General features: G+C 40.7%; 1 protein-coding gene and 1 long non-coding RNA gene across 5 annotated transcripts; one reads left to right on the top strand and one right to left on the bottom strand.

The window, feature by feature from the left end:
- The first annotated feature begins 22,849 nt into the window (after positions 1 to 22,849).
- tncb (tenascin Cb) lies at positions 22,850 to 109,433 on the top strand. Of its 4 annotated transcripts, XM_077521522.1 has the most exons (24): positions 22,850 to 23,271; positions 58,857 to 59,107; positions 73,301 to 73,853; positions 75,725 to 76,945; positions 78,455 to 78,718; positions 78,806 to 78,921; positions 79,260 to 79,413; positions 82,225 to 82,494; positions 83,665 to 83,850; positions 85,695 to 85,784; positions 87,395 to 87,658; positions 93,143 to 93,418; positions 98,235 to 98,507; positions 99,525 to 99,647; positions 101,476 to 101,619; positions 101,775 to 101,894; positions 102,112 to 102,255; positions 103,134 to 103,264; positions 103,379 to 103,511; positions 105,153 to 105,304; positions 106,323 to 106,419; positions 107,294 to 107,455; positions 107,575 to 107,738; positions 108,325 to 109,433. In XM_077521522.1, exons 3-24 carry the CDS (start codon positions 73,367 to 73,369, stop codon positions 108,433 to 108,435), a joined length of 5,082 nt encoding a protein of 1,693 aa, XP_077377648.1. In that variant the 5' UTR covers positions 22,850 to 23,271; positions 58,857 to 59,107; positions 73,301 to 73,366; the 3' UTR covers positions 108,436 to 109,433. The 4 variants fall into 4 exon arrangements, with proteins under 4 accessions (XP_077377648.1, XP_077377650.1, XP_077377651.1 ...); XM_077521524.1 differs by lacking the exon at positions 98,235 to 98,507 and having other exon boundaries at positions 22,851 to 23,271; XM_077521523.1 differs by lacking the exon at positions 22,850 to 23,271 and having other exon boundaries at positions 58,744 to 59,107.
- On the bottom strand, positions 47,529 to 51,218 carry LOC144019466 (uncharacterized). The gene is made up of 2 exons (XR_013283682.1): positions 49,116 to 51,218; positions 47,529 to 49,009 (listed from the first exon to the last, which is right to left on the bottom strand). It is a non-coding gene; the product is annotated as an uncharacterized LOC144019466 (long non-coding RNA).
- Positions 109,434 to 128,891: the final 19,458 nt, after the last annotated feature.

A 128,891-nucleotide genomic window follows, 5' to 3' on the forward strand; every position in this document is an offset into this window, starting at 1 on the left:
TGGAATATAAAGTTGTAGTACATTAGTGTTGTGTTTTGGAAGTGCCAAAACTAAAGTGAAAGCAACTTCTCACATTGGTAGCTAAGTTAGATGCACACCATTGCCATTCGTGGTGAAAAAAACAACAACACTTTCATGTCTTGCTTATCTTATTGCCATGAAAACGGCTAAAGATTGTTCAACTTTTTCAAGGCGCGAAGATGATTTGACCTCCTGTCATGTGACGTCTTGTTTGTTCCATTGTCCCCAGCCGTGGATTGTGTGCTCTTTGAAAGGGTGTGTCTGTATTTCCTCAAAATAATGAATGGTGTTATGAGAAAGAGTTGGTTACTACATCAGCAGTGAAAGATGAAATCAGGAAGTGAGCTCATGCAAGCAGCATTTGAGTTACACTAGTAAAACAAAACAAAAAAACATGAAAGGGGTCACTTGGGCTTCTGTGGGGATCCATTTTTTTTTTTTTTCTTGCTATCCACAACAGGAGTTCCAGCATGTTATTCTATTTCAATGATAGTAACAATAAGCATTTTGACTATACAGTACTTTTGTGACCTGAAACCTGCAACATTAACACAATGGTGAGACTTGCATCTATGTGTCAAACTAAAGAGTTTGTATGGTGAAGCTCTATAGTTAAGTGTTTAAAGGCATGTTACGCCCTATAAAAATGTATTACACTGATATGTAGTGGGGGGAACTCGTGTCCTGTTCATCCTGCGGGGTTTTCACCATTTGAGGAGCACAGCACAGAGCGTTGAGGTCCACAGTATAAAAACCACCTTTTGATGTAATACCAAACTTAGTTACGATAATTAACTGTCCTAAGAGAAGTCTGCCAAACCGCAGGAAGGCATAAATACGGATGGGAAGTCCCGGGCCAGAAAATCATTCTCCCCTATTTTTTTTTTTTTTTTTTTTACTCAACAATTACTGCTGTGAAGGACTCGAGGGAAACATGTTTTATACATCTGGTTGCTCAAGAAAACTAAGTCGACTTGACAACCAGAAATTTATTATATCCCAGGACACAAATTTAAATACAGGGTGATTCAAAAATAATACGGCAAAATCATCATACGATATTTCAAAAATGAAATGGCTTGGACACGTGTGTTGTACTTACCTTTGAGTTTTTATTTCATGTTTTAGATGCACTAAATGTGGTCTGCACGGACAACATTAAGCCGTGACACATTAATATATGAGAATTCTTTCAATTCACTATCCCTCCCTTATTAGCTTGACGTTGTCTGTACTTATGCCTTCATTCACTTTTGTTGAGCTGGAGCCGAACCCACTTGACGTAGGACGAAAAGCAGCGTATTGACTGATCGATTGCTTCAAACGAAGTATCGAACATATAAACAGGAAAACAAAAAAGATATATAAAATCCATCCACATGCTATTCCAAATATCTCCTTCGGGGAAATTATAAATGAAAAAGCTAGAAATGTTATAATTAGTTGGGTCTATGTATCACCAAGTTCATGTGTAAAAATATTCACACATATAATAACGGATCTGTTTGACACGAGCAATAACTGTTTTTATGTATAGATTTGGGTGAAATAAGCTCACTGAACACAAGTGATTTCATAAACGCAAAGGCTAGCTTGAACTTCTGTTTTGTTTCTGTGTCTGTTTTGTATTCTTGTGAAAACCAATAAAAAGAAATTTGAAAGAAAAATTCGAGTTGGATGCATATACAGTTTAGTTTAGTGGCGTGGATTTTAAAAATAGAAGGGCCAAATTGAAAATCATTATTTAATATTTATATATTATATTATTATTATATTATATATTTTATATATATATATATATATATATATTTTTTTTTAAATTATCTTATTTAATATTATTATTAATTATTATTAGTTATTTAGCTATGGAATTTAAACTGCTCTAAAAAACGGACCACCAGAGGGTGCTAGAACTGCGCAAATGGAAATAAACGACTTTTTTTTTTTTTTTTTTTTTTTTTTTTTTTAAATATGTGCTGCTTTTAATATCGTGACATGATTACTACGATATATTGTGGCAGTTTTAATATCGCTATATCACAATATTGCTGTTATCGTTACACACCTAATAGCTATGTTACACAAAATGAAAGATTCACTGGATAATAAAGCACTGTTCATTTTTTATTAACAACACCATGACTGTTCCATATCTGACCTACTGTATTGAGGTTTGGGGAAACGCCTATAAAACATATATTCAGTCAATATTTATATTTATATATATAAAAAAAATAAAAATAAAAAAATAAAACCTTAAGAATAATCACTAGAAAACCATTCACAGATTCAATAAATCCATTATTTCTTCAGGTAAATTTTATGAATTGGTAGATTACAGCATTCTGCAAATTATGCTAAATTATGCTTTTCGGCCCAACGCCAGCAATATGAAAACTCTTAAAAAAATAAATAAAAAAAAAACTAATGAGAAGAAATCAAATTACACACAATCATACTAGATTGCAGTGGCCTGGCTCGAATGCGCCTCTTGCAAGGCTGACCTCTGTCATATGAAAATAGATGGGAAAAATTCTGCAGCTGGTAGAAATCCCAAGATGTATCATTAGAGTGCATGCTTGCTTCATCTTTCTAGCCGTTCTCAGCCGTGAAGGGACATATGGGATTTATTGATCACCTAACCTTCCCTCTCTCTGTGTTGAAGGAGGTTTAATATGCACAGAACAGTATAACTGTCCTATAGCGGATACAAACCTTACAATGTTGTAGTGTGAAACAGGCTTATTATCTCCATATACGTTCCCCTGAACTTTGAGCATACCGCCTTTCGACTTCCTCTGCTTTATGTCTCCCACCGGGCCTCACCAAAGGCACATCCACATCACTCTGAAGTCCTCAAGTTTATTTCAACCGTCTAAAAAGGTCAGCAAACATTTTGAGTTATTCCAGGAAGCAGGTGGACAACCACTCAACCAGAACCATGTGTGGTTTTGATGAAGGTAGACTTCCTGGTTCAAAATTGTATTGAAAATACAGACACACGGGTAGTAAGCAGTCAACCAACTGACTTATAACTGGAAAATGTGGAAAGGAAGGTGTGCATTGTGCACACAAATGTTAGCATTTCAAAGTACGTAATATATTTCAAAGGAACAAGACTTGGGTTTTGAGTTTAGGTTTGAATTGGGTTATGGTTGGGGTTAGGGTAAAGGTTGTGGTTAGGCAATTATTTGTGCGCGATTGACAGCTGCAGACAGACTGGCGGCCTGGGCAATATATCGATATTAGCCAATGCAATATGCATATCAGAAAGACATGTAATTAGTTTTATATGGAATTGTTTGCTTTTATCTGAACTTGACCAGTTAGATGAAAAAAAACAAAAACAAAAAAACAAATATTCACACTCCAAAATGTTTGTTTTGTTCTTGTTTACTGCAAAACTGATGTTTATGTACAGCACTTACGCCTGTTCTTAAAGCGCTTTATAAATAAAGTTGAGTTGAGATGCAAACTTAAATGTACATCACCATCCAATAGTCGAACATTATCAGGGCAGGGGTCACCAAATGCCGGACCGCGGTCCAGATTCGGACCCTGAGACCCTTTCATCCGGACCTCCAAGAATATGTAGTACTGGGAGGGAAATATATTCAGTTTTTCAGATAAACGATTTTTGAATAGGCGCGTGCGAGGGCAGCTATGCTTGAGCCGGGGTCCTTTTTTTTTTTTTTTTTTTGACAGTGCCGGTAAGCTCGCAAACTTTTTGTTTTGTTTTTCGAGGTACACACATTCTCACGACAAACATGATGAAGCATGGCTTGTCAAAAGTCAGAAAAGTCAGAAACGAGTGCTCGAGATGTTAAATATCACAACGATAGATATCGCAATATTCAACAACTGTATCGCATATCGCGTTTTTCCAATATCGTGCAACCCTAGTAACATACATTAAGCTCATACCAGCACTTGAACGGAACGAGATTAAACATGATGTGTCGTTTTTCATCTGCTCATAGCAAATAGTCGATTTAAGTTATAAGTGTTTATACATGGCTGTATGTTGTGGTTTGCGTTTGGTTAGATTTGCTGTTTTGCCATGATCTGTGTTTTGTTTTGTTTGGTTTTGGCTTGATCTCGGTTGTCATGTCTCCCTGTTGTCATTGTTGTCGTCATTATAGTCCCGTGTGTCTTCCCATAAACACCAGCTGAACATCGCTGCTTGGATCAATGCGTAAATTTAAATGTAGTCCTTTGCAATCACGCTAACATTACAGGGGAAACCTGTTGAATGATGGCTCATTAATTTATTTCATTTAATCCTGTGAGGGAGAAGTGCACCTGACTTCAGTTGAAATATATATATATATATATAAAAACTTAGATGAAACATAAAAACATTATTCAAACGGGTATACGCAAAAAGTTGCCGCAGCGGATTCAATGAATGAGGACATGCAATGTCGTGTGTGGCTAAAAGGAGGCGGGTACAGCGAAAAACTCGAGGTTCATTGGGAAAAACGTGCTACCAACCAGGTGAGGTTCATGGACCATGTTACTACGGTAACTGACCGAGAGCTTAAATGACCTCTTTTTATGAAACAGGCTCGAGTTACCTCTTTTCCTCTGGTTTCAGTTACTTCCCTTTCTGAAACGGAAGACGCAGAGTTTCCTACATTTCACGGTTTCTTGACCCAGTGGTCTCACTAAACCTCTGCTTTGTGAAACACCCCCCCAGATGTTTGTTATGGTCTCGTTAGTTTGCTCCTATTTAGTGCCCTCCTTCCCGGCAGTCTTGGTTGGACCATTCATTTGCGTTTTAGAGTCTGTCAATCATCCCGTCCTCGCCCTAGTTTGCCTCGGGCGTTTGGTTTGTTACTTTGACTCTGATTTAGGTGTTTTGTTAGTGTAGTCGTTTTTTCCACTTTCCTTGTTTACTTTTTGGGTTTTCTTTTTGGAAATAAATCCCTTTTTCTTTGACATTCTGAAAACCTGTGTCGCCTCCACACTTCCTGTATTTGTGTCCTCAACATCCACCACACGACAGCTCCAATACATCGTGTACACTGAGTAAAAAGATGGGTGGGATGTTCTAAACTTGTTCACACAATTCAAGTATGAAGCTATTGATGAATCACACATTTTGCGTGCATGCGTGTGAGTAAATGAGGCCCAGTGCCGTCATGCATGCGGGCAACAAGGCGAAAGTCGATGGGTGCTCGATGGGGTAGCAAACACGATTGCTTGCATGAGCAAATTAGACACCTGACATATCATTTGTGTTACCCACTTCTTTCATTTATTAAAACTCATTCACTCCCAGCCATTTTCACAGAAGCAGTCCCGTTCGCTCCCGGCTGTTTTACTGGATTTTGACCGATTTTGCAAGGCCCACAGAATATTGTGTTCTATTGCTATAAAAGCATGGAACCTATCAAAAGAAAGATTAACGTCTCTTCTTTCATCAGGAAAAAAAAGTATGTTTCTATCTGTTTCCGTTTTGCAGCAATTAGCATTAGAAGAGAGCTAAGTTTCATCAGTTTTCACAAATCTATTTAAAATTTTAAGTAATTGAGTTTTTTTTCTACATGGCCCTGGTTGGTCTCCTTTGCTCTGCTGCCACCTGCTGGCCGTTTGTGTAATAACGACCATTTCTGCAACCGTTCTTTGCAGTTGAGAGGCTGCATCAAAGCCTTCTGTATGCTCTAGCTAGCATTAAAAAAAAAAAAAAACCCAAAAAACAACATATAAATACGTCTTTGGGACACGTAGAACATTAAAAAAAACGTATTTATACGTTATTGGGAGTAAATGAGTTAATAAAGAAATCCCTGGATAAAATTCCAGAAGTGCAACAAAGCAGACACAAGTCAAAGCGTTTAGTTGGTTGCTTTAGAAGCAATTCAATTGGCAAGGCACAGCTTGACAAAATACAAATCCAGACGAGGAGGAACCCTAAAAAGTCATGACTGGAGTGGGCGATCGTTAGAACAGCATTTGTTCACGTTGCAGTGACTCTTCAACTTAAGAGTCAGTAGTTGGCAACATTAAACCGATCTTGTTCCGCTTGCCTCTAAAGAATACTGGATGACATCATTCAAAATGTTGTAGAGCCATTTCATTCTGCAGCAGTAGAGCTCTCTGCAGGAAAAAAACACAAAAAACAAACTTTACTCCAAAATGGTACCCCTTGCAAAAATGAAGAGACAACCAGTGACACTTAATGCAGAAACACTGAACTGTCTGACAAGGCATTTCAAAAATTTGGATTTATATCATATTGGATTTTGCTCTTAGTTTGATGCTTCGTTGTGCTTTAATTTTTTTCATTGTAACTTTTGCCATTTTCTTACGTTTTCCTGTTGCTCTGCTCTTTCCTAGTTTAGTCTCTGTTTGAAATGTGTTGACTGCTATTTCTCGTCACTTGTTAATAGCATGTTATTAATCGTTTTTGTTATTTTTGCTATTTTCTACATTCAGTCGTTCTTTGTTACAAATATCATTTATACCTTATATATAATTATTTTTTTCTTGCTCATTTGGAGTGCTTATAAAGTTATTTTTTTTTTGTCCCCCTTATTTTATTAGAATGAAGATTTTGAAATTACTCCAACACTCACACATCATTACATCTGTAAAATATAATTGTCAATAATTTCCAGAATATGTATTCTTTAATCTCAAAATAAGTGTCTAAAAGTCAAAATGTGCATACAAAAAATACCCTTTTTGTTACATTTCTAATTTAGAATAGTTATTTTTCTCTTATGTATTTTTATATTTTGGTGTTTTGGAGACAAGAAGGCCATTTTAAAAAGTGTAGCTTATTATGAAGTAAAACATTTACTATAGAAGCTTGATTCACTTCCATTTTAAGGGTGCAGAGAGCCCTGTAATTGATTTCCTCATTGTTGATGATGAGGCCCACCTCAGTAGTGTCATCGGCAAACTTGATGATGGATAAGGTCAGTTGCTGAATCACCGGGGTAATGATTCCAATTTTCAGCACTCAGTGACTCAAATAGACCGAAACATTGAATAAGTGAGTGACCGAGCGCAACCAGCGTCCATAAAAGAAACTGAGTCAGAAGTATGAAGAGCAGTAGCTTCAACGCACTAATGCAGTGCTCAGCATGGTGGTCTTGGTTTTCCGGCCAACTCTTACAATTTGTTGCCTAACTGATAGAAAGTCCAAAGTGATGTTTTGAGTTGAGGGAGTTTGAGATTTTGCATGAGTTTATGGGACACGATTGTGTTGATTGCCGAAGTGAAGTCTGCTACCTACCACCAAATGCCACCTATGAAATAGCTGTCATGTTTGAGTTCATGACCTGTTAAGTTGGGTTCACGACCGTGAGGTCAAGTGCCCGTTTTGTACTGATGTAACCATCATATAACCATCTTCTAGTTTCAACTAGTTTTAGGCTATGTGATGTCGATCTTGAATCCTTTAAGCCAGGGGTGTTCAAACTACGGCCCGGGGGCCATTTGCGGCCCGTCGTCCATTTCTTAGTGGCCCGCGACATATGCTAAAAATGGCATTTGACTCAGTTCAAATAAAATAAAAAACAAAAATGTTTGGAAATGGTCAAAGTAAGAAAGGAGGGTGTCGAAAAACAGAGGTGCTATTAAAAGTTATTTTAGTTCACTAAAATTAACGAAAAAACTAAAATTCAAAACTAATGCTTTTTAAAAAAGAAAACTAACTGAAACTACATTTTATGTTTACAAAACTAACTAAAAAATAAAACTATAATTATAGTAAAAATGTCCTTATTTAATGAATGAGCCTTTGGGGATGATTTTAAATGTGATTTTTAGCAGATTTATTTTTATATAAACCGGAATAATGACGTTGTGCCCATGTTGTTTTTTAAATATTGCGCACAAGTAATACACATTTAAGAAAAAAAACAAAAAAACAACTAAGACTAATACTGAAACTAACTAAACGAAATCTAAGCATTTATTAAAGAATTAAAACTAATTAAAATAAATCCGAACAGAACCACTATGAAAACTAATTAAAACTAAAAAAAAAAAAACAACAACCTCAAAACGAAATAAAAACTAAAATGAAAAATTCCAAAACGATAATAACCCTATTGCCATATTACAAATACATTGGTTTATATACTGTAGCATTTTTATAAATATGCAAAAGCACAAATACATTTTTTGTACAATTTTTAGGACTAAACACAATTCCTCTTCATAACATTATGTGGCCCTTGCGTCCTTCTGATTTTCTGTATGTGGCCCTCAAATGAAAAAGTTTGGACACCCCTGCTTTAGGTGATGTCGTTCTTTAGTACTTTACTTGCTACAACCAATTAAATCGATTCATGCGTATTAACAGTTAAATTTTGGGGTTGTGTATATGTTTTATGTGTAGGGATGGGCGACGACCCGGTATCGGGCTGATACACAGCCTTATTTCCAGTTATCAGTACTTGCAATGAGTTTTGTTCTCCTTCCCAAACTGAAGGGGATCATCATTTTGAATAGGGTCATGATGATGAAGCTGCAGAGGATCCGAGAAGAATCCTTCCAGGAGTGCATGAAGGCATTGCAGAAAAAGCGCATTAAACTCAAAAGGGATTAACTTTCCAGTCAAAACTTTTGTTTTGGCAAAATCGTTTGTGATGTGTGGAACTTCTCTGACATAGATCATAATTGATGTCGGGCAAAATGGGATCAAGCAGGAAATATTTCAACTTCACGCTGGGAAGCAAAGTTGTGCAGCGCTAAGCAAATTTCAGCATTATTAAAAACAATTCCATACTTACTAAGGCATACATTGCATCAATGCAAACAGTATCTGAGAGGTGAAAGAAAGTAAATTGTTGGCCAGCTGTCAGAGTTGTCACTGTTATGAATTGTAAGAGACATGCCACATGGAACGACATACATTTTTTAAAGCAGATTCAGAATTGGAAAGGAGATGCACAGCACAGATGGTAAAATGAAAATCAGGCATGTCATTTTGCACACAATTGTATTTATTATATATATATATATATATATATATATATATATATATATATATATATATATATATATATATATATATCCATCCATCCATTTTCTTCACCACTTTTCCTCACAAGGGTCACTGGGGAGCTGGAGCCTAATTTAGTATCCATCCATCCATCCATCCATCCATTTTCTTAACCGCTTATTCTTTACAAGGGTCGCGGGTGGGGTGCTGGAGCCTATCCCAGCTGGCTTCGGGCAGTTTATTTTATGTGTATATCTATATCTATATCTATCTATCTATCTATCTATCTATCTATCTATCTATCTATCTATCTATCTATCTATCTATCTATCTATCTATCTATCTATCTATCTATCTATCTATCTATCTATCTATCTATCTATCTATTATTAGCATTAAGCTAGCAGGGCTTCTATCTATCTATCTATCTATCTATCTATCTATCTATCTATCTATCTATCTATCTATCTATCTATCTATCTATCTATCTATCTATCTATCTATCTATCTATCTATCTATCTATCTATCTATCTATTATTAGCATTAAGCTAGCAGGGCTTTTATCTATCTATCTATCTATCTATCTATCTATCTATCTATCTATCTATCTATCTATCTATCTATCTATCTATCTATCTATCTATCTATCTATCTATCTATCTATCTATCTATCTATCTATCTATCTATCTATCTATCTATCTATCTATCTATCTATCTATCTATTATTAGCATTAAGCTAGCAGGGCTTTTATCTATCTATCTATCTATCTATCTATCTATCTATCTATCTATCTATCTATCTATCTATCTATCTATCTATCTATCTATCTATCTATCTATCTATCTATCTATCTATCTATCTATCTATCTATCTATCTATCTATCTATCCATTATTAGCATTAAGCTAGCAGGGCTTTTATCTATCTATCTATCTATCTATCTATCTATCTATCTATCTATCTATCTATCTATCTATCTATCTATCTATCTATCTATCTATCTATCTATCTATCTATCTATCTATCTATCTATCTATCTATCTATCTCTCTTTCTGCCATCATACAATATTTTTTTAAATCAATTTGACACATTTTGTTAGAAGCAATTTACGTATATCGTCTCAGCAAACCCCTCAGAAGAGACCAACACTTCAGTCTGAGGTATAGTATGATTTATAGTGGGGGAAAAAAAAAAAAAAGTATGAGGATTTGTGGTGTCGAGGCGTTCTTTGAAGATAGTCTCATCACTGAGAATATTACTTCATGAAACGCTTCAGAGGATTGCAGTACATTACACTACTACATTGATGACAGCGGATTATTCCGACTGACAGGTTGAAGGAAAGGTAGGCTCTTGCCTGGCGCCTTGACAATTTATTTTATGATTACCCACTGAGTGTTCAACGCGTAAATAGGTTGGGTGATTCATCATGTCATGGACATTGCACCATAGCAAGGGGATGATACGGTTTCAAAGAATCAAAACCAAGAAGCAAATCACGCAATTTAACTATATTATGTTAACTCTAATTCTTAACTCATTTGCTCCCAATGACGTGTAAATACGTTTTTGTTTTTTTTTATGTTTTAAGTGTCCCAAAGACGTATTTTTACGATTTTTTTAATTTATTTTTTATGCTAGAGCATACTGAAGGCTTTGATGCAGCCTCTCAACTGCAAAGAACGGTTGTAGAAATAGTAGTTATTACACAAACGGCCAGCAGGTGGCAGCAGAGCAAAGGAGATCAACCAGGGCCATGTAGAAAAAGAGCTAAATGACTTTCAATTTTAAATAGATTTGTGAAAACTGATGAAACTTAGCTCTCTTCTCATGCTAATTGCTGCAAAACGGAAACAGATAGACACATACTTTTTTTTTTCCTGATGAAAGAAGAGACTTTAATCTTTCTTTTGATAGGTTCCATGATTTTATAGAAATAGAACACAATATTCTGTGGGCCTTGCAAAATCCAGTAAAACAGCCGGGAGCAAACGGGATCGCTTCTGTGAAAATGGCTGGGAGTGAATGAGTTAATGTCTTGATTTTTTTTTTTTGCTGCATTTAGTGTAAGAATTGAGAATAATTTTACGGGACTTTTGATGTCCCGTACGATTTAGCCCAAAATACGGGGCGTCCAAGATAATGCGGGACAGTTGGCAACCCTACTACAACGTCACCTTGCGGCGCATACTCGCAAAAGAAGAAAGGATGGAAACGGGCAAAAGTCGCGTGTCTGTTTTGCGCATTTTCACAAAATTTGCTTAAAAATTTCGAAACATTTGGATGGAAACCTGACTATAGGCAGTTTTACGGGGTGGCAGCTGCCTCTCTTACCAAATCCCTTGCCAGCTTACTTGACGAAGGATTTTTATCAGTAAATGGTCATCCAAATGAATTCACGTCACTTTGATGAAAAGGACATCGTGAGATACATGTGCAAGCTGGGCTGGTCGGTCTCGCCGCTGCCTCGCTCAGAGGGTGTGAAAAATGTCGCTCTCGCCGGAAGACCCGCCGCCGCAGGGCATCCGGCCTTTTCTGGCGGGTCATGGCTGCCTATCGGTTTGTGTAGTGGTGTGGTGAGCGAGCCTGTAGTTGGACAAGGAGGTCGCTTGCAGTGCTTATTCAGGGAGTCGCCCTGGAGGCGTACACGGGCAAATGACAACAGTCGCATGGAGTTCCTTTTTTTTTTTTTTTTTTTTTTTAAATTTTTTTTTTTTTTTAATTTTTTTTTTTTAATTATATATAAAAAAAAATTAAAAAAAAAATTTAAAAAAAAAAAAAAAAAGTCGCATGGAGTTCCGTGCAGGAGGTCTGCGCTCCCTTCGAGAAACAAGCGGCAAGATGTAGGCGAGTGCTGTGCTGAGACACAGTGACACAATGGACAATGAGAATTGGGTCGTTCCTCAGGGCAAGTTCAATAGCTGATTAAAAAGAATAGCCAAAATGTGGGCCAGCACCATCTATGATGCACGTCAATAGACTGACACCTCGAAAAAAAAAATGGTACGCTATCCATTGACTCACAACTTAAAGTATACTTATAACTATCTTTTCTGTGTATACTAGAGGTATGCTTTAAGAACTATGCTTGCCATAGCAGCACTGCTTCTATTCCCTCCAGGCAATTGACTGATCTTCTTTCGTATGGACGTACAATACTACTGAAAAAATACATTTGTTCTTGAATCAACCGCTAACCAACCCTTGTACACACAAACAAACATGGGGAAAACATGCACACCAGAAAGCCTGAGCTGAGATTTGAATCCAGAGCCTGTCGAGTGTGAGGCGGACATGCTAACCGCTAACTGCTAATTTTCATTTTCGATGTTTGTGAAACCAACGTATATAATTTTAGCGTGCTTATCAAACAAAGTAGCCTGGCAATTTAGATCACTGTAAATTGATTGAAACTCTCTTTGGTTTGAGTGTAATTGCATGACGGGGCTTTAACTTTAAGTTGCCTTGATGTTAATAACATCATAATAACCTTTGGGAAATGCAAGGCATATTAATTACAAACTTCGCCTTGTGTAAATTAAAAAGCTCACTCGGAGATCCAGGACAAGTCAGTAATCGGTTTATGTTAATCCTTCAACAGTGTATCAGAATGCTAAATAAAAGCTTAGTTGAAAGACAAAAGCTTTGAAATCTTTAAACCTGATGGATTAAATGTCATGCTTCAGACATTTTGAGAGCGTGGATACGGGATCTGCAAATGTGGATAGCAAATGTGACGACTTTCATTTATTCATTGTAGGGAAAAATACTGAGGTAGATTTCCCGGCAAGTATGGGAGGGCGACAATGTTGTTCTATTATGCAGACACTGTTATGTTAAGAAAAAGGTTTTCATTTAAAAGTAGTGTTGTTCCGATACCGATACTGGTATCGGCAGAGGTGCCGATACTGCATTAAAACAGTGCTATCGGTATCGGTGACTACTCACAAGTAACATGCCGATACCATTAATTCCAACGCTAATATAGGATTTTGGATGCAGCATCTTGTGTCTTGCTGGTGCACGACATTCACTGGTATGTGAAAAAACCTTAAGTATCAGTATGGTATCGGTATCGGCCGATACTGCAAAGCTGGGTATCGGTATCGGTATCGGGAGCCAAAAAACGGTATCGGAACAACACTATTTAAAAGCCTTGCAATACTTGGTCGTGGTCAGAGATAGTGTCCAAGGTGGCTGCACTCAAAAAGTATTGGAAGACCGGCCGGTATTAATCGTTTTCATGCATTTCAAACAAAAGTAACGACATTGTTTTGAAAATGTATTGAGTAAAAAGTACAGATACTCATGTTAAAATGTAACGGATATAAGTAAAAAGTTGTCTAAAAAAGAAATACTCAGGAAAGGACAAATCACTGAAGAAAACTACTCAAGTAAAGTAACGAAGTATTTGTCCTTCGTTACTTTCGTTTTTTACAGAACTTTATTTGGTTTCACATCATTTACAAAACAGTTTCAAAATGCCGAATACAAAACAAGCAAGCATTATTTACACACAAAGATACAATCAATTAAAACACACAAAATTCAAATAGTCCAAACATTTTACACTTGTAAAATATGCCAAGGGAAAAAGTTCTTTTTGTCCTTATTTTTTTTTCTTTTCTTAAAAAACAGAGAATTTGTCTGACCACGGTGTTACTATCAATTATTATAGTCTTCCCTGCTTACTTCCCATCTCTGGTCATCAATTTCCTGATGCAAATGAAAACCTCTTTAGGAAGTCAAGGGAATGAAGAAGTGATATATTACAATCCAAATTGTAAAACCAAAACAAGCAAACTGACAGGGAGCAGTTGAGTCACGAGACTTTTGCCTTTGGCATCCTCACACTACTTTCCCCGTATATTCTATGTTAATCTCAGGACCATTTGATTGAACCTGAGAGAGAATTGATCCCATGGTTACCAATTAATCGACAATGTACTGTATCTAATACATCTTTTATATGCTTTGTAGTGTGTGGTGCTGAATTGGATAATGGTCTTGGCTTTCAGTTTGTTCTCAAATTTTTTTTTATCAATGGGGAGGCTTCATTTTTTTTCTCTCTCCTCTCCACCTCTGACATAAGCCTCTCCATGTCTAAAGTGAGTTATGATCAACCTGGTAACCTGAGAATATCATGCTCCCCACGGCCTCTTTCCTTAAAGCTTTCCATTCTGGTATTATGGGGTAAGTGTTCCTTTTTCGAATGAGAAAAACATCTGACTGAGAGACAGTCATGCTGATATGTGAAAAACGCTAGCCTGGAAAAAAAAATAAAATAAAATCTTTCTGTGTACGTTCCACAAAATTGACTTTTATGTATTGTTAACTCATTCACTCCCAGTCATTTTCACTGACGCAAACCCCCACTTCGCTCCCTGCTGTTTTGCTGGATTTTGACTGATTTTGATTTGATTCAGCAGGGGGAAAAAAAAGTATATTTCTATCTATCTGTTTCCGTTTTGCAGCAATTAGCATTAGAATATGGCTCAGTTTCATCATTATTCACAAATCTGTTTAAAACTGTGGGGAAAACAGCTTGTTGCAACATGTCCCTGGTTGATCTCTTATACTCTGCTGCCACCTGCTGGCCGTTTTTGTAATAACTACCATTGCTTGCCAACCGTTATCTTCAGTTCAGGGGCTCCATCAAAGCCTTCTGTATGCTCTAGCATAAAAACAACAACAAAAAATGTATAAATATGTCTTTGGTACACTGGTAATATTTAAAATAGAACGTATTTATATGTCTTTGGGAGCAAATGAGTTAATATGGAAAAAGTATAAGTATGTGTTTGTTGGACAGCAGCATTGTCATTTGACGTGTACGGCAGTTAAGTGTCGAAGACGCTCAATGGAATTGTAATGACTGACGATAGCCAGTTAATGTGGATAAGAGGGTGATGATGTCCCTGTGGTTGCTGCAGGTGAGCTTGTCAACTTTCTGCTTCCAAAAGGGGAAGATGAATGTCAGATAAAACAGGACTGGACAGGCATTAAAAAACAAAACAAAAAAAACCTGGACCTAGCATTCGGACTATGAGACTGGCCGGCCCGCCTGGTCTATATTGTAAATGGGTTAATGGGCTGCTCCCTTTAAATTGTGGGCGAGTCTTTTGTAGTAAAATTGAGGAAAATAGCAACTAATAAATACCACATTGGCCCCAATAGACACTAGGGATGTAACGATAAGGACAATATCGTGATATTGTGATATTAAAACTGCCACAATATCGTCGTCGTCATGTTCACAATATTTAAAAGGACCATATCTGTTTAAAAAAAAAAGTCAGGTTGATTTCCATTTGTGCAGTTCTAGCACCCTCTAGTGGCAAGTTTATTAGTGCAATTTCATTTTCATTAGGGATGTTTTGGCCTTCTATGTTTAAAATCTATGCTAATTGTCAGATGTAAGGGAACCTAATTTGCTTGTCAAGCGATCAATGTGTGCTTGCATTAGCAAGTAAGTGCCTCAATATTGTTATTAGAGATTGTAGGTGGTTTATATGCATTGCTGTTCTGTACAAAAGTACAATATTGTGCTTTTTTTTTTTTTAGTATGAGCTCTTTTATTTTTTTATTTTTTTACAATATTGTGATCTTTTTTAAATATCGCCAACCCCCCACAATATCGGGATAATTATTGTATTGTGACCTTCATATCGTGATATTAAAACTGCCCCAATATCGTCGTCGCCATGTTCACAATATTTAAAAGGACCACATCTGTTAAAAAAAAGTTAGGTTAATTTCCATTTGTGCAGTTCTAGCACCCTCCAGTGGCTAGTTCATTAGTGCAATTTCATTTTCATTAGGGACATTTTGGCCTTCTATGTTTAAAATCTATGCTAATTGTCAGATGAAGGGGAATCGAATTTGCTTGTGAAGCGATCAATGCGTGCTTGCATTACCAAGTAAGTGCCTCAATATTGTTATTAGAGATTGTAGGTGGTTTATATGCATTGCTGTTCTGTACAAAAGCACAATATTGTGCTTTTTTTTAGTATGAGCTCTTTTTTATTTTTTTTATGTTTTTACAATATTATTATTATTAAGTCGTCTTTTGAACAATGTTTGTAGCTACTAAACTACTGTTTGACATTTTGGAACTATGACTCTGCTTCCATAAGGAAGGAGCAAGTAATAGGCGGATGCAAGCGAGTGCCATGAATTGATGAATTGTGAAGGATGGTCTTTAATGGAAATTTATGACTGACTGAAATGCAAGCCATGGCTGTGGTTGGAAACCTACTGTGTGTGTGACTCAGATGGTGCAGTCATCATGCATGGGTGTCACTAAGCTAAATTACAGAAGTGCTGTTCAAGACGGTGTATCAGGAAACATTGAACTCAAGATGGAAATCCATCAAGCATCATTTCACTGGTTGAAAGCCGAAATGGAGGAAAAATAATCCCTCACTGATTTCCTCTTTCCAAAGTGTTTTACTTATGATGTGCTTTATACACCTCAAGACTATTTCTGCAATAATACTTTGCTTTGTCCATCCCTGTGTCTATTATTGACACTGAAATCAAATGTATTCTGCACATAGCTTCAAAAACAAGCAATATACCTAACAATCTAATACATCTTTTGATAGTTCTTGTCATGTTTGTGCATGCCAAGATCTATTTTGGAAAGCTGAATGCAGGAGTCCCTTTAAAAAAAAAAAAAAAAAAAAAAAAAGTGACAGAGAAATGATGCTCGTTCCCTCTAAAGCCCCAGATTCCATCACTTTCATGTTAAACAGACAAACACCAAGAGACTTCACCAAAAGACAAGACAGAATCTTGTGTCCCAGTAACCTAAATTTGCTTTTCAAAGAATTGGACTATAATTAGACGGTATTCACATCCATTTGCAATGTTAATGAATGGATCAACCCACACGAACGACAAAAACTCCCTTTTGCTATTTTGAGTGTTAAGTGTGTTGCCACATACACAATGACAATTCTATACAAAGTATACTTAATTATATGCATTAATAAGTGAATTAGGATGGGCAAATGTGCTGTAAACCGCTACAAGATACAATGTAATTGAGAGCCAATAATTTAAGTACAGACATGGATAATTTAATGAACTGTATTGGCCATTGGTCATGTTTTAAAGGAACTAAGAAACAAATTTTTTCTTTGGGTTTCCTTTTTCAGCCTGTTTCAGTCCACTTCTTTTAACATTGAAGTTTTAGCATAATTTTCAAAACGTACCAGTACCGTATTTTCCGCACTATAAGGCGCACCTCATTATAAGGCGCACCGTCAATGTATGGCATATTTTAAAACTTTTTCCTTATATAAGGCGCACCTCACTATAAGGTGCACCGCATTATAAGGCGCACCTAGAATGAATGACACATTTTTAAACTTTTTCCATATATAAGGCGCTACAGTAGAGGCTGGGGTTACATTATGTATCCATTAGATGGTGCTGCGCTAAAGGGAACGTCAACAAAACAGTCAGATAGGTCAGTCAAACTTTATTAATAGATTACAAACCAGCTTTCTGACAACTCCGTTCACTCCCAAAATGAATAAACAGCTGTTTTATTATTTTCTCTGAGGTGAAGTATTAGTATTAGCTAGCGATCCAAGATGGCGGGATCTTCTGCGCATGCGCGTCACCGATCGTGCAGGGTCACCGATAGCGTCTTGACAGCGAGACCTGTTGCGGCTCAATATTGATCCATATATAAGGCGCACTGGATTATAAGGCTAAATTGAAGGCTTTTAGGTGCGCCTTATAGTGCGGAAAATACGGTAATTCTAAATGTATGTGACGGGTATTAGAGCAAAGTCAGGAGTGACGCGTGTCAACCAAAAATGAAGCAGAAAATGTCCATAATCGTAATTTGATGAAAACTCACATATGGGGAACCATGGAAACATCAAACCTAATCTTTTGCTCCGGGTTCATTTTAATAGGCGTCACAAATGGCACTCCACTGCACATCTGTCACACCTAATTTGTTGTCATTTGCTTTTTGTCAACTGAAAATTGCAGAGCTATCGTCCCAATATAGCTCCTTTCTCATGCAAGGAAATAGAAAGCAATAACACATTCATTAAAATTGTGCTCTATTAGCTCTGACAAGCTCTATGACAAGAACAAATTTAATTTTAATTTGGTTCTGTTACATGCCTCAAGATCAAGCTCATAGAATAATGCAACATTCTATAGTCCGCATTTCAAGGTTCCCCCTCATGATGGTTAAAAGGCCGCAACATTTCTTTTTCCTACAAAAAAAAATAAAAAAAAATATTTAAATACATGCTGATTTCATGTTCTCCCCATAACAAGGAAAGTAAGGCGTTTATCAAGGTTTCTTGTTCAGCTCAAGAACAAATAAACCTTATGGTGCACATAAAGGTTAAAAAAAAAAGTGTCTACTATTTTGATTTATGTTTGTTTCAAGCCCTCTATGGACCCACTTCCATAACAACAAACACACATAGCGAATGACCATCGTAGTTAAGCATACTGAACCATTTATCACCTCAAGAGATAGCTTCTCCATTTTCCCTCAGGATAAGATATGGCGTAAATAGAGGGAAAAAAAAAAGATACAAAAAGGTGGCGCCAAAAAAATGATATCATTGCTTGTGTGCAATAAATGATTATAACTTGTAGCACAGTCCATATTTGAGATATTTTAACATTAATTTGGTGTGTACGGAAGCGTCGAGCCGCCAGTGTGGAGTAAACATTTTTGGCTGGCGAGTATGTTCGAACATACTCGCAAATATGTTCAAACATACTCGCAAATACGTTCGAACATACTTGCAAATATGCTCGAATGTATTGAAATACGTTTGAACATACTCGCAAATACGTTCGAACATACTCGCAAATACGTTCGAACATACTCGCAAATATGTTTGAACCTACTTGCAAATATGCTCGAACGTATTGAAATACGTTCGAACATACTCGCAAATACTTTCAAACATAGTCGCGAATACGTTCGAACATACTCGCGAATACGTTCGAACATAGTCGCAAATACGTTCGAACATACTCGCGAATACGTTCGAACATAGTCGCAAATACGTTCGAACATACTCGCAAATACGTTCGAACATACTCGCAAATACGTTCGAACATACTCGCGAATACGTTCGAACATAGTCGCAAATACGTTCGAACATACTCGCGAATACGTTCGAACATAGTCGCAAATACGTTCGAACATACTCGCAAATACGTTCGAACATAGTCGCAAATACGTTCGAACATAGTTGCAAATACGTTCGAACATACTCGCGAATACGTTCGAACATAGTCGCAAATACGTTCGAACATAGTCGCAAATACGTTCGAACATACTCGCAAATACGTCCGAACATACTCGCAAATACGTTCGAACATAGTCGCAAATACGTTCGAACATACTCGCAAATACGTTCGAACATACTCGCAAATATTTTCGAACATACTTGCAAATATGCTCGAACGTATTGAAATATGTTCGAACATACTCGCAAATACGTTCGAACATACTCGCAAATACGTTCGAACATACTCGCAAATACGTTCGAACATACTCGCAAATACGTCCGAACATACTCGCAAATACGTTCGAGCATACTCGCAAATACGTTGGAACATACTCGCAAATACGTTCGAACATACTCGCAAATACGTCCGAACATACTCGCAAATACGTTCGAGCATACTCGCAAATACGTTGGAACATACTCGCAAATACGTTCGAACATACTTGCAAATATGTTCGAACATACTTGCAAATATGCTCGAACGTATTGAAATACGTTCGAAAATACTCGCAAACACGTTCAAACATACTCGCAAATATGTTCGAACGTACTTGTAGGCTACATGCTACACAGTTAGCATACCGTCCCATAATGCCATGGGGTATTTTTTGCGCATGTGCGAGTGAAAACAAACCCCCATTTTTTAGGCATTTGGGCCACATTACCAATCCATTAGAAAATTAAGTAGACAAAAAACTGTTGATTCGTAACTCTTAGGATTTATTACGTCTGCCGTGCATGATTGAGGTTCGTCATTTTTCGTCCCATAATGCAATGGTGTATTACGCTTGCTCACTTGCAAAAACAATAACCCATGGGAATTATTTTAGTATGGTGACTGACATGTTTTGACCAAGATTTTCCTGTCAGTGGCAAACATCCTCCATGAATACTCAAGTGGCTCATAACAGCAAAGCCCTTTGCCGTTTCATGCCAACACAACCCATGAAGATGTATTACACTGTCATATATTTTAACAGATATTTTGAGGATTTCTGGGAAAGGATATTTGCAGTGTTAATACTCAACTATGCCAGTAAATGTACCATGATATTTTGTTTGTTTGTAAGATGAAAACAAAGTGTCACAGTGGTGGATGCGGTATGACATTTTTTAAAATGATTCACTAATTTGCAAAACCCTACATCTTACTAGCCTACAATTTTAAAATTAGGAATTAAATTTATTGAATACGAACGCTCAGCTCTGATTCAAGTCCCAAAAACATTCATGCATCAGCAACTTACATTTTTTAAAATGAGGGACTGTGAGTTTGAAATTTTCATTTGAAAATTTGATTTCCATTTGTGCAGTTCTAGCATCCTCTAGTGGCTACTTTATTAGTGCAATTTCATTTTCATTAGGAATGTTTTTGTCTTCTATGTTTAAAATCTATGCTAATTGTCCGATGAAGGGGAACCTAATTTGCTTGTGAAGCGATCAATGTGTGCTTGCATTACCAAATAAGTGTCTCAATATTGTTATTAGAGATTGTAGGTGGTTTATTTGCATTTGTTATGTACAAAAGCACAATATTGTGTTTTTTTAGTATGAGCTCTTTTTTTTTTTTTTTTTTTACAATATTGTGATCTTTTTTAAATATCGCCAACCCCCCAAAATATCATGATAATTATCATATCGTGATGTTTGGATATCGTCACATCCCCATCCACAAAAGCCAATTGCATGCCTAAATCCAAACTACACTGAACGAGTCTTAAATGACAGATGACTCGTCATTAACTGATTCAGTGTGTGCGCTACACAGTGAAATCTGACCTCGCCATTATGGTGAAGAACAGCCGCACGGGTGTGTAAGATGATCGATGGTATCGCCTTCCCTCAGACACCTCCATATTAGCCGGACAGCCGGATCTCTGTTGCAGTGTGAGGATGAATGACACACTTTCATCATTTGTCATGTTAAAGTAAAAAGACTACAGGGTTAACTATGATCCACTGACTGAGTCAGAAAAGGTTAGTGAAAGACAACAAAAGCATATCCATGACAAAGCAGCAGACATATTGACTTACAACAGTCCAACAGCATCAATTTTGCCACTTGCCTGAACTTACTTTTAAATGAAGCTGTTTTTTGTTTTTTTAAATCTCGGGTGTGTATTTTGGGTTGACTTGAAATGACAGTTTTTTGTTTTTTTTTAAATTGCATGTGAAAGTGTACTGCCATTCGAATGGAAGATGATACATGATTATTGCAAGCTAGTAATATACTACCGCCTTCATAACTGTTCACAGTAACATACTGTGCTCCATAGCTATCACAAATCTTTGTATGTGCTTAAACCATTTACAAAAAAAAATATGGTCAGAATTGGTCCTATTTATGTCATTGCAAATTATTTATTCATAAATCTGGTGAAGATGCATTTATTATGCTGCACACAGATGGAATAGGCTGCCAACAGAAGTGAAGTGTACCGTATTTTCCGCATTATAAGGCGCACCTTCAATGAATGACATATTTTAAAACTTTTTCCATATAAGGCGCTACAGTAGAGGCTGGGGTTACGTTATGAATCCATTAGATGGTGCTGCGCTAAAGGGAATGTCAACAAAACAGTCAGATAGGTCAGTCAAACTTTATTGATAGATTACAAACCAGCTTTCTGACAACTCCATTCACTCCCAAAATGAATAAACAGCTGTTTTATTATTTTCTCTGAGGTAAAGTATTCGTATTAGCTAGCGATCCAAGATGGCGGGATCTTCTGCGCATGCGAGTCACGATCGTGCAGGGTCACCGATAGCGTCTTGACAGCGAGACCTGTTGCGCCTCAATATTGATCCATATATAAGGCGCACCGGATTATAAGGCGCACGGTCAGCTTTTGAAAAAATTGAAGGCTTTTAGGTGCGCCTTATAGTCGTGAAAATACGGTAAATGCTTTTATATCCAGGTTAAAAACTTTGCTTTTTTTCCTCATACCTTTGATTAGGGATCTTTAAAGTCCCTAAAATCTTTAAAAACGAGATTTGTTCTCGTTCGTACAATACTGTAACTGTAATGGTAAGAGGACACCCATGTTAAAAAAAAAAAAAAAAAAAAATGTGGCCAAAACATGTGTGTTGCTTCCGTGCAAGGTATCATTGTTGAGCTTAATAGAACAGATCACCACATATTTGAGTTTTATTTCCTGCTGTGGAAGCTGTGAATACTTGAGCCGCATAGCGTGCCGTCGTAATCATGAGAGACTCAGCGCGTACTACCACTCTGCCGCAAAGACACCGGGGACATCTGTCATTCCGATGAAGACGAATGTAGGTCAGCGTTCCTCGTGCCTTAGCCGAGCGGCGCCCGATTAAAAGGAGGAACCTGCATCAGTCCACAAGCAAGTTACACAACATTTGGCGTGATTTGCTCTTGTTAAGGCTGCCAGATGATCCTTACTCTCTGCCACTTACAACGGCGGAGATTGGACCGCCCAACTGTCAATCAATCATATAGGCGTCGATGTGAGCCCAACTATTAAACATCCCAAACAGATGGCCAGCCACCACCACCACACACTTACACCCCCTTCCAGCCTGCGTGTAGTCGTTTGGTAAGAGACTGTAAGCTTCTTAGATTTTTTTTTTTTTTTCATGCTTATCACTAATTTTGTTACTTCGATTAAATCTATCATAGCTTTTTTTTCTCTCTCTCTACAAAATGCTTAAAGAATTTCTTTGCACTAAGTCAGCAGCTGTAATTCCCATTGTCGTGAACATGATTCGTGCAAACAGCTGAGAAATGTGTGGAAAAGTATTAATGAGTGCATAAATCCGCTGCAGTGCTTAAGACAATAGCATGTGAGGGGGCTGAGAGATGGGTATAATTTGGGGCAGGGCAGCGACCCCCGCGACACCCGGGCCGAGCAGGCAGCGTTGAAGGAGGCTGAGCCCGAGCAGGTGTCTGTGCTGACATCTGCTTCGCTTCTCTGGGGAAAACACACCACAACCCTGCAGCCACTGGAGTGCCCTGACTCCCTCTAAATAAGGTAGACATCTTCTTGCTTCACTTTTGGGATCCAGAGGGGTAAAAAGAAATCATTTGCAGTGTTTCGTTGGGCGCTTCTCTTTTGTGACTATGGAATGAAGCCGATATTATTTTGTGTTATAATACTGTTTCACAGAGATAGTTGTTGCTTTTAATTTCAGGAATAATTAGTCTCATTTGTGCTTGACACGTTCTACGTTTCATATTCAGATTCTCAATGCTGCTTAAGTCATGAAAAAAAAAAAAAAAAAAAAGGTTTTCATGCCGAGTATTAAGAGGATTCGACCCAGATCCCTTACAAACATTAAAGAAGGAACTCGTTAGATGCTCAGTCTCATGTAATATTGATGCTGTCATGTTTACTCATCAACCCACTTTCCTCCGAATCGAATCGAGTTGACAAACCCTCAAGGCTGTTGATTCAGGCACACCATCGATCCAAGTTTGCCTTCTATTGACCTGAGCGCATTTCTAAAAAGACTTTGTAAGTGTAATCAAAGCCTCTGCGGACCCCCCTTTACCTTCTGGCTGACTTGCGCTGAGCAGCTGTAACAGATACAGACTATTTTTGTAGCACTAACCGGCGTTCGCATCAGAGTTTGCGGAACAGACATTGATCCCCAAAAAGCTCCTTATAGATCTCTCTCGGTTGTAATAGGACAATGAATGATTGTAGAATGTGGGGGTGGCAGGAGGATGATACGTTGAGGGAGTTGTGATGATATTGGACGAGGGGCAAAAGGGGGGGGCGGGCAGCTCCGGGGAGTACCCGATAGAGATTCTGAGCATGCACAGGAATGGCAGTGAATCCCACGCAATGTGTGAAAAAAAAAAAACACTTTGGATTTGACCTATTTCGAAACTCAGTGGAAGAAACAATACATTATAAAGTGTTCCATGTCACGTTTGTCTCACTAAAAATGCGCGACCGTTACGATTTAGATTTCAAGTGCTCGGAAATATCGGCGAATGATCGAAAGTAGCGATAGGAAAAACACATTGTGACAAGATGAAGTGTCGCGGTGATGGCTCGCTGCTCCTCGAGCAACGCGGCGCCCGACATCATTTCATTCTGATCACGCAATCTTTTTTTTTCTTGAACCGACAGTGTCTCGGCATCTCCGTTTCCATTAAGCACCTGTAAATATCAAAGGTCAGAAGGTGAAATTGATCTTATGTTATAGCGTGCTTTGAGTGTTTGTGCATCGAAGACGCTTGAACATGAGCGGAATGTGCCACTGTTCGAACACTGTGCGCTTAAAGCAAATTCAGATGACAGTGAGATTAAGCATAGCACTTCTGCTGATTTTTTTTTCCCCCTTCATTTTTAATTTATTTTAAAGTTGGGAATGTTATCATGGGAATGACAACAACCTTCACATCAATTCTACCCTGACGAAAGTCCTCTATAGGTCCTTGTTTGGAGTTTCTTGATCGTCAGGCGATGATGAAAATATGAATTTCATTCAAGTGATGGATTTTCTGGGGAAGTATATGTTGTACTGTTCAAAAGTTTTGAGTTGATTTTTTCTGCTCATCTGTGCGATGAGTCATAAAATAAGGACACTTTGAATGGTGAATTCCAAAAGTGTTCACATTGAATCCAATTCATTTATTTGGAGGCCATATTCAGATGTCTTTATGCTATTCTCATTTTGATAAAAGGCCAGATACTGCTGAATTAATTTCCAACATAATTTTGCTTGATGATGTGAATGAATAGCAGAAAAGTAGCATGACAAATGTATTTTAGAGCTGCAACTTATGGGGGGTGAATATTGACTAGTGAGCATTATTATGGTTTTTAGTGAGACGGGGGTCCCTCCAGCCTGAAGTCCGCTGATCTGGCATCAGTCTGTCTGGGGACAGGATTAGGGGGGAGGCTGTGGAGATGAAGACTTGCTGTTAGATCAACAGACACCGGCTGAGCCACTCATGACAACAAGCGCATTAGATTAGCAACAGGAACACTTAGCTGTATATACCACTTAGCATGTTTCAGTCCACTGTTTTATAAATTATAACTGCAGCTTTATAACACTCAGTGTGTCATTACACAGTCAATATGAACATGTCATACAGCATACTATAACAATCAAATGAGACATCTCACATCTCTGTATGTGAAACCCCGTATAGTTGTGAGGAGAGTGATTTTAAAAATAGAATAAAGAATAGATGGTGATGATTAGGGCTGGGTATTGCCGCCTACCTCACTATACGATTCGTATCACGATACAGGGGTCACGATACGATACGTATCGCGATACATATGTATCCCAATACTTGATCTTCAAGGCGATACGTATCCCGATATATTACATTAATTTTCTTGCATTTTATAATAACAGTCATATGTAGACCTAAAGGATATGTTTGTTATGCCAACAAAAAATATTCCAGCTCTTCTGGTTCACCACCAAGTGGCATACCTGGTCTAAATGTGCACGCATTGCAGAGCAAGGAGCAGCTTTCACAGACACACCGGGAAACTTATTGAATAGGCATGGGCCAATTTGAGCAACAATATCAAAGTATTAAAATGACAGCTCTAAAATGTGCTTATTTGAAATATTTGGGGAAATAAAAAACAGCATTTTTTCCCCATGTAACACATTCTATTTCGTTTTTAACTCATTCACTGCCATTGACGGAAAAAACCGTCAAATCATCCATTTTTTTTTTTTTTTGCTGGTCTGGCAATGAATGTGTTAAACAAAACATATGAAAATTGGTACATTAAAACACGTGCCATGTTAAGTTTATAAGTAAATAAATGTTGATATTCTTCCTCTGCTTTCATTTTTCTTAGCAAGACACAGTGTCCAATCACTGGTGAGCTATTTTTGCATTAATTGAAGGCAATAAACTTCAAAGACGCTGCTGTTTTTTTTTTTTTTTTTTAGGTACAATGCAAGCTGCCTATTTAAAGTTAATGAACAATATCGATTCTGACACCTGCGTATCGATACGCGTATTGTAATGAGGCCCGCAACGATATATTGCTGTAACGATTTTTTGAGCACACCCCTAGTGATGATGATGATGATGATGATGATGATGATGGTGATACGTTCAATGTATTGATCACACTTCATGAGATACGATGACGTCCACCACACATATCCACGGAACTCAGAATCTGTCTGCCTGCACCTTGATCAAATTCAAAGATTCTTTACACCACCTGTGCCACAACTTAGACCTCCCTATAGCTGGTCTAAAGTTTAATGTACTTTAAGCCACCAAATTGTCAGGTGCACCAGGGGAATCAGAAAGAAAATGCCTTCGGTGTGCCCAAACATTATAAATGAGTCTTGCACTCGCACCAAAATCAAGACCTGAGCGCATGTGTGCTGTCTAAGAAAACAGTGCCCAAGGAGACAACTTGCCAGCATACTTCCATAGAAAAACTTTTGTGGGAAAAACTATTAATTACATTAATTGAAAAGTGGAATTGGTTGAAAATATTGTTTTGAAATTACACCAAACTGAATGTCGACCAATATCTTAGAATGGATTATGGTCAATTTTGGTGGTTCCATTTTTAAATGTTATTCCTGTTAGATCAGTTAGCTCCCTTATGGGTGCATTTCTGCAAAGTTCCAGGACCGGTTATACAAAAGAAATATCAAACCTACAACAACAAAAAGCGACTTCTTCCCTTTCAATGTTGGCCAAATGATCAAACAAGCACATCAACTAAGAGATCATGTTGCTTTTCAGTCCACAAGAAAAGACGAAAGTTATAGTAGGACAACTCACAATGCCCTGAGCATCCGACACTTCCTGGTGAGAAGACCGTCGCTTTGCTGGATCTCCCCACTGTGATTCCACCCCTTTTTTATTTTCTCAAGCTCAAGTGGGTCTTTTCAGGGACCCGTTTTGAAAAAGCGGATGATATCATGGGAGCAGCAGAGGATTCTGCAAAGAGTGCATCAAGACATGGCAAGGAAGAAGGTCATGTGAGGACTACTTGGAAGGGAAAAACTTGCAGTTTGTAGTTTTGAATTGCAATATATCTTGTGTGACATCCGTCCTGGAACCTTTCTGACACACCTCATATTTTGTTCACATCTAGATACGTCTCCAGTGTTTCCAAGGGCAACAGACACATCTGCATATTACTATTTGTGTTGCTATGGTACAGCAGTCCAATCAACAACAAACAAGACAAAATAAAGTTTGGGGTCGATCGGTTTTCCGTGGTAAGGAAGGAAGATGAAACGTAGGATGAAAACGGTAAACCGAGCCAGTTTGAAAATGGATTCGACCAAAGCTCTCCCTACCACACGAGCGCACACACAGGCAAGCACTCGTGCCCACGCCCTCCAGCAACGAGATATGCAGGAGATTTAGTTTCCTTTTGAATATGTAATGAGTTTAACATGCATACTGAGCTGGTGGTAGACTTCTGGGGAAGCAGCTGTGATCCAAGCGGCAAAATACAGGATTATCTGCAACCCAAGATAACGGGCACAACAAAGCTTGGGAAATAGCTTCAGGCAGAGGAAACCGTGGCCATTCTCGAGTGCCAGGACCCTCGCAGCCAGTTGATTGGAGAGTGCGTTACCTTCGCGTGCCTCCAAGTTTGAGGGTAGGCCTTGGGGGGTGACAGTATTGGCTCAGCAGACAGCACGCATATGCTTACGTCTTTAGAAGATGCGGCATAAGTTCTAAGCTCTGCTTTCCATCAACTCAGCTTTGATCTCAGTCAGGCTCCCCGTAAACTGAAGGCTGATGGGTTAATGGCATTCATCGAGGGGATCTACGCCGCCACTTTATTATTCTGAGTGCAATTTTAGCCAATTGAACTTATAAATAATCACACAATGGGTCTCATTAGATGATTGTACTTCACATTTATTATAAAATGATAAAAAGACTTCGCGCAGCAGTCAAAACCAAAGACTTTTTGGGATCAAGCTCTTCGGAAATTCTGCCTTATCCCATGATGAAAACGTTTCTGGTTTTACGATTAGTGGAAGTGAAAGTATTTTCCAGGATAAAGCAAAATCTTCCATAGCCACAAATGACTGTGAGAATCGTTTTTGTTGGCAGACTTCAAGGTTACTGAAGAAAGCCCTTTTGACTCTCCGAGACCTAATAACCCATAACTAAAATCCTTAGACTACTTTGCAAACCAATGGATGACTCAACTATTAACTACATGAACATGAAACTCAGCAGTATCGTTGTGATAATATATTCATGATAGTCTAATTATATAATAATACAAAAACATGGAAAATCAAGCACACATTAATAAAACCATTGCAGTTGAAAGCTTTTAGTTTCCTCTTAAAAAAGAAAAAAAAAAGAGCCTCTTTTAGGAAAATGTGTTTGTAACTTTACTTAAACAAGTGCAATGCTGTATTCTATTTGTAGTACAGTAAATCATTTTTGGGAGGATGGTTTATGTGCAGCAGTGTTTGCCACTAATCAAATATGCATACTAAATCAGATTGTGTGTGAAGAAATATTATTCAGTTTAATTTTTAGATTATTGATCCCTAAAAGGCCAACTCCCCAAGTCACAACCTCTCCAACGAGAACGGGAGGTCTGTTAGGTCACCTTTCAGCGCTCCAAGATTTATTTATTTTTATTTTTTTAAGAAAAACATTTACACATCTATGAATTTTGTACATGAGTTAACAGCAACACTACTACTTTAACATTTAAATTTGTCCAAGGTAAATGTTCACCGGTTACAGTTACAAGGAAGCAAATCCTATGTGCCATGTTTGTTTAAAACACGAAAAGCACGAGCTCAGATTCGAACCCAGGCCATCTGACAGTGATGCAGACATAATAGAGGTAAGAACAAGAACAACAACAACAACAACAACAATAATAATAATAATAATAATAATAATAATAATAATAATAATAATAATAATAATAATAATAATAATAATAATAACCACTAATAATCACTACTACTACTACTACTACTACTACTACTACTACTACTACTACTACTACTACTACTACTAATAATAATAATAATAATAATAATCAGTTCAAGAATACTGGACTTTTTCACACACACAAAAACCCCCAAAGCTACTTCAATGACGTCATGGCTATTGCGTCACATCACTTTCCAAGCATCTATCCATATTTTCATCCCTCTGCTGCGTTTAGGTATCATAATTGCAAGGTATCCGGGAATTGCTATATGATGTGTCTTAGATTCATGAACGGAACTCTTAGGCAGAAATTCCATCATCCAGTTGGTTTAATAAGTTCAACTTTTTCCAAGCCATTTTAACATTGCTAATTGTGTAGTGACATTAAGGGCTGTTCCGTTCCCAAAAGTTGGGCAGTGTGTGTCATCCATTGCACATCACTGAGTGCAGATGTTTTAAATTAGCCAGGTTGCATGGCTGAGCAACGATTTCCCTTCACAGTTTTCTGTGCCACCTCTTAAACAAGGTCTCCTGTCGTGTGTGTGTGTTGAGGGCGGTATTTGTCGTGGCGGTTGGGGTGGTGGCGTGGGTGAGTGGTTTGTGCCACTGCATTCAGCCATCTCTTGCTTCCTGGCTCTCGCTTGACTTGATCTAGTGACCTAGTTAGGAGACCAATAGTATCCCAGTCTTTGTTACCCCTGGCCTGGGAGTAACAACATTTTTTTCCGAGATTTGCTCGAAGCAGGGATTTCCTTTCAAGAAAGTCAAGAAAGTCCTTTCAGGCTAAAACCAGCCTTGTGTGACCCATAATCTCAACCTCATCTAAGCATCCAAAGCGTTCGTGCTTGCTAGCAAAACTTGTATCTCATTTGGTGCCCAGCTCTTTCTTGATCTAGGCATGAGCAAGATTTTAACTTAGTCAGTTGGTGTTTATTTTTGTATTAGTACCGTAGGTGGAAATGTATTTAAAAACAAGAACAATGCCATTCTTCTCTTTGTCCATTATCCTAACAGCACAAGCGGTGACCAGATTACGTCTTCAGCCATCTTAGTTCCAATTCAACTCTGTCTGGATGTCTTTACTTGCCAGCAAATATTGTAACCTGAGGACTGGAATGAATGAATTTGCCTTGCCCCCCTTTCTCTTGTCCTTCTGAAGGAAGACTCTGTTTCCCATCACTTTTTCCGCCCTTTTTGCTCCCCCAAAGAGAAGGTGGCACTCTGTCTCAGGATAGTCTGCCAATAGAGCTAAAGTAGTGCCAACTCCTCCTCATTCACACTGAATAAATGGCTGCATTATTCAGACTGCCATCACTCTAGAACAGCACTTGCCGGCTGCTGAGTGACACTTGTGAAGCGATAATGTTCCCCGTTCAAGTTAGATCTATATCCTTTTAATAGTCTTTTTCAGGGCAACATGGTTTGGATGTTTGGAACCGGTCTTTTTGTTTTGTTTTTATAAATCATAGTCATTCATTAAAGGCCCAGTATGCCGATTTCACTCAGGAAAATGCACTTTTTAAATACAGAATGTACACACTTTAACTTTCTCTCAGTCTACACATCTGGGTTTATGTTAATCTTTGGTGGTAATTTTGTCCTAAACCCCCACCCCCCACCCAGCCTGTATTTTGTCATTTTGTGTTTGTTTTGTAAACAGCGGGACGTTTCTGTGGAAAGACAGTATTTACAACCCTCCAACCAATCGCAGAGCGGGGGGTGGCGTGTCGCAAACGGGGCCGGGTCGACTGCGTGACGTCACTCCCGCGGCAATTTGAAAGCACGCACGGATTATTATTAATTTTTTCACTCACTGAGTGAGTGAGTGAGTGAGTGAGTGAGTGAGTGAGTGAAAAAAAAATCCGTGTGTGCTTTCAAATAATAAATTTTACACTGTCTTTCCACAGAAACGTCCCGCTGTTTACAAAACAAACACAAAATGGCAAAATACAGGCTGGGGGTGTGGGGGTTTAGGACAAAATCACCCCCACATGTTAAGAAAAGCCCAGATCTGTAAATTGAGAAGTAGTTTGTTTGTTTAAATCCTGTATTTAAAAAGTGCATTTTCCTGAGTGGAACCGTCAGACTGCGCCTTTAATTAATTTATTTTTCTCAGTTGAAAAATGTACTTTTCGTTGGTTTGCATTAAAGAGTTAAGATACTATGTAAGTACATTGAGATGCACTCAACCAGCAAACACTTGAAACAAACTTGGTGACAGAGTAGACTCGCCTCTACAATGCAGTAGCCTCACTAAGTAGCAGTTGAAACGCTCCCCTACTTGCCCTCAGCCTGGTTCATGGCCAAATGATGATGTGTTGAAGGTCGTACGGCAGGCTACCATGCCAGTGACCCAGTGTGTCAGAGCAATCTGCCAGTCTGCCTGCTGTTTGCTGTCATTACACCCACTATGGTTTCTCTACCACGATCCAAACAGATAGTCTTGTTTGTTCCATCGTATCTAAATGCAGCAAAACTGATGTCATTATTCTAATGAAGTTCTTGTAATTGTTGAGGCCACATACAGACGGGTTATGTACATACTGTATTCAGACAACTATGAAAGCCCATTTTAAATTCCCAAACAATGCATATTAAGCAGCCATCAGACAGAGCAGACAAATACATCAAAATATATGTCACATTGATTTTTTTTGTTTGTTTGAATTTTTCAACATATTTGGTATTGGAGTAATCCAAAACTAAATAAAAGTGTTCACGTTACATTAATACTTTAATATTATGGCATTTGGATTACGTTACTAATTACATTTTAGGTAACTAGTAGCTGCATCGGAATACATTTTTAAAGTAACTCTCCCATCCATGTTGATCGTATTTCATCAATAAATATGACAACTGCCCAATCCTGGACAATCCCTCTGAATTGTTGTCGAAATCAGATTATTGAATGAATTATCATCTTAAAAGTATCACCACTTGTCACACACAGATGCACGATCGAGGGTTCAAGAAGGTTTACAAGTCTAAACGTACATTGTTGCCTAATCACTAAAAGTTTGCGTCGCCTTTGCACCATGCTAACCGGTAAAAATGGAGCAATCTGGGAACGCCTAATTCATGAAACACGCGCAGATGGGGAAATCCGTCACTAAGTGCGCTGCCGAACAGATTGCGTCACGGTGTGCCGGTGTTATTTGCATGTATGTAAATTAGGTAATTTGCATTCATTTGACGCAAAATATGCTCACCCCAATGCAAATGAGACTCATTGATATGCAGCGTCTAATTCACTAACGCCCGCACAAATAGCCACACCGAGTTTGCGTGACTCAAATAAGGTTTTTGGAAAGCATGTATTAACCTGTCGCAACCTCGATCCCGGGATCATGACAGCAGTGCAAGGCACGGTGCACGTCGCTCTCTGGCTGTTCATGCAGAGAGGAGAGAAAGAGAGAGAGGGGGAGGGGGAAATATTTCCGTGTTAGTTTAGGACATATAACATAACCCGGGTTGATCGGCAATGGCGGGGAGGCATTTTTACGATCATTCTTACGTGCTAGATGCATACTTTACGCCCACGCTAACTTCTGAAAATATATTTTTTAAAAACGATCACATCAATAATTTGTACTTTATGAACGAATGACGTCGTTGTCGTTCTCTCTGCTCTGTACAGCTTAATGGCGCTCTAAACGCTTACTCTCGGTCCAACCTCGCTTTCTGATAATGTCACCTTTCTCGCAACTGTTACTATAGCAACCATGTTGTTGGCGCAAATCCGTTGCCATGTGTGGTCAATCAGGTGCAAATTTGCTCCAAGCTGTCAGTTTTGTGTTTGCGCCGGTATATGATTAGAGCAATATCCTTAGTGAATAGGTGGGTAAGCGAGCGCAGACTGCGGGTGCAGTTGTGGTGCAATATTTCGCGCTATTACCGGACGCAGCGCATTCTTAGTGAATATGCCCCATTGTGCGCACCAATTTCATGCACGGACCCCAGCCCGTCCATTTCTGCTTTCGCAATGTAAGCACTGTGTGCGCTTCCACTGCCCTGATTTTGATGGGATTGAGGGGGGAGACACAGCTGCATCCCACCCCACAATAACGCACGACGGCGCAAACTGTCCTATTTAATCTGAAAAATAACAAAAGAAAGACAACTCCACCCATGCGCACAGCTGGACTGCGCTTTGCTCCAGACTTGGGCACGAAAATATTGCACCAAATATATTGTTGATTCCATTAGTGTAGTTTGAATTTAATCTAAAAAATACATTTATCGATAAGCTCAACTTTTGTTGGTGGAAAACGTGCATGTCATTTTCATGCAGGTCTTCATGTAACATAACACAATGTGTGTCTCATTGCCACAGGCGGGGAACAATGTCCCAATATCTACATTCTAACCTCAAGGTTCTTATAAATGTGATTTATAGCACGCCTCAAGACGGACCTCATCTAAATCCTGCGTGTTTATGGACTGCAGGTGCTTTGACAGCAGGATCAGTTACTGGTCATTTTCTTGTAATATGTCTCCACACTCTGAGGTGGTATCACTTACAAAGGCAGTTATTGGAGTAACTGCTCATAAATTCTCGAGCACTCATGAATACTAAAAGGCGTCAAGAAGTAGTGTGCACCTTAAAAAGGTTACCTGTCAGTCACATTACATACTAGATGTATGTATACCTATGCCACCTTTCCTAACTGACTGGTGAGAGGCAGGGTACACCGTGTCAATCGCAGAGCATATCAGGAAAAACAGCCATTCACACAATATAATGTTGTACATATTTTGGAATGTGTGAGAATCTGGAGAAAATTCATTTAATTGTGCTTCTTTTTTTTTGGTCTCTGATCTCTATTTTTTTTTCTTCCATACAAAGTTTGGGCTGATAAAATCATGAGCGAAACTTAGCACTCCTGAAATAGTCAACCCTTTTAGTGTCTATTCAAATCATTTTCAAAATCTCTGCGCTTTTGTAAAGCATTTTTTTTTTGTGTGAATCCAGCTCATAAAAGTCAAAAGGACTACATCAACAATAATAGTTTATATGACAGTGATCAAGGTGTAAACTAATTGAGATGTTCCAAAGCCTCAAATATCCAATAGCACAATAATCTTTTATATCACCCAGCATACGGCACGACTTCATAAATTTATTATATTACATTATATGATCAGATCCCCATAGAGGCAATAGCTTCTAATTTAGGAAAAACTCCAGAGACTAATTCAATGAAATGCTTACATTGGCTTTATCACAAAAACATTCACACAACAACATAGATCTTAAAAAACCCTGCTCTAACTATAGAAAATATTACTAATATGTATTTTTTGTGTTGAACATATATACCAGTAACAGAAATATTGTAATTCAAAATAAAAAAGATTTAAAAGAAGAGTTACATTGTCATCACTAAATACAGTTTAAATGTTCAAAAGGGAATAGGAAGGAGAAGTAAAAATGAATAAATAAATACATAAATAAAAATATCTAAGCACAGGAAAAAAACAACAGCATAGGAAAAAAAATAACATAAACTTGCACATATAAGCTAAATAACTGCACTTATACTCTGTTTTGTTTTTTCAACTTCATACTAAAAAAAACAACAACAAAAAAACAAAACAGTAATGTATTGATGTAAACCACACCCATGTTGTTAAGCCACACCCACTTCCGGTTTTTGCCATAACCACTCTGAATACAGATAATTTATATATATATGTATGTATATAATGTCATTGTGAATCTGTCAACCCGATTGGCCCGTTAGATGACCGATAAAATTATAATAAAGCAAGAAAAAAAAATGATGTTATTGTTGTTATTGCATAAATATGATTGTTCACGTCTTAAAAGGAAACTTTTAAGAGAATTGAGAATTTTTGTATTTTGGTTGTGAATTACCGGTATGTTTTTTTATTACTAGGTCATGTGTAGAAGTGGTAAAAAAAAAAATATATATATATATATATTAATGTTGGCAAGTGAAGAGAATGGAAACAATATAGCACAATATTTCACCATTCACTTTTAAAAATGCTTTCCCAATAATGGAAAATTGTGTGAGATAGGAGCTTGAAACAGATGGTGCAGGCAAACGGTACAGCAAAGTAGCTGTGCAATCAATCCAGGCTCTGGTTGACATGTCATCACAGCGTCTGTGTTAGAAGCGCTCAATCAGGCCATGGCTCGGTGCTCTTAACAATGTAATGCCGTCCACTCTTTTCAATTGCCGTCAAGTGGTCGTTTTTCAGGTTCACGTGAATTTGTGACACAAAAAAGGTGGAAAGTGGAGGAGAGCAAAAACTGTTTTGAATTAGCAGGAGCTCAAATTACTTCTACATTCAATCAACGTGGATCAAAACCAGACCCTTGAAGGAAGTTCAACTGAACCAGGTGGTGTCTGGTGTGGAAACATGTTTGTGGCGACATGGAAAACTTGAGCCCAAAATATCTTCTTTACCATAAAGGATTGGTCCCAATTGCCAGTATTTTATTTTCTTGGATTAACTAGACACCTACGACACTGTCTCAAAGCTGATTTTCGCTCTCTTTCACTCTGCCTTATCGATCCTTCCCTCCTTCCTCTCTTTAGTTTTTCCTCTGGTCTCTTGAGATCTCGCTAAATTTGCTGGAATTTAGAGGCTTCCGGGGTTGGCGTAAGACTTTGATTTTGTAATCATGGGGAAGGCAGGAAGTGTTTGGTCAGTGCTGGATTTCACTTTGATTTATCTTTCTTTTCTCTTTATTTTTTTCTGACCTTTTCTCTGGTCTCCTGGCCATTTAAACTTCACGACTCTGGCAAGATTCTGAAGTACCTGGTTAAGGCGAAGGGTAATGGGATATTTATAAGGCTTTAGGTGAATTAATGAGTATAAATTTATACGTATTTGCACGCACGCACGCACACACGCAAACGCACGCACACACACACACACACACACACAAAAGAGCAATGTTGATAAGACGTTGAATCGGTAAGACTACCGAATGAACAATTCTGAGCTCTCAAAAAAAAAAAAAAAAAAAAAAAAAAAAAAAAAAAAGCAGATTTTCGCTTGTTTGGGTCACACTGTGTTTTAGTTATGTAACAACTCAAATGCAACTAATCACAAAGTCTGCATTCCCTAAACCAACTAAAACTTTGAAATCCAATGTTGAGAAAAGAAAAGCCATATTGTGAGGTCTTTTCACCATCTGTTAAGCCAGGAGTCGTGGTGTCTGTGTTTGGTTTGACACAAACCTACTGTATAAACATTGTTCCTGTCGCTCTTTTCTTCACCTACACATTCACACACTGAGTTCTTTGTATCGCTACTCGACAGGCACTTGCCTGATTGTGTATATGCTAGTGGAAGGGGAAAGAAGTGGAAATGACCGTGAGGAAACCACACGTCTCTATCTACTCAAAACCAAAGTCTCTGTTCCGTATGCCGATGTAAAGGCTTGATTCATATGACATGGATTGAGTCACTCACCCATTCAACAGGGCTGACGAAATAGAAGTACAGTACAGTAATACATAACTCATATGGGCTTATCCATCCATCCATTTTCTGAACCGCTTGCTAGGCGGGTGTACGCTTGACACCCTGAACCGGTTGCCAGCCAATCGCAGGGCACACAGAGACGAACAACCATTCACACTCACAAGCACACCTAGGGACAATTTGGAGCACCCAATTAAGACTTATACTTAGACTTGACTTTATTGATCCCTTTGGGATGGCTCCCTCTGGGAAATGTACATATCCAGCATCAATAAGAACAGATCATAAAATAAAAAATAATTCAGTCAATCAATAAATAAGGTTATGACACCAGAGATTGAATTAATAATAATAATAAAAAAAAATAAAAAAATAAAAATTCAATCAATCAATAAATAAGATTACACCAGAAATTGAATTAATAATAATAATAATAATAATAATAATAATAATAATAATAATAATAATAATAATAATAATTATTATTATTATTATTATAATACAAAATAAAATTCAATCAATCAATAAATAAGGTTATTACACCAGAGAGTGAATTAATGATAATAATAATAAAAATAAAATAAAAAATTCAATCAATCAATAAATAAGGTTAATACACCAGATAATTAATTAATTAATAAATAATAATAATAATAATAATAATGATAATAATAATAATAATGATGATGATGATAATAACAATAATAATAATAATAATAATAATAATAATAATAATAATAATAATAATAATAATAATAATAACAATAATAATAATAATAATAATAATAATAATAATAATAATAAGAAGAAGAAGAAGAAGAAGAAGAAGAAGAAGAAGAAGAAATACAAATTCAATCAATCAATAAATAAGGTTATTGTTATTTTTATGCATGTCTTTGGAATCCTGGAGGAGACCGGAGTACCCAGAGAAAACCCACATAGGCACGGGGAGAACATGCAAACTCCACCCAGGAAGGCCAGAGCCTGGACTCGAACCCGAGTCCTCAGTACTGGGAGGCGGACGTGCTAACCACTCATCTACTCTCAAGCAGTCTAAGCAGAAGAGGTAATGCCCTTTTTTTTCCTGACAGAAAAACAAAGGACTGCAGAGAGACTTTTACATCCAGAGTGTGTTTTTGGACTAGCTCGAGCTGATCCATTTGAATAAGTGCTGAAAATATAGGAGCTATAGACTACTTCCTTTTGCATTCTTAGTAGCAATTACCCAGCAGGCTACCTGCACTCTTCTCAGAGCTGCCTATATAATTAGGCCTACAGTATATGCTTCTGGTACGGGAGCTATAGCTCGTCCTCTCTGTGGACCAGAATTGTGTAAGCAACATGACCATGCACGCTTAGATGTCCAAGCAGGAACACTCGCAGCTAATTTGTAGGAAGCATGTACACACCATATACATGCAAGTGAGTAGTAAACAGTGTTTTTTTGAGGCAGTGTGAATATATAGAAAAACACAGCTGAAAAAAAGCTTATCGGCTGAGCATTATGTGGTGTCTTTTTATAGGAGCAAAAGTGTAACATACACATGGAAGCTATTACATTCCTGTGCTACTGTTTCAAACGGTGCACCTCTGCAGTGTGTAGTCATTATCTTGAACAAGCAGAGCAGCAAGCAACCTTCAGCCGCACTCTCTCTCTCGTCTTGGCAGCATTCACAGTTACTGGCTGTTGTGCTGGTGGCATACAGATGTGCAACATAGCTGCTAGGTTTGTTTGTTTTTGTTTTTTTTAAACGGGGTAAAATACAGGGTATTCCAAAAGTCTTGGGCACATTTTGACATTGAATATCTCGGAAAGTAGCATTCAACACGCAGCTTCTCCGTCGAGCAGGAAAAGCAACCCCAGACACTCGGGCGGACACGGCGTGGAAATGGCTTGGTTGGTCTCGTAGAAGGTGACTGGGGTACCTGGATTGTTTTCAGTTTTGTGCACCTGTTAGCGGTCAACAGAAGTAGGGCTATTTTGTATGTAATGGGGGTGCAGCAATTGTTCTTCACCCTCTGGGTGTAATTGCACAGCTTCAGTATCCAGGTACATCCACCATCGCCTTCCACTTGGTTAGCAATTTTTTCGCAGAATGCCCTTCCTGATAGAACACGCCTATTTTTAATCCAGGTATAGGATCCACCAAAGCTGGGCTATCATATCCAGATCTTCTGCACGAAAGGCATCCGTAGTGCATTTAGATTTGCGCTAGCCAAATTATCACTACCCATAAGTCCTGCTACATTTTCCATGTTAACTACATCCCCAATCAGAACTAATGGTTGCCATAGAGAAGCATGCAATCAGCTGGTGCTCCTCTCCCTTTCACCACCCGTCAGCTCGGTCCCTTCCTCCACCCGTCAACAGTGTGAGCCCGTTGTTGTCAGATAGTGACAGAGCATGTGCTGTGTTGGAAGGAGGATCTCAGCTGTTCATCCTGAAGAACTCATCTCCCCTCCCGTTCCGGTACTAGGTGAGCCTCAGACCTCCCTTTCCTTTGGGCTGACATTGCCCAAACTAAGCTCATTTGTCCCTCCCAATAGACCCATGATCGGCCTTTTGTTTGGGCCCAAACCTTCCATTCATGTCCTCTCTGAGAGCAAACAAAAGAGGAAAAGACACAGGCCTGAACCCTTTGCCCAGACGGGCTGTGGTAAAGCGACCATAAAGAGACGCTAGGCTTGAATGGAACTACGCAATGACACAGCGCTCACAAGCTTCAACTGTAGCTTCTGTGTGTCCCGTGTTTCTTTAGTTGTGAGGGTAATGAAATTATGCAAAAACAATCAATAGCAAAGCTGCCAACTGCTATGGAATGTCTGTTTTTTGTTTTGAAATTCACTGAACACTATTTTCTTACAACTGTAACACTGATCGTTCTGGTTATTAAAAGAAAATAGTGGGTGGCATTGCTCAAACAGGTTGCAAACCAGCAAAAGACCTGGTCGATAATCGTGGTATTTGACAACACGGCAATTGCAGATGCGGCTTCATTCCACCAGTACGCTCCGGTAAAGCCGTTCTCATGCATGTGGGATGGAAGCTAGCAGACGAGTCCAACATTTTCCGAACGCTAACAACTTGAGCGGCCTCCCACTGCTCGTTGAGTCAGCGGGTGCTGGTGTCTGTGGATCTCACTTTGCTTTATCTATCCTTCCCTCCTTCCTCTCTTTAGTTTTTCCTCTGGTCACTTGAGATCTCCTCAATTTATTGGAATTTAGAGGTTTCTGGGGTTGGCGTAAGACTCTCGTTTTGTAACCACGCAGGAGGTGTTTGGTTGGTGCAGGATTTCACTTTGATGGACTGGATGTGCTGGTTTCTGTGGATCTCACTCTGCCTCATCTATCTTTCCCTCCTTCCTCTCTTTAGTTTTTCCTCTGGTCTCTTGAGATCTCTTTAATTGGTTGGAATTTAGAGGTTTCTGTGGTTGGCCTAAGACTTTGATTTTGTAACCATAGGGAAGGCAGGAAGTGTTTGGTCGGTGCTGGATTTCACTTTGATTTATCTTTCTTTTCTTTTTATCTTTTCTGACCTTTTCTCTGGTCTCCTGACCGTTTGAACCTCACGACTCTGGCGAGACTCTGAAGTATCTGGTTAAGGTGAAGGGTCATGGGATTTTTACGAGGTTTTAGGTGAATTTAGTATAAATTTACACGTATATATATCATATATATATCATTTGTACATGCAGTCTAGCCTTCAGGGAGTCCGCGGAGCCTTGTGTGAGCTGTTGAAGAAATATAATAAGACTTTAATTTTCCCTCAGCAGTAGGGCAAATTGCTTCCGATGGTGAAATATGAGCTCCGGTTCCATGTTGTCAAACTGACTCCTTCAGCTTATGCTTCTCTTATGGCTTGTGGCAGAAATTACATCCTATTGAAACTATCAGCTATCTTAATGTAGCTCATACTTTACAGGCTTGTTAGAACGTTCTAAACCGAATGACATTTTAATCTACAAAGCAAGAAAGAGTGACATATAGTGTGTTGTATCTGCCTCCACCTGTTTGATGCTAAATGTGAGTTGGGGTTCAGCTCGGAGACAACGGGTGGGATCTGCCATAATGTTCTATAGGGGCTGCTCGGCAAAGCTTAAAATAGAAGAGATAAGCACAGAGTCTCCGGAGGCGTCGGGGACATATTATTACTCGGGAAAAAAAAATGTTATGTGCTGATACGTGTTCCGCAGAGAAATGAGGCATGTAGAATGCCAAGATGAAATTAGAGGTTTAAAATGTGATAAGGTTTTATACCTGTTATCTGATGAAAGTGATGTCAACGCCTAGAAAATTGTGTCGGTATGAGAGCGAACACACTCTGCAACAAATAAATCACACCCTTCTTTGCCAGTTGCTTTTTCCATTCCACACTGTAAATGAAAAGTATTGTGAAAGGTAATTTACCAAGCCGCTACATGATATGCACTCACTTCACTCTATTGTTTAGTCAAGCAGTGCCACAGGAAATTAAAAAAAGCTTATAATTGAGTAATGTAGTTTACTATTTCACATTAAAGTGAGAGTTTGCAATTTAACTTACAGTTATTCCCCTCACCATTAATTTTACAAAGGTCAAAATTATTCAAAGCCAATACTGAACAGTGCAACAATCTTTAGAGAAATATTCTCTCTATTGTGTATTAGGGATGTAACGATAAGGGCAATATCGTGATATCGTGATCTTAAAACTGCCACAATATCGTCGTCGTCATTTTCACAATATTGAAAAGGACCACATCTGTTAAAAAAGTCAGGTTGATTTCCATTTCTGCAGTTCTAGCACCCTCTAGTGGCTAGCTAGTTCAATTTAATTTTCATTAGGGATGTTTTGGCCTTCTATGTTTAAAATCTATGCTAATTGTCAAATGAAGGGGAACCTAATTTGCTCCTGAAGCGATCAATGTGTGCTTGCAATAGCAAAAGTGCCTCAATATTGTTATTAGGGATTGTAGGTGGTTTATATGAATTGCTGTTATGTACAAAAGCACAATATTGTGCATTTTTTAGTTTGGGCTCTTTTTTTTTTTTATATTATTGTGATCTTTTTTAAATATCGCCAACCCCCCCACAATATCGTGATAATTAGCGTACCGTGACCTTCATATCATGATAATATCGTATCGTGATATTTGGATATCGTTACATCCCTATTGTGTATTGAGTTGATCACATAAGCATTCCTGCCTCACAGTCAAATATTCTGTTTGAATCTTTTTTTTTTCTTTTTTTTCTCTTTTTGTATGAGGATTTCACATTCTCCATGCTTACATGGGTTTCCTATGGGTTTCATTCCACAATCGTAAAAAAATGCTCATGTTTGGTTGGAGATTCTAAATTGGTCGTTGGTGTTAATATGGGTATGAATAGTTATCCAAATGCTAAAAAAAATAACCATCAAAAGCAAATGAATTGTACAAGACACATTTTGTGATAAGCTTAAAACGATTTCCAAATCCTATCAAGTTTAAACCTTATTTCAGAGTTTCATTAGCATATTTTGTTTCATCAACTTGCATCTTTATCCATTCTATTGCCTGGATTTTGGCATCTGGAATCATAGCTTGCTCAGCACATGCATATCATTTCATATATTTTAGTAAATAGTCACATCATGGTATTCAAGACACGAAAAAAATGGTATTCCACACCATCTTCGGAAGTTTCCGAGTGTCATGTGGGTCAGTTTAGCATTGCTTTTTTTTTCAGTTTACCTTTGGCGGAGGTCAGATAAGGTCATTTCACCCAGGAAGTCCAAGCTCCTACATTCCATTGAATGTGAGACATAGCACATGCAAACTTTTTTTTTTTTTTTTTTTTCTGCACAGGAAATTCAATCCTTTTCAATGAATGTTTGATTTATTTCATAACTCTAGGAATATATATATATATATATATATATATATATATATATATATATCATATATATCATATTTTTCCACATGAATCTTTGAGCACTGGCTTGCAAAATTTAACAGTGACCAATATTGTAATATCCAGCCATCCATTTTCTATAAATGCTTATCCTCACGCTGATGAGATGAAGTGACATAGCTAGAGAAACAACCAGTCACACACATTCACATACAATATATTGCCAATTTTAGTCTTCAATTAATATAACACGTGTTGTTGAAATAAGGGAGGTAGCAAGAGTATGTGAAGAAAACGCACAAAAAGCATGGAGAGAAAATGCAAACTCCACACAGGAAGGGTGAAGCCGTAATTCAAATCCATGCGTCAGAGGCAGAAGTGATAAACGCACACAATACAACCGAGCTGCCTATAGCTGAGGTCAGATGTCCCCGTTTTCTATAGATTGTCTTTGAATGACTCGTTCTTTGTCTGAGAAAGAACCCGGCTGAATTTGAGTGATATACTGACCAAGGTGACTATCGTCATTGTGCGGTAATTGTGGTCAAAGGTCATATCAGGACACATTTCTGACTTCTGGTTGGAAATTTCTGCCGATTATATTCACCAAGGACCAACAGTTTTCAAGAGAGGCATTTAAGTGTACTACGTAATTATAGGAAAGAAAAGCAGTCAGTGCTTTGAGAGGTATATTTGTTTTATGTGTACCTGTATTTGTATATTAGACCCAACAGATTCATAGCTGTAACCCTGTGCACTTGCGGCCAATATGACTGCAGCAATTGGAATGTCAAGGGGAACCGGGAGCCAACTGTATCAACACGCAAGGTGAGAGGAGCGCAGATAGAGGTCAGAGGTCAGAGACCAGGACACAGATACAAGGTCTTGACATTATGCCGAAGAAATTTCCAGCTGACTTATACAAATGGCTGCAACTGTTGCGACTTTGTGTGGTCCTATATACACCCCGACTTCGTATGCACCAACAGCACGTTTCTTTTCTTCAACAAAAAGCTGAAAAGATGTCATCGTTTAATGTGCCATGTAAAATGTATTACCATTCACATATCATATAAATATATGTCAGATATTTAACCTTTTCAACAATTCCTGGGAATTGAAGGCATTGCCTTTTGTGCCAAGAACAAAGCTGGTGTCACGTTTGTCAAAAATGGAAAGGGCATTATCAACTTGCACGGCTCTCAGCTCTCCTGAAAAGTGCCAAGTCTCAAATTCATGCAAAACATATATTCTTCTTTTCTGCTGTCACACGGCTTCATTTTATGCATTAACATCTGTTAACCATTAAAGTAATTGGAAATAAAAATAAGTGCCCTGGATTGGCTGGCAACCAGTTCAGGGTGTACCCCGCTTACTGCCCGAAGCCAGATGGGATAGGCTCCAGCATTCCCACTCCAGCACTCCAGCAAGAAAATGGATGGATGGAAATAAAATAAAAAAAACTGGTTAGCCTTCTTTCTTGCCTTTCCCTGACCGTCCATAGTTTTAATTTGTTGTTTGCCAACACGTGCTGCTTATAAATACGCAAATTAGTTGATTTGCATTGCCAAATATGGGGTGAAATGGGCGGACTTGGGCGGGGAACCTCCTGCGCACGTTGATTGGGATCGTGTGGTATTTATAAAGGGAAATATAATATAGGGTTTTATAAATCTCAATTTTTTCTGGATATGTGAGGTTTGGGTTTCGTTCGTACATACTTTTGTACGCAGGTTCTCATGTACAATTTTATAAATGAGGCCGCTGGAGTTTAAAGTCATTGAAAAAAAAAAAAGTTAACCTTTCTGTGGGTTGATACACTTAGGATACACTCCGATATGAGTGGAATGAGATAAGTGGATATGGATTTGTAAAAATGATCAAGATGAGACACGATATAGTGTATTTACTAGTGTTGTTTCGATACCGATACTGGTATCGGCAGAGGTGCCGATACCGCATAAAAACTGTGGTATCGGTATCGGTGACTACTCACAAGTAACATGCCGATACCATTAATTCCAACGCTAATATAGGATTTTGGATGCAGTATCTTGTGTCTTGCTCGTGCACAACATTCACTGATATGTGACATGTTCACTGCTTGCCGATCGAAGATATCCTATTGGCCCTTGAATGCTCTAAACCAATGGCAGGACAGCTTTTTCATGTTGAGGGGAAAAAAAAACAACTTAAGTATCGGTATGGTATCGGTATCAGCCGATACTGGAAAGCTGGGTATCGGTATCGGGAGCCAAAAAAACGGTATCGGAACAACACAAGTACTTACTACTAAATATATCATTTTGATCAACTTTGGTTTTTCATTTGTTGGAATGTGATGGGTTTTTTTTTGGCAAAAGTGCATTGAGTAACCCATTCGAGTCGATTTGGTCGAACACAAATAGCACATGTGGATCTTCATTGTGAGTCCAAGCTCGAATACATATGTTTACATATACACACGTTGTTGTACTGGGGCACAAACACTTACCATTAAATTATTAACCTTTTATCTGGAATGCTACTGGGGTCGTTGTACTCTGTGAGCTCGTGAAAGCCTAATGGACTCTTTCCGTCCGTGTTTAACTTAACAACACGACCGGCTTATTGCTGACGTCTGCTTCCACTCGCACTCGTTCTCGGCGCTCATCACCATCATCATACATGCCATCTCTTTGCTATTGTCTCATTAAAACGTCAGAAAGGCAGGGGCTCCAGAAGGAGGATTTGGTCTGGGTCGTCGTCCAAGTGACCCTCCCTGAGGACTTAACCCACACCATCCCTCCATACTGCTACATAATGGATGAAGGACAGACATTGGAAGAGAGGAGTATAGGAGGAGGGCCCTTATTACCTTGTGATTCATTTTTAATGAGGTAAACAGGTCTTTGCGGGTCACCTGCAAGCTCTCACACACACACACACACACACACCCGTGGCTGGTGGTGTTTTTTTCACCATCGCCTTATTACTGCCCACTTTGACATCCTCTATGGCTACAGGGGCTCCATAGCATAATTGGGTCGCACTGTCATTGAGATGGTGTCTCACTTCTCACTGTTTCTATACTCCAGGTTCGACACTACAGAAAGCTTTCTTTTAGCTTCTTGAGACAAAACGTGGCCAGTTTTCATCAGGTTATAATTTAACTCATTCACTGCCAGTCATTATAGAAAATTTTTACATTTCCAATACTCACGTGATATTACATTCAATAATTATATATAAACCGAATCTACCAAATAACAGAATAGACTCCCTACTTTTTGTCCCGTCCCGTTCTTTTATAATTGACAGCAGAAAAATGTAGGTTTGCCAAAATACAGCCATTTCTCCCATGGACTCTGAAACTGTGTTTATTTCCTATAAAATGGGGCAATGATGTCATCTACCGGTGGTTGGGCATCAGTAAAGTTGTTTCCAAGTTTGATATTTACAGTGGAGCATGCTCAGATTCGCCCCCATTTAGCACCGCTCTAAAAAATACAATTGACAAGTATACTTGTCAAAGGCAGTGAATGAGTTAAGTTTGAGTCAAAAACTGCAAATAATTCACCGTCAGAATTTCATTTTTTCTACCTCATGCAACGGAGATTATACTTGCAAAAGTTGCTCGTTTTCTAAAAGAAAACGTGCCGTCTTTGAAAAGTGATTCTAAAGCCCTAGAATATCAATGGTGCCCAAACTACGGCCCGGGCGCCATTTGCAGCCCGCCGGCCACTGAAAAATGGACGGCAAATGCTAAAAATGGCATTTGACTCAGTTCAAATAAAATAAACAAAACAAAAATGCTGGGAGATGGTCAAAGTAAGAAGGGAGGGGATCGAAAAACAGGTGCCATTAAAGGTTATTTTAGTTAACTAAAACTAATGAAAAAACTAAAATTCAAAAAACAATATTGTTACTGAAATACAATAACAACGAAAATGCTTTTTTTTTAAAAAACGAAAACTAACAGAAACTACATTTTATGTTTACAAAACTAACTAAAACTAACTTTTAGAACATGTAATTCGTTTTATTCATCCATCCATTTTCTTGACCGCTTATTCCACACAAGGGGTGCTGGAGCCTATCTCAGCTGGCTTTGGGCAGTCGGCGGGGTACACCCTGGACTGGTTGCCTTCGTTTTAGTCTTTGGTAATTGATTGAATGCATGAGCCTTTGGGGATGATTTTAAATGTGATTTTTAGTAGATGTATTTTGATATCAACCGGAATAATGACGTTTGAAAGTATGTCACACAGAAGTGACGTCATCTAGCAGCACCTAATAGAAAAACATCTTCAGATGACGTTGCTCCCATTGTGTTTTTCAAATATTGTGCACAAGTAATACACTTTATTAAAAAAAAAAAAAAAAAAAAACTAATACTAATACTGAAACTAACAAACTAATCTAAAAACTAAGCATTTTTTTTTAAAGAGCTAAACTAATAACAACTAACCGAACCACCCTGAAAACTAATAAAAACGAACTAAAATAAAACTATAAATAACTATAAATATTAACCCGACTGCCATATTACAAATAAATTGGTTTAGTCTTCAAAGCAAAAGAAGGTATGTGCATGATATGGATCTGTGAATGAGTTCATTGTTGTTGTTCCATGTTGGTCTAAATTGGGATTACATCTGCATTGCGTTGAGATGCCATTCAATGTTGTGCTTGCCACCAGAGTCTGTCTGAGAGTTGTTGTGCTTTCTTTGAACAAAAAATTGGGTTACTTTGTTGTATCGTCGTCCCGGGCTAGAGGCAGACGGCCGGACCGAGATTTACGTCCCGGCGGAGGCCATCTGCACCCCCCCTCCGGGCCAACGCTCATGGGAGATATGTCGGGGAGGGGGGTGGGACGCGAAACGCGGGCGGCTGTCCTCTCCAAGAGTGATCGTATATTTTGCATCCCGGGTGTCGGAGGGTCTTCGCCTGTATTCGCTTTAAAGGAGAAGTTCAACAATTCAGCATCTAGAAGGAAAAAAGTAACAGAGTGCCGGGCCGAGATTCAAGCTGTAGACAAAGAGATTTATTTGACACAGACATACAAACAAGACATATATTCTGGCCAGAAGGGATTAGAAATCCGAAGAACAAACGGAATGCACTGGTTTATAAAGCCTGCAAAGTCCATCCCCCCAAACTTTTCCTTGGGCGTAACATCTTAAGGCAGCTAACGGTATTGGACAACTACAAAATGCAGTACTGGGTGCAGTGCTATTTTTTGACCATTGGGGGCACCGTTACTCCACGTAAACTTAGGCTCGCCACCTTTGGCCTAATTTAAAGCTGACCTCTGCATGAACTTCATGGTTACGCAAGCTCATGTGTACCTTCCTGCTCATAAATCTTGCGGACAAGACATTTTTATTGCTTGCAGCTGGTGTTTGGCTCACTCACTCACATGTAGCACGTGTAGCTCACGTGTTCGGAAAACCCCTATCTCACAGAATGCCTTCAAGGCCAGCCAGAGTGCACGTGAACGGAAAGCCCCGAAATATATCTACTAGGTCAGAAGAAAGGAAAATGTGTCAGAGCAGGTTTGGGTCAAACCAAGTGGCCTTGTACAGGGATGGGGGGCATGAATCTACATAGATAACTAAAATTATATACTTCATTCCTCCCTTTCATGATGTAAACACATCATGAACAATCAATGTCAAACACGGTCCCACCTATGTGTTAATCCCAGTACATATGCGTGCATCAAAGTTCAACAATTTCGAAAAAACTGGTAATTAAATGGGATCCACTGGTAAAACACACAGAGCATAGCTATTGTAGAATTTTCTTTTGAGGCAAAAACCTGAAAATGAGGCTAAAAATGTCCAGGTGTTGATGAGGTAGGAATGTTCAAAGTTCAACTGCGGCGATCGGTGGGGCAGTAAGGGAAGTGCTTTCAATTTTCTTAGGGCAGGGCTCATGCTGCCCCAATCATCAGTCAAAATATTCAGGCCCATTCTGTACAGTCCGGCTGATTATGATTTTGTGCTGCCCGGGGCTTATTGTGCCCCATAAGAACAGTGTATTGTGAAAATGTGGTTGGTGATATCTGATTGTATCAGAAGAAGGGATGTGTCAGAGCAGATTTTGGGTCAAGCCTTTTATAAGGGGACTGCTGGATGGGGCATCAGGTGAGTGATCCTGGTGGGGGTTTGGGGAAAGCTCATCTGGGGGCGTGGCATTTCTGGCGGTGGAGGGTCTGGTCGTGGTCAAAAAGGTGTGCCTGGTGGTGGTCCTGTAGACGTTTGCTGTTTGGCGGCTGCTCCTGGCTGGTTGGAGTTGAACACTTCTCAGCAGGAACTGGAGGTGATGACGGTGCAGGCGCTGAAGGGAGCGCTAGTTGAGGACCTCCGCACAGGGCTGCTGGTGGTTGCGCTGGAGGTGCCTGGGGCCCACGGCTGATTGCACCTGAGTCAGTTGAGGGCTCACAATTGGTATCACGGGCTGCTATTCGGGCCATTCAGCAGCTGCTATCACCAAGTCCCCTAGACAAAAACCAAACATGAGAACTTTTCCCAATCCGTTGAACTATGTAAAATTTTGAAAATTATATATATATATATATATATAAAAAAAAAAATCCTTACTTACATTCAATTCCCCCTTTTGACACATACGTCATGTGTCAACACAAACGATACCAGAAGACTCCTGGTACTCAGACTGGAACCAACTTACCGTCCACAGCCCGGGATCGGCACTCACGAAAACACAGAAACTTAACCTGAAAGCACTTACTTACTTATTACACCAAAAACACATTGCAACACAAACAAAACTACAATGGTAAATAGAAATCAAACCATAAGAAGTCATTTCAGACACAGATCAGATACACAAAGCTGGAAGGTGGTTCTTGAAGATCTCTGACCTGCAAGACCAGTCTAGCATAGGACAGCACAACATGTCGGAAAAACATTGATATCGCGATATTGGCCCATGCAATGTTTAATCTGGAATTTTACGCTTTGCAGAAATTCAACCAGTCAGACACCAACTAAAAAATGCAACAACCATCCAATAGTTGATAACTGAGAGGTAATTACCCTTAAATATATAATTAGTTCGCCTATTTTGGTGCATGAAAAGAATTCTTTTAATTCTTTCAATTCTTATATCAAATTATAAAAATGTCAGTTCTTCAGATACATGTTAAAATGCTATATTCAGCAGCCATATCGCATATCACGTTATTCCAATATCGTGCAGCCCTATTAACATCCATCATAAATAAATCAACTATCAATGACAAAAAAGCAATAAAACTGTAAGAAAATCGGGGTTAGGGAAAAAACTTCACAAATCAATCATGATGAGTCTGTTGTGCTGCAGGAAAAGGGGTTAAACAACAAAACAATATAAGTCACAGTCAGTCTGTCCCCGTCAGGTCTTCATAAAGTCAATAACACTCTTAACGTCATATAAAGTCGTAACAGCTCAGAAGTGGCACAATCATCCGAAGCCACATCATTAAAATTGGGCCTTCTCCATATGACTATTTTGTCAGTCAAATGGTGCCCTTAAATTGTCACGATCATAAACAATCCTATAATCAATATTAAAGTCAAATTTTCACTAATCCGCCATTATACTCAATTAGACTAGTCAGAAAATATACAGTTACGGGTGAGAGGCAATTACTCTCATATTGTGATCACAAACACCCTTACTTGTACTAATTATCATGGCCATATTGTGCATGCAATTGTTTCCTACTCCCATAGGCGCCTGCAGCTGCTTTCTTCTTCTCATTCTCACTCTTTTTTTTTTTTTTTTTTTATGTGAGTAAACAAACAAACAAACAAACAACACACTTCACAGACAAACAATCTCACAAATCACAACAGATACTCACATTCCAATACAGATAAGAATACACCCACATACAGGAGCTATAACCACAGAATTAAATCAGACATTTACACCCCACAGCTCCCCTTTCACTCATGAATATGAATACTATCCCAAATTTTTCAATATCAACCCTTTACTCATCTTCCCCACGAAGCTCTTGCAAACCTAACGTTTCACAAACTAAACTTATCCTAAGTTACTCTTTTCTAACTGTCGTCGTCACAGACTATGTAAAAAAAAAAATCAATTAATTTAAACAAAATGTTAACAAGGATAGCTCGAATACTCCAACTTCGTTTTCATCGTGTTTCTTCTCAGAATCACTAACAACATCAGATTTGTCCACTGTAGTGCCCTGCAATGCTGATTCAATATCATACTACTTCAGACATCTCTTTTACCACTATTTTTATCCAGTTACAAAATATTCACTCCAGTTTTAGTTTATTATGGTCCTCTTTTTATGCAACAATCTCTTCTAGCCAAATTATTTAACATATATCAAAAGTATACTCTACGACATTTATCTGACTATTTTACATATCTTCTTCTTTTAGCTTTTTCCTTTAGGGGCCGCTACAACGAATCAGTTGCCTCCATCTAACCCTGTTTTCTGCATCCTCTGCTCTCACGCCAACTACCTTCATATCCTCTTTAACTTCTTCCATTTGGTCTTCCTCTAAATCTCCTACCTGGCATTTAAAAGCTCATATCTTCCAATATATTCACTATTCCTCCTCTGGACATATCCAAACTATATATAAAATTCAAACATATTCAGGTGATTTGTTTAATCCTATGTGTCTTTTTTTTTTTTTTTTTTTTTTTTTTTTTTTTGGTTCTGTTTAGCAGTAGAAATCTTACTATATTTAATATATATAGATTTAAAAAGTTCACCTTCAAATTCTAACTATTTTAGCCATAAAGGTGTTAAAAGGGACTTATAACCTCAATCAATCAATTAAGTCTTTGCAATTTGACCTATTAATTTCAGCATATTTTTCGTCTAAGTTCTATAAGCTGCAAAATATTGCTATAGTTTATCTTACCCCATTAAATAGCTGCAATATATAAATATATTTAACACAGCTAAATCTGTATCTCCAATGTATGTCGGAATCACCACTATCATTAATTCCAAAAATTCCAATATTTTAACAGCTAAATCTAAATATAAAATTGAATTAAGCCTAAATAATATAAAAGTAGTCTCTCATAGTCTAAACGATACAGCCAAATTACCTAATTAAACCAATTTTTCTTAGTTATTACATCTCAATAAGCTACAAAAGAGTTACACGAATTTCAACACTTATATATCTTAACCATCCACATTTATTTTCTATTCATTCTAATAAATTGTCTTAAAATGATGATTGATTTGATCATTAAAAAAATTCCTTCAATATGGTAACACCATATAATCCATACCCACTTGTCTAATGCGTCCTCCCAGTGTCTCCCAACCATCGTTCAACAGTTTTGTCCTCTGAGCGTTCATGAGTGTGTCCATCCATGCTCGGGTTTTGTTTTGTCCAGCCAGTCCAGTTTTGTTCATCCAAGCTGCTCAGGATGTAACTGTAAGTCCTTTCAAAAACAGTTAATCACACATAACAGGTGTTCATCATTGTCCTGTGTGTGACGTTGTGCCCCCCTACACAACAAAAGTCCTCCTTTGTTCCAGAGTTTTTCCAGACTGGAGTCACTCTTCCATTGTTCCATTTATGAAGAGATTTGGTCGACACCAGGATTTGCATCTTTCAATGGCCAAGGACTTGTACAATGTTCACATATAGGGACAAAAATAAAAAAATTGTAGGCTTACTCTTACAATAAAACTTTTCATTATGGATGACCAAGATATACTTGTCATTAAATATTACATTATTATATATATTTTTTTTTTTTAGCATTTCTAGTGCTGTAGGTTAAAGTGTGAACTAATTAAATAATCTCAAAAAATTATCAGATTTGTCACATTATGACAGATGTTTACGTCAAAGTTAGCGCATACGACATTTAAATAATAAACACAACTACATGCATTAACCGTAAAGCATTTAATATATATTTTGGTATAACTTTGACATTCAGATCATTTGTTTATGTCAAAACATTGGAGACATTTTTTCTCTTTTTCATTTATTATTTTGGATTTGTAAAAATAAATCACCGAATAAAAAAATAAGCATGTATAGTGGATCAAAAAATGTTGAAGACATCCTTATAACACGAGACTTTCAAAAATTAACACATAACGGGAGCTCTTCAAATTTGGCAGGCGGAAAAAATCTAATAAAAAAAAAAAAAACCTCCTTAATTAAGTGATAAATTGGGATCAATCCAAACTAAATTTAATCGACTTTATCAAAATATAATTGTTTGACAGCCCTAGTCATCTCCATCAAGTCTATCAATCTAATGCTATATTTTCTTTATATTATTTTCCCTGCTATTTAACTTAACCTCCTCTCAATTCATTTGGTTCAGCATCTATTATCCTTCAAAGCGACTCCTGTAAAATTCATCATTAATAATTTCTAAATATATACTCAAGCATAACCTATCATTTCTTTATGCAATGGCTATGTATATATTTATTTATTTTTTATGCCTTCTTAGTCCCCTCATATTTTTCAAGCTGCTATTATATACACTTACTCTTCTTATAAACTTCTACACACAGACTATTCCTTCCATAGCTTATATATATATTGGATTCAAACATCCTCGTTTCCCATCTCCCACTTCTGTACCATTCCTATCACCATCAACTCTGACCTTTCACACATACACACACATACACCTTCTGCTGTCCCCCTTCCCTCCGCCTTTCTCTCTCTCTCTCTCTCCGCCTCTCTGCCTCTCTTTCTTTCTCCGCCTCTCTCTCTCTCTCTCTTTCTTTCTTTCTCCGCCTCTCTCTCTCTCTCTCTCTCCGCCTCTCTCTCTCTCCGCCTCTGTCTCTCCGCCTCTCTCTCTCTCTCTCTCTCCGCCTCTCTCTCTGCCTCTCTCACTCTCCGCCTCTCTCTCTCTCTCTCTCTCTCTCTCCGCCTCTCTCTCTCTCTCCGCCTCTCTCTCTCTCTCTCTCTCTCTCTCACATCATATCATTCCTCACTTACGTTACAAATATTACTCTTAAGATTCCCCATTTTGGACCCTATCAATATCTAAAATTTAAAAGTACATGTTTTTTTTTTTTTTCACATCTTCAATTTATTTTATACAATCAAATTAAACCATTTGGACAATCATCTATCAAAAAGACTACCACAATGGACAAATCTTTGTTTCATTTTACTTAATTTCTACAAAGCCTCTCATAAATCTTCAAAACGGCATCCAACTAACATTTCACATTATTTATCTTTCCTTTCCTATAGCTGTCCTCTCTCCCTTTTATTTTCACTGTCAACATTTTTCTTTTGTTTACCGGATAAGCCTAGAATCAAAATTACACACCAACAGTCCACATCAGCGACTAATCCTCTTCCTCCTACCCACTCCCCAAAAACAGTTAGCCTACAAAAGAAAAGAAATTTAAATCAAAGGAACAAAAGCACAAACACAACAATTTAAACATCTCCATCCAACTTGCAACGCAACCCACAAAACAATTCACAATGTGATTCACAAATCTTTTTTCGACACTATTCCCACTAACACACCTTCCTTTCTTAACATGAACTGCTCAATACCAGCTACTCAGAAAAAACACGCTTCAGTCTTTCACCAACCTGGCTCACACACACACGCATCGACCTTTTAACCTCCTCGCCCCTCACCCCGTGCCATGCACACTGATCTCTCCCCTTTGCACACTTTCCCTCAATTTTGCTCAAACGCCATTATGCAACACTATGCAATTTACTTCCAACGATCAACTTTTTACTTGATTGTCCGTCCTGGACAATTCACCTTTTATACAAAAGTCAGCTGCCTGCCAGCGGTGCATGCTTTTTAAGCACAGACCAAAAGATACTACAACAATAGCTCATCTTGAACTAGCCTCGTCCTGAGGTGTTATAGTCAGAAATACAGCAATCTTAATGACCCAAACCTTCCTGGCTGGAGACACTGCTTAGACACGAAAAAAAATAAGGTCTTCCTCGACCTCCTGAATTACATCAATCCTTGGTGTAATCCTTACACACAATATACTCCTTAGCCTGCTCTGAGGCCGAAAAACATAGGGTCACCTTAACCCGATTATCACAGAGAGTCCACCTAGGACTCACAAATATAACAATACAACTTTTTCTGGCCACCCTTTGGCCTTTAACGTCCGCCTTGGACGACCGTTCTTGGGATTTTAGAACAATAAATAGCCCATCCTGGACCACCCCTTCTTGGGGGACACACAACTGCAACAACGTACATCCACCTGGATGACCCGTCCTGGGATTTTTAAAACAACACATCCAAAAAAAACGGTCCGTCATGGACTTTACCCTTTGCGTCCTGCAAACGATCCACACTATCGGCTCATCTTAAACAGTTTTATCTGTTCATCTTGAACAGAACATTCACACTGTCGACTTATCTTAAGCCGTGCTCGTAACAAGAGCATAAATTGCCCTCCCTGGGCACTGCGTCTAAAAAAAAAGTTTTTCCTAAACCCTTTTTATGACGGGAGACCTCTAACAACACGAAGACAAACAATATAGCCATTCATCCACTAAAGCTTTTAGACAAAATATGCATGCATTGTGTACATCTTAAATCCGGCCCTACACATTACAATCTTAATTTAATACAGTCAATGCATAACTCTAACTATTAAAATTTTATATATATATATATATTTTTTTTTAAATCTAATTATACTCATCTTTAATCCTGTTCTTTTCCGGTTCTTTTAAATCCTGGTCACGGGCACCAAAATGTTGTATCGTCGTCCCGGGCTAGAGGCAGACGGCCGGACCGAGATTTACGTCCCGGCGGAGGCCATCTGCACCCCCCCTCCGGGCCAACGCTCATGGGAGATATGTCGGGGAGGGGGGTGGGACGCGAAACGCGGGCGGCTGTCCTCTCCAAGAGTGATCGTATATTTTGCATCCCGGGTGTCGGAGGGTCTTCGCCTGTATTCGCTTTAAAGGAGAAGTTCAACAATTCAGCATCTAGAAGGAAAAAAGTAACAGAGTGCCGGGCCGAGATTCAAGCTGTAGACAAAGAGATTTATTTGACACAGACATACAAACAAGACATATATTCTGGCCAGAAGGGATTAGAAATCCGAAGAACAAACGGAATGCACTGGTTTATAAAGCCTGCAAAGTCCATCCCCCCAAACTTTTCCTTGGGCGTAACATCTTAAGGCAGCTAACGGTATTGGACAACTACAAAATGCAGTACTGGGTGCAGTGCTATTTTTTGACCATTGGGGGCACCGTTACTCCACGTAAACTTAGGCTCGCCACCTTTGGCCTAATTTAAAGCTGACCTCTGCATGAACTTCATGGTTACGCAAGCTCATGTGTACCTTCCTGCTCATAAATCTTGCGGACAAGACATTTTTATTGCTTGCAGCTGGTGTTTGGCTCACTCACTCACATGTAGCACGTGTAGCTCACGTGTTCGGAAAACCCCTATCTCACAGAATGCCTTCAAGGCCAGCCAGAGTGCACGTGAACGGAAAGCCCCGAAATATATCTACTAGGTCAGAAGAAAGGAAAATGTGTCAGAGCAGGTTTGGGTCAAACCAAGTGGCCTTGTACAGGGATGGGGGGCATGAATCTACATAGATAACTAAAATTATATACTTCAACTTCAACAAATTCGATGACTGGCGTAGCGCACATTCGTACACTACCTGCTCAGTTTAGATGAAAATCAATATACAGATACGCTTCCATAAACAGGGAAGTGGAGAACTCAATTCCCTCTTCAGCTTTGCGAGGCTGCGAAGGGAGGGCAGAGCGAGAGCGAGAGCGAGAGAGCGACAGGAAGGTGAGAAGAGGAACAGATGGTGTGATGCAGGGAACCTACACTGACGCGCTTTTTAAAACAGGTGCTCTCCATAGACGAGCTTTCAAACCATCATCTCATCTAAATGATATCATTATAGCCAGAAGTCATTAAAAACCATACTTCCTCCGGAGTACAGATATCCTCCTCCTCCCTTGGGGGTCGGGGCGAAAATGAATTCAGTGCCCCTTAAAGTCATTGAATTAGATTATTATTATTTTTTTTATTTTTTTTTATCATCCAAAAGCTGTGCTTCATATGTGTCATTGTACTGTATAGAGGATAAGGGAGGATTCTTTCTGCCTGACTGGCTACAGCAGCTCTCAGCAACAAGATGAGGATCATTTCCCCTGCTGAGAAAAGCGCTACTCATCCAGGATGGAACCATCATCTCACACACACCGCCACGCACACACACACACACACACACACACAGATGTTCAGTACCGATCATCACTCACGTAGCATCAGCATTCATCAACATGCGCTGCATTTGCCACTGGAAATGATCAAAGCCAGTTGGAAGAACAATGCGAAGTCTCATGTTGAGTCGAAAGCCAAAGAACAAAAATGTGTTTTTATTTTTATATATATATATATATATATATATATATATATACATATACGCAATAAGTTTTATATGGAATTTTATGCTTTTTATATGAATTTGACCAGTCAGATGCTAACTAAAATGTGCATCTCCAGTAGTTGAAAATTATCAAGACATAATTACAATTAATTAACTAAGATTACATGAAGGTTGCTTATTTTGCCCCATGAAAAATGTTTTTCTTTCGTTAGGTAATAAAAATGTAATTTCTTTAGGTACATGTTAAATATCGCAATAATATCGATATCGCTATGTTCAGCAAGTATATCGCATATCGCATGTTTTTCCAATATCGTGCGATATATATATATCCATCCATCCATCCATTTTCTTGACCGCTTATTCCTCACAAGGGTCGCGGGGGCTGCTGGCGCCTATCTCAGCTGGCTCTGGGCAGTAGGCGGGGGACACCCTGGACTGGTTGCCAACCAATCGCAGGGCACACAGAGACAAACAACCATCCACACTCACACACACACCTAGGGACAATTCGGAGCACCCAATTAACCTGCCATGCATGTCTTTGGAATGTGGGAGGAGACCGGAGTACCCGGAGAAGACCCACGCGGGCACGGGGAGAACATGCAAACTCCACCCAGGAAGGTCCGAGCCTGGACTCGAACCGGAGACCTCAGAACTGGGAACCGGACGTGCTAACCACTCGACTACCGTGCCGCCCATATATATATATATATATATATATATATATATATATATATATATATATATATATATATATATATATATATATATATATATATATATATATATATATATATATATATATATATATATATATATATATATATATACGCAATAAGTTTTATATGGAATTTTATGCTTTTTATATGAATTTGACCAGTCAGATGCTAACTAAAATGTGCATCGCCAGTAGTTGAAAATTATCAAGACATAATTACAATTAATTAACTAAGATTACATGAAGGTTGCTTATTTTGCCCCATGAAAAATGTTTTTCTTTCGTTAGGTAATAAAAATGTAATTTCTTTAGGTACATGTTAAATATCGCAATAATATCGATATCGCTATGTTCAGCAAGTATATCGCATATCGCATGTTTTTCCAATATCGTGCGATATATATATATATATGTATATATATATATATATATATATATATATATATATATATATATATATATATATATATATATGTGTGTGTGTGTGTGTGTGTATCAAATGTATGAGTGGTATCGGTGTAAGTGATTACTCAAGTGTTGATCACTCATGCTGGTATCGGCCTTGGAAAAAAGTGGTAGCAAACAGATTACACACATATAACAACATATTTGTATATATGCAGTCTCTAGTAACTGGAGTCAACTCAGTTTCTGTTAAGATTGGAGGATAGGAAACTTTTTTTTTTGCACATTTGACTTTTGGGCCAGTGTATATTTTTCATCTTTACTTGTTCCTATAGGGAAAGCTCTACCCCCTCTCTTAAATTGAAATTGAGCCAATGCTGCCCCATTGCAGCCACTACTCTCACATCCTTTGCACACACTATGTTAATGTTGGGTGTGCTTTCACTCTTATCTCACTTACGATTGGCTCGCTGCTACAATTAGCAGCTAATGGAGCACAGGCACCCCCGCCACCCCATCCATCCCTCCACCCTTACCCCCAGCTAAGTCTCTCTCTCTCTCTCTCTCTCTCTCTCTCTCTCTCTCTCTTCCCCCCCAGCCTTGAGGCATCCCGTTTGAGCTCTTTTTCGCTTTCAGTCACAATGCTGTGAAGAGTGTGAATGGGTGGGGGGCGTTTAAGAGCGCAGTAAGTGGGAGTGGAGTCTGACCGCAGAGGGTCCACTGTTTAAGCGAAAGGGAATTCTCTCTTTCATTTGCTCTCTCTCTCTCTCTCTCTCTCTCTCTCTCTTTCTCGTTGCAGACACACACTCTCTCGCTCTCTCACCCTCCGTCCTCTCTCTTTTTCTCACTGGCTGCACAACATCAGCCGGCTTCTCTTGGTAGACTCCAGTAAACACTCAAAAGAGAGGAGAGAGAAGCAAGATGATGACAAAGCTGTCATCGCTGTGAGAGGTGCAGACGGCTGATAACAGGCTGGGCTGATAAGCTGTTCGCGGCTGTTTGGGCAAAGATTCACAAATCAGTGAAGAGCCACCGAGCGTTGCGCAGGAGGTAAGTTACCTTCTTTACCTCTGTGGACAAGAAGCAGCATCGATTGCTTATTCCTTAATTAGGATACGGCATGCATATTTGCCAAGTGACACATTTCACAGCTTTGACCAAAGACACTCAGCTATTGTTTCCTCACTTATGTGTATGTTAATATTAAAACATTTTTTGTTGTCAGAAAAAAATGAACTTGCTTGCTTCCTTTATGGCTGAATAATTTGTCTCATATGTAATGATGTAGTTAGATTGAATATTCTGTCAATTACCAGCTAATTGGGCACTTGTTTGGACTATCAGGTAACCATGCATGACTAATGCCGTAGGGACAGACAAGAACGTTGAATGAATATGTTGGTAGATGAGACTTCAGTTGTGAATTTGGAGGTTCTAGGTGCATACACTATTCACTGATCAACTTTTTCATCTTGTCCAATTGTCCAAAAAGATTTCAAAGGTGATTTCTTCCAAAAATGTATGAATGAGCTACTGTGTTATTGTAGTACATTAGCTGATGTCGAGCTGCGGTTTCGGGCATATGAGAGGGTGTCAGTGTAGGTGTGGGGTTAGTGTGTCGTCTGCTTGCCAGTGTAGGTCCAGATGTATACTTTATGGTACACGGCAGCAGACAGTGGGCTTCTGTAACCCAGGAAACAGACAGCTGCTTTACATTAGATGGTTGGTTCCTCTCTCAGGTCTCCAGCATCGACACTGCAGGCTGTAAACTGGCAGCTTCGCGGACACACACACACACAATCACTGACTGCTCTTTGAGTGTGGTTCTTCTTATCTCCAATTTCCGCATCATTTGTTAGTTACTTCAGTCCCATGGGGAGATTGCCAAATGGGAATCAGATATGATTGGAAAGAAAGGATATTTGAATTTGTCAGTAAATACCAGTGGGGCTGATTGTTTGCAGCACATTTTAATGTTTTTTTTTAATGCTTTACATTTTGAGCATAATGCCCATAGCCAGCTGAGATAGGCTCCAGCACGGTGGATGACTGGTTAGCACGTCCGCCCCCCAGTACTGAAGACTCGGGTTCGAGTCCAGGCTTTCCTGGGTGGAGTTTGCATGTACCCCCCGTGCCTGCGTGGGTCTTCTCCGGGTACTCCGGTCTCCTCCCACATTCCAAAGACATGCATGGCAGGTTAATTGGGCGCTCCGCATTGTCCCTAGGTGTGCTTGTGCGTGTGCATGGCCGTTCGTCTCTGCGTGCCCTGCGACTGGCTGGCAACCAGTTCAGGATCTACCCCGCCTACTGCGCAAAGCCAGCTGAGATAGGCTCCAGCAACCCCCAGCGACCCTTGTGAAGAATAAGCGGTCAAGAAAATGGATGGATGGACATTTTGAGCGTTAAGCAATTGTACATAATTTTGCAGAGCAGCGTCGGCTGTGGTCAGAATGAATCATAAGATGATGCTGAACGCTAATGTGGGTGTGTGAATAGGGACCAGTCATAACAGACAATTCTGCTGAACTGAGGTTACACCTATATTTGCAAAAGAACATTACATTTGCATGACTGGCATGTATTGTGAACCTACAGTATGCGATATAGTCGATGTTTCATTTGTCAGCATAACTTTTCTGTGTTTTTGCATTACCGACTTTAAAAATATATATTCTATAGTAGCTTTAGTTTTACTATAAGTGAGTGGGATTTAAAAAAATCCACATTAACTCATTTGCTCCCAATAAGGTGTAAATATGTTTTTTTTTATGTTTTAAGTGTCCCAAAGACGTATTTATACGTTTTTGTTTGTTTTGTTTTTTTATGCTAAAGCATACAGAAGGCTTTGATGCACGGTTGGAGAAATGGTAGTTATTACACAAACGGCCAGCAGGTGGCAGCAGAGCAAAGGAGATCAACCAGGACCATCTAGAAAAAGAGCTAAATTACTTGCAATTTTAAATAGTTTTGTGAAAACTGATGAAACTTAGCTCTCTTCTAATGCTAATTGCTGCAAAACGGAAACAGATAGAAACATACTTTTTTTTCCTGATGAAAGAATAGACTTTAATCTTTCTTTTGATAGGTTCCATGCTTTTATAGCAATTGAACACAATATTCTGTGGGCCTTGCAAAATCAGTCAAAATTCAGTAAAACAGCCGGGAGCGAATGGGATTGCTTCTGTGAAAATGGCTGGGAGTGAATGAGTTAAAAGACGTTTTTCAACGTTTTATTGAAGTATTATATGTACTTTCCCTGCCCCGAAGTTGTTTGTGGAAAATCAGAGTTAAGGTAAGCGAGATAAACGTGTGAGCCAGTGGGAGAAGAATTATAATAATAGGAGGTGGGAAGTAATAGAAGAGACCCGCAGGATACCACAGAATTGTGTGCTGCATGCTAATTTTGTTTGACCTCAAAATACAAGAAAGGATCATGTTGATGTTCATCAGATGCAAATAAAAGTTGAGTGAGGCTTTTGTACAATTCATTTCATATACTCCTCAGATATATCTTTTGCAACTTAAACACATAACTGTATGTTTATGTAACTCCATTTTATCTCTGCTTATATTGTGATAACTTCAAAACAACATGTGCGCCATCCATTCATAGGTGGTCTTTTATGATTGTTTGGCTACACATGTGAGTAGCCACTGTCAGACTGTGGCACTCAGCATAACGTGGAGTGGGAAATGGACCATTGTTTGCACAGCTGTTAGCTCCCTATGCCCCGTGCCCTACAAAGCTCGATGAGAGGGCGGGTTTTAACCCCACTTAGCTCCTTGACTGGTGATGGAGCACAAACAGTAAAATTGTTGATATTCATGAACACTTATGATTGGAAAGTCTCAGAAATGATGAGATTGGATCACCCTCATGAAAATAATCCATTGACTTCCATATGCATTCAGGGACATTCTTTAAAATGGAACCTAACTGGATATAATTTATGGTGCGGTTGTTTGCATAATTTCATGTGGAGTATATTATTGCCATAAACAGGACTGCTTGCGGACCAGATGGTTCCAAAGAACAAGTATACCTCACGATTCAACTTGAAATGTTCATACTGAAACTTCTATTATTTGTGTTTTTGGTCAAATTGTAAAGTGAGACCCTGGACAAGTCAATTTTACAGTGGTTCAGTCTAAGAAAATGTGCTTGAGTATTTGCTGTCCTCGGTGTATACTTATTAGTGAATAATAACTCAAAAAGAAATATTCTGCATTAGGATGATGGCAGCATTGGCCGCTCTCTTGTAGTCATGATGTGATCAGGAAATTGAAATGAGTAATTAGAAGAATAGAAAATTGCCATTAATGTCATGCAATATGAAGGAAACAGTGCTATGTTCCGTTAGATAGGTCTGTCTTTAAAATTATCTGTCATTGTCATCTGTCTTTTTTTTTTTGTTAATTGTATGTATCAAAAGTACTGGTGGTATCAGTAATTGGTATTGGTGACTACTCAAGAGTACTCGTATTGAAAAAAGTGTTATTAAACATCCCTATATATATATATATATATATATATATATATATATATATATATATATATATATATATATATATATATATATATATATATATATATATATATATATATATATATATATATATATATGGTATATCCAGTTGTGTCTCCATGTGCTGACATTGCGCTTGATTTAAATACTTGTAATACAATGCCGGTCTCTCTTGAACTATAATGATGAATTCATCTTGATCTTCTGTCCAGACAGACATTACAATTACTTTCAAATACAAAGGGTTAGAATTAGTGTTGTTCTGATACCGTTTTATGGCTCCTGATACCGATACGATACCGATACCCAGCTTTGCAGTATCGGCCGATACCGATACCATACCGATACTTAAGGTTTTTTTTTTCCTCAACATGAAAAAGCTGTCCTGCCATTGGTTCAGAGCATTCAAGGGCCAATAGGATATCTTAGATCGGCATGCAGTCACCATGTCACATACCAGTGAATGTCGTGCACCAGCAAGACACAAGATGCTGCATCCAAAATCCTATATTAGCATTGGCTCCGACGTGACGAAAGTGATTACATACATTAATCAGACGGCGCATTCCGACGGCAGTACACTTCCCGACTTTTGATGTTGGATTGGAGTATCGAGGCGTTTACTGCTTTTCCAGACTAACCCAGCTTTGCCCCCTGCCATCCAAAAATGTATCGCTGCATTTAAACCATCCCAGATGGCTTGTAATGTTCCTCTGATGCTAATGTGTCACGTAAAAAGCGTGGAAGTCCTCGAGCACTGGTATTCACGATTGCTTTGTATTGGTCAGCCCACCAATGGAGGCAGCCAACAGATGAACACATATGTTAGCCTCTTCACTGTGACACTGTGCCTGCACTGGTGACCTCACACATTAGAATGCATACACCATAGGGGTCTTGGAAAAGGACGGGGCTCCTTTTGGAAGGGGGGCAAAGAACATCAACTGGAAAAAAAAAATAGTTTAAAAAATGGAAGCCAATGAGCAGCCGACCTGAGGCACTCGGGTCATTAGACTCATACAAGTGTCTGAATGCACGACACTCCCAATTGGGACAAGCAACACGCTTCAGGCTTTCATCACTGACAAGGACTAACAGATGTCCCGGTATCACTGCCAACTCACTCATCGCCTTCGAGAGGAAAAAGAATTACTCCTGCTACTATCGAGCTGGAAATGGAAGTAATGAAGAAGTGTGAAATACAAAACTAGGAAATCCTTCTAGCATATCATACATTTATTATATAGTCTGCGTAGAGTGTTATTTTATTTCGCCAAGTTTAATCCCCCCCCCTTTTTTTGCGGGGGTTAAGTAGCTAGAAAGAAGAAATGGGTAAGGCAAGGCAAGTTTATTTGTATAGCACATTTCATACACAAGGCAACTCAATGTGCTTTACACAAGGAAAGACAACACATAAGCATAAAAAAACAGTAGGTAACATTCAGAGGAAGAAAAATAAATGAAAATAGGTTACAAAATTTACTAAAAAGAACATACAATAACAATCTTAAAACATTATTCAACAAACTTTAAAACATTTAACATAAGGAAGTTTAAAATAATAATAATAATAATAATAAACACTTAATTAAAGCTGTTGAAAAGTCCCTAATCAAAGGTATAAGAAAAAAGCAAAGTTTTTAACCTGGATTTAAAAGCATTTACACTCGGGGCTGACTTCACTTCTGTTGGTAGCCTATTCCATCTTTGTGCAGCATAATAGCTAAATGCAGCTTCACCATGTTTGCTTCGAACTCTGGGTTCCCCTGGTTGGCCCAAGTCTGTAGATCTCAGAGCCCTGCTGGGTTTGTACTCAATCAGCATTTCTTGGATATATTCAGGACCCAAACCATTTAGTGATTTATAGACGAGTAGCAGAACTTTAAAATCGATTCGACAGCTGACAGGGAGCCAGTGTAAATCCTTAAGTACTGGAGTCATATGTTCTGATCTCTTTGTTTTGGTCAGAACTCGAGCTTGCAGCGTTCTGAATGAGCTGCAATTGTCTCATGGTCTTTTGAGAGAGTCCAGTCAGAAGACCGTTACAGTAATCTAGTCTGCTGGAGATAAAAGCATGGGTAAGTGATTGTATTCAGTGATGGCATCGCTCAACTTGTCCGTCATTTAAGTCATACTGCAGGATATTTTTAAACAAATATATAGCAAACCAGGTCCCCATACATCACTCATGCCATAAATACACTTGCCTGACCTTAAAACATCACAAGAGTCTTAATTTGGTGAAATGTATTCTTATGATTGCATTGGATTATGTGAAGGAATGCCTATAGGAGTACCGTATTTTCCGCACTATAAGGCGCACCTAAAAGCCTTCAATTTTTTCAGAAGCTGACCATGTGCCTTATAATCCAGTGCACCTTATATATGGATATATATGGATCAATATTGAGCCGCAACAGGTCTCGCTGTCAAGACGCTATCTGTGACCCTGCACGATCGGTGACGCGCATGCGCAGAAGCTCCCGCCATCTTGGATCGCGAGCTAATACTAGTACTTTACCTCAGAGAAAATAATAAAACAGCTGTTTTTTTTTTCATTTTGGGAGTGAATGGAGTTGTCAGAAAGTTGGTTTGTAATCTATTAATAAAGTTTGACTGACCTATCTGACTGTTTTATTGACATTCCCTTTAGCGCAGCACCATCTAATGGATGCATACCATAACCTCAGCCTTTACTGTAGCGCCTTATATATGAAAAACGTTTTAAAATATGTCATTCATTGAAGGTGCGCCTTATAATCCGGTGTGCCTTATATATGGAAAAGGTTTTACAATATGTCATTCATTGAAGGTGAACCTTATAATGCAGTGCGCCTTATACTGTGGAAAATACGGTATATTTAGACAAGTCCGACAACAACAGCTTCCATCATTAGCTCGTTGCGATAAGCAACCAGGTACAAGCCAACTTTGATTGTAATAATAGTGCAACATGAAAGCTGGGGAGAAGCAAAGCAATTACAAGCCTTTGGACAAAACAGCGGGTGGATGTGTAAATGTTACACATAAGGCTGACAAGCCTCCGCACCACACAGGGGATAGACTAATAAAGCAGGATGCTGTAATGTTAAAAAGCTGATGAACAATGACTTGCATCCAACATCTCCATCTGGACCCAGTGAGAACAGAGGCGGAAAACGGAGCCACTGCAGGGGAAGAGCCATAAAGAATATTGACGGGCCTCACAGCAAGACGTCATCCAAATAATACAATACAATACAAACGGGATTGAGCTCTGATTGCTGCACGGTTGACCCGGTGAGCACTGTCATCCACTTTACATCCTTTGTCTCCATATCTTACCGTCAATGTCGAAATTGGTTTTGCTTGGAGAAATCCTTTTTGGGGATGCTATCAGCCATGTTAACTGAAGCTCTCTATCACCCCATTGGCTCTGTAAGGCCGATTAGGACTCAGCCTGGGCACTGACTTCCCATGTAGTCTTTCTCCTGCATGATATTAGATCCAGTGTGTTGAGGTCTTATCAGCTGTGAACACACTCCCCCCCCCACCCACCCCACTCCCTCTTGTGTCATCGGACCCAATGGGGTCAGAGCTAAGCACTGATGAGTGTTGCCTCAGTTTGACGGGACCTGTCAACACCATTCAAATCATCATCTGTTGACAAGTCAATACGTTATCATAAAAGGTAACGTGATAGCAGGAGCATGTTATTATCTACTGCCTCCAGTTAGATGTTAAAGGTGAAGTCAAAACACAAATTGTCATTCCAAGAATATCCTCTAGGCAGCTTCACTAGTCTAAACCCAGTATTCTGATTAATATTGCATTAGTGGAGTATGAGTTAAGCAGCTGAATCAACTCATTTTTATCCACCTCTGGGGGCGGCCATCTTGTACTGCCACTTGCTGTCGACTTATGCTGCATTCGACTTTTCCGACATCAAACCAGGAAGTGCGTACGGGAACGCCCCCTTGAACTCGCACCCCGGTACCCCGGTACTCCGGTACTCCGGTACCCCGGTACCCCGACTTCACTGTGACGTCACTCTACAATGGCGACCCCTTTGGACACACAAACCATAAATGGTAAAACACAATTTACTCGAGTATAAAACTAAATAGCTTTCTTCATTCATAAATATTCGGCATAACTTCACATTACATAACATGACAGTATGCCGAAAATTATATGGTGAACTACTGAACTGAAAATGAAATAAGATAAATACAATCAATGAAATGAAGCAAATGTGTTTTGAGGACCAAAATCAAAAACAATTTATCACTATCCGCGATTTTGGTTGTTTACTTTGGCCTCAAACGCTTTCCAGGTCAGAACTGGGAAAAGCCAACTGGGATAAATCTTCCAACCATCCTCAAATGCAGCATTAAAACGACGTCACAGTTGCTCACAGCTCAAGTAACAACCAATCACAGCTCAGCTTCAGAAAACAGCTGAGCTGTGATTGGTCGATACCTGAACCCTGAGCAAGTGTGATGTCATTTTCAGTCAATAGCAATATTAATCAGAATGCTGTGTTTAGACTAGTGGGGGCACATATTGACAATTTCTTGTTTTATTTAAAGAAAATGTTTGGGTTGACTTCCCCTTTGAAGATGAAAAGACTTAAAGAAAATAACATTTCTAGTTGTTGAAGGTGATGAAGCTAATCCCCAATGGAAACTATGACCACTTCGGATGATTTTTTTTTTTTAATCATTATTATGGGCAAGCCAATCAGTGAGTTAGCTGCAGCTTTTCCTTATCTTTCGTGTTAATTTCCCTTTCAAACAGTCCAGCAATGCATCACTTTATCCATGAGCACACCAGATATCTTTTTTTTTTCCCTGCAGGTGTCGATGGTTCTTATAGTTCAGCACAACAGCGACAGCCACATCTGTCATAACAGCCAAAAAGAGAGAACGGCGTGTGCCCTCCAGAGCGTGCGGTGATAAAATGTTAAAAAGCCTTTCTGAGAAGCAGCATAAAACTCAGCCATCAATCCCGATGGAGCGGTCGACTCGAGCTGTCGTTGTCGTCCTGCAAATGAATTTCTGCGTTTGATTATCATAACTCACAGTTGTGGTGCTGCCCTCAGCTACTCGCTATCTCTCCGACTATGACCTTGGTGGAGATGAAGAATCCGAATCAATACTCACCTGCGCTAGCTTTCTTTCACCTTCCAGAACGCTGACTGTGGGCAATATATTTATCAGCAAATCTGTATTTGGCGGGAAAATATCATTGCTTTCAGTTATGACTTGAAGCAGTAATGCATTTGATGATTTAGGTGTCCACAGTTGGGGCTGGTTCTCATCACTGCATGATGCCTTCTCAAGGTTTAAGGCGCTCCAGGCAATAAACCCACATTCAGTCATAACCGTGACCCAGATTTGGATTCTGTACCATTGAAGGCAACTGAGTTTTTGTCACTTGTGACCTACAAAAAAAAAAAAAGAGAGAGACTTGATAAAATCTTCAGAAACTAAAGAAAACGTGCATCCGATCAAATCTTTCTCCAAATACAACTTGGGATTCGGGTTGTTGTTGTAGTCACTGAATATTTACAGCTTTGCCACACCAAGTGGGTTGTGTTGCTCCATTATTCAGTTTGTTTGTTGTCAAGATATCAGGCAGATGCTGTGCCGTCTTACTCAGCTACTGATAGTTTCCAAATGTATTTGAATTTTTTCCAAAAATTCACCCCTTGAAAATAGCAATAACAATAACAACGCTCCAGTTTTGATTGACACGATCAGGTTTGACAGCGTATTTTTAATATTGCGGTTGTATTTTGTTGCTACATAAAGTCAAAATATCAGACGTAGATCTGAGTACGACGTAGTACAGTTTTACTTACATTGCAAGGTGCAACAACAATAATACATTTTTGTTTATCTATCTGCGTCTGGCAGTTTTAAACTACTGTAAACTCAAAACTGAACATTGTTGTATTTATAAAGGCTAATTGTTGATACATATTCTGCAACTCTTCGCCACGTAGCTGCTCAGTTTGTCTACTGTTGAACATGATCTTTTTATATTATTTATCTTGGACCTGCCTTCAGCAAAAATCTGACTTAACTACTAATATCAATGCATGACCATGCGCGACTGGCTGAGTTTGAGAGAAAAATCTAACTTCTCCTTGTATTATTAATGCTGACCTGCTGGACAGCGAGAATAAAAATTTATATCCGAAGGATGTAGCTGCAGTATATGACATGTGAGATTGCAACTGACCATTCAGGACCTGAGGCAATGGGTCGTATCTATAGACTTACACTGGCTGCTCTTTGTTCTTTCCCGCCTATGAATCATGTGATTCTAAAAGTTCAGAACGGTAAGTATGGTTCTTAATTACGCAAGGATAATGATTCATTATGCTTTTTATTTCATATTCCGACCCTATAGTGAAGATGGGCGGTGTTGATAATGAATGAATGATGTCAGTGTACATATCTATACAGCATTCAAATTGTAAACGGACATTCACATTCGTTGAGATGAAGGAAATAATTCTGCAGATAGTTTCACAGTAAATTCTGTAGAGTAAATTTGAATCTATTTAGAGTGGGACCAAATAGACGCTACAGAATTTTTTGTGTATCTTTCAGCAGTCTGAGTGTCTTCATTGTCTTGTTTTTGCAAATGTAAGCTTTTTGAACAATTGCACGCTACGTTTAAAAAAAACACACAAAAAAACATAGTTGATAGCCATCAATATGCGCCTTGTTAAATTGTTAACTCATTGCTGCATTCATAAGGAGCATTTGCACTACTGACAACTAAACAGCAGGTGCAACGTAATGTACTGTACTGTATTTTATTTCTTAGTTTTTGTTTCAGTCGTTTAGTTTGTGTATCTATGTTATGGAGAAGTAGGTAAAAACACTACTTGATATATGATTGTGTATGTCTCAAGATAGATCAAGCTAAAAGTTAAACAGATTTAAAATTGTCTGATTGGTATTAACGGGGGTGTGAAATTGGCTAATAATTTAAGCAACTAACTAATAATCTTGAATTCAACACCTCATTGAATTGCACTTTATGTTGACACTTGCTGTCAAATTGGGTTGATGAAAGGACAGAGGACACTCAGAGGCTTAAATGATAAACCGCAATTGCCCCAGTAAAAGAAGATTATTATGAAGCTTATTCTGTCTGTAATAGACCTCCACAATGTCCTGGTGGAAAATTATGTCTGACACTAATTTAATTTCCGACTGTGTCAATGACTGGCCCAAGAATACTGTTCACATTCACGCATGTTAACGAATAAGATAGTAGCGCGATTATTCGCTGATTAACCAAGGAAAATGTGACTTATTTTCAATTAATTGTGAAACATTTTCAATGGCATGTAATACCACAATCTGCGATTGGCTGGCAACCAGTCCAGGGTGTCTCCCCCGCCTACTGCCCAAAGCCAGCTGAGATAGGCGCCAGCACCCCCCGCGACCCTTGTGAGGAATAAGCGGTCAAGAAAATGGATGGATGGATGGATGGATGGATGGATGGATGGATGGATGGATGGATAATACCACAATATTCTAATACAAAATCCATTTTAAATATGCTCATTTTACTTTTTAAGACAATTCATAATTTCCCCCACCAGCCCACCCCAACTTTTCCCCAAATCCAATATTAATATATAATATATATTAACATATTAATATATATTAATATATATTATAAATATACCATACTCTGTCCTATCGCCGCCTGTCTGTCCACCATAGGGGACAAATAAAAATATGCCCTTTCCTTTTTGGAACTCATTACTATTCTACCTGATATCAGAAAAAAAAACTAATTTGTCCTTTTTAAACATAAAAAATACAATAAAATTAAAAAAAAAACAAAAAAAAACAAAAACGTATTCACTCCATTTTCATTTCCTTTGTAGCAAATGTGTGATGCAGTCCCTTTCGATGGATGATTTTCTGAATTGTGCATGTCCTGCAATAAGGCTACCAAGCTGCCAGCATGTGGAATCAGAATAAACATGTCGAAGTTTGTTTAATCTATTTCTGAATAAAGCGGTATCCTGGTGCCAGATTTTCCCACAAAGCATGCACTGGTCTGTTGGGGTTGCCTTGTTTCGAGGTCCATGTGGAGAGCAGCCAGCCTTCAAAGTGAGAAAGCCAACCATCGGGCCAGAACTAAAACTTGAGCTGCGACTCAAAGCAATTTTGTTGATCTTATCCCTAAGTTTAAGATGCTTAGATTCGGCTGTGCTTCTGTAACTGGTGTGCATGCACCAATGCACACAAGTGACATATGTGTCAGCGACTGAGAGGATTTTTGTGCCCCCCTGAGTTTGGTTCATCATCACTCCCAGCAGCATGCTACGTCACATTTGCAGTTTACCCAACAAGGAGGCGCTCATCTCTACTCAACTAATCGGGAGATTGGTGGGTGCAGCCATGGGAATATTCTGCACTGAGCTCATCTGCCAACTTGCCTAGTCACACGTGAAGACTAGAAGACTGAACATGTCTCCCTGGACCAGTACCTGCTGTGTCTTAAGACATACTGTCTGCGGAAGATTCCACTTTTTTTTTTCTTTTTTTTTTGTTAGGCCAAAATCGTGTAGACTACCGCCAAAATCATCACTTTCATCGAGACCCCAAAAACAGAAATGTTTGTTCAACTCATTTGCTCCCAATAACGTGTAAATACGTTTTTTTAATGTTGTAAGTGTCCCAAAGACATATTTATACGTTTTTTTGGGTTTTTATTTTTTATGCTAGAACATATAGAAGGCTTTGATGCAGCCTCTCAACTGCAAAGAACGGTTGCAGAAATGGTAGTTATTACACAAACGGCCAGCAGGTGGCAGCAGAACAAAGGAGATCAACCAGGGCCATCTAGAAAAAAAAGCCAAATTACTTAGAAAACAGCCGGGAGCGAACGGAATTGCTTCTGTGAAAATGGCTGGGAGTGAATGAGTTAACATTGCATCATCAAAGACAGCAAGCCATTTTCAATACTTTAGATTGGTCAATAATTTATAAACATGACACCCACATGTGTGGACTGACCAAAAGAATAGGTTGTTTTCAAAAATATGACATTTGCCAACTTGAGCTGGGTGTGGGGACAGTGCCGAGCTTAAGAGTACCTCACTAAGTAGACTGAAGCAAACTAGCATCTCTACAACATCTAGCTGTCATTTTTTTTTTAGTTTAGTTTTTTTTTGTTCTGGGGCTTGAGCCTTCTAATTCTAAAGCATAAGTCCTTACAGATGAGCTGCTAATGAGTGAGGAGAAGCCGAGGAGTTCATGCTTTTACTGAGCATTTGTGGTAACGGTTTTATGCAGACTATCAAAGCCGTTTTAGAATCAGTTTATGCAGAAATCAAATGAATTCCAAAGGGTTTACACAGACTTTTTCTTGCAACTGTGCATGTGTTTGTGCCATGCACATCTTGAAGTTGACACAGGAAGTTGAAATTGAGTAGTAATCTGGTACTCTTCTAAATAAACAACACACAGTATTAACAAGCATGAGAACAGTTTTTAAAGTTGCCCTCAAATGCACAAGCTCAGGATTTTTTTCCCCATCAGACCTTTTAAACAAATAATGTCTCAGAGAGGTTTGGTGAAAGGTAATGAGAATCATGTTACACAACTCAAAGAAGCCCCAGTGGTTGCCGGGAAGGCTATTTGGGAATGCTGACCAGCAATTTTCCAGGTAGCAGTGAAGCTGCAGACTACTTTGCTTTCCAGGCAGCTCGCAGATGGTTCGGCCATTCAACTCTGTCAGTTTTCATCTGCAGAGGAAAGAGCAGCGTGCTCATTATCATGCATGCTTCTTGTATTAAGTTAAAAAAAAAATACATCCATGATCACACACTTGTGTCATAGAAAAGACAGGCCAACAATTGGTTTTACTTTAAAAGATTACTAAAGTACACAGGTACTAGTACTCTGCCGACCGATACCAGTATCGGTATTCGAACAACACTATATTGAAAATATAGATTAATAATACAGATCACTGCCATTGGGCAGAGTACTTGCAAAAAAATGTCAGAAATTTTCAGAAAATAAAAAAAGGCACAGAACAAGCCATTTTTAACACACTAAATATCAATAATCTGTAAAAATAAATACATAAAAATACTATACATACAAAATATATAACAGACCCACGTCGTGACGGACCAATAGAATGGATTTGTGGAAAAAACAAATTGACCAAATTTGGACATAGGTTACAGTTACGATACAGACATATACTATTACTGTATGTTTATAACATGTATATATGACTAATAATTAGTGTTGTTCCGATACCGATACTGCATTAAAACAGTGGTATCGGTATCGGTGACTACTCACAAGTAACATGCCGATACCATTAATTCCAATGCTAATATAGGATTTTGGATGCAGCATCTTGTGTCTTGCTGGTGCACGACATTCACTGATATGTGACATGTTCACTGCATGGCGATCTAAGATATCCTATTGGCCCTTGAATGCTCTGAACCAATGGCAGGACAGCTTTTTCATGTTGAGGGAAAAAAAACTCAAGTATCGGTATGGTATCGGTATCGGCCGATACTGCAAAGCTGGGTATCTGTATCGGTATCGGGAGCCAAAAAACGGTATCGGAACAACACTACTAATAACACTGATCTGACATAGTGTTTAAGATAAGTAAATTAAATATTCCTTCGTTCCTTCACCTCTGTTTTCATTTTCTTTGACGAAAGGTTACGAAAGAAGAATTGGCACGTCTGCAGTATCTACTCCACTCGTGGTGCTAGCGGAAGGTCATCATGGGGATGAAAGGCCTCATCTTGGGCTGCGTGCTTGTGGCCGTGGTCCTCCAGCCCTCCGCCGCTGGCCTGGTAAAGAAGGTCATACGGCATCGTAGGGAGGCTCTAATGCCGAAGAAGAACCAAGAGAACCACACCCTGCCAAACCCTGACCAACCAGTCGTCTTCAACCACATCTACAACATCAATGTTCCTTCCACATCCCTCTGTTCCGTGGACCTTGAGTCACCTGGCGGCACCACGCCCAATCACAAGAATGGCCCACTGGACATGCAGAACACTGAGCACATGGAGCACACGGTGGATGGTGACAATCAGATCGTCTTTACCCACCGCATCAATATCCCCAAGCAGGCATGCGGCTGCAACAACCAGCTACCTGATCTCAAAGAAATCCTGAACAGGCTGGAGATGTTGGAGTCAGAACTTTCCAGCCTGAGAGAGCAGTGTGGCAACGGTGCAGGTTGCTGTGGATCTCAAGTTACTGGTAGGTTAATATGACAAACTACACTGGGTTTGATGTCACGCGTGCAATATAAATAAGTCTATTTTAAAAGAATTACTCAAAGATTCATGAAAAAGAAAGAAAAGGAAAGCCATCATGACAATTCCAACATTGTCGCAAAACCTGACATGTGTAGACATCGAAAACAACTCTCACGGTAGATGTGAAAATCAAAAGCTCAATGGCAAACTTTTAAATGCAAATTACTTCTCACTATTCTTCAGTGCTGTCTACTGACAAAAAAAAATGATTCAGTGCTTTAGTGTGATACATAAATTGTGGCAGAGTGTGCTTTGAAGCAACACAAAGTTGGCAACTTGCAGTATCAAATAAAATCTCACTATGCTGAATGACACTGACATAATTTTGATGTGCAGTATACACTACATCGGGTACTTCTGCACAGTCGATTAAAATTACTTTGTCAAACAGACTGTGTCTTTACAATCATGTTAAGAATGGTTAATTTAGCTTGATAGTGTCAGAAGTACTGTGAATATAGTTTGTATTGTGGTTGACAGTTGCAGTGATGTAACAACTACCTACTCTGCATCCTGGCGAGAACTTTCAAGAAGCTGCAGCTGCGGTAGACTGCCACCTCAAAAATGAACATTAAAATGTGAGGAGAATAAGGCGACGTCAGTCAAATGGGACGACTGCCTACCGCCTGTGACGTCGGCCTGACCGTCGGCACATCACGCCGTAAAAATGACGGAAATAGACACCACAACAGACCGCTGACTATTACCGTATTTTCCGCACTATAAGGCGCACCATATTATAAGGCGCACCTTCAATGGATGACATATTCTAAAACTTTTTCCATATATAAGGCGCACCGCATTATAAGGCGCACCTTCAATGAATGACATATTTCAAAACTTTTTCCATATTAAGTCGCTAAAGTAGAGGCTGGGGTTACGTTATGCATCCATTAGATGGTGCTGCGCTAAAGGGAATGCCAACAAAACAGTCAGATAGGTCAATCAAACTTTATTAATAGATTACAAACCAGCTATCTGACAACTCCATTCACTCCCAAAATGAATAAACAGCTGTTTTATTATTTTCTCTGAGGTAAAGTATTAGTATTAGCTAGCGATCCAAGATGGAGCGTCACCGATCGTGCAGGGTCACCGATAGCGTCTTGACAGCGAGACCTGTTGCGGCTCAGTATTGATCCATATATAAGGCGCATGGTGAGCTTCTGAAAAAATTTAAGCCTTTTAGGTGTGCCTTATAGTGCGGAAAATATGGTAAGTACCTTCTGCACATGCATAAGAAGTAATAGAAGTCCATAGTTTGGCTTTCATCACTCTGTCGACATTATGTTTAAGGGTACTGTCATACAATGGTGGTCTCTCGAATTATAGTGATGAATTCATCTTTTCAATCTTCCGTCCAGACAGATGATGAGCGAATTTGTGAAGGCTTTCCATCGCTTACTGTTTCTCCGCGTTCCTGTTCTTGTCACATGTGCCGATTCACGAGCTAACAACCAATCAGCATGAATCAATTGTTATGGCGGTGCGACGCTGATTCAACATTTTGAATCAGACGAAAACGCTCCCACACATTCCACCAACAGCTCTCACGTTATGACGGTACATTAATCAGACGGTGCATACCGAGGCCTGGCCACTTCGCGATAGGTGTAGAGATAACTTTAGTCTGTGCAGGGGTGCCCAATGTAATACTCTTCCAGAGAATGTTACACATCACTGATTACGCTTAGTGTTCCACAACATTTAAAGCTGAAGGGAATAATAATGCACGTTTGTGTTACTGTACCGTAGTGTGTCAAAAATCTGTTTTGAAATGAAAATGTTTATCGCCTACTTCTCATTTATCAGGAGAAGTCTCCACAAAGCCCTACTGTAATGGCCGTGGGAACTGGAGTGCTGACACCTGCAGCTGTGTGTGCGAGCCAGGGTGGAAAGGCCCCAACTGCACAGAACCTGAATGCCCCAATGACTGCCAGGACCAGGGCCGCTGTGCGGATGGGAAATGTGAATGCTTCGAAGGCTTCAGTGGTGATGACTGCAGCGTTGAGCTCTGCCTGCCGGAGTGTGGCGATTACGGTCATTGTGTTGAAGGGTCTTGCCTGTGCGAGGAGGGCTTCACCGGTGAGGACTGCTCCCAGACAAACTGCCTCAACAACTGTCTGGGTCGCGGACGTTGTGTCGAAGACGAATGCGTCTGCGATGAGCCGTGGACGGGCTTTGACTGCTCTGAGCTCATCTGTCCTAACGACTGCTACGACCGTGGACGCTGCGACAACGGCACTTGCTACTGTGAGGACGGCTTCACCGGAGAAGACTGCGGCGAACTCACTTGTCCCGGCAACTGTAACAACCGTGGCATGTGCGCGAACGGACTGTGCGTGTGCCAGAGTGGCTACAGTGGAGAGGATTGCTCCAAGCTCACCTGTCCACAAAACTGCAATGAGCGAGGCCATTGCTTCAACGGCAAATGCATCTGCGACCCAGGATTTGAGGGGGACGATTGCTCCGTTCTGTCGTGCCCTGAAAACTGCAGCGACAAAGGCCAGTGTATAAACGGAGAGTGTTTGTGTGATGAAGGATACCAAGGCGAGGACTGTAGCGAGCTCTCCTGCCCTAACAACTGTCAAGATCACGGCCGCTGTGTTACCGGCGAGTGCATATGCGATAAAGGGTTCACCGGCGAGGACTGCAGCATCAAGGCCTGTCCTAAAGACTGCATGGGACGTGGGGAGTGTGTGGATGGCAAATGTGTGTGCTTTGCTGGTTTCACCGGTAAAGGCTGTGGTGAACTGACCTGCCCCAATGACTGTCTCGGCCGTGGCCACTGTGTGAATGGCCAGTGTGTTTGTCACAAGGGTTTCACTAGTGAAGACTGCAGTGAGAAGACATGTCCTAAAAACTGTCTGGACAGAGGATATTGCAATGACGGCAGCTGTGTATGCTACGAAGGTTTCACCGGGCCCGACTGCTCCATCCTAACCTGCCCAGGGGACTGCCAGAACCAGGGGAGCTGTGAAAATGGAGTGTGTCTCTGCAATGAGGGTTTCATTGGCGAAGACTGCTCTGCGGGTAAGTACAATCAGCTGGATCATTACTTCGTCTTTCAGATATTGCTGTGTTTACGAAACAGCTTGCAATGCATTCTCAGTTAAGAGCTATCAAACATTAACCTTAAAGGAACACAAGATATTTTCAAAACTAACAAGCTATCAGTACTGTATCGGCCATTTTTGGACATTCACGTGATCATCGTGACGTATCACGTGGTGTAAAAAAACAAAGAATGGCAAAGGCACTCGCGAGGAATTATTGCGTCCCACGGCGGCCATCAAAGGGGTAATTACATCCTATAGCAGTTCTTCAAAAGCAGTACAGCCAAAGATTTGTGTCCAACTGAAAGTGAAGATGAAAGTGTGGCTTAAAAAGGACAATGCGTTCAACCAGCCCATAGCGAGTCGAAGTTAATAGTTAATAGGGGTCTGCAAGTTGCGTGTTACAAAGACGCAAGTTAACAGTCAAGTCACCATTGACATTGGCCACTCTGGAAATTTATGTGGTGGAAGGTCCCTAACCTGGATGGTAAACATCCGGGTGACTTTCTCTCTGCTAGGCTACATGTTGTGTGCTCAGCGTGCTTTAGCCCACATTAGGAAACGCCAACCTCCACCACCCTACACCCACACGGAACAACATTAAACCTGAAATGCTGAGAATTACTCCGATCAGATTTGGCAAAGTATTCGACAGTAGAGGACAACGTTTTTCTTGCCCATTACGTCAGCAAACCCCCATTCAAAAACGAAGGTGGCTGACGTTTACGCATCGGGTACGTTATCATGATCACGTGGCCACGATAATGGCATTGCCCGCGGTATGTTTTTATACTTATACTTTTGTTTTTTGTTTTTTAATTCACTGAATAGATGCCAGAGATATTTGGACTTGTATTCTTTATACACAATGCCTAATCAAATAATGGAAAATTAGTTACAAGTCTTGTGTTCCTTTAAACATAATCATAAATGCAATCATGCATAAATGTAGATTGTTCACTATCTCCACTGCTTGATTAGCCATCCTTATTGCGGGACAAACTAAAATGATGACCCTTGTGGAAAAAAATCCAATTGCAATCATTGCTACTTTTTTTATGTTAATGAAATCTGTCATTTAAAAATAATCAAGTATAGTTTGGTCACACCAAAGCAAAGAATAGCCGAGGTTTAACTGGACTGGACTGTATGCATTGATAGGCTACTAACTATACTGTAAAAGTGTTGACAACTAGAGAAAGAGAAAGCGGCATTTAAATCTGATGCAATATTATTATTATTATTATTATTATTATTATTATTATTGTTCTTTATCACCCTGTGATTGACTTACAACCAGCCCAGAATGTACATAATCTGTTCCCAATGGAGGGCTTCTGAAACCCTCATCAAAATAAGCAATAAAGAACAGTATGTATCTTTCCTCCGTGCATGTCAGAACTTTCCACAAAATTTCATGGAAATAGGTTACTATGTTTCTAAGAATTCCCATTTCATGCATACCATATGTTCTGTTTGTCCACAGTTTCACCTCCAACAGATTTAACTGTGGAAGAGATCACACCTGAGACGGTGGATCTGTCTTGGGAGAATGAGATGCGCGTGACCGAGTACCTCATCACCTACGTTCCCACAGCCCCTGGAGGTCTGGAGCTGGATGTGCGGGTGCCCGGGGACCACAAGAAAGCTACTATTGGAGAGCTCGAACCGGGCATCGAGTACCTGATCAGCGTCTATGCTATCCTCAACAACAAGAGGAGTATTCCTGTTAGCGCAAGGGTGGCAACACGTATGAGAGTTTCAGTTTATATGTGACAATAAAACGGTCTCGAGCCTATTACGTGGGTTGTAAATTAACAGTTTCTAACCATCCCAGACCTTCCTGAGCCTGAGGGATTGAAGTTCAAGGCAGTGCGTGAGACATCTGTGGAGGTACAATGGGACCCACTGGACATCCCCTTTGACGGATGGAACCTCATCTTCAGAAACACCGTGAGTCTTGAGTCTTGCAATCCAAAATTAACTCACAATTCCACTATGCCTTTGGCTGAGCAGGATTATAATGTAATGAAGCAGGGAACCAAACAATTTAACAAAACAAACTTTTTTTTTTGGCTTTATTTTTAATCTTTTGCCACCGTGGCTCAAATCAATTCAAAGTCTATTAAATGATGGTTTGCGTCTTGTCAATCAGAGTAGTGATACACAATGTTAACCTTACTTGCATTGTTTTCTAGTTTGGGATTGTGGGGAGGAATTATGAAATGTTTTAGGTCTTCCTTTAACAACACAAAGACACTCCTCATTGGTGTTTTTTTTGGTTCTGCCAGAAAGAGGAAGATGGTGAGATTTTGAGCTCCCTCGGCCGACCAGACACGACCTTTGAGCAGTCTGGTTTGGGTCCTGGCCAGGAGTACGAAGTCAAACTGGAGGTAGTGAAGAACAACAAGCGCGGACCGCCTGCTTCCAAGAGTGTTGTCACAAGTAAGTGTACATGTATATGCTGCAAACTACTACTACTACTACTACTAATAGTAATATAATGATGATGATGATGACGACGGCGCCGGCGGCTGTTGTTGTTATATACTCGATGGGCTGAGTATCCAGTCAGAATGACGACTTTGACGGTTGTTTACTCGGCCCAGCGACGCAATCGTCCATATTAAAAATCATTATTACTTACCTTTTATTTTTCCTGAGGGCTGTTCAATTCCTTCTTTATAACTTTTGACAGAATGAGTGAGCGTGAGAGTTCATGCGCGTGGTGTGCACGAAAAAAATGACATGCACATTTTTCAGTTGTGCTTTCTGTCAGTCTCTGGTTGGTTGGCCAGGTTTGCCTCGCTGTTTCGAAGTGATAAAAATTCAATTGGAGGCACAAAATGGGGCCAGTTCGGGATGATTTTGCGAAAGATAATGTCATTAACTCATTTGCTCCCAATAACGTGTAAATAAGTTTTTTTTTTAAATGTTGTAAGTGTTCCAAAGACATATTTATACGTTTTTTGTTTTGTTTTGTTTTTTATGCTAGAGCATACATAAGGCTTTGATGCAGCCTCTCAACTGCAAAGAACGGTTGCAGAAATGGTAGTTATTACACAAACGGCCAGCAGGTGGCAGCAAAGGAGATCAACCAGGGCCATGTTGAAAAAAAGCTCAATTACTTACAATTTTAAATAGATTTGTGAAAACTGATGAAACTTAGCTCTATTCTAATGCTAATTGCTGAAAATGGAAGGAAACAGATAGAAACATACTATTTTTTTCCTGATGAAAGAAGAGACTTTAATCTTTCTTTTGATAGGTTCCGTGCTTTTATAGCAATTGAACACAATATTCTGTGGGCCTTGCAAAATCAGTCAAAATCCAGTAAAACAGCCGGGAAGCGAACCGGATTGCTTCTGTGAAAATGGTTGGGAGTGAATGAGTTAATCTACTGTCAGGTAATCCAAAAAGTTTAAATATATGACAAAGAGGTTTTTAGACAGCAAACTTTACATTTTATTCAAAATAGAGATCCTCATGGTCAAATGTTACCCCAATAATAGTCAAAGTACCTCAATGAAATTGTGACTTGAGTAAAAGTGCAGAATGCCCGACGTGTTACACTCATACGAACGACCTGAAAAAATCAAAAAGACAAGTCATTTCATGTCATGATGAAATTTGGGTGTGGTTAACAGAGCAGACATATGAAACAATATGAATCATTCTTCAGCTCTGTGTGCTCATAGAATATACTGTATGTGTGGCCATGAATGATAAGGGAGAGCAGAAGCAGCTTCTTCTTCAATGCCTGCCAAGTCGATGACTGGTGGTGCACATTTGTTGCACATCACTTTTATTCTCCGACTTCAATTATACCTGCAAGCAAACTGAGGGGCTGACACTAAAGCAGCACCGCTTGAACACAAGAGATGGCTCATAAACATAAAGAGGTTTTGGAATTCGCCAATGCAACACTAGCAATATTTGCTGTTCAAATGGAGTGAAGTCAAACCAAAGCTTCCAAAACAAAATGTTAGCCAACAAATTTCCTAGAATGGTTATCCTCATTCGGGTTGACTTTGGCAACCGTATTTTACACCCAGGAGTCATAGTACGTATTAGGGGTGGAAACCTCTGGCTACCTCACGATACGATGCGATATGTGATACAAGGCTCACGATAACGATTATCTCACAATATGACGATACCGCGATTAGCGATATATTGTTGAGGTAATAAATCCACGATAAGATACGATAAAACTACTCAAGACATAAAGTAAGGTTTTTTCAACGAAAATTTTTTTCTTTTTGTACCATCACTGAAACACATTAAAACTGGTGTCTTCTTCACAGTGAGTACTTTAGTGTATTTTTTTTTAAACAAATACAAATGTCCACTTTCAGTGAACAAATTTGTGTCTTTCTTAACAATATTGTCATGCAACATGTCAGTCAGTTACATAGTCAGTTTTTCACATTCTAAACTGTGACACAATTTTTTTGTGTAACATTGCAAAAGTAAATACAATCACTTAAATATTACATTCAATTAAATCAATATTAATATTACTCAGAAATTTTGTGCTTCAAAAAGTCGAAACATAAAATATGTTTTAAAATGTTAAAATTGAAGATGTAAGACATAAAATATGTTTTAAAATGTTAAAATTGAAGATGTAAGACACATTTTTCGGATAGATGTCTTACTTAATTAAAAGTAAGAACACGAGTCTTCTTCACCTGAAGACTTCCGTACATTTACCTGCCACTCTTATGAGGCGCGCCCTCTAGCGGCCTGCCAAGTAATTGCTCAATAAGTAATGAACAATGGAGCCGTTTTAGTGGCTGTATATTAATTACAAATATCGTGATACTTTACAGAGGCCTATTGATAATCTGTTGTGAGACAAAGCATCACGATTTATCACGATATCGATATATCGTCACACTCCTGGTACGTATTACGTTTTAAGAAAAAATACTTTGTTACTTATTGTCCACCATTACCAATCAGACAGCTGAAGAACCGTGCAAGTTCCTGATCTCCTGATGACACATCGCCAATGCAAGTGTTGTTAACAGAGTTTAACTGGACTCGTTTCTATGGAGTCTGTTTACCTGGTCTGTGCAGACGTTATTTTTAAAGTGTTGTCCTGTTCTTGCATTGATGTGTGTGGGTTTGTCTTAAAACTATAAAACACCCTAGGAGATGGAAAAGTTGATTATTCAGGTGTTTCGTAACTTCAGTACACCCAGACACGTTTTGAAACAAGTCAACAACATTTATCCACGTGTGCTACAGGAATTGATGCCCCGAGCCAGGTGAACATACGTGATGTGACAGACACAACAGCGCTGGTGACGTGGGTCCAACCTGTGGCTAATGTGGATGGGATCAGCATCTCTTTCGGGCCTGGCTCCAGCCTTGCCGATCACAGTGTGGTGGAGCTTTCCTCCGCTGACACTCAATACCACCTCGGAGGCCTCATCCCAGACACGCAGTATGAGGTGTCTCTGACAGCCCGGAGGGGAGAGCGGTCCAGTGTCCCCGTCTATGAATCATTCCTCACAGGTACACAAACCGGTTTTGGTTTTTGGATTCTCAACTGGTGGGTCGTGGACCAACTGTGGGTGCTTCACAAGACAGCTAGTATATAAAAAAAAATACTTGTATTCTTATTTAGATTTCTTCTGCTACAGTACAAAGGCAAGTACAAGTTCGCACATGGAAAAAAACAGGAAGTGTAGCACCCTTGCGCTTCAGGCACTAATTTACTCTGTAAACAAATACAGTGCAGCTCAGTCTCTGGCTAGCATACGTCATGACAAATGATATGCATTTGGTGGTATATCAGATTAATTTTAAACCATTTTTGAAAGTATAAAGAAATATACATGTGTTGTCAGAGGCTGTTTTTGAACAAAACTTTATTATTATTATTATTATGCCCTGTGATTGGCTGGCAACCAGTCCAGGGTGTACCCCACCTACTGCTCAAAGCCAGCTGAGATAGGCTCCAGCATCCCCCGCGACCCTTGTGAGGAATAAGAGGTCAAGAAAATGGATGGATGGATGGATGGATGGATGGATGGATGGATGATGGATGGATGGATGGATGGATGGATGGATGGATGGATGGATGATGGATGGATGGATGGATGATGGATGGATGGATGGATGGATGGATGGATGGATGATGGATGGATGGATGGATGGATGGATGGATGGATGGATGGATGGATGGATGATGGATGGATGGATGGATGGATGGATGGATGGATGGATGGATGGATGATGGATGGATGGATGATGGATGGATGGATGGATGGATGGATGGATGATGGATGGATGGATGGATGGATGGATGGATGGATGGATGATGGATGGATGGATGGATGGATGGATGGATGGATGGATGGATGGATAAAAAGCCACAGTCAACTAGCTATTGACCACATACAAAAAGCTCAGAATTGGATGTATTATATCACCTCGGGTGAGGTACAAAAAGAGAGGCGTGTGTGAAGGACCACACATTCTATAGGTTTATGAGGAAGGATATCCTACTGCAGTGTATTTAATGATGGCTGTTCTTCCAAGGAGCACATATCCCACGAAGTTCAGAATAATGGTGACGACGTAGTTCCTGTGGTAGGAAGCTTACAGTCATTGCCCCTAATGGAAACAACTTGTCAGGGCTTAGCGTCAGTATGAAATCATTCTTCTGTGTCTGTGTGTTAGACTTGGATGCCCCCAGGGATCTTCAGAAGCTGGAGCTGACTGATGAAAGCATCACTCTGGAGTGGAAAAACAGCCAAGCGCAGGTGGACAACTACCGCATTAAGTACGGACCTCTGTCTGGAGGCGAGCACAGAGAACTCCTCTTTCCTGCCGGACCCAAAGACACTACACAGGCCAAGATCGTTGGTATACACAATCCTAGTAACTCTATTGTAATCACAGTAACTGATATTTGTTTCTCTTCAAATTATATAAATAGCACATTGGCAATTTGAGTTGTCAGCCCAACGTCTCATGTGGCCATTTGTTTTGAAAATTATATTTAAAGTATACATTAGTAGTTTATACAGTAGTCTTCTCGTGAGGAGGGAGGAGCAAGATGGCCGCCCTGTGACTTCAACAGCTTGCACTGGCGTGTTTGTGCTGTCAGCTATCCAGTCATATTTTGGTATGATAGGGTTGGATGGATGGATGGAAATTCGATTTCCGTATTTATTCAGTGCTCACGTGATCGCTGCATCCTCGTGACATAGCTGAAAAGCATTTATGGCAAATGTTTTAACTGTCACAATTATTTGGACATGTAGTAGTCTGTCTTGTTAACTCATTCACTCCCAGCCATTTTCACAGAAGCAATCCGGTTCGCTTCCCGGCTGTTTTACTGGATGTTGACTGATTTTGCAAGGCCCACGGAATATTGTGTTCAATTGCTATAAAAGCATCTATCAAACCTACCAAAAGAAAGATTAAAGTCTCTTCTTTCATCAGGAAAAAAAAGTATTATTCTATCTGTTTGCGTTTTGCAGCGATCAGCATTAGAAGAGAGCTAAGTTTCATCAGTTTTCACAAATCTATCCAAAATTGAAAGTAATTTAGCTTTTTTTCTACATGGCCCTGGTTGATCTCCTTTGCTCTGCTGCCACCTGCTGGCCGTTTGTGTAATAACTACAATTTCTGCAACCGTTCTTTGCAGTTGAGAGGCTGCATCAAAGCCTTATGTATGATCTAGCATTAAAAAAAACAAAAACAAAAACAAAAAAACGTATAAATATGTCTTTGGGACACTTACAACATAAAAAAACGTATTTACACGTTATTGGGAGCAAATGAGTTAAATGGACAGTGTTATTTTCTGCAAGCTCATTTCCACAATGGCTTGCCTTTTGTTTTGTGTCATGAAATGTTTGCCTAAGTACAACAGGCCCACTTTATGAGAAAACCACCCAGGGGCATTTGGCATTCACTGTTTAAATTGAATCACACTTGCAGCTTATTTCTCTTTTGCTCAAGCAAGAGAAGCGGACATGTTTTCATCTATCAACACTGCTGACATTATAAAAGCAACGCTTTGAGCCTTGTTATTGTTTTTTTAGTTTGTTTGTAGATTAGCCACAACAAGAAAGAGGAAAAAACTTTGTCTAATAGTGTCTTTGTCTGGCGCAATTCTTTGTCCTTGGGAGGCCCATCTCATGGAAATAAAGCATTGTGTCCATTCAGCAGACGTCCCCCTCTTCTCCACACACCTCAGTAGTGCTTTCACACAGTTATTATCTATAATTGCCTTCACGCTCGTGATTTTATTGATAATGAGTTTCCTGGGTATAAGGTGTAATTTCATGCTGCAGAACTCTGCGTGTGATGACCTCTGTGGGACTTCATAAAGGAATTAAAGGCGATCAGGCCTAGAGAGGGCTTAATTGTGGAAAGCAAAAGGGGTTTCCAAAGCCGGCTGCATCATTGGGTGTAGTGTTTCTGCAGCGCGACAAGGGCCCTATAGATCCATCAATGCAAATACACCAGCCGTGTTCCACTATGCGCTCAAGCTTACCATGAAATGCAATTTGGCTGCAACCTATTGTGCGATCGCGCCACACGAAAGTGTTTTTGTGTTTGCCATGGCCGCCGAAGCCATTAGCTGAAACAGCTGGCCACTTGACGACACGGCCTCCCAGCCGTTCAACTGGTGAACGATGTCAGCAAACAATTACATGTTCCGAATGTAAGTTGTTTTATTTTGCTTGCTTACTTAGGCCTGAGACCGGGCACCGAATATGGAATGGGAGTGACCGCGGTGAAAGGCGAACGGGAAAGTCTGCCCACGACCACCAATGCTGTGACTGGTATGATGCTTTCACTTGTCACTTGCTAAAATAACACATTAGCAGTTTTTGGTCAAATCAGCAATGTCTGTATAGTATTCAACAGTTACATTACTGTATAATACTAGTAGCATAAATACTAGTGCTGTCAAAGTTAAAGCGTTAACTAATTAATTAATCGCAAAAAATTATCGCATTAATCATTGTATTACCACAGATTAATCACACTATTAATGTTGACCGCAGATGATCCTTTTTAGCCGACAACGGATCGTTACGTTAAAGGTAGCTGTTGGAGTTTGAGCAATAAACATAATTACCGTATTTCCGCACTATAAGGCGCACTACATTATAAGGCGCACCTTCAATAAATGGCATATTCTAAAACTTTTTCCCCATATAAGGCGCCCCGCCTTATAAGGCGCACCTTCGATGAATGACATATTTTAAAACTTTTTCCATATATAAGGCGCTACAGTAGAGGCTGGTGTTACATTATGCATCCATTAGATGGTGCTGCGCTAAAGGGAATGTCAACAAAACAGTCAGACAGGTCAGTGAAACATTATTAACAGATTACAAACCAGCTTTCTGACAACTCCATTCACTCCCAAAATGAATAAACAGCCGTTTTATAAATTTTTCTGAGGTAAAGTACTAGTATTAGCTAGCGATCCAAGATGGCGGGATCTTCTGCGCATGCGCGTCACCGATCATGCAGGGAGACCTGTTGCGGCTCAATATTGATCCATATATAAGGCGCACTGGATTATAAGGCGCATGGTCAGCTTCTGAAAAAATTCAAGGCTTTTAGGTGCGCCTTATAGTGCGGAAAATACGGTACATAACATTAAATGTTGAACAAATTAACACATAACTGGTGCAAAAAATGTTGGAAAAAAAAAAGCATTCTTATGTCAGTGATTAAATAATGATTACTCAAAATTCTAAGATGTGATTAATCTGATTAAAAAATGTAAACGTTTGACAGCTCTAATAAATACTGTAATTTCCGGACTACAAGCCGTGACTTTTGTCACACGGTTTCAACCCGACGGCTTATACAATGATGCGGCTAATTTATGCATTTTATTTTCTAAGGGCCGCCAGCGGGCGTTCGAGCAGAAAACGTAAGAGTGAAACAGGTTGAGGAAGACGCAAGTTTAATGTAACTTTGCGCTTTGTGCATGAATAAAATTAGCATGAACAGACCCTCATCATGGAGAATACAATAAGTCTGAGTCTCAGTGACTTTTACCGGTATGTTATTTTTAACCAGCCCATTTAGTGCTGTTACTACCGTATTGCTGCTGTGTTACTGCCGCGTCACAGGCACTGTTTGGAAAGAAACGCTAAGGTATATTATTAAACCTTTGAAAACTCTTTCTGTGTGCCGTCTTTCTTTGTAAGGTTGTATTCAGACCAGAAAAGTCCTTTAGTCCGCTTGTTTGGTCTGGACCAAAAGCGGACTTTATTTTTTTTTAGTTGGTGCAGTTCATATTCACACTGTGCTTTTTGCAAGTGGACTATATTGCGTAATCACGTCGACCCCACGTGACGATCCGTGCTCCCATTGGACAAGCATAAAGGTCAAATCTCAATTTACAAACTACTGTCTTCTGTTTTCCCAGCCCTCGATGCACCAAAGGGTCTAACTGTTGCGGAAGTGACCGAAACCACGATGATGTTGGAATGGAGGCGCCCCCTGGCCAAGCTGGACTCCTACCGACTCGTCCATGTTTCTGCTGATGGCCAAAGGGCAGAGGAAGTGGTCCCAGGAGGCTCCGAGTCTCACACTTTGAGAGGCCTGACACCAGGCATGCTCTATACCATCAGCATCACTGCTGAGAGGGGCCGCAGGACCAGTGCGCCGACCGCCATCTCAGCACCAACAGGTCGGTGAATATGAAACATTAGCTGTACTTTAAAGTGATATTATCAAATGTAACCTCGTCCCTCGTTAGACCAAATGACTACGGTGTCAGTGAATTTAGAGGAATGCCATATTTGCATGTTTTGCTATTTGTTTATTTATTTGTTTGCAGGTTACATTTTTGTTCATGGAGGATAACAACATTTTATTGTCCCCCTCCTTGGTCTACTATATATTATTAAAGGGATTTTTTTACTTATTTAGCCATTTTTGGCAGTCAAACATTAATATTTTGCCTATAATAAATTTGATGTTTTCGTTATTTTTCATATACAATTAGTACCTTTAAAAAGACATTTTGCAACTAGCTGTCGACTGAAAATGACATCACAAGGGCTCTCAGGTAACCGATCACAGCCCAGCTTATGAATATCACATGACCAAACCGAGAAAACAGCTGAGCTGTGATTGGTTACCTGAGCCCTTGTGATGTCATTTTCAGTCGACAGCAAGTTGCAAAATGTCTTATTAAAGGTATTATTTGTATGTGAAAAATAATGAAAGTATCAAATTTATTAAAGACAAAATATTAACTTTTTATTGCTATAATGGGCTAAATAAGTGAAGTATCCCTTTAAGCAACAAACAGAGTGATCAATACATAATCTTCTATCTCACTTTTTCAGTTTGGCGACATATTTGCAAGTTTATTGTTCATTTTGTTCAGTTTTATTCAGCTTACGGCACATTGCTTTTCCTTCACAACCATTTTTAAGCTGTTTTCCACAGAATTTCCTGTTTTGCAATGAAAGTGCTTTTCCGAAATGCGCCGTGACAACAACATTTGCATTTTGAATGAGCTTTACCACTTTTTTGCTAACTCATTTAATAATCTGCCATGCTTTTTCTGTCTCTGTCTCTTCATCAAGAAAGTCAGGAAACAACAGCAATGCAACCATTTTAGCCAAAAGCGGTTGTTGGTGACAACAACATCTCCTGCCAGGCTTTCCAGCATTTTTAAGTTAGAAAATGAATGAAAATGAATTTGTAGTAAAGTTCGCTCGCGGCTTCATGCAATGAATCTCACTCATCAGAATCATCAGAGGACGTAAAAGTGCTGATATTCCCCAAGGACCTGCCAGAAGGCACTGGAAATTGGAAATTGAAATCTGATTGGTTCAAATTTAAAAAAAAAAAAAAAAAAAAAAAGCTGTTATTGTTTCAATTTTACAGGACCTGCAAACATGTGTCTCAAAGTCTTCGGAAGTTTATGGCGCCAGTATAGCAACACACATAAGCTCAAATTTGATTGGACAAAAAACAAAAAACAAAAACATAAAACGACTGTAGTCAGCGCCACCAAGACACATGTTATTAAATGAAGACAAAAGTCTGTTGGAAATAAATTTATACGATATTTTACAAATTGATATACATTTTCATTGCCCAGATGGCATGCCACTGCTAAAAATAAAACCTAAAATAATTGTGGCACACTTACGCACAGTGGTCAAACTGCGTCCAAACCACACATTTCACGAGTACATTTACCACTTATGTAACAAGGTCCAATGTCTATGGACCTTGGAAATTAAAATACAAGGGGGAAAAAACAGGGGGTGGTGGGGATACCTTGGGAAGCTTGTACAAACTGTTCATTGTGTATTTTTGGACAGCCTACTAAGTATAATGGTTAGGGTGATGGCAGTGGTGGTGTGGGGCAGCACTGAACAATGTTCATTCATGTGGTAATTGTTGACGTGAGCCTCGCTCCCATCTGGTTTTGTGCGATTTGACCATGATGAACTCTGGGTGTGTCAGATAAAAGGCCACATGCTGGGACTCCTGTTAAAACGTTGTCTCCGAAATCAGCAGTCTTCTAATCCACAGCCCGCGCTCAACTGCAGCCTTTATCGTCTCCAGACGTGAACGTAGATTGGGCTCGTTGTACGGGAGCAATTGGAGGAAAAGGGGAGGGGTGGAGGTGAGGTGAGGCTTGGATGGATGTTTCAGGGATCTACTTACTGCCTTGGTGAATGTAATATTTGCAATGAATGATGATGATGATGATGTCATCATGAGGTTTAACCCAGTGTTGTCCTAACATACATGCATAGCCTTGTGTGGTCATTCCGAAGGTGGATGTTGCGGATCTGGATGGTTACGCACGAACAATAGCTTGGCTCACTTCAGTTTTCTACTTGCCAATTTGAAGTACTTTACTGCATGCAGTGTGTGTCAACCCTGGTCCTCGACATGTCTCCCAAGTCCCAACGCAGGTGATTCCAATGACAGCTCATCAGCAAGCTCTGGATCAGCTTGATAACGATCCTCACCTGCGATGGAATCGGGAGACATGGAAAACAAACTGGATAGTGAGCCCCAAGGACCAGGGCTGAGAAACACTGCTTTAATGCACCTTATGTTGCAGCATGTCCATTGTTGACCTTTGTTTGATGTGCCACATTACTTCTGAATTCAAGGGTGTCCTGCGCTGTCTTCATGGTATGAAGTTGCACTGTTCATCTAGCTCAAATGCATGTCGTGGAAATGATTAGAGCAAGGGTCTACAACCTGCGGCCTGGCAGGTTAATTGGGCGCTCCGAATTGGAAGGTTATGGTACTCATGTAACAGAAATAAACCATTTGCTTTTTGTTGTTCAAAATACGTGATGTATGACACATGGCACCAAGATTTATTAAACTATTCGACACCTCGTAGTAAACCATGGATGCATCCGAGGACAGAACAATTAACTCTTTGACCGCCAAAAACGTTTAATGACGTATTCTAAAATCCTAACGAATCCAGCCAAAAACGTTAATTTACGTTTATTACGTTGTTTTGTTTGTTTTTTTTCTCTCAATGGGCAGCGCAACGTCTTGTGCAGCACTGCCTTGTCATTAAACAAAAAATATTAGTGCCAAAGTCACTGTTGTGCAAAAAAATGTATATTTTCACAAAAAGCTTGTTTTTCTCAAGTATTTTCGCTTTTGTCACTCAAATGACCTAATTTCAAATGGTGATGACTAAAGAACGGAATAAGGTAGAAACATACTTTTTTTTTTTCTCATGAAAGAATTGAATCCAATCTTTCATATGGTGTCCACCATGTTTATGTAGTCACACTGTACAATATTCTGTTTGCTTTGAAAATGAGTGAAAATGCTGGCACCATTTTTTGGATAACGTTTGGCAGTCAAAGAGTTAATGAAGAAAACAGAATTTTTAATGTTAAGTGCTACATTAACTATATTAATTAGTGCTGTCAGGTGAATTTTTTTTTTTATCACCTGCGACTGGCTGGCAACCAGTCCAGGGTGTACCCCGCCTACTGCCCAAAGCCAGCTGAGATAGGCTCCAGCACCCCCGCGACCCTTGTGAGGAATAAGCAGTCAAGAAAATGGATGGATGGAATTAGTGCTGTCAGGCGAATTTTTTATCACCTGCGACTGGCTGGTGACCAGGTCAGCGTGTAAACCGCCTACCGCCCATTGACAGCTGGGATAGGCTCCAGCATGCCTGCGACCCTCGTGAGGATAAACGGTTCAGAAAACGGATGCATGGATTGTTATCACGTCAATCATAAAACTACACGAAGACTATTACTTTGTGATTGGCTGGTTGAAGGAGCGGAAGTGGAACTTCTGCCTCCCAGTGCAAAAGCTATCCGCTCGCATGTCACGCGACAAGGCTAAAAATAGTTTCGTTTTCAGGCTCACACAATACATGATGGCAGAGCAGAAGGTCCCTGGAGTGAACGAGATCGTGTTTGCTTTAACGTCTTACTTTTCTCAGACGATCAAACTTTAGAAATGCATAAATTCATAATTCTAGTCGACAGCTGACTGCATGCTCCACACGTGACATTAATTATTTTTTATTTTTTGGTTCGCTGCAGTAGCACAAGTTTGACTGAAGGACTCCAATAAATAGTAGGCATGTAACGATATCCAAATATCACGATACGATATTATCACGATATGACGCTCACGATACAATAATTATCACGATATCGTGGGGAGGTTGGCGATATTTAAGAAAGGTCACAATATTGTAAATAAAAAATGAGCTCATACTAAATAAAGCACAATATTGTGCTTTTGTACATAACAGCAATACATATAAACACCTCAAATCTCTAATAACACTTAATATTGAGGGACTTACTCGCTAATGCAAGCACACATTGAGTTCCTCCACATATTGACTCACTTCACAAGAATATTACGTTCCCCTTCATCTGACAATTAGTGTATTTTAAACATAGAAGGGCCAAAACATCCCTAATGAAAATTAAACTGCACTAAAAAAACTAACCACCAGAGTGTGCTACAACTACACAAATGGAAATCAACCTGACTTTTTTTTAACAGTTGTGTTGCATTTAAGTATCGTGAACATGACGACGACGATATAGTGGCAGTTTTAATATCACGATATCACGATATTGCCGGTATCGTTACATCCCTAATAAATAGACTGACTCTTTTTTTTTTTTGTTATTAAACTTCAAACAAAGAGGTCAAAAGCAAAAGGGTTTTGTGTCTCTCTTCAACTAATTAAGACGTTTTCCAAAGTTGTCTAGAATTGATTGGAATGGAAAGGCATAGCATCGCGTAATGCTTCATCAGTGATCATCTGATTTTTAGGCGCTCACCACATGTCACTCACACTCTGTCTGTCATTCATGACACCTGCTCTCCATAAGCTCGGCAGTGTTGAGAGGGATAATAGGAGTTGTGATGTTTATCTGCACCCTCTATCTCGTTCTCATCTATTCTTTCGATGCCGCGCACATAATGGACTCCGATTACAGGCCGCTGCACATTGTTCTGCATGGCTTCCACATGGGTTTGAAGTGGACAGCGTACTTTCTACCGTGCTGGCAGGGCTACGCTGCACCTTCAAATGTTAATGACTCATTCTTGGTCACTAATGCAAGCCAAGCCGCATTGCATGTCTCGCTACTGCTCTCTCTCATATGGTAATATGGAGGGGATGGCTATCAATAATGAGCCTCTTTGTTCACTCTGGTCTTTTGTAGTGAAAATAGCGAAATACTTCTACCCCAGTCAAGTGAAAGCCGCATTTTCCGTCGAGACGGCACAACCAAATGGCTGAAATACAAATGTGATGCTTTTTGTGTCAACAGCCATTTTCTGCCGCTATCATCCGCTGGCTCACAAATACCCACTCATGTTTGCTTGGATGTTCAACACATACATCATAACAAACATTTTGAAACGCTTCTTTGTATGCTGACGGTTAGCTGGACTTTATCAAAAATGTCGTCATCGTCCAAACTGTCAGCACCACCAGGCAAAAAAAGTGAAAGCCGTATTGTTCTAATCCAGAGCTTCTGAAGTGCAAGTTGTTAATGTGTTTGGGGGTTCCACAAGGTCATGTAAAAACAAAACAAACAAAAAAAGTGGCTGCTCATTCATTGTGCAATATTGTAACTCCATGTTGGTATGTTTTTTTTTTTGTTTTTTTATCACCCAGCGGAGGAGAAGCCCATGGTGACTAATGTCACTGTCAGCGATGTGTCATGGGACAGCTTCCTCCTGTCCTGGTCCGCAGTGGAGGGGGCCTTTGAAGCGTTTCTGGTCGAGGTTACTGATGCAGAGACGGGCGCTGAGTGGCAAAATCACACTGCGCCCGCCGATGCTCGCAGCATTGTCGTCTCTGGCCTCACTCCCGCCACCTGGTACAGGGTCAATCTGTACGGGGTGCACAGGGGCCTCGTCTTAGACCCTGTCTTTGCAGACACCATCACAGGTATAAACACAGTCAACGCTGGGGACTCGCTCTTTCCTTTGCTTGATTCCTCTCTTGCTGCTTCACACTTGTGAGAGTGATTATCTGTGTGGACTTTCCAAATGAGAGGTAGTTGATATTATCTATCACACTCTGTTCATGGAATTCTGCTGTGTTCAGCACCACCCCGAAGTGTTCAACTGACTCTCGTGGAGGTTAAAAAAAAAACCATTTCCTATTTTCTCTTTTTCTTTTCCTTTTAACTCATTCACTGCCAATGTCAACTATACACGTCAAAAATCCAAGCAAACAGCCAGTGTTAATTTTGGAAAAAAAATAAATAATAATAATAAAATTAAATTAAAAATTTTATTTAAAAAAAAATCAATTTAGTTTTAGTTATAGTCTTCTGACTAAATATAATTAAAGCCTTAGTCATAACTTAGTCACCTGATTGTATTTGAGTTTGAATCCAACTTTAGTCGACTAAATTGAGTTCTGGAGGTCGAGACCCAGTTTGTGGTCTCAGTAAGACCAAGACCGATCACTATGCACGACGGTAGCACTTAGCAATGAAATTGTTGTTATTAATAACAATGGGGATTAATAACTATGAATGAAAACAATGAATAACTAAAACTAAATTCAAATTTCTTGTCAAAATTTGCACTGGCTGTTTGCTTGGATTTTTGACGTCTATGGTCGTCATTGGCAGTGAATGAGTTAAAAACTGGAAACTGCAGCCACAAAATTACCTCGGACACAAATTCATGGAACGTTTAGTTTATAAAAGGTGAAATAATTGGCATTTGCCATGTGACTGAAAATCTTTTTTGGTTGAAACTCTGCATAGAAATGAAGAAAGGTTTTGTTCCCTCTCATTCATGAGCGTGAAGATTTAAATTGTTGGAAAAACACATTAAAACGAGAACACAAACACAGACTAACCATCACACACTCTGCCAGAATTCATGCCAGAATGCCAATTCATGCATTCGACTTGCTAACTGTGGTCTGTTCTAAAAATAGCTCAACAGTGATGGGACACTGACTTGCTAAGAAGAATTAAAGAACGAAAAATGTCCAAAAAAGTAAATAAATAATCATAATAATAACGTTCGATAATTTATCAAATATTCTATATTTAGTTTAAAAATCTAATAGATTGTGATGGTTGTTTGTCTCTGTGTGACCTGCGATTGGCTGGCAACCATTTCAGGGTGTCCCCAAAGCCAGCTGAGATAGGCTCCAGCACCCCCCCGTGACCCTTGTGGATGTAATAGATTGTGTTGAATGAAAGAAAGAGCTGTTTTTACTTACTCAAATATTACAAAAATAGCAAGATAAATGGACTCAAATAAAAATCTTTGATAGAGTGAATCCGCAATAAGTGAACCGCGAAGTTGTGAGGGACCACTGTTCATTATATTTTTAATAGGAGGGTGTCCTTGGCCACGGCAGGACTGTTGGGGAGAGGGAAGGTTCACGCACGGACACGAGCGATGGCGCACTTCACAGCGGTGATCTGTGCCGCTTGCAGTTCCTTATTAACATACTTTGTGTGCTTTGCTCTTCTGCGTGAACTCGAGCGAGTCAATTCCTGCTTCCCGCAATGCCAGAGAATATGCACCTCTGGCATGCTGATTTCAATTTAAAAAAAAAACGGCAAGGCATCTATGAAAGTCTACCCACGCGCACAGTTAAATCTGTCTTTACGCTAGACTTGCAATGGACACGAAAAATAGGGCCCTTGGTCTGTTACATGAGCAGACATAAACCAATCCACAAGCATTCATTGAATGTCTGACTGGTAAAACAGGTGTTCTGGTTGTCCACCCACTTCACCAATCACACTATTATCAGTTATTGCAATACTCTGGATTTCACTGTCAGTGGGTTGTAAACAATAAAAATAAATGACTAATGACACATTGTAACGTCTCACTGACTGCGGAACGGATGCGGTGCGATTTCCGTACGGACGCCGCAAGGACTGTAATTCACACCGCGTGCATTGCGTGTCCGGAAATCTACTCCCGACAGACGACAAGATCACGTGGGGTTCACCCAATAACAACAGTGTATAGTCCTATTTGTAAACAATAGCCACGCTTGCCTGTTGTCACATCGATATGCTATTTGGACATTATTTCTGGGACTCCTACCATGGCTGTTCTACCATGGGTAAGTACGTTTTGTGTTTAAATAGTGTCATTTTGTCGTGTTTAATTTATTCTGAGCTCATTTTTTGTCTTAAATGTCCGACTGGTGTCATGCTATGCAGCTAGCTAGCTTCCCTCCCCAAAAAAACGAGTTCGCAAACGGTTTTATTTTGAAATATACCGGATTTACCTAAATGCTCGATTTCCTGTACGGCTCGTGTAATTTCTTCAGCTTCATGAAAATCCGCATGCGGCGTCCGGAAGAACTAGAACGCTTGCGGAAACCTTCCGCATCGCCGCAGTCGTTCCGCACCGCACCGAAGCTGGTGTGAATTGACACGTCGACTTGAATGCGTTCTATCCTTGCGGCGTCCGTACGGCGTCCGTACGGAGAACGCACCGCAGACGTGTAAATTGGGCTTTAAGAGAACTTTTTCACATAAAACATAGCCTGGCCTAAAACAATACCTCTTGAGGAATAATACAAGTCTGCATAATAGTAAAACTTCGTTTACAGTTTTGTGAGTGTGTCATTCCAACATTAATCATCATTCAACATTTTAAAGACTTGGATCAGTCGTGAGAGAGAGAGAGAAAAAAAAAAGGGAGAACTGACAGGAATTAAATCAAAACCCTGAAGCTTTTGTCAATTTGTATGAGGCTGCTCGTCTGTATGCATCCCAGGTCCCCCAAAGACTGGGCCGCTCTTCATTCTCAGGCTGCCATTGCTGCTGGGCTCTCGGGCTCGGGTGCCAGGGCCTTCTGAGGCCATGCAGAATATGGCATGCACTCAACACACTCTATTGTCTGCATTTTAATGGTCGATCAAACCATGTTTTTTTCAAGAGCGTTAAACATTCCGAGTTGTGAATGCGGGCACTGACTAACTTCATTATGTCGTGCACAGTAGTCAACACTAGTCAAGTGGAGAAAGACATTACAAGGGAGATTAAGTCCTCTAACTGAAAAACATCAAGTGAGGGAACTTTGATTAGCCAAACAGTTTGATGTAACAAATGACCGATGGAACAACAAACAGACGCGGACAGCATGCGGAATTAGCTTGGATGGCTCTGTTTTTTTTTTTTTTTTTTTTTTTTTATCATCGCAATCTAACAGTAAAGTTGTCAGGTGAGACGCACGTCGTTTCTGCTTGCAGACCCTTGTTACTGCAGGCTTCGCTGCATAACCTCATCCAAATAACAAGCTCGCTTTTGTGAGCGGGGATTCTGTTCCCCCAAGAAAGGGGGGGGGGGGGGGGGGGGGGGGGGGAATCGACTGAGACACAGTGGAAGTAGCAAGAGGGTGAAATCAGTAGCAAGCTAACGCTTGTAAGCTGATGGATGTGACCCTCCTTCTGTTGCACTGACCAGTTAAAGCTGCTGCCGGTGGCTAATGAAAAGTGACAGCTCCCTGGGATTTGTCTGCTCCGTTTCTCATTTCCACTGCTTCTTCTCAGAACAAATGCCTCGTGCATTTTATTTTTTTTTGCTCATAAGAAAAAAAAGGGTTTGAGGCGGACCCCTGAGACCCCCACATTTGGCGGCGTTTTAATGAGCAGCGGCATTAGGCTTTATTCTTAGGTTTTTCTGTGCCTTAACATGCCTTTATATTTCCAGACTGCTTTCAAAGCTCAGTCTGGTCCATGTGTCCATACCGGAAGGTTCTGTGCCTTATTAGCGTTCGGGTTTTCCACTAGTAACTGTGCTGCTAAGGACGGCTGCTCATCTAGCAACTAGTCATCAACCCATACACTCATTTGTAAGCACTTAGTGCACAAATCCTTGACGTGCCCCCCCCACCCCCCCCCCCCCCCCCTTTGTACATGACTGGCACAAAAGTGTTACAACACTAGACCCTGTTGTGCTCAACCAATATTTAAATGTTAAAACAAGAACCTCTATATTCACAAATGAAATTTCGGAGCTTCTAGATTACCTAAGGGCTGACTTGAAGCCATTCACAAGAAGGAGTCATGCCATATTGCTTGACAAAACTCCTTTTCAACTTTCCTTGCATCTGGGTCATTTGCTTTCAGCGCACACTGTGACAATTGGTGCCAGCCTGTCCTGGAGCAATTATTCAGATGTAGACTTAAAACTCAGTGTTAGACGGGATGGATCCAATTCACAAGCACACAGGATGTGCAAGTTAAATCAAACAAAACATGGCTATAATGCATTTGCTGGCTTCTTCAAAATTACGGACGAGATAGATTTATCTTTATTTGTCTTGACACTAGCACTTTCAATTCATTTTCAACAGTGAAATATAAATTGGGGTAGGAATATTTGCATAACATGCAAAACAAAGTCGTTTTTGAAGATGAGCTTTTGGCACTTGGACAAAGGTTTTCACTACATATCCTGATGTTTATTAATAGTCCAGAAAGGACTTAATACTGAATTTGAGTAGCATTCAAAACCACACTGTACTTTTGTTGAGTGATCCGACCTTTTTTCTCTGAAGTTACTTTTTTTTTTTTTTTTTTTTTTATCTTTGCTGTACTGGGCTTTGCAACAAGACAGTATTTCTACAAACAAAACTCGGGTTTCATGGTGCTGACCTTCCACATCACTAATACTTTCCATTCTCATTTATCACAACGTTTCTCTAACGTCAAAGAATTCTCGAGTTTCACCGAAGAGAAAAACTGACTTTCCCTTGTCACTCAGAGACTGAACCACAGGTACAGGCTCTCCTGCTGTCTGACATCACCCCTGAGAGCTTTAGGTTGGTGTGGACGGCAGAAGAAGATGCCTTCGACACCTTTGTCATAATGGTGAGCCAGGCCGAGAGCCCTGACCAACCACAAGAGCTGGTGTTGGGCGGCGAAGAGAGAAGCACAGAAGTGAGAGACCTCAGCGAGGACACAGAGTACAAAATTGAAATCTTTGGACTAATTTGGGGAAGGCGCTCCAAGTCTGTAATCGAGGGGGTGAGAACAGGTACATCTTGAAAGGAATGCAAATTTGGGAAGGGACGGGGTTTTTTGTTTTGTTTTGTTTTATTTGTCTTGTCAACGTGATCAGTGTTTTTGTCCTATATGTACATTCTCACAAGCATGGGAAGGTGCAGGTTGATATCTTACTGTCTTATTATTTGTTCACTAACCAAACATGAACAATATGTGTCCAAGCCACTTGATGCCGCAAACTCTAAAACCTGTATTTGCTTTAAGAAACACATTTTGTAACATGCATTTTTTTGTGTGTGTGTGTGTGTGTGTGTGCCCTTTGTGTCAGTGGCTTGGTGTCTACCAGTAATCCTGAGTGGTTGAAGTGAACTGCAGCCGTATTTCGAAAACGAGAGCGATTGCATACTGGGTCCAAAGTTTCATCATCAAAATATCAGACATGTCAGTTGCCTAGTGCCGACCACTCAGGACATTTACTGAGCTTTCCTGCAATTCTACTGTGATATCATTTTTGCCTTCTTGTTATCCTACCAGTGATGTATTTAATGGGAAGGAGGCGGGGCTACTGTCTCTGTCATATACGTTGTAAAACTGGTGTCTATGGCTGTGTCCTTTTTCTTCCCTGGGGTTAAGGCTTTACTCTTGGGTTATGTGGCGGATGTTTTGTCTCGTGATGAAATGGGGGCAAGTTAATCTCCTCAGGTCTGTCACGCAAGATACTGTTACGACTGGCCGTTTAACTGGGAAGTGTTCTGTCAGCGCTGGCTTCCACTGGTCTCCTTTTGTGTGTCGACATCACTTCACAAGCTCACTCTTCTTCTTCTTCTTTTCTCCGTGCTTTGTAGTGAAGGACTCGGATCAAGCTAGTCTTCTTTTCTGCTTTAACAAATGCTAAAGTGCTTGATTTCATGCATAATTAGATGCCCATTGACCCACTTACTCTTATGTTCTTGTTGTGTAGGATTCACCAGTCAGAGAACCCAAAGACCATATTGACTCAGAACCTTCTGATTTGTCCGTTCTGTGTCCCATGTGTCATTTCCACCAGATCTGGGGCCACCCAAAGGAATACGCTTCTCTGATGTCACTGACTCATCTGCTACTGTCCACTGGGCAGTTCCAAGAGCTCGAGTGGACAGCTACAGGGTCACGTATGTGCCTGCTCATGGAGGTTAGTCACATCCTGTTTGAAAAGCATGATTTAAGACGACTTGATGAGCTCTGTCAAGAAAACCAACCCAAGACCGGGATTTGAATCACAATTGCTGCCACTTTAACTCTATACCACCCAAGGGCAACTGCCGCCCTTGATTATTATTATTATTATTATTATTATTATTATTATTATTATTATTATTATTATTATTATTATTAGTGTTGTTCCGATACCGATACTGGTATCGGCAGTGGTGCCGATACTGTATTAAAACAGTGGTATCGGTATCGGTGACTACTCACAAGTAACATGCCAATACCATTAATTCCAACTCTAATATAGGATTTCGGATGCAGCATCTTGTGTCTTGCTCATGCACGACATTCACTGATATGTGACATGTTCACTGCATGCCGATCTAAGATATCCTATTGGCCCTTGAATGCTCTAAACCAATGGCAGGACAGCTTTTTCATGTTGAGGAAAAAAAACCTTAAGTATCGGTATGGTATCGGTATCGGCCGATACTGCAAAGATGGGTATCGGTATCGGTATCGGGAGCCAAAAAACGGTATCGGAACAACACTAATTATTATTATTATTATTATTATTATTAATAAGAATAATAATACTAATACTACTACTAATAATAATAATAATAATAATTAGTGTTGTTCCGATACCGTTTTGGCCTTAAACCTTAAGTATCGGTATGGTATCGTATCGGCCGATACTGCAAAGCTGGGTATCGGTATCGGTATCGGGAGCCAAAAAACGGTATCGGAACAACACTAATTATTATTATTATTATTATTATTATTAATAATAATAATAATAATAATAATAATAATAATAATAATAATAATAATAATAATAATTCAAATCCATGGGAAATCCTGGGGAAAAAAATGTAAAAAATCCAAAATATAAGAAAACTATTTTAAAAACAATGGGAAAAATCCTAAATATAACAAAAATACCTTTGAAAACAACAACAACAACATCAATAAATATGTGAATAGCCGATTTCAAAGGTGCTAAAAAAAAAATGCAAATATGCAGGGGTCAACTGTAGTTTTAAGTTGTAATGTCACAATTCACTACTAGATGGCAGACATGTCTTAGTTGCACATACACCAGGGCTTATACTGCCCGAAAACATGTGAGTATAGAGTCTAATAATGTTTTGGAATCATATGCAAGAAAAACATAGTTCCTTAATAATTCTCACATTTTGTGTGACTTGATTTTTGTGGGAAAAAAAAAAAAAAAAGGTACAAAATTAGTTCTTGCACCTAATGTTGGTTTCTTAGTAGTTTTGTGCTGTCCTTGATTGATTATTTTCAAGCAGTTATGTTGTTGTTTACTTCAAAACCTTTTTTGTTGTGTGAGAATAGTGGATCATTATACATGCATTGGAAAATGTCTTATAACTGAACTATATTTTGCACATTAATTAATTAATTTATTTGTTTAATTTCGGGAAGTGCGTAGGCCTGTAAGTGCCCCCCCCCCCCCCCCCCCCCCCAAAATAGCCTGATAACTCCAGCATTTAAAAGTTTCCAATCCCTGTTCTGCACTATATAGCATAGAGCAGGTATATATTTAATGTTATAATATGACTCAATGGTAACATACGCATATGATGCAAAATATTTGTCTGTGCAGATACAGTGCCCGCCGTGGGCATAGACGTTAGCAGCCAGTCGCCTATGGCGCCATCTGCTGGAGGGGCCGCCAAATGACATTGAAAGCCTCATTTGTTGTGGAGAAAAGTGAAATGAGTCAAATATACAGCGCCAATAATATTCTTTTACTGACATTGAATTGTTTGGACACTCAGGAAACGCTAAGACTGTGACAGTGGATGGATCAGACTCACAGACCGTCCTACCCAACCTGATACCTGGTGTCACCTACGAGGTTACTGTCATTGCACTCAAAGCTCAGAGGGAGAGTGAGCCTGGGTCAGACAGTGTCACTACTGGTAAGATTTGACTGACTAAAAAAAAAAACACATGCAATTTTAGCTATACAATTGCCAGAAACTTCACTAGACCTACACAATCAAATGATTGATTCCGCATCCTCCAGACGTTCCCACAAGCTACTAATGTTTGACTATGCTTGTTTGTGTTGCAGCTTTAGATAAGCCCCGTGGTCTGACTGCAGTCAACATCACAGACACCGAAGCTCTACTTCTCTGGCAGCCCGCCATCGCTACGGTAGATGGCTACGTTATTACCTACAGTGCAGATTCGGGTAAGTAAGAATTTGCATACATACAATCACCAATATCAACTGTGGGGCATATTAGTAGTAGTTGGTGTACACAAGTGATCCTAAGAGCTTCATGATTTGGGGTTTGATGCTTCAAACATCATTAAAAAAAATATTTCAACACAGAATTTAATCAATTTAAAGTACACACATGATTTTTATTTTTATTCTGTCCATTTTGTGCCCCCCCCCCCCCCAGTGGCTCCAGTGATGGAGCGCGTGTCAGGAAATGTGGTGGAGTTTGCGATGACCATCCTGGTGCCAGCAACACGATATACTGTGAAGGTCTATGCCATTCGGGATTTGGCCAAGAGCGCAGTCACCTCAACGGAATTTATCACCGGTGTGCTTTTGTTTCAGTACAAAAAGAATCCAGTTATTATGTTGCAGATTACATCTGAAACAAAATGATGATAAAATTGCAAATTGTGATGCATAAGACAAGAACAGGGGTGTCCAAACTACGGCCCGGGGGCCCACTGTCCGTTTTTTAGTGGCCCGCGACATATGCTAAAAATGGCATTTGACTCAGTTCAAATAAAATAAAAACAAAAATGTTTGGAGATGGTCAAAGTAAGAAGGGAGGGTGTCAAAAAAAACACAGGTGCTATTAAAGTTTATTTTAGTTAACTAAAACTAACGGAAAAAAAAATAATAATAATAATTCGTTAACAAAATAAAATAAAAACGAAGATGCTTTTTAAAAACAGAAAAATAACTGAAACTACATTTTATGTTAACAAAACTAACTAAAATAAAACAAAATAAAAAATATTGCGCACAAGTAATACACATTAAAAAACAAAAAAACTAAACCTAATACTGAAACTAACTAAACTAAAACTAAGCATTTATTAAAGAACTAAAACTAATAAATAACTAACAGAACCACCCTGAAAACTAATGAAAACTAACTAAATTTAAAAAAACTAAACTCAAAACTAAATAAAAACTAAAATGAAAAATTCCAAAACTATAATAACCCTATTGCCATATTACAAATAAATTGGTTTATATACTTGTAGCATTTTTCTAAATATGCAAAAACACCTATCAATTATTTGTACAATTTTTAAGACTAAACACAATTTCTCTTCATAACATTATGTGGCCCTTGCCAACTTCTGATTTTCTGTATGTGGCCCTCAAATGAAAAAGTTTGGACACCCCTGGACAAGAACATTCCGCTTCCTAGCCGCTAACAGCCCTTTCTCTGTTAAGATGTGGATGCACCTCAGGACTTGGCAGCCAGCAACATCCAGACAGAGTCAGGCATGTTGACGTGGAGGCCGCCACGCGCTGACATTACCGGCTACATCCTCAGTTTCGAATCCGCTGATGGCATCATCCGGGTGAATAAGATACCGCACTTCCCGCATTTTAAAGATAGACACGAGCAATATTTCTTGTGGCATTTATCACTTTATAAGAAATGCACTCGGTAACATATTTTTGCTTCCTCTCAGGAGGTGGTTCTCAGTCCCACTGCAGTTTCCTACAACATGGTTCAGCTCAGCGCCTCAACAGAATACTCAGCGAGGCTGCAGGCCATCGCCGGGCCCAAGAGAAGCAGAGTCATCAGCACTGTCTTCACCACCAGTAAGGAGATCAACACATGCCCACTGTATGAAAAACAAAAATCAAACATCAGGTAAAAATGGAGGCGAAGTGTTTTTAGTCATATAAAACGTTTCGCCCTATAAAGAGACGGGGCTGCACACTACATTGTGTCACCATAGAGCAGCGGTCGGCAACCCAAAATGTTGAGCCATAGTGAATAAAAAATAAAAAATAAAATAAATAAAATAAAAATATTGTAAAATTTTTTTGTTAAATTAACTCTTTGACCGCCAAAAACGTTTATTAACGATCAGTAAAATCACGACGTATGCCGCCATAAACGTTAAATGACGTCAACTAAGTTTTTCATTTGATTTTTTTTTCTCATTGCAACGTCTAAGTGCAGTGCTGCCTGGTCAATGGGTTGTGGAATCAAAAAAACACCCGCTATGGCCAGCAGATGGAAGCATTGTATCTCTTTTCGTGGATGATCAAAGCCTTTGACATATCAAAGTTTTTTTGATAATGTGTGGCAGTAAAAAGAGTTAAAAGCCAGCGAAAATGCGCTAAACAAGCATACAACTTATCACCTTTTTAATTTATTATTTTGTGAAGATTGAGAGGGAACGAGATGATGATGTCATAGTAGGGCATCTCTCTGACACAAGACAGTCGGTTGAATGGTGGCGTAATTATTTGATTTTATTGTTCTCATCCGTAATTAACAGTTGAACATGATTTCGGGATGGAGTTGTGTTGCTATTGGTGACTCGATCTCACATCCTCTTATAATGGGAGGCGGGCGTGCTAACCAGTCATCCACCGTGCCGCCCTTTTATTGTTATTATTATTATTATTATTATTATTATTATTATTATTATTATTATTATTATTATTATTATTATTATTATTATTATTATTATTATCATTATTATTATTATTATTATTATTATTATTATTATTATTATTATTATTATTATTATTATTATTATTATTATTAGGGATGTCCCGATCACATTTTTTTGCACCCGAGTCCAAGGTCACCTGATTTTCAAGATCTGCCAATACCGAGGGGGGGGGGGGGCGAAGTCATTCCAAGTTATTTATTTTTGTATTTTTATTTGAACAAAATCATCCCAGTAATTTTGGGGGGTGCCAACAGAAGTGCACAAAATAATGAATAAAAATAAATAAACGTTTTGTTTGGCAATATATTTACCGCTGGTTGATTTTGTTGCTTTGTAGCCTCTAAAATAATAATTATAATAATAATGATAAAATAAAATTGGCCAAAATGGAAAACCCCGATCATTTTCTCCCGATACCGATGAGCTGAAAACGACTTGATCGGGACTCGGTTTCCGATCACGTGATCATGATCGGAACATCCCTAATTATTATTATTATTATTATTATTATTACAATTATTGCTCTTGATTGGTTGATGTCATTAGCATCAGCAACAACTCCCTCACTGGTGTCTTCCCTAAGAATCACTAAGAATCTAAGATTTCGGGGCACTGATAATTGAGTACCGACAAGACTTTCCATCCGTCATTGTTTTTTTAATGTTTCTTGGATGTGTTGAGTCTGTTAAGTCAATTTTGATGCTCTGTATTTTTGCATCTGCAAAGACAATAAAGGAGCCAATAAATGGTGCGTTTATATCTGTGTTTATAGCTGGCGTGCTCTACAAATATCCAAAGGACTGTTCCCAGGCCTTGCTAAATGGTGACACCACGTCTGGCCAGTACACCATCTATCTGGGTGGAGATGAGAGCCAGCCCCTTCAAGTCAACTGCGACATGACCACTGATGGAGGTGGATGGATTGTGAGTCCCTGACATGTTCGACACAAGCTGAGCAGAGACTCTAAATGCAGTTATTTTAAAATCCTTTATAGGTCACTCAATGAAAGATTTGGAAACTCCAGAAAGTGGTAGTAGCAGCAGTGAGATTTCTTTTACTTTAGTAACTTTCTCAAAATTGTTTCAAAAAGCTTTATGATAAAATGAACTTGATAACTGTCATTACATATCCTATGTAGTGCAATATGTTTTGACTGCCGTATAGTGAAGCACTCGATCATCATTTCAGGTTTTTATATTCTATACTTTTTTTCATGAAACCTCTGTATAACCGTATCATCACCTTCTTAAAATAAGTCATATTTTGATTTAAAAAAAAAATGTTTTTGTCTTAAACATTTCCTCATGTGACGGACCACTCTGCTAAAATCAGCTATATATTTCATTCAACAGATTATCAGGGCTGTCAAATGATTAAAATTTTTCGAATTAATTAATTTCACAATTTTCTGTATTTAATCGAGATTCATCGCGATTAATCACATTTTTCTACTTCTGCTTTTCTTCAAAGCTTGTAACCGATATTTATTTGGGTAAAATCTTGGAATTAATGTGAAATCACCAAATATAAAGTATATTTAGAATTAGACTGTTCTAATAGCTTTCTCTGATCCTTGAATAGAATGCTTATCCTGTAAAAAACAACTGTTAAACAAAACGATGAAATTGGACTCACAGCAAACAATCCTTTGAACTTCTCACTTAATGAATTTAAATTAATCTAACGCTTTAATATTGACAGCCCTACGGATTATTCAGTTGTACCTGAAATGAAATTATTAATAAATACAACATAACCAGTATTTGGTTCAGTTTTTCGTTTTTTTTTCCGCGGGGAAAAAAATGGGGGAAAAATGACTTAGACCATTATTTTTTGAAGGTGACAAAATGACAGTGTTTATGAACTATCAAATCATGGAGATCCTGAAAATTTAAATATTTTGTATCATCCTTTTTAAATCTTTTTTTTCCCCCATTACAGATTTTCCTCAAACGCCAAAGTGGCAGACTTGAGTTTTTCCGCAACTGGAAGAATTACACAACTGGCTTCGGAGATTTGAATGATGAATTCTGGCTGGGTAATACCCTAATTAATTTTGTCAAAGATTCTGTATACTGTTTTCATACTTTCATACAAAATAATTTAGTACATTCATCCCTTTTTTTTAATCGGTTTTACTGCGGTGTAATTCATTCGTGATCATGTCTAATTTGAAGGAAAAGGGGGTATGTGAGGCACTTGATGACGTTTTACTTCGATAAATAGCATTCCATTAAATTGGCTGACCAACATTTGTTTGGCAACTAATTAGCAGATTTGAGATAAGTTTGATCTCAAGCCGACCATAGAGTGAATACTAAAAATTAGGGATATAACGATATCACGATATGAAATAATCATTATAATTATAATAATAATAATTATTAATTGATTAATAATAATAATAATAATGATAATTATTATTATAGGGTTTTTATTGTGGGGGCATTGGTGATATTTAAAAACCCCCACAATATTGTACTTTTGTACATAACAGCAATGCATATAAACCACCTACAATCTCTAATAACAATATTGAGGCACTTACTTGCTAATGCAAACACATTGATCACTTCACAAGAAATTTAGGTGACCCTTCATCTGACAATTAGCATAGATGTTAAACATAGAAGGCCAAAACATCCCTAACGAAAATTAAATTGCACTAATAAAATAGCCACTAGAGGGTGCTAGATCTGCACAAATTGAAATAAACGAAATAAATGTGTTCCTTTTGAATATTGTGAACATGACGACGATGATATTGTGGCAGTTTTAATATCACGATGTCACGATATTGCCCTTATCATTACATCCCTGCTAAAAATACTTCACCGTGCATATGAAAACTTTAAAATCTGTGTTTCACTATCCTTCAATGTGCAATTCTAACACTTTGTTATGCCCCGCAGGCCTGTCCAACCTGCATAAGATTACCGCAGGCGGTCAGTATGAGCTGCGAGTAGACCTTCGGGATAAAGGAGAAACAGCCTACGCTCATTACGACAAGTTCTCCGTCTCCGAACCTCGGACTCGTTACAAAGTCCACGTTGGGGGATACAGTGGAACGGCAGGTAAAGACGAACAAAAGGCCAGACCAAGTATTTCAGTATTTTGTACTTTCTTAAAATCTCTTGTGGTGAGTACAAACACAAAAGTGAACCCCACTTGACACTATTGTCTGTCTTTGAAGGTGATTCAATGACCTACCACCACGGTCGTCCTTTCTCAACTTATGACCATGACAATGACATCGCTGTTACCAACTGTGCTCTTTCGTACAAGGGTGCTTTCTGGTATAAAAACTGCCACCGTGTCAACCTCATGGGAAGATATGGTGATAACAGTCACAGCAAGGTACGATTGATTGTGGGAATGCTTCAGCATTCCCACATATATTATTGTGATTTTTATTCTCCACACTTTTTTGCCATGTAACAACTCCCACATAATACTTCCGATTTACGATTTATTCTCACAATTTAAAGTTAAATATGAACTTTTCCCCATTCATTTCCATGGGACAGTCATTTAACTTTTTCTAAGTATTACTTTCCATGCCCACTTCCGTACATATAACTTAACATCATAACCAGCTGCCTGATAATGCTTGGTGGCACAGTTTGGTGAAGTGTCCAGTAATCAGGAGGTCATAATTTCATAATTTATCTCTCAATTTACCCCATAAGTATTCCACATGCATTCAAATCTTTGCATTCAGCTATTAGCATTCAGCTTTCAGCATTCCCACGCAATTTCTCCAGAAATTGCACTTAGTCTAGTTTCATAAGTTATTTTTTATCAGCAACTGCTTTTACCAGCTGCACTGTATTCATTAAAATAGGGCTCATTGTTCTCACCAAAAACATAATATTAACATGATCATTTTGACGTCATCCAAACCAGACCTATTTTGAAATGGGCTGCACTTGTTCATCCCCAGGGTGTCAACTGGTTCCACTGGAAGGGCCACGAGCACTCCATTGAGTTTGCAGAGATGAAAATTCGGCCATCCAACTTCAGGAATCTGGAGGGGCGGAGGAAACGCTCTTAAGTGCGTGGTCGTCGACAGCAACAGCAGCAACAACGACATTGCTACTATTCTTTTTGGAGTCCCCACAAGACACCTCAACCCAGACCTAAACCTCTACCCACCATGCACCAACCAAAGCCACTGCCAAGGCCCGTGCTGCTTCCTTGCGGATCAACACAACCTACTGTTCTCTTACAGGCTGTCTATAACCCCCCCGCTGCCTGTGCCAAAATTCATACGCATGTCGCAAACTGGACTTAAGTGAAGCCCGAACAGATCCCGAGTCGCACCAAAGAGAACAGAACAATTATATGAGACCTGGTTATCCAAATCTCTTGTGTTTTGCAGCATGTGTCACGAGGCATGTGTGCAGCTTGGGCATTATGTTTATATATGCGGTACTTACTTGGCCCATCTCGTGAGCCATGCCATGTTACGTTTGTGGATTTCACCGTTAGCTCTATAGCGTGCAAAGCACAATTATGATTATAAAATTGGAAGAGGTAATAGCACAACTCAAATCAAAGACACTGCCCCCCTTTACTCATACCTTCAAGCCCCCCAAGCGCCCCCCCCCCCCCCCCTTTAACGTAAATTGCCATTTGTTGGTCTTTGTGTGACTTAACTTGTCGTCTCTGTGCCACTTTATCCTCCCCTGGTTTCCTCACACCCCTATACACTAGCAAATTGATGATAGGAAAGATATTGATAAAAAAAAAATTACATATTGGATGCAATACTTTCCACTAGTTATGGGGACATGAAGCTTCATGAAGCACTTGTGATCTTTTTTTTCTCCTCGAAATGGTTTAAAGGTAAAGGCTAATGCAAAGGAAATTGATTAAACTTCCAAAACATGTTTAAACCAACAGTGCCATCTAGAGGAGTCAAATAATATCTTCATGAAGCTTCATTTTCCCATCAATACTTTCCACTCATTTCGGGAGCCCCTGAGTCAATAGCCACTGTATTGTGAATTAAAGGAGACATATTGTGCTTTTTTTTTTTTTTTTTTAATTCATCAGCTAATAATGTAATATCCACTTATAACGCCCTACTTCAAATTGCATCTACTTCACCACTTGTTCTTTCTTTTCCATGACAACAGTGAGTGCAGCTTTGGTGTTGTGTTTATGGGAGAAGCTACTTGTTCTCAAACGCTCCTTAGTCAGAAAAGAAAGGCAAACTTAGAGGCAGCAAATACCGCGCCAAAAATAAAAAATAAAAAATAAAAATAAATACACTTTTCAGTTTCTTTTCTTCAGATTTGTGCATGCGGCACACGCGGCAGACATTTGGCCAGACACAAATAATGCCAGTCGTTTTGAAAACTGTGGCTCATCGCCCCGCCTTACCTGCCAAGTCATGGGTGGAGAAATTTGTTGCGGAGGTGGTGTTAGTCACACACCTGGTCACAGTGACACATTTCCAGAAATTGTCATCTCAAAAGATTGACTTGTTTGTTTAATTTCACAATTGATGCGTGGGCAGGAACTCTCCGACCCAAACGTTCGTACACAAGAAATGACATTTGGTCATAATATGTCCCCTTTAAAACACTGAAACGCTTCTTTATAGTAATGTGTTTGATGAAACCAAGGCAGGACCTATTATTGAGTATGTATTTTTTTTTTTCATACTTGGAATAATGCGACTACGATATATGTTGAAAAAGAGGATTTGTTGTGTTGTGACAAAAGATTTTGATGCTCTCAATGTATAACCCTGGCAAGCTCATTAAGTTTGTTGTTGAAAATGTCTGGATGAGCAAAATAGAAAACTGGTAAATATTTTCAAGCCCCTCTGTTTCCCGCCGTGGCAGGATACTAAACCACTGACCATCAATAGAATGCCTGTGTAAGTTTATTTGATTCTTATGGATGTGTTTGTTTATAACTGGGTGAACAACAGGTGTTTCTCTGTAAACTGTATTACAATAAAATTTTGTTTTAAAGGATGTTTTTTTTCTTTCTGACAATTTACTCTCAAGTCCAGAAAATTGTAACATTATGGAAAATGGCAGACCAAAGGGGTACTTTGAAGAAACTTGGAACCATGGATATTTATTATCCTTTAAAGGGCGGTTGTTTGAGATGAACAAACATGGGGGCTTAAATCAAAGGTTCCTATATTAAAATGATGTTAGCACTAAAATCCACACCCCTAAAAAACGCCGTTGTGATGTAACACGTTTTTATACGACTACATTTCACACATTTTGCCCCGCCTCCTTTTTGGGCGTGGCCTGCCTTTTCACCGCTCATCTCACCCTGTTAACGTCATAAGAGGAAGGAGGCAATTATGTTTCCTGGCTTGTTTTGTCACGTTCTATTGGGGCTGCTCAATTACGAAGAAAATATCAATCACGATTATTTTGGTAATAATTGAAATCACAATTAGGACGATCATTTATTTTTTGGTACAAAACAAGAAATTGTTTAAATGTGAGACAAAATTCTTTGAAACACTATTATGCAAGTTCCTTTTGGTTTTGAAACAAAATGTATTAAATTAGTTATTTTAACATTTAAAGAAAAAGTGCAAATAAATTTAAACAACTCAAAATTAATATTAATAATAGTTTTTTGACAATTACGTTGATTTTGTAATGGTGGAGTGTAATAATTGAAATTGTAATTGAATTTCCATTAATTGGAGAGCCCTATGTTTTATTGTCATCTACTGTCTGAAAACAATGACCAATCATCACCGAAACATGCATTATGCACATTCATACACCCGTCCACCTCAAACTGCGAAAATATAAAAGCGATCGGCACATTTGTGATTTTATTGACAATCGTCCATTTCCATAAATGACGGCCCACCTTTCGGATAGCTCACAATGACACTCGCCTCGGGGCGACAAACTAATGACTTGAATCAGCGTGAAATTTGTCTTCGGCCACAGGTGGCAGTAGCGATTTGAAATTTTAAATCTTCCATATAGCTGCTTTAATATCCATTGCTCTCTGGGTACTTGTTTATTATGGAGTCTTAAGGTTAGTAGGAGAGTAGCTTGAAATTTTGAATGGGAGATGAGAGGGGTTGGGATTAAATAAGTTTTTATTCTTCCCACTCCCTTTCAGGCAGAATTTGACTTTTTTAGTTTAGTTTTTTTCTCTCTCTCTTTTTTGTTGTTTTTTCCCTTTGTGGAACCCGACACCAATTGTGGGCTTTGTTATTGCCTGAAACAAAAATAAAAATGAAACAAAATGATCTTCATTATTATTATTATTATTATTATTATTATTATTATTATTATTATTATTATTATTATTATTATTATTATTATTATTATACAAGGTAGCAGGCAATTGCAGTTTGATGTCATAACCAGAAAACACAATTGTGTCTAACTTTTTATACACAGAACATCTGAATATGGGCACACAATCGCGAGATGCACGCGTGTCAAGAAAAGGCATAACTACGAGAGCGTTCATGATTTTTATTCAAGCAAAGAAGTCCAACAGGAACCAGCGCGCAATCAACATGGAAACCAGAAAAATCATTTTAATCGTTGTACAAATGCAAAATTATACACATTCAACCCTGAAACCTGAAGCTGGGGCAGACTCGCAAACCACTCACCTTGATGCCTTACACAATCATTCAGGAAATGTGTAAATGGCGAACTCCACGATCACACACAAAAGGGATGCGGTCTTGACCCCAAAGGATCTGAGCTTGGAAACTGAATTTGACTTCCAAGAACGTGAATGGAGTATTTACATAAGACTGCATTGTAATAATTAGAACTAGAACCAAAGGATGGTTGACACAAAGATTACAAAGAAAAACAAAAGTCTCAATGGCAGGGTGACATTTGGTCAAAAACTAAGCCTGAAGGTGCAGCTTGAAGAGATGGGCCCAGGTTGGTTCTCATTTGGAGGTGTCAGGTGGTACAGGTAGTCCTGGTCATGATTTGCATGGCCTCGGTGGTGGTCAGTGTAGGCTGTTTTCATCAGTGGTAACCAGTTGCTGGTCCTGGTGGTCCAGGTGGCCCAGTTGGAGTAGCTGGTAATTCACATGGTGGCCCAGATGGTGCTGGTGGTGGATCAGATGGTCCTGGTATTGTCACTGGAGTACCTGATGGTCCAGGAGGGTCAGGTGATGGCCCAGGTGGTGCTGGTGGTGATCCTGGTGGGTCAGGTGGTCCCATAGGTGATGCTGGTGGTGGGTCAGCTGGTCCAGGTGTTGGCGCAGATGGATTGTTTTCATTTGGAGTAACTGATGGTCCAGGAGGATCAGGTGATGGCCCAGGTTGTTCTGGCGGCGATCCTGGTGGGTCAGGTGGTGCTGGTGGTGATCCGGGTGGGTCAGATGATGGCCCAGGTGGTGCTGGTGGTGGATCAGATGGTCCTGGTGTTGGCACAGATGGATCGTTTTCATTTGGAGTAACTGATGGTCCAGGAGGGTCAGGTGATGGCCCAGGTGGTGCTGGTGGTGATCCAGGTGGGTCAGGTGATGGCCCAGGTGGTGCTGGTGGTGGATCAGATGGTCCTGTTGTTGGCACAGATGGATTGTTTTCATTTGGAGTAACTGATGGTCCAGGAGGGTCAGGTGATGGCCCAGGTGGTGCTGGTGTTGGATCAGATGGTCCAGGTGTTGGCACAGATGGATTGTTTTCATTTGGAGTAACTGATGGTCCAGGAGGGTCAGGTGATGGCCCAGGTGGTGCTGGTGGTGGATCAGATGGTCCAGGTGTTGGCACAGATGGATTATTTTCATTTGGAGTAACTGATGGTCCAGGAGGGTCAGGTGATGGCCCAGGTGGTGCTGGTGGTGATCCAGGTGGGTCAGGTGATGGCCCAGGTGGTGCTGGTGATGGATCAGATGGTCCTGGTGTTGGCACTGATGGATTGTTTTCATTTGGAGTAACTGATGGTCCAGGAGGGTCAGGTGATGGCCCAGGTGGTGCTGGTGTTGGATCAGATGGTCCAGGTGTTGGCACAGATGGATCATTTTCATTTGGAGGGTCTGATGGTCCAGGAGGGTCAGGTGATGGCCCAGGTGGTGCTGGTGGTGATCCAGGTGGGTCAGGTGGTGCTGGTGATGGATCTGATGGTCCTGGTGTTGGCACAGATGGATTGTTTTCATTTGGAGTAACTGATGGTCCAGGAGGGTCAGGTGATGGCCCAGGTGGTGCTGGTGATGGATCAGATGGTCCAGGTGTTGGCACAGATGGATCATTTTCATTTGGAGGATCTGATGGTCCAGGAGGGTCAGGTGATGGCCCAGGTGGTGCTGGTGGTGGATCAGATGGTCCTGGTGTTGGCACAGATGGATTGTTTTCATTTGGAGTAACTGATGGTCCAGGAGGGTCAGGTGATGGCCCAGGTGGTGCTGGTGGTGATCCAGGTGGGTCAGGTGATGGCCCAGGTGGTGCTGGTGGTGGATCAGATGGTCCTGGTGTTGGCACAGATGGATTGTTTTCATTTGGAGTAACTGATGGTCCAGGAGGGTCAGTTGGTGCTGCTGTTGGATCAGATGGTCCAGGTGTTGGCACAGATGGATCATTTTCATTTGGAGGATCTGATGGTCCAGGAGGGTCAGGTGATGGCCCAGGTGGTGCTGGTGGTGGATCAGATGGTCCTGGTGTTGGCACAGATGGATTGTTTTCATTTGGAGTAACTGATGGTCCAGGAGGGTCAGGTGATGGCCCAGGTGGTGCTGGTGGTGATCCAGGTGGGTCAGGTGATGGCCCAGGTGGTGCTGGTGGTGGATCAGATGGTCCTGGTGTTGGCACAGATGGATTGTTTTCATTTGGAGTAACTGATGGTCCAGGAGGGTCAGTTGGTGCTGGTGTTGGATCAGATGGTCCAGGTGTTGGCACAGATGGATCATTTTCATTTGGAGGATCTGATGGTCCAGGAGAGTCAGGTGATGGCCCAGGTGGTGCTGGTGGTGATCCAGGTGGGTCAGGTGATGGCCCAGGTGGTGCTGGTGATGGATCAGATGGTCCTGGTGTTGGCACAGATGGATTGTTTTCATTTGGAGTAACTGATGGTCCAGGAGGGTCAGGTGATGGCCCAGGTGGTGCTGGTGTTGGATCAGATGGTCCAGGTGTTGGCACAGATGGATCATTTTCATTTGGAGGATCTGATGGTCCAGGAGGGTCAGGTGATGGCCCAGGTGGTGCTGGTGGTGGATCAGATGGTCCTGGTGTTGACACAGATGGATTGTTTTCATTTGGAGTAACTGATGGTCCAGGAGGGTCAGGTGATGGCCCAGGTGGTGCTGGTGGTGATCCAGGTGGGTCAGGTGATGGCCCAGGTGGTGCTGGTGGTGGATCAGATGGTCCTGGTGTTGGCACAGATGGATTGTTTTCATTTGGAGTAACTGATGGTCCAGGAGGGTCAGTTGGTTCTGGTGTTGGATCAGATGGTCCAGGTGTTGGCACAGATGGATCATTTTCATTTGGAGGATCTGATGGTCCAGGAGGGTAAGGTGATGGCCCAGGTGGTGCTGGTGTTGGATCAGATGGTCCAGGTGTTGGCACAGATGGATCATTTTCATTTGGAGGATCTGATGGTCCAGGAGGGTCAGGTGATGGCCCAGGTGGTGCTGGTGGTGATCCAGGTGGGTCAGGTGGTGCTGGTGATGGATCTGATGGTCCTGGTGTTGGCACAGATGGATTGTTTTCATTTGGAGTAACTGATGGTCCAGGAGGGTCAGGTGATGGCCCAGGTGGTGCTGGTGATGGATCAGATGGTCCTGGTGTTGGCACAGATGGATTGTTTTCATTTGGAGTAACTGATGGTCCAGGAGGGTCAGTTGGTTCTGGTGTTGGATCAGATGGTCCAGGTGTTGGCACAGATGGATCATTTTCATTTGGAGGATCTGATGGTCCAGGAGGGTAAGGTGATGGCCCAGGTGGTGCTGGTGGTGGATCAGATGGTCCTGGTGTTGGCACAGATGGATCATTTTCATTTGGAGGATTTGATGGTCCAGGAGGGTCAGGTGATGGCCCAGGTGGTGCTGGTGGTGATCCAGGTGGGTCAGGTGATGGCCCAGGTGGTGCTGGTGGTGGATCAGATGGTCCTGGTGTTGGCACAGATGGATTGTTTTCATTTGGAGTAACTGATGGTCCAGGAGGGTCAGTTGGTGCTGGTGTTGGATCAGATGGTCCAGGTGTTGGCACAGATGGATCATTTTCATTTGGAAGATCTGATGGTCCAGGAGGGTCAGGTGATGGCCCAGGTGGTGCTGGTGGTGGATCAGATGGTCCTGGTGTTGGCACAGATGGATTGTTTTCATTTGGAGTAACTGATGGTCCAGGAGGGTCAGGTGATGGCCCAGGTGGTGCTGGTGGTGATCCAGGTGGGTCAGGTGATGGCCCAGGTGGTGCTGGTGGTGGATCAGATGGTCCTGGTGTTGGCACAGATGGATTGTTTTCATTTGGAGTAACTGATGGTCCAGGAGGGTCAGTTGGTGCTGGTGTTGGATCAGATGGTCCAGGTGTTGGCACAGATGGATCATTTTCATTTGGAGGATCTGATGGTCCAGGAGAGTCAGGTGATGGCCCAGGTGGTGCTGGTGGTGATCCAGGTGGGTCAGGTGATGGCCCAGGTGGTGCTGGTGATGGATCAGATGGTCCTGGTGTTGGCACAGATGGATTGTTTTCATTTGGAGTAACTGATGGTCCAGGAGGGTCAGGTGATGGCCCAGGTGGTGCTGGTGTTGGATCAGATGGTCCAGGTGTTGGCACAGATGGATCATTTTCATTTGGAGGATCTGATGGTCCAGGAGGGTCAGGTGATGGCCCAGGTGGTGCTGGTGGTGGATCAGATGGTCCTGGTGTTGACACAGATGGATTGTTTTCATTTGGAGTAACTGATGGTCCAGGAGGGTCAGGTGATGGCCCAGGTGGTGCTGGTGGTGATCCAGGTGGGTCAGGTGATGGCCCAGGTGGTGCTGGTGTTGGATCAGATGGTCCAGGTGTTGGCACAGATGGATCATTTTCATTTGGAGGATCTGATGGTCCAGGAGGGTAAGGTGATGGCCCATGTGGTGCTGGTGGTGATCCAGGTGGGTCAGGTGATGGCCCAGGTGGTGCTGGTGATGGATCAGATGGTCCTGGTGTTGGCACTGATGGATTGTTTTCATTTGGAGTAACTGATGGTCCAGGAGGGTCAGGTGATGGCCCAGGTGGTGCTGGTGTTGGATCAGATGGTCCAGGTGTTGGCACAGATGGATTATTTTCATTTGGAGTAACTGATGGTCCAGGAGGGTCAGGTGATGCCCCAGGTGGTGCTGGTGGTGATCCAGGTGGGTCAGGTGATGGCCCAGGTGGTGCTGGTGATGGATCAGATGGTCCTGGTGTTGGCACAGATGGATTGTTTTCATTTGGAGTAACTGATGGTCCAGGAGGGTCAGGTGATGGCCCAGGTGGTGCTGGTGTTGGATCAGATGGTCCAGGTGTTGGCACAGATGGATCATTTTCATTTGGAGGATTTGATGGTCCAGGAGGGTCAGGTGATGGCCCAGGTGGTGCTGGTGGTGATCCAGGTGGGTCAGTTGATGGCCCAGGTGGTGCTGGTGATGGATCAGATGGTCCTGGTGTTGGCACAGATGGTCCTGGTGTTGGCACAGATGGATTGTTTTCATTTGGAGTAACTGATGGTCCAGGAGGGTCAGGTGATGGCCCAGATGGTGCTGGTGTTGGATCAGATGGTCCAGGTGTTGGCACAGATGGATCATTTTCATTTGGAGGATCTGATGGTCCAGGAGGGTCAGGTGATGGCCCAGGTGATGCTGGTGGTGGATCAGATGGTGCTGGTGTTGGCACAGATGGATTGTTTTCATTTGGAGTAACTGATGGTCCAGGAGGGTCAGGTGATGGCCCAGGTGGTGCTGGTGGTGATCCAGGTGGGTCAGGTGATGGCCCAGGTGGTGCTGGTGATGGATCAGATGTTCCTGGTGTTGGCACTGATGGATTGTTTTCATTTGGAGTAACTGATGGTCCAGGAGGGTCAGGTGATGGCCCAGGTGGTGCTGGTGGTGGATCAGATGGTCCTGGTGTTGGCACAGATGGATTGTTTTCATTTGGAGTAACTGATGGTCCAGGAGGGTCAGGTGATGGCCCAGGTGGTGCTGGTGGTGATCCAGGTGGGTCAGGTGATGGCCCAGGTGGTGCTGGTGGTGGATCAGATGGTCCTGGTGTTGGCACAGATGGATTGTTTTCAATTGGAGTAACTGATGGTCCAGGAGGGTCAGTTGGTGCTGGTGTTGGATCAGATGGTCCAGGTGTTGGCACAGATGGATCATTTTCATTTGGAGGATCTGATGGTCCAGGAGGGTCAGGTGATTGCCCAGGTGGTGCTGGTGGTGATCCAGGTGGGTCAGGTGATGGCCCAGGTGGTGCTGGTGATGGATCAGATGGTCCTGGTGTTGGCACAGATGGATTGTTTTCATTTGGAGTAACTGATGGTCCAGGAGGGTCAGTTGGTGCTGGTGTTGGATCAGATGGTCCAGGTGTTGGCACAGATGGATCATTTTCATTTGGAGGATCTGATGGTCCAGGAGGGTCAGGTGATGGCCCAGGTGGTGCTGGTGGTGGATCAGATGGTCCTGGTGTTGGCACAGATGGATTGTTTTCATTTGGAGTAACTGATGGTCCAGGAGGGTCAGGTGATGGCCCAGGTGGTGCTGGTGGTGATCCAGGTGGGTCAGGTGTTGGCACAGATGGATTGTTTTCATTTGGAGTAACTGATGGTCCAGGAGGGTCAGGTGATGGCCCAGGTGGTGCTGGTGGTGATCCAGGTGGGTCAGGTGATGGCCCAGGTGGTGCTGGTGGTGGATCAGATGGTCCTGGTGTTGGCACAGATGGATTGTTTTCATTTGGAGTAACTGATGGTCCAGGAGGGTCAGTTGGTGCTGGTGTTGGATCAGATGGTCCAGGTGTTGGCACAGATGGATCATTTTCATTTGGAGGATCTGATGGTCCAGGAGGGTCAGGTGATTGCCCAGGTGGTGCTGGTGGTGATCCAGGTGGGTCAGGTGATGGCCCAGGTGGTGCTGGTGATGGATCAGATGGTCCTGGTGTTGGCACAGATGGATTGTTTTCATTTGGAGTAACTGATGGTCCAGGAGGGTCAGTTGGTGCTGGTGTTGGATCAGATGGTCCAGGTGTTGGCACAGATGGATCATTTTCATTTGGAGGATCTGATGGTCCAGGAGGGTCAGGTGATGGCCCAGGTGGTGCTGGTGTTGGATCAGATGGTCCAGGTGTTGGCACAGATGGATCATTTTCATTTGGAGGATCTGATGGTCCAGGAGGGTCAGGTGATGGCCCAGGTGGGGCTGGTGGTGATCCAGGTGGGTCAGGTGATTGCCCAGGTGGTGCTGGTGGTGGATCAGATGGTCCTGGTGTTGGCACAGATGGATTGTTTTCATTTGGAGTAACTGATGGTCCAGGAGGGTCAGGTGATGGCCCAGGTGGTGCTGGTGGTGATCCAGGTGGGTCAGGTGATGGCCCAGGTGGTGCTGGTGGTGGATCAGATGGTCCTGGTGTTGGCACAGATGGATTGTTTTCATTTGGAGTAACTGATGGTCCAGGAGGGTCAGGTGATGGCCCAGGTGGTGCTGGTGTTGGATCAGATGGTCCAGGTGTTGGCACAGATGGATTATTTTCATTTGGAGGATCTGATGGTCCAGGAGGGTCAGGTGATGGCCCAGGTGGTGCTGGTGGTGATCCAGGTGGGTCAGGTGATGGCCCAGGTGGTGCTGGTGGTGGATCAGATGGTCCTGGTGTTGGCACAGATGGATTGTTTTCATTTGGAGTAACTGATGGTCCAGGAGGGTCAGGTGATGGCCCAGGTGGTGCTGGTGGTGATCCAGGTGGGTCAGGTGATGGCCCAGGTGGTGGTGGTGGTGGATCAGATGGTCCTGGTGTTGGCACAGATGGATTGTTTTCATTTGGAGTAACTGATGGTCCAGGAGGGTCAGTTGGTGCTGGTGTTGGATCAGATGGTCCAGGTGTTGGCACAGATGGATCATTTTCATTTGGAGGATCTGATGGTCCAGGAGGGTCAGGTGATGGCCCAGGTGGTGCTGGTGGTGGATCAGATGGTCCTGGTGTTGGCACAGATGGATTGTTTTCATTTGGAGTAACTGATGGTCCAGGAGGGTCAGGTGATGGCCCAGGTGGTGCTGGTGGTGATCCAGGTGGGTCAGGCGATGGCCCAGGTGGTGCTGGTGGTGGATCAGATGGTCCTGGTGTTGGCACAGATGGATTGTTTTCATTTGGAGTAACTGATGGTCCAGGAGGGTCAGTTGGTGCTGGTGTTGGATCAGATGGTCCAGGTGTTGGCACAGATGGATCATTTTCATTTGGAGGATCTGATGGTCCAGGAGGGTCAGGTGATGGCCCAGGTGGGGCTGGTGGTGATCCAGGTGGGTCAGGTGATGGCCCAGGTGGTGCTGGTGGTGGATCAGATGGTCCTGGTGTTGGCACAGATGGATTGTTTTCATTTGGAGTAACTGATGGTCCAGGAGGGTCAGGTGATGGCCCAGGTGGTGCTGGTGGTGATCCAGGTGGGTCAGGTGATGGCCCAGGTGGTGCTGGTGGTGGATCAGATGGTCCTGGTGTTGGCACAGATGGATTGTTTTCATTTGGAGTAACTGATGGTCCAGGAGGGTCAGTTGGTGCTGGTGTTGGATCAGATGGTCCAGGTGTTGGCACAGATGGATCATTTTCATTTGGAGGATCTGATGGTCCAGGAGGGTCAGGTGATTGCCCAGGTGGTGCTGGTGGTGATCCAGGTGGGTCAGGTGATGGCCCAGGTGGTGCTGGTGATGGATCAGATGGTCCTGGTGTTGGCACAGATGGATTGTTTTCATTTGGAGTAACTGATGGTCCAGGAGGGTCAGTTGGTGCTGGTGTTGGATCAGATGGTCCAGGTGTTGGCACAGATGGATCATTTTCATTTGGAGGATCTGATGGTCCAGGAGGGTCAGGTGATGGCCCAGGTGGTGCTGGTGGTGGATCAGATGGTCCTGGTGTTGGCACAGATGGATTGTTTTCATTTGGAGTAACTGATGGTCCAGGAGGGTCAGGTGATGGCCCAGGTGGTGCTGGTGGTGGATCAGATGGTCCTGGTGTTGGCACAGATGGATTGTTTTCATTTGGAGTAACTGATGGTCCAGGAGGGTCAGGTGATGGCCCAGGTGGTGCTGGTGTTGGATCAGATGGTCCAGGTGTTGGCACAGATGGATCATTTTCATTTGGAGGATCTGATGGTCCAGGAGGGTCAGGTGATGGCCCAGGTGGTGCTGGTGGTGATCCAGGTGGGTCAGGTGATGGCCCAGGTGGTGCTGGTGGTGGATCAGATGGTCCTGGTGTTGGCACAGATGGATTGTTTTCATTTGGAGTAACTGATGGTCCAGGAGGGTCAGGTGATGGCCCAGGTGGTGCTGGTGGTGATCCAGGTGGGTCAGGTGATGGCCCAGGTGGTGCTGGTGGTGGATCAGATGGTCCTGGTGTTGGCACAGATGGATTGTTTTCATTTGGAGTAACTGATGGTCCAGGAGGGTCAGTTGGTGCTGGTGTTGGATCAGATGGTCCAGGTGTTGGCACAGATGGATCATTTTCATTTGGAGGATCTGATGGTCCAGGAGGGTCAGGTGATTGCCCAGGTGGTGCTGGTGGTGATCCAGGTGGGTCAGGTGATGGCCCAGGTGGTGCTGGTGATGGATCAGATGGTCCTGGTGTTGGCACAGATGGATTGTTTTCATTTGGAGTAACTGATGGTCCAGGAGGGTCAGTTGGTGCTGGTGTTGGATCAGATGGTCCAGGTGTTGGCACAGATGGATCATTTTCATTTGGAGGATCTGATGGTCCAGGAGGGTCAGGTGATGGCCCAGGTGGTGCTGGTGTTGGATCAGATGGTCCAGGTGTTGGCACAGATGGATCATTTTCATTTGGAGGATCTGATGGTCCAGGAGGGTCAGGTGATGGCCCAGGTGGGGCTGGTGGTGATCCAGGTGGGTCAGGTGATGGCCCAGGTGGTGCTGGTGATGGATCAGATGTTCCTGGTGTTGGCACTGATGGATTGTTTTCATTTGGAGTAACTGATGGTCCAGGAGGGTCAGGTGATGGCCCAGGTGGTGCTGGTGTTGGATCAGATGGTCCAGGTGTTGGCACAGATGGATTATTTTCATTTGGAGTAACTGATGGTCCAGGAGGGTCAGGTGATGGCCCAGGTGGTGCTGGTGGTGATCCAGGTGGGTTAGGTGATGGCCCAGGTGGTGCTGGTGATGGATCAGATGGCCCTGGTGTTAGCACAGATGGATTGTTTTCATTTGGAGTAACTGATGGTCCAGGAGGGTCAGATGATGGCCCAGGTGGTGCTGGTGGTGATCCAGGTGGGTCAGGTGATTGCCCAGGTGGTGCTGGTGGTGGATCAGATGGTCCTGGTGTTGGCACAGATGGATTGTTTTCATTTGGAGTAACTGATGGTCCAGGAGGGTCAGTTGGTGCTGGTGTTGGATCAGATGGTCCAGGTGTTGGCACAGATGGATCATTTTCATTTGGAGGATCTGATGGTCCAGGAGGGTCAGGTGATGGCCCAGGTGGTGCTGGTGGTGATCCAGGTGGGTCAGGTGATGGCCCAAGTGGTGCTGGTGATGGATCAGATGGTCCTGGTGTTGGCACAGATGGATCATTTTCATTTGGAAGATCTGATGGTCCAGGAGGGTCAGGTGATGGCCCAGGTGGTGCTGGTGGTGGATCAGATGGTCCTGGTGTTGGCACAGATGGATTGTTTTCATTTGGAGTAACTGATGGTCCAGGAGGGTCAGGTGATGGCCCAGGTGGTGCTGGTGGTGATCCAGGTGGGTCAGGTGATGGCCCAGGTGGTGCTGGTGGTGGATCAGATGGTCCTGGTGTTGGCACAGATGGATTGTTTTCATTTGGAGTAACTGATGGTCCAGGAGGGTCAGTTGGTGCTGGTGTTGGATCAGATGGTCCAGGTGTTGGCACAGATGGATCATTTTCATTTGGAGGATCTGATGGTCCAGGAGAGTCAGGTGATGGCCCAGGTGGTGCTGGTGGTGATCCAGGTGGGTCAGGTGATGGCCCAGGTGGTGCTGGTGATGGATCAGATGGTCCAGGTGTTGGCACAGATGGATTATTTTCATTTGGAGTAACTGATGGTCCAGGAGGGTCAGGTGATGGCCCAGGTGGTGCTGGTGGTGATCCAGGTGGGTTAGGTGATGGCCCAGGTGGTGCTGGTGATGGATCAGATGGCCCTGGTGTTAGCACAGATGGATTGTTTTCATTTGGAGTAACTGATGGTCCAGGAGGGTCAGATGATGGCCCAGGTGGTGCTGGTGGTGATCCAGGTGGGTCAGGTGATTGCCCAGGTGGTGCTGGTGGTGGATCAGATGGTCCTGGTGTTGGCACAGATGGATTGTTTTCATTTGGAGTAACTGATGGTCCAGGAGGGTCAGTTGGTGCTGGTGTTGGATCAGATGGTCCAGGTGTTGGCACAGATGGATCATTTTCATTTGGAGGATCTGATGGTCCAGGAGGGTCAGGTGATGGCCCAGGTGGTGCTGGTGGTGATCCAGGTGGGTCAGGTGATGGCCCAGGTGGTGCTGGTGGTGGATCAGATGGTCCTGGTGTTGGCACAGATGGATTGTTTTCATTTGGAGTAACTGATGGTCCAGGAGGGTCAGGTGATGGCCCAGGTGGTGCTGGTGGTGATCCAGGTGGGTCAGGTGATGGCCCAGGTGGTGCTGGTGGTGGATCAGATGGTCCTGGTGTTGGCACAGATGGATTGTTTTCATTTGGAGTAACTGATGGTCCAGGAGGGTCAGTTGGTGCTGGTGTTGGATCAGATGGTCCAGGTGTTGGCACAGATGGATCATTTTCATTTGGAGGATCTGATGGTCCAGGAGAGTCAGGTGATGGCCCAGGTGGTGCTGGTGGTGATCCAGGTGGGTCAGGTGATGGCCCAGGTGGTGCTGGTGATGGATCAGATGGTCCTGGTGTTGGCACAGATGGATTGTTTTCATTTGGAGTAACTGATGGTCCAGGAGGGTCAGGTGATGGCCCAGGTGGTGCTGGTGTTGGATCAGATGGTCCAGGTGTTGGCACAGATGGATCATTTTCATTTGGAGGATCTGATGGTCCAGGAGGGTCAGGTGATGGCCCAGGTGGTGCTGGTGGTGGATCAGATGGTCCTGGTGTTGGCACAGATGGATTGTTTTCATTTGGAGTAACTGATGGTCCAGGAGGGTCAGGTGATGGCCCAGGTGGTGCTGGTGGTGATCCAGGTGGGTCAGGTGATGGCCCAGGTGGTGCTGGTGGTGGATCAGATGGTCCTGGTGTTGGCACAGATGGATTGTTTTCATTTGGAGTAACTGATGGTCCAGGAGGGTCAGATGATGGCCCAGGTGGTGCTGGTGGTGATCCAGGTGGGTCAGGTGATTGCCCAGGTGGTGCTGGTGGTGGATCAGATGGTCCTGGTGTTGGCACAGATGGATTGTTTTCATTTGGAGTAACTGATGGTCCAGGAGGGTCAGTTGGTGCTGGTGTTGGATCAGATGGTCCAGGTGTTGGCACAGATGGATCATTTTCATTTGGAGGATCTGATGGTCCAGGAGGGTCAGGTGATGGCCCAGGTGGTGCTGGTGATGGATCAGATGGTCCTGGTGTTGGCACTGATGGATTGTTTTCATTTGGAGTAACTGATGGTCCAGGAGGGTCAGGTGATGGCCCAGGTGGTGCTGGTGGTGATCCAGGTGGGTCAGGTGATGGCCCAGGTGGTGCTGGTGATGGATCAGATGGTCCTGGTGTTGGCACAGATGGATTGTTTTCATTTGGAGTAACTGATGGTCCAGGAGGGTCAGTTGGTGCTGGTGTTGGATCAGATGGTCCAGGTGTTGGCACAGATGGATCATTTTCATTTGGAGGATCTGATGGTCCAGGAGGGTCAGGTGATGGCCCGGGTGGTGCTGGTGGTGATCCAGGTGGGTCAGGTGATGGCCCAGGTGGTGCTGGTGATGGATCAGATGGTCCTGGTGTTGGCACTGATGGATTGTTTTCATTTGGAGTAACTGATGGTCCAGGAGGGTCAGGTGATGGCCCAGGTGGTGCTGGTGTTGGATCAGATGGTCCAGGTGTTGGCACAGATGGATTATTTTCATTTGGAGTAACTGATGGTCCAGGAGGGTCAGGTGATGGCCCAGGTGGTGCTGGTGTTGGATCAGATGGTCCAGGTGTTGGCACAGATGGATCATTTTCATTTGGAGGATCTGATGGTCCAGGAGGGTCAGGTGATGGCCCAGGTGGGGCTGGTGGTGATCCAGGTGGGTCAGGTGATGGCCCAGGTGGTGCTGGTGATGGATCAGATGGTCCTGGTGTTGGCACAGATGGATTGTTTTCATTTGGAGTAACTGATGGTCCAGGAGGGTCAGGTGATGGTCCAGGTGGTGCTGGTGTTGGATCAGATGGTCCAGGTGTTGGCACAGATGGATCATTTTCATTTGGAGGATCTGATGGTCCAGGAGGGTCAGGTGATGGCCCAGGTGGTGCTGGTGGTGATCCAGGAGGGTCAGGTGATGGCCCAGGTGGTGCTGGTGTTGGATCAGATGGTCCAGGTGTTGGCACAGATGGATTATTTTCATTTGGAGTAACTGATGGTCCAGGAGGGTCAGGTGATGGCCCAGGTGGTGCTGGTGTTGGATCAGATGGTCCAGGTGTTGGCACAGATGGATCATTTTCATTTGGAGGATCTGATGGTCCAGGAGGGTCAGGTGATGGCCCAGGTTGTGTTGTTGGTGGGTCAGCTGGTCCAGGTGTTGTCACAGATGGATCGTTTTCATTTGGCCCTGGTGATTCAGTTTGGCCAGGCGGTTGCCCAGTTGATGGCCCATTTGGCCCAGGTGGTTGTCCAGGCTGTGGTCCATATGGTGGCCTAGGTGGAATTCTAGGTGGTCTGGGAGGATGGCTAGGAGGACAAGGTGGTTCCCAGGGAGGTCTGCGTATTCCAGTTGGTTCTCCAAAAATTTCATCTGGTCCCCCATGTGTCAGTTTGATCTTTCGCCTAAAAGGCAGACTGCTGGTTCCTGTGTAAGAGGGTTTACACCAGCGTTATAAGGAGACCATTGCTGACTCACTTCCATAGTTGTCAGTTGATGACTTACCAGCCAGCAGTATAACAACGGTGAACACCTTGAGAGTCAACATTTTGCTTGACAACACCCTGTAAGACAAAGAAAAGGAACATTCAATGTACAACAAAGAGAAAGTCGGAAAGACCGGGGCTAGTTGTATCACTTTTTATACTTTTATATATTTCTTGGAATCAATACATCACATATAAGCAAAACGTATTCCAGAGGAAAGACCAAAGTCTTGGGTATAATTTTTGTATTCATGTAATTTTCGTACTTTGTGTCAGTGCAGAGTTATAAGCCATCAAATCGAGTGAGTGAATATGTGACATGCTGCCCCACCAACGGGTAAGTTGTCACACTATATGGGATAAGATGTCTCATTGGATTTTGCAACAAATAAAACAAGGACAAAATTATCCTTGTTCTCCTGTTTTTTGTTTGTTTGTTTGTTTGTTTGCTATTCCAGCCAGAGAAATTGTTATTGATCTTGAAAATTTATCATATTCGTTGAGCAAAGTTGCACATAAAATATTATGAAATAGATTAATTAAAGTCCTTAGCAACTGCTCAGCATAGTGCTCAGCCTCAAATGCCTGATTTGCTTCCCTTATATTTGAAATTTGAGATTAAATTGAATATAAAATAAAAATAAAGTAATGGATGGATGGATGGTTCATCATGAAACTTAAACCAGTCCTGACATGTGGGCACACTGTCGTTCTAACAAGTGGAAAATAAATTTTTAAACAATGAAACAAAACCTAGCAAACTCATTTCCTCACTCTTCAGACTCATCATCGGCAGAACAATTCTGGCATAAGTAAAGAGAGTTGACAGAGGTGCATTTTTCATTGGCCCAATCTTTGCATATGTGACAACAAACCCCAAAATGACTGGGATAAGTTGTCCCACGTTGGCTAATACTTGCTCTAGTTTAAAGTTAGCTTAAAACATAGCAGTAACTGAGGCATGACTAGATGCCTGAATCTCTCCTCTAACGAGTCCACATGATTTGCTGCTAGAATTTGTCTATGTAAGACGTCTGTTTAAAAAATTACGAATAAAATGTTTAACTTTGGGTTTTGCAAAACATAACCGTCACTCATGTTAGCTCACAATGTGCTATTCTCTGCCCAGACAGACAACCTACCATTTATACGAAGAAAACTAGTATTCCACTTTTTCGTTGTAATGTCTTATTTCGCAGAACCGATCAATAACATCACTGATCGGCCGCGCAAATGATGACATTACAGATATTCCAAAAAACAGAGCACCAACTTCTGTTTTTCAGAGTAATTTTTTTTGGACCTCTGAATTCCAAATGACTTTGTCACAGGGCGGCCATCTTGTTAATCCCATGTTGCGAGCAGGGTGGTCACTAAGATGGCCGCCCTGTGACTTCAAAGGCTTGCACTGGCGTGTATGGACTTTCGGCTATCCAGTCATAAATACAGGTCAGTGGTCTGAAACAAGTCACTTGGAGTTCAGAGGTCCAAAAAAAAAAAAATATTCCGAAAAACAGAGCAACGACTTCTGTTTTTCGGGATATTTTTTTTTTTTTTCTGTTTTTTGGAATAATTTTTTTTCTGTTTTTTTGAATAATGTTTTTACCCCTGTTTTTCGGAGTAATTCCCCCCCCCCCCCCCCCTGTTTTTCGGAGTAATATTTTTTTTTTCTGTTTTTTTAGAATAATTTTTTCTATGACAGAAAAAAAAAAATCAGAAAAACATTGAAAAAAAAAAAATTACTCAATAAAATAAAGCTCCCAAAAACATTTGTCAGAAAAACAGGAGATTTTTTTTTTTTTCAAGTGAATGCAATACGCTTCCGTAGTATTTTTTAAATGTTGTAAGGTGACCTTGAGTGTCCATAAAGGTGCCTATGAATACAATTTATTAATTAATAATTGTAATTTCCATTTTTATTTGCTTTACACAGTATTTTGTACCGCATTCTTTCTCATTTTCATTTGATATAATTGATGTTTTCTTTTCTGTTGAGTATTAATGATGAGTGGGAAAAGTTTGGGCTCTTGTATTATTATATCATGATGAGGTAGGCGACTATAAGCTTTTGCTTCAGCCTACTCCTTGTGGGCATTAACAGTATATTGTTTGTTTGATCTGTCTTGTTTTTTTGTTTTTTATGCTCAAATAAACTAAACTGAACTGAAATCATTATTATTATTATTATTATTATTATTATTATTATTATTATTATTATTATTATTATTATTATTATTCATTTATTTATGCATTTATTTATTTCTATATTCACTCGCCTACCACTTATTAATTTACTGATGTATTGTAAAAAAAAAAAAAAAAAAACTTGAATACGCACTTCAAAATGTTTGCTTTGTTCTTGTTTTGTTACCTTATTCTTTACTGCACAACCGATATTTATGTTTATGTGCAGCACTTTGTATACAGCAAAGCCTGTTCTTAAAGTCCTTTATAAATAAAGTTGACACAGAAATTTGAAATCGTGCCACTCAGTGAGATACGGGCTCAGCATAAAAGTATGTCCCAGTATGGAAGGAAAGCAAACTTTGATTTTGACCCCTACATTGTTTTTTTTTATAGCCTTGTTAGTCTGTACTATCCACTAACCAGCAATTAAAAAAAAAAAAAAAAAAAAGCTCAAAGGGTCACTGGGACACAAAAAGCTGCCCCACCACGGTTGCTAAGATGATGACGAATCGCGGAGGAGCATGGACAATGTGCACAATTTGGATGTCTCAGAGAACCCAAGTTCCGCGGCTGGTTCTGGTGCACTTTCTAAACTTGGAAGGCAGGTGAATAGCATCACAGAGTCACACATGTAGTCGACAACTAACATGGACCTAAGCTTGTAACACATGACATAACAGGAAATAAAGCAAAGTGCACTTGGACCCGAGTTCCAATCGATATCTTTCTATTTGTGTCCAATGAAGGAACTTGGAGATGGAGAAGGGACTCACCAACGCTCAATCAAGTTTGCTGTCTCACGGCTCTTGCGTCGGTGTCACTCTCGTTCCCGTGTGTCATATGTCACCGCACAGCCGTCAATAGAAGACTTGACTCGCATGTCCTGCCCACATTAAGGTGGGGCCCCTTGCTATTAAGGTGTGATATTTAATTGATCTTTTTTGTCACCTCAATTGAAAGTCTCGGATTCTTTTATACAAGGCTTGTCAAGCCACATTTCTTCATTTCCCGTGCTGTAATTAATCAATTACTTGAGTCACTTGGACAACAGCAGAGTACACCGCATGAACATGGAATCTCACACGCATGCCGGGTACATGTTGGCTTTTTTTTTTTTGCTTTTTTTTTAATCCGCCTAGCAACAAGGAACTG

The sequence above is a fragment of the Festucalex cinctus genome, chromosome 5 (genome assembly GCF_051991245.1).
Source record: "Festucalex cinctus isolate MCC-2025b chromosome 5, RoL_Fcin_1.0, whole genome shotgun sequence".
Taxonomy (NCBI): domain Eukaryota; kingdom Metazoa; phylum Chordata; class Actinopteri; order Syngnathiformes; family Syngnathidae; genus Festucalex; species Festucalex cinctus.

What these genes read in the sequence shown, in the direction of transcription:
- tncb (XM_077521522.1), top strand. Translation starts at nt 73,367, where the DNA reads ATGGGGATGAAAGGCCTCATCTTGGGCTGCGTGCTTGTGGCCGTGGTC. An exon ending in CGCCATCTCAGCACCAACAG is followed by an intron (nt 87,659 to 93,142) that starts GTCGGTGAATAT and finishes TTTATCACCCAG; the next exon opens with CGGAGGAGAAGCCCATGGTG. An exon ending in GGGATACAGTGGAACGGCAG is followed by an intron (nt 107,456 to 107,574) that starts GTAAAGACGAAC and finishes CTGTCTTTGAAG; the next exon opens with GTGATTCAATGACCTACCAC.